The sequence below is a fragment of the Ceratotherium simum genome, chromosome 12, assembly GCF_057802395.1.
Source record: "Ceratotherium simum simum isolate JZ-2026a chromosome 12, ASM5780239v1, whole genome shotgun sequence".
Taxonomy (NCBI): Eukaryota; Metazoa; Chordata; class Mammalia; order Perissodactyla; family Rhinocerotidae; genus Ceratotherium; species Ceratotherium simum.
This window is the reverse complement of record NC_141911.1, coordinates 22,267,797-22,411,975: the sequence shown is the minus strand read 5'-3', so window position 1 is coordinate 22,411,975 and position 144,179 is coordinate 22,267,797. Positions and strand designations below refer to the sequence as shown.

The window sequence follows — 144,179 nt, the reverse complement described above, 5'->3', positions numbered from 1 at the left end:
TGGCAGATTCTGGGTCCAGTGAGGTCCTGCTTCCTTGTCCATAGACGACTGTCTCCTGTGTCCTCGCATGGTGGAAGGGGTCAGGGAGCTCTGTGGGGTCTCTTTTATAAGCACTAATTCCATTAGTAAGAGCTCCACCCTCATGACCTAATCACCTCTCAAAGGCCCCACCTCCAAACACCATCACACTGGGGGTTAGGGCTTCAACAGATGAATTCTGGGGGAACACAAACGTCTAGTCCATAACAGCGAGCCTACAAAGTGAATAGATAATTCAGGAACATTTGTACAGAGACTGATGTGTTGTTGTTGTTTCAGAGATGGAAAGGATTACAGTTCAAGGCCTTGTTTTGTAGATGACTTTGACGCCATGACAGAAACACACGTGTAACCATCTGCACTCCCACAGACACGGCCGAAAGAGGTGCGACTGGTTTCAGCCCATTTAAATGAAGTAATCATTCCATGTAGCAGGTGAGTCTTGTTCAGAAGTTTTAAAGGAGACAGAGACACTTTGTCTAGGAAAAAAAAAAAGGCAGACAAATCCAGCAGGCCAAGGGAAATGGCGGGCGTGTTGGGTTAGTAGCCAGAGCCTGTGCTTTAAAGTGAAACCACATGAATACCTGTAAATAGAACAGCTTTTAGACTTTTTCCCAAGGTCTCCAAAACCAAGGAGAGGAACTGCAGTGTCTCATAGAATTTTTTTCAGCCTTTAGCTTTCTGATATAAAGTTGAATTCAAAATACTAAAAAATTTCTTGGTGCCCAGAAAAATTTATTGACTTACCATGAATGAATCCTTTACATTGACTCTGGCAGACTTTTCTCTGGATTAAGTCAATCATTTTACCCAGTCCCTTCGGCCCTCGGCGCGTACACACAGCATTCACATTAGGAAGGAGATTCAAAAGAGAGAGTATGCTCCACACAGTCCCCAAGCAGTTGTAACAGCACTCGAGGGTTTATTCCAACATCCATGTAATAAATGGATGGGGCACAAACAGAGCCCTAAGCATGGCAAGCAAGCACCAGAGAGAAAAAGCAACAAAGGAACGGAAACACATCTCCCCCATGCGGGCAATCACAGCAGCAAGAAAAAGCATCATGCCCGATCGGGCTGCCTGTTATATTGAAGTCTTAAGACCATTTTCAAAGCATCCTTCGTGTCCTCTGGGTGGGATTCCTCAAGTCACAGAGTGCTTGACGTCACTAAGATTTCTGAATATCCCTTCAACCCAGATTTTCCTTCCACAGCGATGACATTCGGATCTCTGCATCAACTTGCTTCTTTATGTGCTGCTTCTGTCCACTCATTTATTCACTTATATTCACTCCATGAATATTTATAAAAATATTTACTGCATACTGGTCATTCTTCGGAACTCAGGTACAGTGGTAAACTTAAAGAGGCCTGCTTTCATGGAGCTGTATGTCACGAGGAGAGACAAATAAGCCAAAAAATACAAGGGATAAGAAGAACTGTGATGAAAATAAAACAGAGCCATGAAGAGTGCTCAGGGCCTGGTTTAGATTGGAGGTCAGGGGAGGTCATGTTTGAACTGAAGAGGGAAAGATGCATAGTTTGGAACTAGATATGAAGAAATGTGGAGGAAGATTCTCAGGCCCGGGCAAGGGAAGAGTTGTGCAGGGGCCCAGCAGGCATGAGCTCAGCATGTCCAGGAACACAAACAGGGTCAGCGCTGGAGTATAGAAAGTATCACAGGTGCTACCATCAGAGAGGTTGGGTAGGTGACGCAGGGCCTTGTAGGGAAGGGCTGGAAATTAGGATTTTATTCTAAGAGAAGCCATTTGCGAGTCTAGCAGAAGAGTAGCATGATCTGATTTACAATAATAAAGATCTTTCTAGTTGCTAAAGGACAGCAGGAGTGTAGGATGGTGGGGTAAGATTAGTCTAACGACCCATTTCCCTCCCTAAATTGAGAAGATAATGTCTGAGTTTAATTGGGGACTAACAACGACAAGTCAAGGTAACCATGCTTTAGTTATTAGTAAATTATTGCAACTTAAATAAGCTTTGATAAACTTAGATGTAATATTGTATTATATACAATGTGATAAAAGGAGTAAGATTTATTTTTTATTATGTCAAAAAGAATATGATTTATCTACACTCTGCTACTAAATAATAATTGCAGTTAATCCTACCCTGTGAGAAGCTACAGGGGACAAGTGATTCATTCATACATCAAGTGAGCTGAGACACTAAAGCATTCAGAGATCAGACTACAGGTACACAACCCAGGAAGAAAAGCAGGTTGTACAACCAATTGTTTTTCAGACGCTCCCACAAGAATACTTGCATGCGGAGAATGCAGATAACTTCATTATCTCAAGGCATCATCCTTGCATTTAGACAATAAACTTATGACTGGTTTTGAGACCCAGAAGATGGCATGGAACCACCTTTTCTGGAACCAAGGGCATGGTGGTGGAGAGCTCATGGTAAAGGGCTGTCAGCCCTGAGCTCTCAACAAGGAGGTAATTAGGTTCATGTTCAATAGCTATAGACATCTGACAATATATATTATCTCACTACATCTTTTCACCCTACTTTCAATTTCTACTGAAAATCCCAAAGTCGTTACTTTGTGTTTTTTATGCTTAGAATAACAGCATCCAGTGTGATACTACAAAATAACTCACCACATATGAACTATATGTACAGAAAATATTAACAGAGGCCTCCTTCTAGAAACAACTACCTAAAACCCAGTGAACGTTCTGGGCATGGGACAAAACTGAATATGGGAAACTAGCATAGGTGTGTGATACATATAATGAAACATCGTCAGAGAGCTTGGGTAATTCATCCTCATTTCTTTCTCCTACCTACAGCACTTAGTTACCACTAGATGGCACCATTGCTTTTTCTTTTCTGTTTTTATTTTGCTTTGCTTTGTTTTATTTTTTCATGAGGAAACAGTCCTCATAGGATATTGGCAATAAAAATGATTTTTTTGTTCTCTGAGCTGCTTTAACAGATTTAATAGTCTTCATATTCTCTGAAGAAGCACAAGCATGATCAATCTAATTTCCAAATATTGAAGGATCACAGAATATATGAGAGTATATTTTACATCTCTCCTAAGTATGAGGAAGATTGAGGAATTAACATTCTCTACCACTGAACTCACACATGATTCCGTGGGTCGTTTTTTCCAGTAATCTTCATCTTCCCTCTTCCTCCTTGTACTGCATTTTAACTAGTGTCGTGGCACCCTCTACACCCCACATAGCCAGCAAACTGCCAAACTCCTCCTGCCCTTCCTTCAAAGTAGCTCTTGGCTTCATCCCTTTCTCTCTATTCCCATTGCTAGAACCTAATACAGAGATAAAAATCTCACTCTGAATTTTTTCCAATTAATATTCTTTTCCTTCCATCTATTCTTCACATGGAGATGCAATTAATATTCTCAAAACACTGATTCATCGTGTCACTGTACGTTATATTCACCTTCTAATAGCATATGAATGAAGACATTATATTCACCTTCTAATAGCATATGAATGAAGACATTATATTCACCTTCTAATAGCATATGAATCAAGTCTAAGCAATCACCTTGGCATTAAATTCTTTCAGTCATCCTTTGCCTAACCAATATTATCTTCTCTCACTACCTAACATAAAAACTCCTTTCCAATCCACGTTATGCTTTGCAAAACAGGATTCTAACTATGAGGGTGGGTTTTGGTTTGTTTGCTTTCTTGGTTGAGTGCCAGTATAGTATATTGATCAAGAGTGAAGATTCTGGAACCAGGCTGCCAGAGTTGATATTCTAGCTCTGCCATATACTAGTTTTACAGTTTAAGCTAAGGTACTTTATGTTTCAGTGCTCTCATTTGTGAAATGGAGACAGGAATAGTATCTGTCTTATAGAGGTATTATGAAGATTCAAGGACTTGTGAAGGTCTTGAAACAGTGCCTGGCCTCTTATAAGTGCTCATTACATGTCACCCATGTCCTGCTCCTGCGTCCCTCCCCTCTATCACCTCAGTTCACCACACAAACAATTTAGCATAATGCCAAGCTCGAAAAACATGTGTTGAGTGAATTAATCCTTTCTCTTTGGATTGACGTGGCCTCTCTTCTTTGCTGAAAGCTGGGGTGTCTTTAGTGCAGAGCTTAAGGTCCAAATTTCCCCCTGAAGCCTTCTTTCCTTCCTCAACTAGCGCCCCTATTTTCTCTTATATTTCTTATGCATACAATTGTGTGTGTGTTTAACTTTTTTTAATGTGTGCTTTCTATCAATCTTTTAACTGTATCATTCCAACTCTAGATTTTAACCTTCTCAGGGCAGAAATCATAGTGGATGCCATGGAGAGGGCAAAAGAAGTAAGACCTCTGCCCTCAAGAACTTTACCCTCTCACGGAGGGAAACGAGACAAAAGAGAGGTGGTGCAGTTAATATTTACTAACCTGTGTTAGTTATAGAAAGTAAGATAGAAAACAGAAATCAGATGTGAAGGAAATCCATCTAAGAATAAGAAGGCTTGGGGACAGAGTAGTCAGAAAAGACTTGGAGGAGGAGGTGAAGGATAAACAGAGTTAGGAGAGAAGGGTCTTGATAAGGTATTACAGAACTCAATTATTTTTATACCTACTGCCCAATTTTTGTTTGCCATCTGGATTTCCTTTTAACAAAGAGCAAGTTTGGCTCAGTATTGAATTTTGGGGCTGCTTTTGCACATCATGACAGAGGACATGCACAGAGGCTCTCCAGGGCAAGGACTGATAACACAGGATTAAGAACTGGCCTCGGATTGTTGAGATATCTTACCTTCTATTTGAAAATAATTAATATGAAAATAATTAAATTGAAGACAACAAGGACACTGCATCAAGTGTCATAAAACAGCCTCACAAAATAAGTTTCTATAAAAAAAAAAAAATATATATATATATATATATATATATATGGAACAGAATCGAGAGCCCAGAATTAGACACACACAAATAATCAACTAATCTTTAACAAGGGAGCAGAGGTACTACAACAGAGAAAGGATACTCTTTTCAACAAATGGTACTTGAATAATTGGCTATCCATATATTAAGAAGGAAAAGAAGGATAAGAACCTACACACAGACTTTATTCCTTTTACAAAAATTAAGTCAAAATTAATCTTAAACCTAAATATAAAATGTAAAACTATAAAACTTCTAGAAAATAACATAGAAGAAAATCTATAGGACCTTAGGTCTGGCAAGGAGTTATTAAATATAACACCAAAAGCATGATCCATAAAATAAAAAAGTTTAATAAGTTGGACTTCGTTAAAATTAAAAACTGCTCTGCAAAAGACACCGTTAAGAGGATGAAGAGACAAGCCGTAGAATGTGAGAAACTGTTTGGAAAACATTTATCTGATACAGGACTTGGACCCAAAATATACAAAGAACTCTTAAAATTTAGCAATAAGAAAACAAACGACCCAATTTAAAAATAGGCAAAAGATCTGAACAAAGACGATATATAGATGTCAAATAAGTATATAAAAAGATGTTCAACATCATATGTCATTAAGGAATTGCAAATTAAAACAATAATGATATAATTCTATACACCTATTAGAATGACTAAAATCCAAAAAACTGACAATACCAATTTGATGCAAGATGCAGGACAATAGGAATACTCATTCATTGCTGGTGGAAATGCAAATGGTATAGCCACTTTGGAAGACAGGTTGGCAGTTTCCTACAAAGCTAAACATAGTCTTACCATATGATCCATCAAATATGCTCCTAGATTAAAAAATTATGTCCACACAAAAACCTGCACTAGAATGTTTATAGCAGCTTTATTCATAATCACCAAAAACTGGTAGCAACCAAAATGTCTTTCAGGAGGTGAATGGATAAAACAACTGTGGTACATCCATATAATAGAATATTATTCAGTGGTAAAAAGAAATGAGGTATCAAGCCATAAAAAGACATGGAGTACCTTAAAGTCTTACAATTAAGTGAATAAATACAGTCTGAAAAAGCTACATACTGTATGATTCCAACTATATGACAATTGAAAAAAGCAAAACTAGAGACACTAAATAGATCGTCATTGCCAGGGGTTGAGGAAGAGGGAGGAGAGGGATGAATGAGTGAAGCACAAGAGAAACTATTCCGTATGATACTGTAACGATGGTTGACATGCATTTGTCAAAACTCATAGAACCACATAACACAAAGGGTGAACCTTAATGTAAATTATGGATTTCAGTTAATAATAATGTATCTATATTGGTTCGTTAATTGTAACAAATGTACCACACTGAAGCAAGATGTTAACAATAGGAGAAATGGTGGGGATGGAAGGAGGGTATATAGAATTCTCTGTACTATCTGCTCAATATTTCTGTAAATCTAAAAGTGTACTAAAAATCTAAGGCTATTTCTTATTTTAAAATATAAAAATTATGTAGAAAGAAAAAAGTATATATGACTTTGGAAGCAGCCAATAGTGTATTGACTTACTACAAAAATCACAAAACATTCCTTCACTTATTGCAAAGAATCATGCATTTGGATAAATTGTTAAATTTTACTTATTTATGCCAAGGTGATTTAATATCCTGCCCAGACTATTAATGTCGACATGATTTAGCAGATTCTGTCTCTACTACACACCTTGAGTTTTGGAAACACACCAGTGGTGAAAAAAACAGCACATTCTTAAAGAAATAAACAGAATCCATCTACTATTATAGATGCTGGACATATCACAGAATAATGTGTTCACTTTTTCCTACATTCTGATTTCCCCAAACCATCTAGAACACCCACTTCTACTTTCTTAATTACTGTGTTGGACAGCTCCTTCCTATGCCATCTCAGTCTGAGACTACAACTGTGAGCCTGGGTTTTAATGTGGTAGGGATGACAAAGAGCAATGGTGGGGCAGTATGTATTGGCATCACCAATTCTTTAAGGCACTGGCAATCATAAGTAATAATTCACCTCAAATCCCTACCCCAGAGATGGCAAGACCCCAGAGAGAACTAGAGATGGGACCAGAGATGGACAAGGGTTTTTCAGTTCAGGTAGACTTAACTTCATAAAAATAAATTTTTTAAAATCTGAATAACAAAAAGATCATAAACAAAGACGAGAGATATATTGAAGATAATAGATTATATCTCCAAAATATATAATGAGTGTCTACAAATCAATAAGAAAATTACAAATGCCCAGTTTAAAACTGGGCAAAGGATATGAACAAGCCATTCACAGAGCAAACTATAAAAATAATTAACCAACACATGAAAAAATGTTCAACCTCATTGGAAATCAGGAAAAAGTCAATTTATACATGAGATAGTATTTTTAACTTCAAACTCAGGGGAGAAAACTAAAGAGGAAGGGTTGGGGATGGATTGGGGAAATAGTCCTTTACATCTAATATATATATGGTTGCAAATCCCAGGGAAATTTATGAAGAAATAGTATTTCAAAATTTTATAGATCTAGCAATTCTACTTCTATAAATCTTTCCCAGAGAAATCTATACCTCTGTGCAAAGTTATATTTACAAAAATCTTTTCTGCTGCATTGTTGGTAATGATAAAAAATTAGAAAGAACACAAATTCCCATCAGTTCAAGAATAGTTAAATAAGTGACAGTAGAGTCATACTCTAGAATGCTGGGCTCCCATTAAACAAAATAAGCTAGACCAGTATGCACTGATATGAAAAATTTCCAAGATATGTTTTAACTCCCTTGGTAGTATCCTTTACTCCCTTGGTAGTATCCTTTATATTTTGTATCTTAAAATGTGCATACTCATGACACATAAATTTCCTGTCCAAGGTTCTGTCCTATAAAAACACAAAAAGCTGCAGATCTCTGATCAATATCCTTCAAACTATTGTCAAATGTAAGAAATATGTCCAAAAGAAAAAAAAATCAGAAATCTGTTCAAAACCAGCAGATTTTTAGAACTCATTCCCTCACCCACCTCTGTCCCGCTCTGGCAACACTGGAAGATTGCAATTAAGAAAGAGAACAGGGCGAGCACGGTGGCATAGCAGTTAAGTGTGTGCGCTCCACTTCGGGGGCCCGGGGTTCACAGATTTGGATCCCAGGTACGCACCAATGCACTGCTTGTCAAGCCACACTGTGGCAGCATCCCACATACAAAATAGAGGAAGATGGGCACAGATGTTAGCTCAGGGCCAATCTTCTTTAGCGAAAAGAGGAAGACTGGCAACAGATGTTAACTCAGGGTTATTCTTCCTCACCAAGAAAAAAAAAAAAGAAGAAGAAAGAGAGCAAACCTAACTTTCACCTCAAATCTTGCCTCTCAACTACAGGGTATAATGAAGTCATTTTAAAAATACATTCAAAGGAGGTTGAACTCTTAGGTGAAACACCCCAATAAATTACTTCCCTAAAATAGACAGTAAATGAAGCGTTTGAGATGAGCTACAGTGGAAGAATGTGAAATCTCTTTTTCTGGATTTTCTTAAAATTATAACATTCCCTCGTATGACTGCAGTGGTTTAAATATTTGATACTTGTGTAGTAAACACTGAAGATAGAAAGAGAGAGAGAGGTTACTTCAAAATAGATAATGCTATAATTTTCCCCCAATGGAACTACCATTTCCTTTCTACATACACGAGCTCTACTTTTTTGAGTCCGAAATTGGAAGTTGTCATGGTTGAATTCTTAACACATCTATCTTTATTTGGGTTAGGTTTGATCCAGCTGCTCTGAGGTCTATGGTTTTTGCACTAAAAATTACTTCAATTATGTATTTATCACCTGGCTAGCAGATGCCAGGTAATTTCAGGCACATGAACTAAAGAGATTTTGCTCTGAACCTGTGTATAGTCATGTAAGATAGATATCAACATTACTACTTCTTCCTTTATGAAATGAAATATACTCTGTCTTTACTCCTAGAGACATGTCCAAAAAACTCACAAATGTGTATAAAGATAAAATGATTCTACCATTCAGACTTCCATGTTCTTTTCCAATCTACACTTTAAAGATTAAGTTCAGTTATACCAATAGCTATGCCAAATTTCAAAAAATGAGAGCACACACCATTTTGGCCAGTGCCAAATGTATTGTTCCAGGTGCACAGGAGTATTTCAACAAGTTTTAGTAAATCTCATATCTGTTTGATAAAATAAATAATTGCCGAACAAGCTCTCTGAATTAGAGGGCGCTAAGCCAATATTTGGTTTCCATTGCAGGTGAAGAAGTTTGTGGTTGTTCATGGAGCTTCCATTCACCAACCTGGAAATGGCATTCATTTTATTGGCTTTTGTTATCTTTTCCTTATTTACTCTGGCTTCCATCTACACTGAGCCAGACGAGAGGAATGAAGGTAAAAAGAGAGAGCTCTTTGTACTTAGTCTCTATTTCCTTTCTTCTCCCAGTCATCTTTTTGTATGGTTTAATTTGGTCTGGTTTCTATTCTGTAAGTGAGGATGAGTTTGTTTTGGGGTGTGGTGAGTGCGTATATGTAGGGTGTGTGTGTGTATGTGAGAGAGAGAGAGAGAGAGAGAGGGAAAGAGAGTGTTTGCTTATTAAATAGCCTGAAATACCTTCTGTGGCACTTTAACACTATTTATCAAGAAAGGTTTGAAAATGGAAAAAATCATTCACATGACTTGTAATTCCAGAATTTGGCAGATCTTATGCTCTGAACCTAATATATGTGTAATATACATATATGTTTATTTAATTTTACTTTCACCATCCACCCATCCCTGTCTCCAATCAGAAATGTATAATTTGCAAAAATCCCAATGTTTTAAAAGTCTTAAAAAAAAAGGTAATTTTTTATAGGCTAAATGCAAATTCATGAGGAACAACTTCCATCATAGTATATATGGTGTGTGTGTGCGCGCGTACGCACGGGCGCATGCATGTGTGTTTTTATTCAACTATACATAGGGAATGAAAAGGATTAGAGATTTTTTCTAATGAGTTCTTGTCAGAGCCCAAACACTTGAAAAATATATAGAAGTATTTTAGAAACTCAACACCACACGTTTGCTCATTGCCAATAATAATTGTTAGCAACAAAGTATATAATTTAAATGGTTGTGCTTGGTATTTCACTGTAGTTCAGGGCCCAACAAGTTTTATACAAAATGGATAATAACTGGCCATTTTTGAGGCCAAAAATTATTTATATTATATATATGTATATATAGTGTATGCCAAGGAAATTATTCATATTTGTAGAGAATAAGATAAAATAATAAAAAGAAAATTGTGTTTCCTAAAATTGTGATACCCTTCCAGCAATTTTCATCTATAAAAGAAGGGCTCTCTGTGAAATGAAATGTTAGTCTCTGTCTTATAGACATACAACACTTATAGAAGTAAAAAACGAAAAGCCACAGTAAATAAACATTCCAATTCGTGCTGACATGCAGATTGGGAAACATCATGGGAGTCCATAAAGTCTTTTTCCTGCTCCACGTTGTATTAATTTAAAATGGGTTTGGCTGAAAGTGAAACAAAATAGCAGTTACTTTAACTAGATAGTAAGATGTTTCTCTCAATGGAAAGGAAGCTTGGAGGCAGTAAGTTCATGGCTGACCCGGCACTCCATGGAGTCTTGAACCCAGGCTACTTCTCTCCTGGTTCTCTCCCATCTTCTATTGCAGCTGCCACGTCATGGGCCAATATGGCTGGTCCATCTTTTGCTGTCATTTATGTATGTCAGTCACCAAAAAGAAGGAAGAAGGGCATGCTTCTTTCTTTTAAGGGCACTTGCAGAATTTGCACATACCACTACCTTTCAGCCAGGATTTAGTCCATGGCTATACCCAAAGGGAAGCTGGGAAATATAATTTTTATTCTAGAAGGGAAGTGCTGAGCTAAGCTTTTGAGGTTGTGTTCCTAAGGGAAGAAAAGTACAACCAGCAGTGTCTGCCAGACAGGCAGACTCCTAACCATGAAGTCACTATGGGGCTGATAGTCGTGAAATCAGAGAATATTTGAGGTAGAAGGAATGTTAAGAGAGCATCTAATCTACTGATTCTTAACCAGAAATGAATATCAGAAAGATACATCATGCTTGGGCCCATCATAAACCTGGAGTATATGCATTTCTGGGTGTTACACCTGACCATGTGTCTTTAAACAAGCTCTCCACACCATTCTAGCTTTCATCTCTGGTTAAGAAGCACCGAATCTAACTATTCACGTTTCAGATGTGACAACAGACGTGCAAAATGTTAGGAAGTTTCTCAGGTTAATTAGTAGAAGAGCCAAAACTAGAGCACAGGTCCCCCAATTCCAGGTTTACTGCCCCATCTTCTACACCACCTTGTCTCTCTAATTATAATCCATGAGCACGAGAAGCCAAAGGATTAGACCAGTCACACAAATTTACCTTTCCTTTACATTTTTATATTCCATTTTTCATAATTTTCTTTTTCTCCAACTCTATTCCTCCTATATCTGATGCTTATTTCCCAAGCTAAAGCTATTCCTCCATTTGCATACTATCATACTGACAGAACCAGAACTAGCTGCTCAAGGATTCCCATCAAAGAACACCTTTGGCCAAGCACTTTCGTCTCTTCGTGACCACTGGGTCAGACATAAGCACAATTTTACATAAGAATATGAAAGGTGCACACTTTCCTAAATGTGATAAATGTGATAAGAATTATGAGTAGAATCTACCTTCATTAAAATAGCAGGGCTATTTTAATTTCCTTTCTCAGCATAAGCAGAGAATTGCAAGAGCCACTAAAAATAAATTTAAAAGATGCAGATTTAATTTCACACATGTTTATTAAAAATCTAATGAGCTCAAGCTATGAGTAATGGAGGATCTAAAGATGAACAGGACTCGGTTCCTAACTCAGGGACCTTATAGTCTAGTGGAGGGATTCAGCTGTAGAACCAGAACAGAGTTTAATAAGTGGTCTAGCAGAGGTTTTTACTAAGGAAGATAGTGTCAGAAAGGGAAGATCTTCCTCAGGTGGCATTGAGATGGGCTTCACAGAAGACATGGCCATCTTGGTGCAATTGGATATTGACAGAGTAGGGTGGAGGGGGATTTATTCCAAATAACAAAACAACTTAAAGAAAACTACCCAACAGGAAAAATTAAATATATATATATATACACATACACACACACACACATCTTATATATATATATACATAAGATATATATATGATTTTCCATGTTGTACACATAAGATGGAAAATTATCTATAATTTGAAACGTACATAAGTCCAACAAGAAATTGAAGACAACTGATCATTGGCCACAATCTTCTCAATCCCTTCAGAGGTCAAAAGAGGAACTGAGCATTTTCATAGTGCCACTCTTAAACCTAAGAGATGGAGGCCTCTGTCTTCCCACTTTAGAGCAGATGTTCTCAAACTCATATTTGCATACAAATCATCTGGAGATTTTATTAAATAGTAGGCTATTATTCAGTAGGTGTAGATCAGGCCTGAGATTCTGCATCTCTAACAAGCTTCTAAGTGATGACAATGCCCCAGAAAATGAGTCAAGTGACGGAGGTGCACACTCCTAGGCCCCAGGGGTGGCCAAAGCCATCTGTGTACAGCAGGTGAAGAGGGAGCTTGGATATGTGGCTGGGTGTCCATGTGCCTGCAAAGAAGGCCCTACATGGCACAGGACAGAGACAGAGGCAGGAAGAGAAGGGGCCATGGACCTCCATTGTAGTCTTGCCTCAGGTCCTACAAATTCAGGAATGGGTGGGCTTACACTTAAGAAAATATTTTATAGGTTTAGAAGAGTTGATAATCATTCTTTAAAAATCAGAATATTTTACTATTGCAAGATTTCTGCAACTCTGAATAGTTTATGAATCCACTATCTCATTTGTAATTAACATTCTCAATTTTTTTACTCTATGCCTTTTTATAAGCAACAGTTAAGACAACTTTCTTTTTTAAAAGAGGGTATAAGATATGACAAAGCCTTGAGATATTTCAGGAAAATTTATTTGTTGAGAAACTGGCCCAGAACTCACATTTTTGTTCCTGTTTTCATAAGGAGTCCCCAGAGAAAACTTTTCGAAGACTGTCATTCAACAATCTTCTCACTGGAAGGAGAGGTCTGGCTATTTTGATCTCTAACTGAATTTACGTAGCTCATCTACCTTTGATCTTTCAGAGGTACTTAAGAATGTTGCTTTTGTTCTGGACCATAAAATATGTTTTAAAATTTAAAGTCGAAACTTAAAATATAGTTCTTATTTGCAAATTTGGGTCCAAATGGGAACAGAATTTAGTCACTAGAAAATCACGTAGCCCAAAAGAAATCTTCTTGACTGTACAAGGAAGCTTTGCCTAACACCGCCATGATCAAAAGCATTGTCCTCTGTGGACTTTGTAATCACACTAACATATTGTAGCGTTACACAAGCACCCACAATTAATCATCCCAAGACCATTATTGTTTTCCTTTGAGATTCATAGAGACCTACTTCAGTGCTATATTTTCTCTCTTCAAAATAACAAAATATTTGTAACTTGATCATTATAGAATTAATTTAGATGGTGCCTTTCCAAAGGAGTTTTAAGAATCCATTCAATCTGAAAAAAATAGTAGCTGTCTCATCTTTATGACTTAAGAATTGAGAAAAATAAAAGTTGCATCATAGTAGTGGAACTTAGAAGGAAGCAGCACTGCTTTTTCCCAGCCCAGGACACTCTGGACTACCCCGCCTCGTTGTCAGCATAAAAACAATGATGATGGGAATGTTTATTAGGTGCCTTCCGTGGAAGAGGCTAAGCACTTTAGATGTATTATCCTGTTTAATATTAAAACAACCCTATGAGATAGGTAGTAATAACCTCACTATTTTACAAGTGAGGACATTGAAGCTTTAAACCTTAACCTTAGATCACTCGGCTAATAAGTGACAGAGCCGGAAGTTGAACCCGAGTTTTTCGGATTCCAGAACCTGTGTACATAACCAGCACACTTTCCCTCCAGATTACCTTGAAAAAGATGCTTGCTTTTGAAAAAATGCATGTATCTCTCTCTTTATTCCTACAAAGGGCTTAAATTGGTTGAAAATATATAACAAGATGAAATTAAATTTTCAATAAGTAGATAAGGAAATTCAGGCAAAGAGAAAAATAAGGGTAGGAAAAATAAAAATGGGTGGGCGTGGTGAGGAGAAGGCCAGCATACCATTTCAGCAAATAGTACAAACTGTGTTATTAAACATTCCTGCATGCATGCCCCAGCCCTGCCCTTTGGCAACTCTATGACTTAGGGCAAATTACACAAATTCTCAAAGCCCCTATTTTTTCATCTGTGTACTGGAGACAATAATAGTGCCTGTCTCATAGAATTAAAGTGAGAATTACATGAAATAAAGCATAAAATGCAGAAGGGTGGCTGTTATTGGAGGTTTCTCTTTTGAAGTCTTCATAATTAGGAATTTAGACAGAGCGATGAGGGTTATCATAAAGTAAGGGAAAATATTTACTACAGAGCCAAGAAAATTTGTACTCAACCCACACACCGGGTCAATGTCTTTGTTTTAAATATCCAGCAATACAATACATTCAATATAAATCAACTACAAGGTGACATCACGTTAAAAAAAAAGATACAAATCTGATGTAAGGGAAGGGTAGAGACTGCTGGAATTGCTCAGACAAAGCCTTTGACAAATGAACATTTAATAGAATTAGACCACCCATCAAATGAAGAAGAAAAGGATACACAGGCACTTCAAAAAGAATAACGTGAATATCAAAGGATTGAAAGACATTTCAGAAACCTGATGGAGGCTTGAAGATTTTTGGCAAATGGTTTCCTCTATAAAATTCTGCTATGAAAATCACAAATAAAGAGTATTGTATGGAGCTGTGATACAAGCATGTCAGAGAAGTGATACCCCCCAAATCAACATCTCATCCATTCTTTGTTCTAAAATTAGCTTATAGTTGCAATTACAAATTGCATTTTATTAAATGTGATACAATAATCTTACTTTCATCATTTTAACTTCTATTTTTCGAGATAAAGATTCATTCAAACTTTTTTTTACTATCTTCTATTAAATTTTGCCCTGAAAGTAGATTCACTTTAAATGATTTTTTTCAGTACCATTTTATTCTCAGAATAAAAAGAAGCTTCCTGTTATAGAGTTAAACGCTCAACAGTGTTAGCCACCATCAGTTATCATCCAAGAAATTAGCTGGATGCATGCTCTTAAGTCTACCCACTTGTAGAAAGTGGGTCAGAAACTTGGTTCTGTGCTTCCTTTAAAGCCAGCTCAGAGGAGAAAACTGACAACATTGAAGTTTACCTGAGCTCTGTGTTTCTGGAAAACAGCTATAGTTAAGAAAGCCACCAACCTTTTGTTTTCCAAAATCCCCCTACTCTTGTGTTCTGGGAAATGGCTTAGCACAAAGAATTGCCTTTCCCCATATGACATAGAAAAGACTCACTGTCCACTCTTTCTCATGACTTCCGCAAGACTCTCGATGGCTTCTTTGTTTACCTGTGACAGGGACAAACACAGACCTTTTCCCTGAACCCACTGATAAGGACAGACAAAGACCCTCCAACTCCCTGTTCTTTGTCTCACAAATGATTTAGCTGAGATTAGAACTGTTTGTCCCCCTGAAACTAGCTAGACAGAGAGATAAACATTTCCTGCACAGCTGACCGGCTGAGACTTCCCTTGATTACAAAACAATTCCAACTGTAAAGCACCTCAACTGTGACTTTTCTACTCCTCCCTAGGGAAGTTTAAGGTAAAACCACCCCACCAAGACACCGTGGTCTTCAGATCTGGGGCGCTCTTCTATTGCACTATAGCAATAGGCAATCCTATTGCCTGAATAAAATCAATATCATTACTTTTTCGGTTTTTGTCTTTGACAAAACACAATCTGGTCCCTGTATATGATAATCTGATATTATATGATAAAAAAATAATATAGTTGCTAGTTGGAATACAACTATTTCTGGTCTGGAGAAAAGAAAGAAGTGTTCACTAGTAAAGAATCTCATTAGGGACTCTAGTTCAGTGGTTTTGAACTTTCTTGGCTGAAATCCACTTCCAGTTCCCACACACATACACTTACCCACACGTGCACAACTGAATGAAAGTTTCATAAAACAATACTTAGCCTCACTATGGGTGATATACTTTAATACTTTGTATTCTGTTCTATTTTTCTTTTTTTTTCTAATGCTGATGGCAATCCACGTAACAGACTACATGAGCTATTAAATTGTATTAAATTCCATTAAATTCTAATCACTTCTAAATTCTAAATTCAGACAATAGCACCAAGTATAGCTGGGAAGACCATTTTCACAAACTACATGCCAATCTCCCAGGCAGAAACCTTCACTAATTTACCATTGCCTCTAGAATAAAGTAAAAATTCCCAAGGCTCTTGGTAGTCTTCCAAGTGGGAAATTTCCACTTACCTACTAATAACGCCCTCCTCCTTCTCTTCTACCTGAATCTTATTCTTCAAGGCTAAATTTATCTCCTCTCTTCTCTAATGACTCTAACCCAAAATGAGCTCTCTCTCTGTGGAATTTTATAGCACATCTTTTATATATCATTAATTTGGCACACATCTTTACCACCTTCTATTATTAGTTATCTTTGTCTGTATAGGAAATGCAACTACAAAATAACGAGACACAGTTCCATGATTTGTCACTGGAATTGGTTGGCCATTCAGCAAATATATTTTTATTTCATACCATTTACAAGAAGACACTGTGCTAGGCATGGAGTAAGAATGAAAAATTAACCAATCGCCAGTCTGGCCCTTAAGCTTTAGAGTCTTATCAGAGAGATGGAGTAGATAGATAAAAGCACAAAATAATAATTCTTGTTCACATCAAAATAAAATTCTTCATCTCTATATGTAGCATTTCCTCGAAAAGTCAAAAAATGTGATAGTAAACCACAAAAGCAATGTTTTAAAGAGAATAAGAAAAACCACTTCGCATGTCCCTTGAATGTAAGCTCCATAACGCAGAGATTTGCTCTGTTTTAATCACTGCTTCATTCCAGCACTTGCAACACTGCCTGGGACATGGGTGGTTCTCAGTCAGTCACTACTGAATGAATTAATAAAGACCTACAGCTTATTTCTTAGCAAATGTTATTGTTAGCCCCAGATATCATTAGCATAATACGTGGTCTTGGTCACTCTCCTATAGCTCTTCCTACTACTACTAATAGCTTATATTGTTTTATGTATTTTCATCATTTACTCCTCATATTAAACTTATCAGGTAGATAGTTCTACTATAATGTTTCTGAAATCCCAAAATAATGCCAATAGAATCCTGTCTGTAAACAGCATCCTGTCCCATGAACTTGTGAATGAACACAACAGCTGTGATGAGGCTAGTTTGTGTACAAAGATAAGATCTGAACTATTTCTAAACTTCCTTCTTGAAATCTCAGTGACACCCAGCACAAATTACTTCAGAATAATACAACTCAATGTAGAGAGGCTCTTCATGCACTCAAAGCACCTTTGATCACCCTTCTATAAGGTTCAGATTTGATATATACATGAATTGAAAATACATTTTAACCTCAGTCAAATAAAACATAACTACGATGGGAATGCCTGCTGTACAGAAGAAATGATGCAATGCATGCTGAAGTCAAATACAAATGGTTTTGTGGATTTCCATTTCTTGTATCATCCAGACTGCTGTCCTTTTATTTCCTTGAATTATGAAGACTCATTTTCCATCCATTTCATTCTTCTTTAGTTTTTGAATTGAACACCATGAAACGGCAGTATCAGTTTAGAAGAGATTAGTGTTAATAGCCTCCATATATCTTTAGAGAATAGCACGTTGTGATGCAGCAGTAACAGCTATTTCCTGCCTGAATTATACTGTTGGCCACCTGCACACCCTGGCTTTGAAAGCTCTCTGGTCTAATGATCAGTAGGAAGTGATAAAATGTAAGTGACCCATCAGGGAATTATAAGGATATTCTGGGTAGGTAATGATCCTTCATCAAAGGTGAGTCCACCCGCCTGACAAACAGTAGTCTTCCAACATCGTTGTGCCGGACACTGCCTTCCAGGTTGGCTGTGGGAACTGCCAGGTGAATAGCCTTGGTGACTTCATCCATGATACACAGAGCTTTAGAGAGAGAAATTAAGCCCAAGCCTGGTAAACTCCCTTCCTGAGCAAGATAAGTTTTAAATTATCTTGGAATTTTTTAGTTAGATTCCAAAACTTTATACATGTTAAGAACATATTTAGATGTTTCAGCTGTTGTTATCCAGCTGTGTCAACGTGACCCAAAAGCTCTACAATCCTTTCCACCCTTCATACCCGAAGAGACCAGATACACGGGTCAGTAGAAAATAATGGTTAGAATATATGTGTTAGAATTAGGTAGGAATGGATTAAATCCTGCCCCTACTACTTAACTCGTAGTACGACTTGAGAAAATTGTATGAATGCTCCGAGGCTTACTTCATTTATATAATAATAATTACCCACACAAGACTATTGTGAAAATCAAAATATAATAATATATTTAAAACAAATGCTACCTAACTGTAAGAATTAAACTATAGCTGCTGCTTTCATTACTTTATTGTTATTTTTGTTGTTCAAACTATTCTTTGGTTTGTGTATATAACCTGCTATTCGTAGGGTGTTGTTTGTGGCTCTGTAACAACAGCATGCTATAGTTAGGGTGACTGTTGTCTCCTAGGCTGATCTGTTTGCAGCTGTTAGTAGAACACTCTTTTGGTATTTTTCCTATACATACTGTTTATTTGCTCCAAACAAGCAGTTATGCTGAAGTAAGTCTCACTTCTATAGTGACTTACCAGCTAGTTCTAATTTTTTTTTGTTGGGGTTTTTTGTTTGGTTTTCTTGGTGATGCTAGGTGCCCATTGATAGTAAGAGGTATTTGTTGAGTACCTGCTACTCAACTCTGTAGCAGATATGACAGTTCTTCAAAAGAAAAGACCCTCCTTTGTTCTGGAAAGACTTGCTGATTGGCCAAAAAACAAAATTTTGTTCCAGCACAGTTTTGAATTCTGGAATTCATGTGGCTGTGTCCTTGGAACATCAAACAAAGTACAAAACAGCATTAGCAAATAGCAATTGTTACAACATAGTCAGGGCTCTAGCCCAGTAATCACTTACAAGGCCTAAGATACCTCCATAGTTACTTCGCTAAATAGCTGACACACTAAATAGTATGTCACTGTTGACTACAGGGGTTCACTGTCCTGACCACAATCTTTTAAATATTCATGAGGCAAGATTCCTGTACATTCCAGTGAACATATAATCTTTCAGTACTGATCTGATTTTAAGGAATTCCTCTTACCTCTTACAAGGAAAAGTTTTTTCCCATTTTAACCGTATCCTGCCATCTCACATACAGCACCATGTGCACTCATTTGTAGAAAAAACAAATTTTTATATAGTGATCAAAACTTAGCAATAGAGCCCTGAAGGATAGGCTATGGCACATTTGTTATCCTTCGTTAACTTAGATTGTGGCAATTTATAAACAAAGAATAACTAAAGAAATCTTACAAAGTACTTATATCCACATGAATTTCTGGTGGAGTGAGATGGACACCATAACAACTCAATAAATGCTTGCTTTAGAAAAATAACCAGAACATTGATGGCATCAAAAAATTGTACTGGTATTAGCCTACACAGACTTTTGGGAAGAGGTGGATTTTTGGCTGTGTCTTGAAGGTAGAAAAAAATGGAAATTTATAAAGAGAGTTAAGGGAACATGTTTAAGCAGGGGATTTAAATGGTAAAGGCAAAAAGAATTACAAAGTCATATGGGGTGAACAGGCCAACTTTGCCAGAGCAGGTAGGCTATACTAGAGGTAATCCTGAAACTGCTCCAAAGTTAGAGGTAATATTATAAAGACAACTTCAACTCTACTGCTCCTCTATAAGCACCAGGCTTCTGCCATGTGGCTTGAGATAGAGTGTAGAGTGTAAAAAGTGGGAAGTTATTCAACGATTTTAAGTAGAAAAGATAAGAAATCAATTTGTGCAAGGATGTTCATTGAAGCCCTGTTTATAGTAATGAAAAATGGAAACAGGCTCAATGTCCATCAATATGGAAACAATAAATCATAGCAGATGCACACAGTGGAATTCTATGCAGTAGCTGAAAGAACTCTATATGCACGGCCATCAAAATGTGCATGATACAGTAAATGGAACAGTATACCGCTGAACAGTATTAGATCTGATTTGTATTTTTAGGTTTACATATGTATTTGTGTGTATGTTTATAAACATACATATACACCTATGTATATATGTATGTACACATAGATCAATCAGTCTATTGATCGTGTTTAGAAGGACAAGAACACACAGAAATTGGCAAGAATGGTTAACTCTTAACCATTCTTAAGGGCCTTAAAACCTTCTGAACTCTTTGACTATTAAATATTTTACCACCAATATGTTATAAATTGCTTTCACAGTTAAATAATCTATACATAATCATACATCTATAGCTGTTTAGAGTTTACAAAGTACGCATTTTTCATTGGACTCTCATAAACCTGTAACGTTGTTTGGGGAGGTAGGAAGATCATCATGTCCTTCCTTACCTAGGAAATGGAGATATGTGACTTTCTGAAGTTACACAGCCAGCAAATGACGAGCTGATAATCACTCAAATTAGTCCATTACATTTTCTCTCTGGGTGTCCATCATCCTCATAGCATCCTCTCACTGTAATTCATTACAACTCATTCCACACTACTGTAGCTCTCCTTTTCTTTCTGAATAGACAATATTTTCATTTAGTCATTGAACAAATAATTACTGAGCATCTGCTATATTCTAGACATTGACAATATGGTACTGAACATGTCATTCAATCATGTATTTGACAAATATTGATTGAAAGCTTAGCATGCATTCACTGTGGCAAACATTGACTGTTTTGATAAATAAATTGCCCTCATAAAGCTTACATACGTAACGTTGGTGACATTGAATATTTAACTATATAACTATTTTATTACAACTGTGATAAGTGCTAGAAAGAAATACAAAGTGCCAAGAGCTATAATATGAGAATTTGACAACACATAAGAGACCAAGAAAAATGTCTCCAAGCAAATGACATTTAAGCTAAGCATTGATGGAGATTAGGGTAAGGCAATGTGAGAAGGTGGAAGAAATAGAACCACATTCCTTCTATGGGAAGACCAAGTGGGTAGGCCATTCAAAGGAAAGGGGCACAAAGAATTCACAGGATACCAAGTATGGTCTGATCACAGAGGGTCAGGCTATGGCTGGGACAAGGGAGGTAATGTGGCTGGAGGCCAAGGTCAGGATTTCTGATTTTATCCCATGAGCAAAAGGACAACAGTTAATGATTTTAAGCAGGAGAGAGACGTGACTAGATACACATGTTTAAAATACTATTCAAACTATAGTGGAAAGACAATGCTGGACAGGGCAGAAGGAGAAGCAAGGAGAAGAGATGGAGGCCATCCAGGCAAGAAGTAGGCTAGCTACAGGATGGACAATGGATGTGTTTCCACTCAGCAGCACTGGAATTTTGAAAGAAATTTCACTGAAAAATAAAAAAGAATAATTTCAAAAACTATGAAATCAGATGAGCATAAAGTGAACACATTTCTGATCAAAGAGCAAATTTTTCTGCTTTACAGTGGGTCTGCCAATCATGAAGATTTGATTTGAAGATATCTGTTCATAAAGGAAATCATCATAGGGATCAATCATTGCAGTGATCCCATGTTAATCAGATGGCACCAAGCACATTTGCCATTTAAGAAAATTCCTACTGTTTTTTCTAGGAATCACAAATTTTTCTTGGCTCACAAATCAGCCATAAGACACAAACCTTACAGAAGTCAGGAGTAGTGAGGCAAAACCAAAGTAAGGAAGATGTAAATTTTACCCATGTAAATGGGGGGAAAAGTTTTTTGTAATTCCACCACATTGTTTTCAAAAAAACACAACAAATAAACCCAAAACAAAAAATAAAAAGGTATCTCTATTAATACTAAATTAATTTGATAGTACCAACACACACTCAGGGAGTTATACTTGACGACTTGATACAAGATTATTCCATTTTGTACACAATTTGAGTTGTCTGCAAAATAATATATTTTCAAGAGTTGATGATATCTATAGAGCAAATAATATCAACATTTTAAGTGTTCACTACATGTTGTAGGGGATCAGAATTTGCCACCTCAAAATATGTCTCTTTACCTTGATTATTTTCTCTGAGAGAAACTTTGACCCCCCCCCAACTAATTGCCTAAAAGAATTTTAGAATATAGATAGAAAATAGAAAGGTAGAAAGCCTGTCCCCAGGACAAGCCATCACCATAGATAACTCTGGGTATGGATAGATTGGGAGGGTCCTTGCTAAGCCCATTCTTATCAAAGCTTTGAAAACCAAGTAAAAGTAGAAGTCACCCTTTGTAAGAAACATTTACACTTGTAGGGAAATCTCCATTTGTAACGGTATCTCCCTCTCTGTACCAGGAAGAATGGGATGACCTTATCTCTAGAAACTCTTATCAATGCAGAAGGCGAGGACCTAAATCTGCATACTCTCGTTGACTGTGCTTTTCTGGTAATCTCTAATAGCTGACTCCCCCCACCACAATATACTCCTTTGTCTCTACCTGAATATTTAAGATGAGAACCTCTGCCATTTGTTGAGTTACTCACTTTCCCTGGGTCTCTCCCATGTATACATGTTGTTCAACTTTGTTTGATTTTCTCCTGCTAACCTGACTTTTTAATTATTTGGCCAGCCATAAGAACCTTAAGGGAAAGAGCAGGGGAGCGGGGGGGGGGGGGTGATTCTCCCTCTTCCCCCACAATGCCAAGCACTTAACATATTTCATCTTCATTTGATCCTCATTACCACATTGTAAGGAAAGGATGTATTATTATTATCTCTACTTGAGAGATGAGGAAAATGAAACTCCCAGAAGCAATATGCCCGAGGTCCCAGCTAGGAAGAGGCAGGGTCTTGGTCTGTGTGCATGATCGTGGTCCATGTTCTTAATCAGGGAGGGTGAGTCAAGTGGAAAGAGGGACTGATTCAGGACTAGCTGTATCCTTGAGAGCGAGTTGCCAAATTAACCCTCACATCTAAATTCAGGTGTCCTTGAGCAAGGATAGACATAGGCTGACAATCCACCATTGTTTACTATAGCAGTGAACTGTTTGTGAATAAAAAGTGACCTCCTACCCTGAGAAAATGTAAGTTAGTATTGAGAATGGAAGGGTCAAAAGGAAAGACTACATCATTTGCAGCTGATGGTTTCCTTAACTCCCTTAAAGTCATGTTTGCAATTACCTAGGTTTGAATGTAAATTACCTAATTTGGAATGTAAATTAAATGTCTTTTGGTCCCAGAGAAGTTCAGCATTAGGATATGTATAACTAAAACAGTATGGTCTTAAAGAATGTAAGTGAAGACTGTGCACATTCATTTTCAGTTCTCTAGTAATTAGGGTTGTGTTTGCATTTTGGTCACCCCAGGCTATTTCTGTACTGTATGGGTGAACTAACTACTGGGCATGCTGAAGTAATACTTCACCACACAGTGCTGTGGGTGCCAAAGGCCACAGGCACCACTGTTTCCAGTTAGATTGTTGGGAGTAAAATGCCAAAACGTCTGGATACTGACTTGGAGACCTCTGCCTTCACTTCAGAAAAGTGAGGAAAGCCCCTATTAGCAAAAGGCAAACTTGAGATTGCTGGCCAATCCGTAGACTCACTATTATTACACATAGTTTTAAGGCTAATTTTCTGCAATTTTTCCTTTCTCCTCACACACCATGAGCCTTCTGCCCTTTTGAATCAAATTGTCCAAAGTTAAGATGGCCTGGGCATTAGTTGGACCGAGGTCCTCCTAAAAGCCGTGAACTTGACTGGTTGGTACAAGGCTACAGTTGATTATTTCTGAGAGCATATTTCAAGTTTGTTGTAATGAAATCATAACATCCTCTCTGCATCAATACTCCTGACACACCTAATTTAGGGAAATGGAAGGATCAATAAAGTTATATTTAAAAAGAAGGAAAAGATGTGAGAAAAAATTTAATAATAGGTTGTTAGAGGTGGGTATGCAGCAAATTATGAAAGCAGATAAATTGGTTCCTCTGATTTCTTAGAAGTAATTTCAGCAGCCAGCCAGTAGAGGGAAATGTTTTACAAATAGTTGAATCCAAGAAAAATAATTTTACTCTGTGGTGCTCAGGTGTTGCTTCTATGGAATTCACTTCATGCAAAGCAACATGCTAGACAATGGAAACAGAAAGGTTTTGTCCTTTTTCCCCATGAACTATGAGAAATGCAGGCAACTCTTACAAATAATCCCTTAATTATATTTAAAATGGGGATGGTTTCTCCTCCTCCTTTTCTCCAAGTCCAATGTAGCCTGAGCCAGGTATGAGGACAAGTCCTTTGTAGATCAATGAATCCTAACACTGGTGAATTAGATTCCCTTAAAATAGAAACTATAAAAGCATCAGCGGCTCTACAGTGAGGAAGAACAGAATGAGGGTCTACAAAGGCATTAATAACTTTGTGCCAGTTATTAAATACTTTATATATAATATGTATACACCATTATGTAATACTATTTTTGAAATCTCAGAAACTATGCACTAAATTATAAAATCCTAAAAATTAACCAAAACAGACAAACCTAAAACCACAATGACTACACATCTATTAGAATGACTAAATTTAAAATATACATATAATGCCAAGTGCTGCCAAAGACACAGAGAAACTGGAACTCTAATATGTTTCTGGTGGGAATACAAAATAAAATAGTATAGCCACTCTGGAAAATAGTTTGGAATTTCTTATAAAGTTAAACATATACCATATAATCAAGCAATCCTACTCCTAGTACTTATGTTCACTCAAAAACTTTCATAATTGCCAAAAACTTGGAACAACCCAAATGCACTTTAGTGGGTAAATAGATAAAGACTATAATACATTCATACAATGGAGGAGTACTCAACAATAAAAAAGAATGACCCATTGATATATGCAACAATATGAATGAATCTCAAATGCATTATGCTAAGTTAGTGTTTTTCAACCTGAACACTATTGACATTTTAGGCCAGATAATTCTTTGTTGTAGGAGTCTGTCCTGGCCATTGTAGGATGTTTAACAGCATCCCTGGCCTCTTCCCACTAGATCCATGTAGCACTCCCACACTCTTCCCAGTTTTGAGAACCAAAAATATCTCCAAATAAGCCAAATGTTCTCTGTGGGGGCCAAGGTTGCTCCTAGTTGACAACTATTGTGTTAAATGAAAGAAGCCAAACTCAAAATGATTCCATTTACATAACATTGTGGAAAAGGCAAAACTCTAGGGACAGAAAACAGAATGGTGGTTGCCAGCTATTAAGGGTAAGAGGAAGGTTTGACCACAAGGAATAGCACAAGAGAAATTTTGGAGTAAGAGTCTTGTTCTATACTCTGATTATGGTGGTACTTTTGTCTTTGCATAAGTTAAAATTCATGGAACTATCCACTGAAAAAAGTGAATTTGACTCCATATAAATTAAGAAATAAATTTTAAAAAGCACACAAAACACTAGTTTATCTCTAAAGCAACATAGCTGAGATATGTAAACTTAAAAAGAATAATATTTACTTCAGCATTGAACGACAGGGTTCTGAATTTTCATGTCAAATATCAAAGAATGCAATATACAAATGCCAATAAACATAACATTACTGCAAAGTTTAACAAAAGTTCTTTAACTATGACTAATATATATCTATACATATAGGATAATTTTTAAAGACATTAAAATAGTTTGCTTATAGTAATCATTTCAGTAAAATGAATTTATTGGATGTCTTAAGTTTATTTATTTATTTTTTATAATTTTATTTATTTATTTTTTTCCCCAAAGCCCCAGTAGATAGTTGTATGCCATAGCTGCACATCCTTCTAGTTGGTGTATGTGGGACGTGGCCTCAGCATGGCCAGAGAAGCAGTGCGTTGGTGCGCACCCAGGATCCGAACCCAGGCCGCCAGTAGCGGAGCGCACACTTAACCGCTAAGCCACGGGGCCGGCCCTTAAGTTTATTTTTGAATGAAAAATTGTCTGCCGATATAGAAAAGTGTATTCTTCAGATTTTCCTAGAAAAAGATATAATACATTTTGCTTAAATAAAGTAATTTTTCACCTAATGACATTAGGTGAAATAACTTTTTCACATCATTTATATACACGTCTTTACAGCTACTTATACAGAAAAACCTCAGAAAACGTACAATAGAGATGATGTTTGCTTTATGACATAAAATTTTTTAAATTAACTATCAAAGCACTGCTTTAGCAAATTGGAAATGACAAGGATTCCAGGCATGATTTCTCCTCAGCAGGGCATGATAACTTCCCCTGCTCACACACCATTTGCTGAAAAGCAAGGTAAGAATGGTGGCCCTAAAAATAAAAATTAGAAGTAGAACCAAATATGAAGAAAGAAAGTTGGGGGCAGAGGCCCAGTTGGGAGATGAGACTAATATGAAATGTGGGAGTTGAAAGGGAACATCAAGACTCTCATCACTCGCTAGGGAGATGTAAAATATATGATTAGAGGACGAAAGGCATTCCAAGCTTGACTCCCAAGAAGGCCTTTGAGTTATAGACTCATGACAGCGGCTTAGCTACTTCTTTGTTTGAACTCTGAAACAAACAACAGTTTAATTTGTGGTTGGTAAATATAACTGCTATATACCATTGGTTCTTGTTATTAGAAAATGCCACATAGGCAGATAAGTATTTTTTTAATGCAGAAAAGGCCATTGATGAGTATAAGAAAACTTTTAAAATATGGCAAAATAACCACAAACAAGTGAAATTAGATATTAGATAACGAATTTCATATGAGTAGAAATCCAGTACTGTGTCAGTAATCCAAGAGTATGGTTTGTTGACTACTGTTTAAGAGATGACAAAAGATCTTGGGAGAAATAAGATCCACAAAGAGTTTACTTCCTCAAGTGTGAAGATGCAAATAAGAAAAGCCTAGCTTGGGAATCCTACTTATGCATATGGGAATCGTAACAAGAATCAATATGGGACCATCTCAAAGGGATGTGCCATAGCTAGGCTCATTCACCTGATTACATAGAGTGTGGTGGGTACCTTTTGAATACTGTGTCTTTGGACAAAAAGATCTTTGCTATCATCAGCTGCTCCTAAGGGTTTTTTTTTGGGGGGGGGATTTGTTTTTTGGGTTTTTTTAATTCCTTGACTAGTACGAATAATCTTAAAACACTTAGTGAAAGAAGAAAGATTTCTTCAGAACAGCAGCATTTAAAAATCACTCCAGGGTCCAGCCTGGTGGTGCAGTGGTTAAGTTTGGTGTGCTCCGCTTTGGGGCCCTGGGTTTGCAGGTTCAGATCCTGGGCGCGGACCTACACCGCTCATCAAGCCATGCTGTGGCAGTGACCCACATACAAAATTGAGGAAGACGGAAACAGATGTTAGCTCAGGGCCACTCTTCCTCAAGCAAAAAGAGGAAGATTGGCAACAGATGTTAGCTCAGGGCCAATCTTCCTCACATACACACAAAAAATCCAAAATAGGTTCCTGTACCTATTTTTGTTGGTTTACACTGCTTTATTTCTCAAAAACATCATTAACTCTGAAATTCAAGGTCCATCATCAAACATCTGTAAGCCTAAATGTCCTACTCTTTAAAATGGAGATAACACCACTTACCCTGCCTGGTGGGAGGATCCAGTGAAATGATGCATTCAAGTGAAACTGGGAAGCTATAAAATACTAATCATATTCAAAGAATTATCTATATAAGCACTAAATAACATTTTGTTCGTTAATGAGATACATTCTTGAAATAGAGATCCAACTTGCAATTATGCAGTGTGTATTTTACATAAGCTTGTTATATATGTCTCTTTAACATGGAAACCTATGTTTTGAGAATTATAAGAATCAGACACTTACTTACAATGTAGAAGCAGAATATCACTTGAAATAGGTTATTAAATGTCATGGCTACAGATAGCTCGGATCCTCTCAGCTCGCTAAGTCCCATCCCAAACTTCAATTTGTAAATGGCAAAAACTATTTAGTATGAGGGATGGTGGTTGTCCCTAAATTCCCCGTAAACTGTGGTTTCCTGTCTCAGATGGTCAAGAGACCAAGGATTTTTAAGAAAGTATGTATGTACAGTAAACCAATATCAAATTTACAACTAAAAATTATAACCCGAAGGAAAAATAAACTTTACAGATTTGAGGAAAGTAGTAGAATTTATTTTTGTGACACAATTTCCCAGGAACTTAATCCTAGTTGAAGGATGTTTGCTAAATTATTTGCCCAGTAAACCAATTTCCACCCACCAGCAGTTACAGTCTTTGTGGCTCCAGTTTTAAGTAATGGGTTATATTTAAACTATCCTAGGAAATATTGAAAATTCCATTCAAGAGCCACCTGGTAGCTATCCTCAGGGCCCAGTGTATGTTACAGTGAGAGGGTGCATCAATGACAGCTTCCTGGAAACTATGACAACTGCATTTCCTCCTGGGTAGTTAAAATTCTGCCAAATTATCAGAATATAAAATTCTGGTCAAATTATCGCCAGAAACTCTAGGATTTAGGAATACCAAAAAAATAAAAAGAGAAAGAAATTAATATTTGCTCACTTTTGAAAATGTATTTTAGCTCCTATGTATATTTTGTCTAGAATTCTAGGGCTTTATTCTGGTATTCTTGGGCCAAAGACTGATTATCTAGATTATCACACTTTAGCTACTGAAGTTGCTCTTCTTTAGTGCCTAAATGCTAGTGGCAAGGTTTTCTAGTTAGAGAATCCAAACCAGTAAAGCTGGATTGAATTTTTCTGAAAGGGCCTTGTCACATTCTGGCACTCTATGTTGGGTTAAGAGGCTTAGAACCTGCTTGACTTCACCTAGATGTAAATGTAAATGGGTATATACAGGAAGCAAAGATATTTAAGAAAAAAATTGTTGGACCTTAGATTAGCGCACATAAACCAAGAGGAATCATAGCTCACACTTTGTTCTTGGAATCCCTAGTGAAACCATGTGGTTACAATTAACACCAATAATTATTTGCACAAACTGAAGAACATTTTCTAGAAATTTTTGAGGACATAAAATTAAGGGAGAGAAGGTACCTTAAATCCTACTTTCAGGGATAGATGGTTATATTTTAATAATTTTCAGTTCTCTTTGTTTCTATCTCAGAGCTTTCATTAAATAATTCTTAAAACTACTTTTAAAAAATAAGACAATGGTATTTGTGATAAATTGAAATTAAAGTTACTATTCCCCGGACAATACTAGGAGGGAAACTAAACGGTGTGCCAAGGTTTTTATAACTACTATACGGTGTTTCAAGAAAGAAATGCATATTTGCATAGTATTCCTCTGGGATTTTAATTTTTCTTCCTTCTTTCCTTCCTTTCTTTCTTCCTACCTTCCACCTCTCCTTCCTTCCTTCCTTGCTTCTTTTTCTTCCTTTCTCTCTTGTTTTTCTTTCCTTCTCTCTATCTTTCTTTTTGTTCCAAGTTAAAGATAAGCATTTGGGCCTTTTTTTTAAAAAGCTAAACCTAGTGGATGAAGTCAGGGTAGGCCCAGTGTTCTCTGTGCTCTGTATCAGTTGAATCTCAAATGTAGTAAACTAGAACTCACTTTGCTTGGATAATGGAAATTCTAGATCTCTTAATCCTTCCTCCAAATCCCTACCTCTTTAGAAAATGCATTTTATATAAACATATGTACACTATCAGCTGCCCAAGGATATAGGTCTGTTTTTATCCTATTCTGTTCTAGTCTCTTTAGTGCTTTAAGAAGTCAATAATTTAAGAGAAAGTCTTTGAACATGGCATCAAGTTTTGCTTAGATGCATATTTGTTCTTTTAACATCTTTGGCAATGTATTTACGTACACATGTACTACCTTGGGGCATGTATTATTGTCAATTTTTCAGGGCTATAAAACCATCCCAGTCTAGGCTCCATGCTCAGCTCTTTGGTTCAATCCTTTTCAAAGTCTCTCCCTACCATCCTCACTCTTGTATTATTAGAAAGATTTAAGATTACATAAATGTTTTTCAGGTGTCTTTTCAAATTCTTGCTTTTCTTGGGAAACAATATAAATATCACCAGTGTTCATTGAACCCACTGGTCCTGATTCTGAAGAACTTTTTTAATGTTGTGTAATACTTATGTTTCAGAAAATTAGTTGACTATAGTTAATAATATGGTATTGTATATTTAAAAATTGCTAAGAAACTTTATGTAGATCTGAAAAGTTCTCATTACAAGAAAAAAATTTATAACTATGTGTGGTGATAGATATTAACTAGACTTATTGTGTGATCATTTCATAATATACATATATCAAAACATTACGTTGTATACCTGAAATTAATATATGTCAACTATATCTCAATTGTAAAAAACTGAAAAAAAAAGAAAAGTAGTTGAGAGCTGAGTATAATTGCTTTCTCTAACTGTTTAGGCTCACTAGACCTGATTCTGCTGATAAATAACACTGCTTAAAAAGATAAATAGCATCTTTCACCAAATATCTTATATTACTCTTTGTTTTTCCTTTGATAAAATGGAAAATCTAATATTTTCCATGGATTTATCAAAGAAAAACAAAATCACGGAAATTAGTGCCCTAGCAGTTGTACTGATGGAAAAACATTTCAAGTCAACTAACTTCTAGTGTCCAATCCTAATCCATAAAATTCATTTTCTCCCCATTTTTAATACTGTTTCTTGAGCTTGATTAAAGAAACTTACCCATCATTTTATACCTCTTTTTCAGAAATTTCAAATCCTTTCAAGTAGCAGTCTGTGGTATTCTTATATACTATTTCAGTATAAAATTCATCAGTTCAGAAAGCAAAATGGGTTTGATTTTCTGTCTTAGAAAATTTGGAGAGTTCTGAGACATTAATGAAACTTGAGAGTTAGGATCAATCAAAACAAAACACTTATTTGTGTGCACTGCTGATATTCTTACTTGGAAAGTTCTATGTGATCTGAAAAAAAAATCTCAAAAGGGACCTATTCATGGAATACACAGAACAAGAATTCGAGAATAATTTAATTATCATAAGGAGTCTTTCAGTCAGCTTCAATGCTAGCCTCCGACTGTTTGCGCATTCTAAGGATCTGCAAATAATTAGTTGACAGTTCTGGAATACAGAAATAGGTCTGTCAACAGCATTGGTGTTAAGAGTGCTGAAGGAGAATCATAGGTAGCCGAGATATAAATGAATTCCCTCAGGCAAAGACCCGGAGTCGCTCCTCTATCTCTACTGACATTCCATATGTAACATCTAATATTTGGTCAAATATCTATATGGATCAGATTAAGGAACAACTTGAGACTTACATAAAAGTCATTTAACGTGAACTTTTTAAATAATTTCCCTTTCATTCATGTCTACCAAAATATTTGTCAACTCTAAGAGAAAGTTCACTGAGTAGAGGCATGATATTCTCAGTGTACAATTGTTAGTAATTTAATCTTTGGAGTCTTGCTCCTACCTCTACATAGGATTTATAACTAGAAAAGAGTGAAAAGCAGATCAATTTTGCCTCATAGTCATTACCAGAGAGGCAAGAGTGTAATTAACTCTTTATTTAATCTGATGCTTTTTCACCAATGTGTTTGCATCATTTCTGCCTCAGAGATAAGCAATGTGAGAAGATGGTTCTTATTCTTGAGAATAAGTTCTTTCTTAATCTTTTATCCTGCTCTGACAAAAACTGAAGCTAATATTTCTCTCTCTGACTCCGTATTCTCCGAGACCTCTTAGTTATTTCCATGATATGTCAAATCAGTCTAACACTTTCATGTAGAACATTCCTTCATACATAGCAAAGGACTAGAAATCTAGTTATGCTGAGTAAGACTCTGAAATATCCATTTATTCATTTAGAGATCCCTTTCAGCTTCTCTTTCTCAAAGTTATGCCTACTTCTCTGTCACAATAAATAAAAGGTAATCAGATAAGCAATGAAAACATGGTCTTTGGTATACTGCACACAGCATCAGAATTCTTCTAGGCTTCTTTTGTGAAGCAAAACCTTTACTTTTAAAAATATACATGAAATGCTATGATGACTAAAATACCTAAACAGAAAATGTGAAAAACTTAGAAGCTAAACAATTACTTTACCTGACATCACTTGCTTGAATGGTACTATATTTAAAAGATCTTTTTAAATGGATTAGCACTCAAGTATTACAACAAACTCTGAAAATAGAATTGTTTGCCTATTTTACAGATTTCAAAGTCCCTATTAAAGTAATTCAATAAATTTCAACGTATGAGTATTTCACACTAAGTGACTTCACACAATAGTCATAAATTCTTAGGTTACAAATAAAGTGAATTAGCATCAGATTTGACTCTCATTATTTCAGTAACCATGGTTTCTGAAAAATAGAAAACCTCTAGGTGACTAAAATCAATTTTATATAAAAAATAAAGTAAAATTTCCAATTTTTATTTTAAAGACTATTCAGGAGTAGATCTTACTCAATCTTTAGAATATTTAGGATTAATATTTTTTCAGTCAAATAATTAATGCTTTTCATTAGAAAAAAAGTCTATTATCACCTCTAGATTCCGTACCGAAAAAGACACATAAGTATATATTTTTAATGTAAAAAAAAAGAAAATCCTGTATAGGCTATCTCAAGAAATTAAAATTAAAGGCCTTAACAACTTTTAGAATAATATTGATCCAAATGAAAATACGTATGATCAATCATCAGATAGTGAGATTATATATAAATTGACCATATGTAATTTCCATCTACTTCCATTATTAATTTATACTTCTAATATTATCTTAGACTATTTTTTCTTTTTCTCAATGAATTTACTACATTAAGTAAATTAGTGTTTCCTTAATTGTCATTGAAATATTTAATTCTGTTAAATACACAAATTTATTTGCCTACTACAAAAAAAAAACCATGACATAGAGTTTCAGATTTGCAAGATGAAAAAGTTCCAGAGATCTGTTTCACAACAATGTAAATATACTTACCACCACTGAACTGTATGCTTAAAAATGGTTAAGATGGTAAATTTTATGTTATGTGTGGGTTTTTTATTACATTAAAAAAGAGAATCCTCCAAAGATCATGAAGCACTTCCACATATATCTGTAGAATGAAAAGAGTAAAAAGTGCTTAGAGGTGGAAGACTAAAAGAAAGAAAGTTTATATACCCCAATCACTTCAATCAGTAGCATAGTTTAGACTACCACTTTCTAAATCTTTAGATAGTCTACCTCAAAGGCTTAACTTCTCCACCAGAAGGAACATATTTAATGGACATTTGGGAAAAAAAGAAAAAGAGAGAGAACTAGAGAGAGTTAGAGAGGGAGAATGAAAGGAAGGAAGGAAACAAGGAAGGAAAGAATCAAATGAATCAGAAAGATCTAGGTTTAAATCAGAAATCTGCTTTTTGACTCCTTGGATAAAATGTTTAATCTCACTAAGCCTCAGTTTTTTCATCTATAAAAAGGGTTCAATAATATCTACCAAATAGTGTTGTTGAGAAGAGCAAATGTTTAATAAGTAAATTAAGATTGTATTTTAATCATCGTTATATTCCCATGCCCTGGCATGTTGTAAGCAATCAATAATTAAATATAAGCAGTTAATAATGCATTTAATAACTATTTACTGATTGATTGCAACATGGTAGAGCTGCATGTTGTAAAGGTGACTAAGAGTCTCTGCTCTCAGAGAAAGCACAGTCTAGGGAGGTGTAACGTCTCAGTTCTCTCCATTCAGCTTCTGATCACATGCCCGCAGACACACTGCAGAGAAATCCCCACCTGAACTCCTTATGCATCAGTGACAACCTCGATGGGCTCTGAGAGGGTGGTGATGTTCTCATAAATTTATAGAAATATCCAGCTTGTGGGCTAATTCTCAACAGGCTTAGAACTAACTGCTACAATTCCTGAACTGGCTTATTTAAAATATAAATGAACTTGAATCATTCATCTGAATAATCCTGGAAAAGTCCAACAGTAGATGTACAATTTCTCTTGTTACTGTTGTCTTCAATCCACTGTATGAAAATTAAATCCTGTGACGTCACTTCTCATTATTTTCTTTTTCTTCAATTTGTGAGATTCCTAATTCATTCACAGCTGCCACAAGTTTTACTGTAGTAAATTTATGATTATAAATTTGAATTCCTTCAGTAATGAGAAATAGATAAATATACATCTCTTGGTTTCCCCTTACCTCCCTGTTGTTCTTCCTGCGTCCTTTGCAATTTCCTCCTAACACTGGAGGAACCATGACTCAATCCTTGGACTTTTCTTCTCTATCTGCACACACTCCCTTGGTGATCTCTTTTATCCAGTCTCTTTGGCTTTCAACACTCTCTCTAAACTGATGATTCCCCAGCCTAGAACTCTTTTTGCTCAGCATCTCTGCTTGAAAGTCTAATACCCAAACTTAATTCCCAAGATTGCTCCCCAAACCCCTTCCACCTGTAATCTTCCCTTCAAAGTTGTTGGCAACTCCATCTTTCCAGTAATTCAAGACAAATCTCCCTTTCTCTCATACCCCATCTCTAAACTGTCAGTAAATCCTGTTGGCTCTAGCTTCAAAATATAACCAGAATTCAATCACATCTTGTTAAACTTCCACTGTCACCACTCTTGTCCAAGCCACCATCATCTCTCACCTGGAGTACTAAAATAATTGATCATATCATTCCTTGCTCAAATTTTGTCATGGTTTCTTATTCCATTCAGAGTAAAAGCCAAAATTTCTACAGTGGCCCACAGAGCCACATGTCTTTCCTTCAGCCTTTTGACCTCTTTCCTTATCTCTCTCTCCTAGATCCCCCTGACCACACTGCCATCCTTGCAGTGGAATACACAGGAATGCTCCTGCCTTAGGGCCTTCCCACTAGACATTCTCTCTGCTTGGATCACTCTTACAGCTAATATCCACACAGCTCCCTCCTTCACCTTCTTCCAGTCTTGACTCAATGGCACCTTCTCAATAAGGTTTACCCTAACAACCCCATTTAAATTTTAATCTCCTCCTCACCTCAGTACTCCTGATCCTCCTTGTCAAGTTCTACTCTTTTTTTATATAGCACTTACTAATATACTATACATTTTCTTATTTATTATTTTTTATTTTTTGTGTATCTCTGTCTGCAAGAATGTGAGCTTGGGGGATGTGGGGAGAAGAAGGTAGAGATCTTTGTCAGTTTTATTTACTGATGTATCACAAGCATCTAGCACAGAGCCTGATGCATGATGGGTGTGCAATAATTGCTGAATGAATGAATGAATGAAGATTAGTGATGTAATTGACATCAGCAGTATATAATAAAAACAGACAGTATGAGTGAGAAAAGTTGACAGAAGTAGAATTTCAAAGTCATATGATGCTTTTGCCAAGACTTGGAAGCAACCTAAGTGCCCATCAAGGGATGAATGGATAAAGAAGATGTGGTATATATACACAATGGAATACTACTCAGCCATAAGAAACGATGAAATCCAGCCATTTGTGACGACATGGATGGACATTGAGGGTATTATGCAAAGTGAAATAAGTCAGAGGGAGAAGGTCAAATACCATGTGATTTCCTTCATTAAGTAGTAGATAATAACAACAATAAACAAACACATAGAGAAAGAGATTGGATTGATGGTTACCAGAGGGGAAGGGGGGAGGGAGGAGGGCAAAAGGGATAATTCGGCACATGTGTGTGGTGATGGGTTGTAATTAGTATTTGGGTGGTGAACATGATGTAATCTATGCAGAAATAGAAGTACAGTGATGTATACCTGAAATTTTTACAATGTTATAAACCAATGTTATTGCAGTAAACAACAACAACAACAAAAAGTCATATGATGCTTTAAAGCTCACCCAATGCAACCCATTTAAAAAATTTAGAAACTAGAGAGATAAGATTTATCAGAGATCATACTGCTTGTTCACGGCAAAAAGGAAAGAAAATCTGGATCTTTTAGTTTAGTGGTTTTCCCCAGTTCTTCACTGTTCTTTTTTCTATTTCCTAGGTTCAGCCTAAACTTCTTGAGGCTCTGGAGGACAGTCATAATTATATCTAAATGGTGTTTAACTAATTTCTTCCAAGAAATGTTCACTAGGGCCTAAAGAAATGGTATCTTGATAGCTCATACACTAGGTCCAAGGACCCTGCAACAAACTAAGATTGGCCACCAGACCAAATGATAATGACTTCTAGGGTTATGGATCCGAGCACAGTGGGTTCCCAGAATCTATCACCAATCGTCTTAAGCACCCAACCCTGTACAGCCTTTGTCTACACTTGTCCCTGCCCTGTACATTTTGCTCTCAAGCAAGAGTTAATAAAGTGGTTCCCTTAGAGATGACATGTTTCTCACATGCAGTTAATTTAACATCAACATAAATGCTCATATAATTCAGAGGAAGTTCACATTTTACAAAGGAGTTATTAGCCTTTGTGGCATTAAACAAAAACATTACGTGGGAAGAAATGAATGTTCAGTAGCCTCTTCTCAGTGGTCAAACTTCTGCTTTCTCCTTGCTTTGTCCTCTTTCCCTAGATACAGTTCCTTTCCTCAGCCAACACTTATGTTAGTGAGTACCCAAGTCCTTTCAGAACCAAAGTTAATATCTGCTTTGCCAAATGGTTAAGTCCAAATCCTTGATTCTAAAAATTTTTTTTTATTATAGAGGAAGAACTCCAAATAAAGGAAGAGAAAAAGAAAAGAAAAGAGTCTGGAAAGAAGAAAAATTGCTCAGAGGAAGAGCAAAAAATTGAAGCTGTTTAGGTTCAGAGCTGCCACCTATGATGCCACAGCCACAAATATTTCCCACTGCAAAGGTGGAGAAAGTGATCCATGAGAGCTACTTACCTTCAGTAAATAAGAGGAAGGAATGACCCAGAAAGTTAAAAGATGCACTTACTGATCAGACATGATGGTAATACCATTAATGAACTGAATACTGAGGAAAGAGTTTCATACATTTTTGTGACTCAACTTTATTCAAAAATATTTGTTATACTTATATAAAAGCCACACACTATGCTAGGTGCAATGGATTACACAAAGGAATATGGCCAAAGTGGTAACAATAATAAGATAAATCAAAGAGCAAGAGCCCAAATTACATGTGTTACAATTTGCTAAGATAGAAAAAACACTATATTTTAATTACTTCTAAATTTAACTTGAGACTCATATGGTAATGTATAAGCCTTAGTTCTCCTAACACGGTGGTGAAAAATCACAATTAACTGTATTACTGCTTCTGTATCTGAAACAAACATGAAAGAGAAAGAACACCATAAATTTTTACAGACTTAAGGCAGAAATTCCATTAAATGAAAATACTATTGGGGCTGGCCTGGTGGCGTAGTGGTTAAGTTCATGTGCTCCACTTCAGTGGCCCAGGGTTCACGGGTTCGGATCCCGGGTGCGGACCTACACGCTGCTCATCAAGCCATGCTGTGGCAGCATCCCACATACAAAATAGAGGAAGGCTGGCACAGATGTTAGCTCAGGGACAATCTTCCTCACTAAAAAAAAAAAAAGAAAGAAGGAAAATACTACCATTGCTTCAGTGGATTTTAAAACACAAATGTCTTAAGTACTCCAAAGCAATATAGTTTACAATGGCATGAGTCTTTGTAGACCTCTGATCCTAGTGCTATGTAAACTCATAATGTGTAAGCAGGAAAAAGTGTCATTCTGTGTCTATTTTTTTCTAGAAGTTAAATTTTTTGTAATTATCTTATAGATAGATGTTAATCATCACAATCAATGCTGATAGCATTATAATGATGGGAAGGATTTCACAATATTGCCAAAGATACCTAACCCGCATCTAGTAAGAATCACAGCTTAGATCTATAGTGCTGTTAGCTACTGAGTTCCAGTAATGTAAAAGACCCAATTCATCTATACTTGTGCCTGCCCTGTACAATTCACTCTCAAGAAACAGTTAATAAAAGTAGTTTCCGGTCATAGTTAGATATGCATATTACTGTCAACATACTGTCTAGCGAAGTTAATCAAGCAGTCACCTAGGTCATAGGTCAGAATACTAAAAATTTAAAAGGACTCACTAAATTAGAGAGGGACATAGCATGCTATCTAAAGACAAACATATCTGGGTTTGAATTTGCTCCAAACGGTCCTTATTATGTGTCCTTGGACAAATTACTTAATTCTCTGAGCCTTGGTGCTCTCCCTGGAAAATGAGGATAAAAAAGACCTTCTTTGCTGAATTGATAAATGGATAAGAGACAGTATATACATGTGTGTTATTCAGTGCCTAGAATAGTTGCTCAATAAAACTAGCTGTTATTATTAGAAAGCATTGATATTCCCTCAAACATTTTAGTTTACTTGCTGTGGTTTTTCAGGAAAGCAGAAAAATCTACAACATGGTTCAAAATACTTGGATGCTGTCCATTTCAGTTCTTAATTTATTTTACATAACATTGCATTTTCTGGAAACAGGAAGCACTTAGCAACTAATTAAGAATATTTAGGCCAGATGATGAAGAAGAGACATGAAATAAAATCTCCCTAAAATGTTTATAGAATAACTGCCAAACCCCTAGACTGTTATTTTGTTACCTAGAGCATAACCAATCTACCAAATCAATTCAAGGTGCTTTGGAAACAATTGTACTGCTAATTACCTTCATTGTATGGCAGATACATTACACTGAAAATAGGAATTACGCCATTTCGTGTCTACATATAAGTTGCAAACTGTCTCAGATAAATAAGATATTCTTAAACTTTATCCCTATCAAGGACAAAATTTTTTTTTTCAATATTTTAACAAACTTCCTATCTTTTACTTTATCTTAGTGTTCTTTCATTTCTGGTTTACAGAGAGTAATAGTAAATTGAATGAAAAACTTCTGAGTCTCCAAGAGACTGTAAGATATTGATAGTCTCTCAAGAAATTCGGTTCTCAAAGCTCCCCATTCTGGATTCTTGATGAATGAGTTTGGATAAGTGTATGAAGTTTGGAATGTTTATTACAACTCTAAGGCCTTTTGAAATGTACCCACCACATATGCCTCCTGTTTTGATGTGTGCAATTAATACGTTTAAATATATACTTTCCCTCTGAAATTTATTATAAATATAAAGCTATAGATACCTTATGTTTTTCCCCTAATGAGAATGTTAGAAATAGACTTTGTTCAAACTCTAATCAGCTTAACAAAAAAGTTCTTTTGATGTAATAGCAACTTTCGAGCAGCCACATACTATAGAAAGAAACCTTGCTTCTCTTCATAGCTTTTCCTCATGCATCTCCAAAAGAATTAGCTGTTTTCATTCAAACAGTTTTTCATTTTATAAAGTGTTTAAAGGCAGTGAAAGAGAGCTAAGAATTAGAGAAATGTGATGGATAAGAATTGTATTTCAAACTCGTCCTCCTGAAACAGAGCCCACGCTGGAGTTAATGGGTGCCTCTCATGTCCACTCACAGAATAAGAGCCAAACAAAGAAAAACATTTGCTCAGATAAGAGGATTCCATCAAGAAAATAAGAAGAAAAGATAGGAGTGAGAGAGAGACTTAAGGAAGATATAGTGTTTCCAATAAGTAAACATTTTATTTTGCTTTACAATAGGCAGGAAAACAGTCTACTGTTTGTTATTTTCCAAATTATCAGTATTTTAACTGATTAAAGACTAAAGTATTTATTTCTCTCTGGTCTGATTTGGGAAGAAAGGCCAAGGACAAGAATTCCGGGTCACTCTAGTCCTAAGAAAACCTGTGTATTTCAGGCACTCGTGACAGTGATAAAATACACAGAAGGGTTTCAAATGCTACCTCTGCATTTATCCACCCAAATAAAATAATCATTGTCTAATGACTTGAAAACTGAAGTAAATTTTTCTAAGAATAGAATCAACAATTCATTATTTGTGCTACCTGGAAATAGAGAAAGAATAGCTAAAGTTCACAAATAATACAAAAGCCAACTTAACTCAATAATTGTGAGCTTCTCTCAAACTTAATCTATTATTTAAAGAGCTAACCAGAAAGTAAATCAGCTAGCTTAAGTTTTAACTTTTCCTCTTTCAACCTTAAGTCCTTATGGAAAAGATATAAAAGTATAAGGAAAAGACTAGAAGGCTTGCAGAAAATAAAATGGAAAGGAAAATGTGGAAAGACAAGTGAGCTGCGTTTTTTCCCAGTCTCAGAATAGACTAATCCTGTCCTACATAATCCAGAAGTGACTCTTCGGTGCCCAACCTGGACCCCACACACCATGTTACTGTGCTTGGCTCGTTACTCTTCTGGCCGCTGATTTTCTCCCAGAAATCACATCACCCCCACCCCCCCAACCTAGAGTGAGAAATATCTCAGTGCTCCATCCATTAGTCTTCCACCCTCTGGACAAAGCTTACAAAAACTACTAGTGAGGGTACGTTTATTTAAAAACACTGTTGGCATCAATTAAGTTATGAGAATATAAAGCCATGGGTGTGCTATGGAATTAAAAAACACAAGAGGCAGCAGTATGTGCTTCCAACCAGACTTCAGAAGCTGGGGCAAGATGGAATTAAAGGAGCCACAGACTCAAAATGCTAAGTAGGGATGAAGAGGGCTTCACTCTGCCATTTCCAGAGGCACAGCTTTCAGGTTCCAGAGAAACCAGTTGATATCAATTACAAGGTGGTTTTCTAGATCCCACAGCCTTTCTTATATATGGTTTGCAAAAGAATTAGCTATACAGAAAATGATATGAGTGACCATTTTCTGAATTCTCCCAAGGATAATAGATAGCTAGTACCATTCTAATTGCATATGAGAGAAGTTCATTCATTACATTAATCAATGCCTTAGGGAAGGTGTTGACAAAGTACAGCCACACAGGCAAAATCCAGTGCCCAACTGTTTTGGTAAATAAAGTTTTATTGTAACACTGCCATGTTCATTCATTCATGTGTTATCTATGGCTGCTTTCAAGCTACAATGGCAGGGTTAAGGAATTACACCAGGAACCACATGGCCTTCAAAGCCAAAAATAATTACTACCTGGCCCTTTACAGAAAAAGTTTGTTGATCTCTGCCTTAGTTAAATAGAGCTTAATTAATTCTCTCATAGAATGCCTGTTAAGAAAAGCTGCTGATGTATGACTGAAGCAAAAAACCCAAGAAAGAAGCTGTCAATCTCTAAAAGACTACCTCAAATTTGGCAGTGGTGGGGTGGTGGTGGAATGAAAACTAAATGGAATATCTAGACCTATAGAAAAACCTTATCACTCTGAATGAGATGGTAACACTAAATAAAAGTAAAAAAAAAATCTCTGCCCATTCCTTCTATATCTATTTGCATGAAGTCTATGTTGGTAAATGTTTCTAATAATTCCGCTCCTATTATTTTTTCATTTAATTATCACCTTCCCAATGTGTCATATCGTGTTTGTCCCTACTCTAGTCATTTCACCTTCTTAGAAAGTTAATTAGAAAAATGCTATTTCTCCATATGTCCCTTGGAATTCATTCAAATTTGGGGGATAGGATAATGTTCTTAGGAAAGAAAGATGACATGGATATGGACCATTTAACACATTATGTTGTTGAAGGTGTAGAGAAACAGACACTCATACATAATTGATGAGATTATATGTTGATACGATCACTATGGAAGGCAATTTAGTAATATCTAACAATATCACAAAGGCACTTCCCTTTGACTTAGTATTTCTACTTTCAGGAAATTATCCCAGAGATATACGTTACACAAATATTTAAAAATTGTGTATGTAAAAGGTTATTCTTTGCAGTATTGTCTTTTTACCAAAAGATTGAAAACAACCCAAATATCCCTTAGTTGAGGACTAGTTAAATATATTAAGGTACATCCATATATTCCATACACCAATAGAATACTGTGCAACCATTAATAAAAGAATGAGATACGTGTTTATGTACTAATATGGCAACTCATTTCTTTATTTATTCAACAAAAACTTATTGGGCACCTACTATATGCCAAGTACTGATCTAGGCGAAGAGGATACAACATTGGACAAAACAAAGTTCCTGTTCACATGGGATGCCAACAATAAACAAATAAATAAATACATATACAGTCAAGTAGGGTAAAACCAGACAATGTAAGGGAGATAGGGAATGGCCCAGGATTGTTGCCTTTTTGTTTAAGGTTGTCAGGGAAATTTTCCATGTTAAGGTGGCATTTGAGCAGAGAAAGAAATGAGGAAATTAGCAATGCAGCTATCTGGGGAAAGAGCCATCCAGGGATAGAGGACAGGTATTAAGTCCCTGCGATGGCACATTCAAGGTTCAGCAAGGAGGCTGGTGTGGCAGCGGTATACATGATGAGGGGAGACAGGTGTGAGATAAACCTGAGAGGTAGGAGGAGGAGGACAATCAGGCTATTGTGTAACCAAAGTAAAGAATGTGACCTTCCCTCTGAGTATGATAGGAAGCCATCAAGGGTCCAAACCAGATGAGTAACATGATCTGACTTTTTTTTTAAAGGATCACTCTAGTTGATCTGTTTCTTAGTCAGAAGACTATTTCTTCAATAGCATCAAGAGATGACACTGGCTTGAACCAGGGTGCTAATAGAGGAAGTGGCTAGATATATTTGCATTCTACATATACTTTGATATCAAAAAATTATTGTTGAATTAAGTGTTAAAAGTAATGCATGCTATCATTTGTGCTTTAAAAATAAATTCAGGGCTAGCCCAGTGGCGCAGCAGTTAAGTTTGTGCGTTCTGCATCGGCGGCCCAGGCTTCGTGAGTTCAGGTCCTGGGCACGGACCTACTCACCGCTCATCAAGCCATGCTGAGGTGGCATCCCACAAAGAAGAGCTACAACTCCACAACTATGATACACAACTATGTACTGGGGCTTTGAGGAGAAAAAAGAAAAAAGAGGAAGATTGGCAACAGATATTAGCACAGGGCCAATCTTCCTCAAAATAAATGAATAAATAAATGAATAAATAAATAAATAGGGATCATATAGATGTATCTGCTTGTAAATACATAAAACCTCTGAGAGAATAAACAAGAAATTGGTAGCTTTATTTGCTCCCGATGAGGAGAATTCAGGATCTGGGGAACAAGGTGGGAAGAAGACTTTTAAATGTACTGCAGCCTTTTGTGTCTTGTGAACTTGGAAACATGTGAGGTATAAATGATTTTAAAAATTAATTATTTAAATTAAATTTTTAAAATTTAAAAAAGACGGGCCAGCCCAGTGGCATAGCGGTTAAGTTCGCATGCTCTGATTCAGTGGCCCAAGGTTTGCAGGTTTTGATCCTGGGTGTGGACCTACATGCTGCTCATCAACCCATGCTGTGGTGGCGTCCCACATACAAAATAGAGAAGGATTTGCACGGATGTTAGCTCAGGGACAATCTTCCTCACGCAAAAAGAGGAAGATTGGAAACAGATGTTAGCTCAGGGCCAATCTTCTTCACAAAAAAAAAAAAATTTTAAAGAAAACTGTGACCTATGATTTGCATGGACTACATCTCTATTTACTAGCACTATAAAAATAACTAAAGGAAAGAAAAAAACATTGACTCAACCCCCCAAAGTGTCCTTCAACAGTTCTCCCTTCAAGCTCCTACCCTTCTACCAATATAAAAAGAAATCCAATTTGAGTTACCAAATGTAACCTTTCATTCCCTTAGAATTCACCATTTAGTTCCTATTGTAACTCTCTTCAAACATTTGGCAATTCTGTTTTCATATAATTTATCTTTTCTTTTAACTACCTACAATTGTTGTCTAACATTCAATAATTCACAGAGTTTTTCATAGCACATGGAAAATAAAGTATAGAGCCAAATTTGATAAGGATTAATGAAGACTTTAAAGTTTGGGAAAACATTATTTTAACATGAGAGCAATTCAGAGTATTTGATAAATTCTGAGTGATAGAAGGATAACATCTATTTTCTCTTAACATGCAGACTGAATTAGTCAGGGTAAGCTATGCTATGCTGTTGCAACAAAAACACAAAAAGATACAAAAAAAACCTCAGTGGCTTAAAACAATATATTATTTCTCCTGTAAGAGTCGAATATGATTGGCAGTTTGGTTTGTGGGTGGTGGGTTACTCAGGTCCAAGTGGGGACTCGGGGGCAAGGCTACTTCCATCTTGTGGATGCCACTTCAACCCATGTCATCCATGAGAAGAAAGGAGGAGGATGGTGTGTGAGAGATTTTTATGGACCAGATCTAAAAATGCATATATCACTTCCATTGATTTTCCGTTGGCCAGAACTGGTGACATGATATACTACCTAGCCACAAGGGAATTGGGAAATACATCTTCCAATGTGCTCAAGACAAAAATAAAATGGTTTGGTGAACACATACCATTGTCTTTGTCCCATTGAAGAATCAAGATAATAGACAACTTAAAACACATACATTTCAATAATGATTTTACTCAACACTGCCAAATTCAAAATAATCTGCCATAGACTATTCCTATTATCAGAACACCCCTACATGTACCTCATGTGGATATTCTGGAATTCTATGCAGAGAAGTCATTTTAACTTACATCTTTCTCTAGGAATTTATTTTTCTAAAGAAACATTCTTCTGAGCTTACGTAAGTGGATTCTCAAAACTTCTCAAATTCCTGGGCCTATCCTCCTACACTTACAGCAGCCAAATACAGACTCAAGAAATAGATAAGCAAGTATAAACTTTTAAAATTTAATAAAATCTTTATCAATTTAATAAAGTATAATTATGAAAAATGTGCATAATGGTTCTACTTTCATATACAAAATTCCCTATGCTATTCAGAATTGTTAACTTTGTGTATATGTGCATTATTTCCTTAATAAAATTCTAAGTGTCCTGGAGAAAATATGTTTTCTTTTTTTCAGCAACAGTGCTTTGCATATAATCAATGTTCAATGAGGATTAGCTAATTGGTACAAAGATATTACTTATCTGCCTCAAAGGATCTCTCTTCTTCTAAGTTATACTTCAATATTTACTTTTATCACATAAAATAGGTCAAATATAATAAATTTTGTTTCAGTTATACATTGATTTATTAAACAAATATTGATTGTGCACCTACAATGTGCCAGATATTGTGGAGAGTGACAGGAAAAATGAAAAAGAGACAGATGTGGTCCTACCCTCATGGAATTTACAGTCCTTAAGGCTCGTAAATAGATATTTACAATATATTGTGATACGTGTGTATGCTGTTAAAAGTACAGTAAATTTGGGAGTACTTGGGAGAAGAAAAAAGGGAGAATAGGCAGAATATCCTGCAAAAGTTCTGCTGGAAATAATTAACATCCCAACAGACAATACTGAGTTAAATTAGGTCCAAGAAGTTATCATTACAAAGCCAATCTTATTTCTTTTCAAGGAAACTCACACTTTATGCTAAGAAACATATTTAGTGTTCTGCCACTTTTTAGCAAGATTATGGACTCTGCTGCCAAAATGAGGACTTTTGTATTTATCTATTTATAACATTACAATATGGCTTTTGTTGCTTGGCTATATCAAGAATTAGACCACTCTATACATTTTAAATCTTATAATCAATGAGCTTGATTACTAGTACATTTATATAGTTATGCCTTCAAATTGTGACTATCTGAATTGATCAAAGCACAATTAATTGCTTAAACTCATACGGTCAATCATTAAGAGTGGATTTGCAATTTAATTTCTCAAATTTAAGGTCAAAACTCATTCTAGACAGGCTTTCATACATGTTTTAAAATGTTCAATCCCATGCTGTCAGAACTGAATACCTGAGAACCCAGAGGAATGGACTTAATTCCTGATAATAGACTAAAAAAAAAATTTTTTTAATTAACACTATGACGGCCACCAAAATTAAAAACTATATTTTCCCTGTCATATGGCTCTTTCCAATGGTATATGACATCTATATTAGCTTGTTAGGGCTGCCATAACAAAATAACACAGATTAGGTGTCTTTAAACAACAGAAATTTATTTTCTCTCAGTCCTGGAGGGTAGCAGTCCAAGATCAAGGCATCCACAGGTCTGATTTCTCCTGAGGGCCATTAGGGAAGGATTGGTGCCGGGTCTCTTGTCTTGGCTTGCAGATGGTTGCCCTCTTGTTCCTCTTCGCCTGGTTGTCCCTCTGTGTACTCCCACCCCTTGTGTCTCTTCCTCTTCTTGTAAGGACATCAGTCATATTGCATTAGAACCTCCCTCTAATGGCCTCATTTTAACTTCATCACTTCTTTAAAGACCTTATCTCCAAATATGGTTACATTCTGAGATACTGGAAGTTGGGACTTCAACATGTGAATTTCAGGAAGACAATTTAGCCCATAACAATATCCTAAAATGGTCTTTACTTCCAAAGATAGAGGATTTCTAAGTAAGTTAATTCTGCCTCCCAAAAAAGACTTACAGGGCTCCCAAAGGCAATCTGTAAATGAGTGGATGGTTACAGCAGAATCACTCGGGAAACATTTTAAAAACGCAAACTCTAGAGCCTCGCTCCCCCATCCCCACTCCAGTAGCTTAATTTAGTAAGTCTAAAGTAGAATCTGAGGATTTTTATTTTTGAAAAGTCCAGGAGACTCTGTCATGCTGCCAAATTTAAGAAGCTCTACTTTACAGTACTTCTTCCTCCTTGAAACGTGAATGCAAGAAAACGTTTGTAGAAATATATCACTGCTTATATAAAATTTCAAAAAGAGAAGCAAATGAGGGGCCAGATTACATAAGACTTTAAAAATTAAACTCAGAAGTTAATTAATTTTTTTTTTTTGCTAGTAACTTTGCTAAGCACTTTATATCATCTAGGTTAATCCATACAATGGGTAGTATTATTATACCAACATTTCCCAGGCAGGGAACCTAAAGCCTGCAAAGGTTAGACAGACTGTCCAAGCTTATCCAGGGGTAAGTGGCACTCACACCCAGACCTGTCCTTCTCTACTGAGTTAGAGGCTCCTACATCGTAAGTCTGAGAGACGAGCCTTTGATGTTAAGATGAACTGAGGAGAAACAGGTTGACTCCTCCTCGTGGTTGGGGCCAGGGCAAGAAACACCGAGCGCACAGAATAGAGGGAGGGAGTAGGTGGGATAGAGAATAAGCATAGGCTTTGAAGTCAAGTCTAACTGAATTCCCATCCTGGCTCTGCTGTTTTCCAGCCCCATGGCGTTGGACAGGCCATGCACCCACTCTGAATGAATCCGTGTATACAGTGGGCGACATAGCTTCTGCCTTGTTAGTGTGTAAAAGATCTGCAGCTATGTCTGGCTCTTAGAAGACACTCAGTTACAACAGCTGCTGCTACTATGGCACCTATAACCCTCACCACTGCTCTTATTTCACATTCCTCCTCCTCTTTCTGCTATTATTACTACTGCTATTATTATTATTATTATTAGCAGCCAGAGTGATTGGAATGACTAATGGAATAGATTTATGCCAAAAAAAAAAAAAAAAACCCAGAATAGTCATAAGTTCTCAATTTGATCAATAGCAATAGTCCTTCTGCATTCATTTCAATATTTAGTGTGTATTTGCCATGGCAGGTCTCTGTGCCAGGCACAATAGGGAGTTAAAACATGAACAAGTCATTTCCTCTTTTAACTACCGTATAAACTAGTCTGGCCTTCACGCCACAAATTCTTGAGAAGACACATATTCAAGAAAGAGAATTTGGGGAGGTAAACTTAATGCGCACTGAAAGCAGATCCACTTGAAGCAGTAGGCCGTTCGTAGCTCTGAAAGGAGAGTCAGGACTTAATTTCACGATAATTTGAAGATTCCATTATGCATTTACTGCTTCTCCAGATAATGTCAATTTCCTCATGGCATAGGATAGGCTTGTTGTCTTATTCACAACTTTGGATAGTTATCAGATACTTTATGTTTGTGAAATTTTACAGAGTCGGCCACTAGACTTTATTTTTTTTTCAATTTTATTTAAACTAAAAAACGAAACAGTTCACCCATTTCTCCCACCTCCCCCCCTACAGCCTCTGTCTCTGGCAATCTGTTCTCTGTATCTCTGAGCTTGTTCTTATTTTTTTTTTTTAGATTCCACATATAAGAGAGATCATATGGCATTTGTCTTCCTCTGTCTGACTTATTTTACTTAGCATAATACCCTCGAGGTCCATCCATGTTGTCACTAATGGCAAGATTCCCTTCTTTTTTACAGCTGAATAATATTCCATTGTATATATATACCACAACTTCTTTATCCATTTATCCATCAATGGACACTTAGGTTGTTTCAACGTCTTGGTTGTTACAAATAATGCTGCAATGAACATTGGGGTGCACGTGTCTTTTCAAGTTAGTGTTTTTGTTTTCTTTGGATAAATACCCAGAAGTGGAAATGCTGGATCATATAGTAGTTCTATTTTTAATTTTTTGAGAAACTTCCATACTATTTTCTATAGTGGCTGCACCAATTTACGTTTTCACCAGCAGTGTACGAGGGCTCCCTTTTCTCCACATCCTCACGAATATCTGTTATTTCTTGTCTTTTTGATAATAGCCATTCTGATAGGTGTGAGGTGATATTTCATTATGGTTTTGATTTGCCTTTCCCTGACGATTAATAATGTTGAGCATCTTTTCATGTACCTACTAGCCATCTGTATATCATCTTTGGAAAAATGTCTATTCAGATCTTCTGCCATTTTTTAATTGGAGTGTTTGTGTTTTTTGCTATTAAGTTGTGTAAAATTCAAAAAGTAAAAAATGTTTAATGTCATTTATTAGAGAAGTAATCAAACCAGTAATGAAATAAGAAGAATCTTTCTATCCACATCCAAGATTCAAATTACCTTTCAATGAGGAGAAAGGCATTCTCCAAAGGAGAGATAGAAATTGGTTCAGAAAATCATTAGATAAATTTGTAGGTACGGATTTCAGTCCGTGTATCTCAGACCACAAATTTATGTTTACAAGGGAACTGACGAAAATTTAACCTCAGAGGTTTAATCTTGGGATTCTGTGCCCCCTCGTCCAGTTTCTTGGAAATGTTCCATGCACGATTTTAGGATCTTATACAGTTGCATGTTTTTTGAGGGGGGGTTAAGGGGAGGGGAGTGTTTGAATGAATATCTCATAATATTATTCCAGGCTCTTTGAAAGAATTAATAACTCTCCTAATATATGGCAAAGGAGATTCAAATTACTCCTTGGGGGTCACAGGCAAAGCAGAAGAGCTCTGGCTATAGAGGCCCCTAAGATGGCAGCTACGGAGGATCAACCAACATCTTTTGAACAAAGGACTGAAGATTGCCCCTGCCATTGTCTTACAGGTCCTCTGACTAGGAAGCATGGGTATGATTTTCTGCAACAAATGGGGGATGGGAGGGGAGGCTGAAATTACGTACATTTGAAAATAACAAAAAAGGAGAAAATAGCAAAAAAGGTTACATTTTAAACAGATACATTTTATTTTATTTTATTTTATTTTATTTGTGAGGAAGATCAGCCCTGCACTAACATCTGCCAATCCTCCTCTTATTTTTTCTTTTTTGCTGAAGAAGACTGGCCCTGGGCTAACATCCATGACCATCTTCCTCCATTTATATGGGCCGCCGCCACAGCATGGCTTGCCAAGCGGTGCATTGGTGCGTGCCCGGGATCTGAACCTGTGAACCCCAGGGCACCGCAGCAGAGCACGTGCACTTAACCGCTTGCGCCACTGGGCTGGCCCCTCAACAGATACATTTTAAATAGATACATTTAAATAAAAGTCTGGAAAAGACAAGATGATCTTGGAGTTTTCCGGAAAGAAATTAAACATGCTTCCTTGTCCCACTGATGGTCTAAGTCCTGGAATCAGTTCCAAGTAGGAAGCTCAAAGTTCTTAGAGGCACAGTGTCTGAACTGAGTGATGAATGAAAACTGATTAAGACTTGTCAGGCACAGCAAACAGTTATTATCAAGAAAAAAATCCCTTTGCACTTAGGAAAAAAACACAAGTACTTAGCTCTTGCTACTATTCTTGCTGTAGTTTATAATTTTATTTATTTATTTATTTTTTTCCCCCAAAGCCCCGGGAGATAGTTGTATGTCATAGCTGCACATCCTTCTAGTTGCTGTACATGGGATGTGGCCTCAGCATGGCTGGAGAAGTGGTGCGTCGGCACGCGCCGGGGATCCGAACCCGGGCCGCCAGCAGCAGAGCGAGTGCACTTAACCGCTAAACCACGGGCCGGCCCTCTTGCTGTAGTTTAAATAACATAACTCTAAATAACTCAGACCATATGGAGAACATATGTCAGCACCCTGCAGACCAAACTATACAGGCTTCTCAACTTTGAATTTTCATTGATGCTACGAGTCAAATAGGAGTAATTTCACCAATTATATCATAGCATCATGCTGTAAGAAAAGATTTGTAATTTTGATTAAGTATTCCAATTAAATCTATTGCTATAAATACCAAAATATATCTTCCTTGGCCTAATCATATAAGTAATTTAAAATTAACTGTCTAAAAAGAAAGCCTCCATTAATCTTAATTTCTCAGTATAATATGTTGTTGGATACAAACTAGTTTGAGTTGGATATTTCTTTTTTTCCAGGTTTCCTAAAATGAATTATAACATTTTACCCCTCATGCATTAGAGATTAGAAACTTCATATTAAAAACAAAGTTTCATTCTACATACCAAAAAAATCATAATTATTCCCATTTTATCTTGAGTATTCCTTCCATTACTCAAATTACTTTCCTTTGTCTTTTCACATACTTTTGAAACTACAAAGAACCTTAGAAATCTAATCTATCCATTTCTCTTCCCTGTAGAACCATCACCTGAGTCCCAGCTGCAATCATTTCTCAAGAAAACTGAGGGAGCCTCTCAGCTGCACTGGCTCTCTTCCATTTGTCTCCACCATGTAGCCAGAGTGATCTGCTGAAAAATTTGTCAGCACTCACCCCATTTTCAGTCATCCTATCCATCCCCCGCTGTCCTCCATCCCACAATAGATACCCCTTAAACTCTCCAGTATCTTTCCCCTACGTTTTTGATAAAGCTAAAACTCCTCAACTCAGCCAGCAAGGCCCTACAAAATCTGGTGCCTATGAGGTCTCCAGCCTCATCTCAGAGCAGGCTAACCTTCACTCCCAGTCTTGGCCCCATTAACTCCTTGGCACTTCCTACACTGCGTCACCTTCATGGTTACAATTCCTTCTGCCTGAAACGCTCTTTCCTTCCTCTTTGCCTGACTGACTTATTGTTCAAGGTGCTTTTTCAGAGATGCCAGTGCCCTATATTTTGAATAAATCCCCAATGGATTCTATTTGAATTTCCTGCTGATAAGCTTGTTTGAATGAAACCCTTACTCTGGCCCCCCTGACTAAAATGGTACTGTCTACAAAGTTGGTATGAAATACGATTGTATTCAAAATACTTTTTTTGGCTTTGTTTTTGGAGGCATGAGATGAGACCCACTTTGTATAAAAGTAAAGCCAATGCTCACATGTAGCAGGTTTTTCACTTGTAATACACTTAAACCTCTTTGTCTTATGATGGAGCAGCAGCATGAATGCAAACAAAATGAGACTCAGCTGTAGAAATGTCTGCCGACTCATGTGTTGGAATGAAGAGATGTGAATAACCAGCTAGTGTGTTAAGGCTTATCTGAGCCTATTGTGAAACCTGTCATTACCCTGTGCCACAGTTAAATGGGCCCCAATTAGGAAATGGACCTCACATTGTTTGATCTCTTAAATTGGAAGTACATCTAAAGAAACCAAGCCCATCATCAACATGAACCTTGAAAATCAGGTGCACTCATGGATATTAAGGTAGAGGAGAGGGAGGAGGAGGAGGAGGAAAGGAGTTTTATTTCTCTTCTACTGAATCTGAAGAATGAAGTCCTGTAGCTTTTTCTAGAGCTAAGACATTTGTAAAACGCCCTCTGATGTCTTATCGGTGTTTACTTATCTTTCTTAGTTAATGATGGTGGCAGGGGAAGAGTTGTTAGATAAACCTCACATCATTGTTTTAGTGTCTCTAGAATGAGTGGCAAAAGGTCTGGGAATGTAGGTCAATAGACTATATTTCTTCTCTGTAATTTAATGAAGGCTGTTTAAAGTGTCTATAGAGACTAGAAATAAATTGACTTGTAAATTTATTGAGTGCTTCTGAGTACTGTTTTGGGATCACATCTTAAAGGAATATCTCAAATAATGAACTTGATGGTGAAATATTCACATTCACTTGTTTGACTTGTACAGAAGAACTGTGACGATTTATTTCTTCTTTGAAAACATAATGATAAGTACAATCCGAATAAAACATCATTGAAAACTGGGTTTATCTGAACCTAGGAACACAGTCTATGTTAATTTCAGTATAAAATGAGTGTCTGTCAGGATCAGAGGATGCACAATAAATGTTACTAGAGTACACTAATATCACAAAGCTTGCTAATAGAAATCTCATTTTTTTAATTTTAGTATCTTTAATTTCTTTTTAATTTCCAGGCTTCGATGATTTATCAAATGAACCATCGTGCTTTTTTTAATTTGCAAAGTGTGTGCTTTAAACTAGATTTGTGAGGACTAGTGGGTAAAAATAAAAGGCTTCAAAGTCAAGAGTGATAACTGATGAGTTGATAACTGATAAAATCAGCAACTCTTGGAATAAAAATGTCAAATAGCTAACAAAAATAAGAGCATTCAATTGTGACAAATGAAACCACACACGCGCTTAGGTCTTTAACCTGAGCTCCAGCTGGCTTGTAATCACTTGTCATTATTTAAATCATCGATAGGTATAGCATGAAACCGAAAATTCAGTGAGTTTTCAATAATATAAAGAAAGATCTAGGGGCCAGCCCCATGGTGTAGTGGTTAAGTGCATGCACTCTGCTGCTGCTGGCCCACGTTCGGACCCCGGGCGCGCACCGATGCAGTTCTTGTCAGGCCACGCTGTGGCAGCATCCTATATAAAGTAAAGGAAGACAGGCACGGATGTTAGCCCAGGGCCAGTCTTCCTCAGCAAAAAGAGGAGGATTGGCATGGATGTTAGCTCAGAGCTGATCTTCCTCACAAAACAAAAAAAAGATCTAGTAAAATGTGTTTATTACCATCATATATGGTAATGACAGAGTAATTCCAAAGACATTTCTTGTGATGAATTTGAGGTACAAAGCAGTTAAGAACTTTTCTAATATCAATAGTTAATCATTTCTAATTAAGACCAAGATTAGCTATTTTATCTACCATTTCAGGCTACTATTTGCTAAACCACATTAAATAGTAATGTCACTCTACTACTTAATCTTCAAGGCCTTAAAGTGAGAGACAGGAAATCTCATGCGTGATATAGAATAGTGTTATGGCTCAATGAAGGGAGAAAACTTCAGATTATTCATATAAGATACATTTGGAAAGAAGAAAAAATTAAAATGTTATGCTCTATATTTTATTTGGCTGGTCAACTATTTTTTAAAAATAAAAATGTGGAGGCCAGCCAGGTGGTGTAGTGGTTACGTTCATGCATTCTGCTTCGGCGGCCAGGGGATCACTAGTTTGGATCCTGGGCATGGACCTATGCACCGCTCATCAAGCCATGGTGAGGGGGCATCCCACAAAGAGCAACTAGAAGGATGTGCAACTATGACACACAACTATCTACTGGGGCTTTGGGGAGAAAAAGGGAAAAAAAGAGGAAGATTGGCAACAGATGATAGCCCAGGGCCAATCTTCATCAAAAAAAACAAAAATGAAAATGTATACTACTGAGCCAGCCCTGATTGCCTAGTAGTTAAAGTTCGGTATGCTCTGCTTTGGCAGCCCAGGTTCAGTTCCTGGGCACGGAACCACACCACTCATCTGTCAGTAACCATGCTATGGCGGCAGCTCATACAGAAAAAGTAGAAGGTTCTACAACTAGAATATACAACTATGTACTGGGGCTTTGGGGAGGGAAAAAAAAAGAGGAAGATTGGCAACAGATGTTAGCTTATGGTGAATCTTTCCCAGCAAAAAAAAAGTATACTACTAATAAAATAATAGACAATATGTACATATATATACCTTAATCCAGGAATCAACTGTCAAAGTATTTTCTCGTTTGTTACTTTTAAAAAATTATATTTTCATTTATTCAATTAAAAAGTAAATGAGCACGTACTGACATCAGCCGAGAAGAGTTTTGTGTACAGGGAATATAGAAACAAACAAACCATAATTCCTGAATTCCAGCGTGTCCTAATAATGCTAATCATTTTCTAGTCACTTTATTCCTTCCCATGGTAGATACCTTAACGTCATCTAACCACTGCATATACATATTGTGCTTTAAGCTGACTGAGGACACAACTCATACCTCTAAAGCACATGCATAAGAGTAAGTATTTCTTGAGCTTAAAGATAGGCAACTTCTCAGTGTTTGTACAGGCCAGCAAAGTTTCATAAAATATTGACTAGGAGATTTCTCAGTTTCCCAAAAGTGAGATTCAGACAGGGAAGTGCCTGGCAGACTTCAATAGATGAGTAAACCTGTTAGAGTTAGGTTGAAGGCAGGGGATATACTAAAGAAATGTAAAATAACTAAAACGTAAGGTAAAATTTTCCAATTTAAATTTAAATTAGGTTGAATACTTTCAAAAGAGGAAATGCTGCTTTTCAGAAGAATCGGCTCCAGAGTACAGTTAAAACTGATTCCAGAAGATTACTCACTGATTAATGTATATGAAACCTCGAATTGTTCCCTCAGAACCTAAAAAATCAGGAAAGAACCTGATGCATTTAAGGACCTCATTTCTGACCAGAGAAAGATGTTAGATGGACTAAGAACTAAAGATACAAAATACGTGTCTATTTCTGTAAATGTGAGGCTGCACAGGAGGCCTCAGAAACTGCTTTTTTTCTCCCGGGAAAGCATATTCCTCTCCAAAATGTTCATACTCTCAAAACTGTCTTTTTAATAGTATTTTATTATTTAAAATAATTTTTATTAATTTTATAATTTTATATTCTATGTTTATATTTATAAATAAATTAATTGTTAAATACTATCTTTAAGACCATAGACGAGTTATTGAATCTCTCCAAGCCTATCTTTGTTTCATCATGGGGAAGATGGAGACCATAATTCATAGCTAGCTCCTACTACTGTTCAGAGCTGCAATGTATATAAAACCCAGTGACTGGCCCATAGGAAAAGATCAGTAAATGGTAGCTATTATCAGTATCCATTCTATAAAGCATCTTGATAGTTTTCCTATGCCCTATCGTTTAAATTCAGTCTCCAAGGCAGTTTTGTTTGTATTATTTAAATTCTTTTTTACTTCTATACAACAAAAACCAGAAAAATAAAATTCTTCTTTAGAACTATTTCTTTGTTCCACTGTTGTTCCAATAAAAGCCTTTAGCCATTTTTATACATAGTAGACACACAAAGGCACCTCTAGGGTCATTCAATCGCCAGAGAATTTAAACTCCTTTTCCCATTCCCATACATTGTGAGTAGTGAGGAAAGCTTTTATTTCATTTTTAGTTAAGTGATATTACTTCTAAGACCTGGGAAATGCGAAAGCAGCTGAAAAGCACAATGGAAATAAACCATGCAGGCAACAGCCCTTACCATTAATACTAATATCAATAGCATTCAATCCTGTTTAGTTGGCAAGAAAACCAGGCAGAACAGCTCATGGGAAGCTTGGATTTATTTAGAACAACAGAGTCCTATTCAAAGGACTAGGGTGCTCAGGATTATATATGATGTATACATATATATATATATATATATATATATATATATATATATAGTGCTCAGGACAGCTATATTGTAGGCTATATGACAGGAAGAGAAAGGAGCAGTGTGCCTTTTGAACAAGTTTGCAAACTTCCCAGCCTAAATTATAAGACTGTGATTCTATTCAAGCTGTGATCTTTCTACTGGAGATGGCCACAGCTCTGTTTACTTTGGCTGTTTTCATGCCTTCCTTGTAGTATTTTTATCATCATGGATGCTGTTATCCACATTAAAAATAGCCATATCTCGGGAGGCCCCGTGGTTTAGTAGTTAGGTGCGCCGCTCGCTACTGGCGGCCCAGGTTTGAATCCCGGGTGCGCACCGACACACCGCTTCTCTGGCCATGCTGAGGAGGTGTCCCACATACAGCAACTAGAAGGATGTGCAACTATGACATACAACTATCTACTGAGGTTTGGGGGGAAAAAAGGAGGAGGATTGGCAATAGATGTTAGCTCAGACCCGGTCTTCCTCAGCAAAAAGGGGAGGATTAGCATGTATGTTAGCTCAGGGCTGATCTTCCTCACCAAAAAAAAAAAAAAAAAAAACAGCCACGTCTCGGGGCTGGCCTGGTGGTGTAGTGGTTAAATTTGTACACTCCATTTCAGTGGCCGGGAGTTCACAGGTTCAGATCCCGGGTGTGGACCTATGCACTGCTTATCAAGCCGTGCTGTGGCAGGCATCCCACATATGAAAAGAAAATAGAGGGAGATGGGCATGGCTGTTAGCTCAGGGCCCATCTTCCTCAGGAAAAAGAGGAGGATTAGCAACAGGTGTTAGTTCAGAGCTAATCTTCCTCACACACACACAAAAACCACCACACCTCAAAGTTGAAGAAAACTATGCCAAAGGGGTTTAGAAGAAAACAGAAAACAAAAAAAAGTACCTACAATACACATTAGCCAGAAAACAGATGAAGTAGTCCCTACTTAAAAGAATCTTACTAATTATGTGATGTAACCATTCTATTCCTGTAACCATACAGGACTATGTATACATTCCATTTATACAGGAGAATCATTCAGGAATTTTCACTGTCACAAACTGATGAAGAAACTTTTGATGATATCCTACAATTATTTTTGGCATCATTCTTTGTTTTTACAGGCTCTGATTTGGAAAGAATTTTCCTAATTCCAATGTCTCTCTGGGGAGTTATTAGTATGCCTTACCAAATCCAGCTATGGCCAATGGTTGTGTCACAGACTAGGTGCCTCCAGAAGCTCAAAGGTGGGTTTGGAAGCAATTAACTGTTTTTCCAAGTTGTTTCTTTTCCTTTTATATGCTAAGGAGATGTAACCACTAGCCATCCTGAAACTGACCAAGCAAGAAACTCAAGGGAGCTGTAACCACCAGCCATCCTAAAACTAAGCCTCACCACAAGAGCTATGCCCATGACCTTTGCCTTATTTTTAATGCAAAGATCTCTCCAGGAGGAGGTTCAGCCTCATTATGTGGAAGCATGTTCTCCAACTGAGCCTGTGCAAGTGAATACTCATCTCTCCCTTTTGAATATTCATTCCTCAACTGAAATAAAAGTTCCTGCTTCTCTTTGTTCCGGGATGCCATGACTTTGGAAATGATTCCTCATGGCCTCCTAACTGCTGCAAATACACTTTACTTTGTGAGACAACTTCCACTGGTGTAGAGTCTTATTTAACTCACCAGAAGGCATGCCCACTTGGTTCGGTAACAGGTGGGTTGATGGGCCAAAGCATCCTTTTATCCTTATTTATATGAGAAATAGATACTGCTAACTTAAGTCAGAACATTACAGCCCTATAAATGTTCTCCCTATTAATTAAACATCACCCATGACTGAGTTTTGTTGGAAGTCACTCAGCTTGCTAAAGGGTCACGGGGATGAGACTTCATGGACTGGACCCAAAAGAAAAGTCTGAAAAGTTACAAGTGCTAACAAAAAATGCTTCAGTCATATTCAAGTTTTTTTCAAGTTGTAACTAGCATTTCAGGTGCACATTTTTTCCCCAAAAAATCTATGTATTGCCAAATCCTAGTTAGCATTGCCTGGAGAGAAATACAACTTTAGTGTTTACAAATTTTCTAATTTCTTCAACTTTTCTAGCAATTTCCTTTTATCCACATTCAACTCAGCCCAGACTAAACACACTCTGACTTTAACTTTTTTGTTCTCCAAACAATTCAAAGCAGAGAACATAAACTTCTAGAAAAGTCTGTTGTTTAGCTTTATGAAAAGAAAAATCACATTAATTTCAATATAAAAGGAAGAGGAAAGTAGGGAGGTCTTAATTTCTCATTGGAATGTCTGAGAACATCCTTATAATATTCCATGATGTTAAGAAATAGTCAATGAAATTACTCTTTTTTCTTTTTCTTCTTTCTATTTCTTCCCTTTTAAAATAAGGGGGAGAAATTTTGTATAGTCGTGGTCACTTGCATATTTTTGTTCTCTAAAATTCGAAGATTTTACTTGAAACTTTTCTATAAACTAAATGTATAGCTGTGTTCTTATTAAAATTGTCACTGTGTGCTTTAGGTTGTACCTAAATCAACTGTTCTATGCAGCTCTGATATGCAAATGAGGATCAAATGTATTCTCTTCTGTCCTGATCCCCTTTTCTTTCAGGCCACTCAGCGAGGCTTACCTCAGATCCTAGATTCTGGCTTTTCTTCTTCTTCTTTCTTTTTACCCTTAAGTGACAGCCTTGTCTAAAACTGTCAAATAAATTATCTGAGTTTTTCCAAATAAGTAGGGCAAGTATGAATAGCACAAAACCATCCAGCACAAACTAGCCATTTGTTTCTCATGCTGTTCTATTCTGGTTTTACAATACCTTCCTAGATGGGGGTGAAAGGATGGGAGGTGGTGACAACAAGGAACTCAGGGGATTAGCTTTCTTTCTTCTATGTTCATCTTTTATTAGACCTCCTGATGGTTCCTTGATAGATCTTCTCTATTATGTATCTCTATGTACCTTTAAGAACCAATCTGCGTTTTACAAGCCCGCTTTGTGTTCAGAGAATAAGTTAAAAGAAGTTTGTTTTTGTGATGTGATTAGCAACTTTTTCATTATAATGAGAATAGGAATGGAATTTAGTAAGGGTTCAAATTTACATCTCCTTTCACCTTCCCCTCTGTGAGCCATTCACTTAAAGGAGGAAAGAACTGAAGAGAGATATGCCTGGAAAGGCATCTTTTTTCCCCCAGTGAACATCTGGTAGTTACTTCTAAAGGTAAAAGATTTCAATCAAGCCTTTCTGTGCACACATGCCCTTGCATTAATTGAAAGTAATGACAATATTAATGCCAAGTTACCATAATTCCTTGCAAAAAGGACCAGTATCAGTAGGACTCAGCAGGGAAGGGGAAGGATGCCCTATATGTTTTCCCTCAGTTTCTGATTCATTACCAGGTTGGTGGAAGGAAGTAACGAGGAACAAATGAAAATGTTTTGTGTGAGTTTTTTGTTGTTATTTTAGTTTGGGGTGGGTTTTTTTCTTTTTCTTTTAAAGATATTGCTTTAGAAATATTCTCACCAATGTGCAGATATATATGTTCCAGAATGTTAGTTATATAAGAAAAAATTGGGAACTACACAGTGGTGCAGTGGTAAATGGTGAGGGGAGGGTGGAGGGAGGGAAGGGGAGTCCTCATGTAGCATTTGCCAATTTCCATGGTGTAAATGCTCCTACTGTGGCAGATTTCAACCATAGCAGAGGAAGAATATTCCTCTATCCTCTAAGTTCTTCTGGCTTGTCTAAGAATTAAATTGACATGAGACAGAATAACTGGGAAAATCAAACAAATTTTAATAACATGTATACATGGGAGAAACCCAGGAAAACTGAGTGAGTTGTCAAAATGGCCGAAGCCACCACATTAAATACCATCTTCAGCTAAAGACAAAGTTGGATATCAGGGGTAATGGTCAGGGACTTCAAAGGGGAGGAAGGCAATTCACATGGAGATGGAAAAGCAAGAGTTTGTAAACAAATGTCTACTGGGCCATCTATAGCTAATGGGACCCATCTATAGCTAATGGGACCCAATAGAGAACTTTGATAAAAATGGGCCTTGCTAGGTGCTTTCCTGTCTATCACACATAGAGTTATCTATGGTGATAGCTCCTTCCTGGGACAGGCCTTCTATCTTAAATTCTTTTAGGCAATTAGTGGGGAAGGTCAAAGTTTCTTTCTGAGTCTCTTGCTCTTAAAAATAGTCAAACCAAAGGGACACATTTTGGGGTAGCAAATTCTGATTCCTACACACAGTCTATCAACATGATGTCAGTTGAGTACAGAGTTAGGAAGAAATGTGACAAGCAACTCTTATGAGCTGGTATAAGCAACCTCCAGCACACCACTGAGACTACAAGTAATGTTCATTAGATAACCAGTGTTGAAGTAAACTAAGGTACATTTATACAATATTATGCCATGCTATTCACAACATACAGTCATGCATCACTTAACAACTGGGATACGTTTAAGAAATGTGTCATTAGGCAACATCATAGAGTATACTGAAGGGGAACAAATTTTGCCACCCCCAAAATGTACCTCTTTAATATGAGGATTATTTTAGGCTAATTACTTTTAAGAAACAAAAGACTTAGAGGGGCCAGGCTCGTGGCGTAATGGTTAAGTTCACACGCTCCACTTCAGCAGCCCAGGGTTCACAGGTTCAGATCCCAGGTGCAGACCTACACACTGCTTGTCAAGCCATGCTGTGGAGGCATCCCACATATGAAGTAGAGGAAGATGGGCACAGATGTTAGCTCAGAGACAATATTCCTCAAGCAAAAAGAGGAATATTGGCAACAGATCTTAGCTCAGAGACACTCTTTCTCACCGAAAAAAAAAAATCTGTCTCAGGAAGAGAACTATTATCTTAGCATCACATGAACTAGGTGGTAGACAGGGAGGAACCTAGAAAAGCCTGTTTGTTGGGCTCCCCTCTGTGTTCTTCTGTTTCTGTGTGGCCAAACACTTGTTTTCCAAATGTTTGCTCCTTTTCATCCACCTGTGAATTGCTTTCCTTCCCTTTGAAGTCCTCGACTCTCCCCACGCCCAACATCTTCTTTTGTCTTTAGCTGAGGATGATATTTAAGGTGAGGGCTTTGGCCATTTTGGCAAGTTACTCAGTTTTCCTGGGTTTCTCCCATGTATACATGTTTTAAACTTCCATTTGTTTTTCTCCTATTAATTTGTCTCATGTCAATTTAATTCTTAGACCAGCCAGAAGAACCTAAAAAGGTAGAAGAAAATTTCTTACTCCCCTACAGTACTTACATAAACCTAGATTGTATAGACTACTACACACCTAGGCTATATGGTCCTTATCTTATGTGATCATCATCATATATGCAGTTCCTCATTGACCAAAATGTCATTATGTGGCGCATGACTGTATTCACAACATGTTGATAAGACAAGTATATTATTATCATCACTTTAGAAATGAGGAAACAAAGCCTCAACTAGTGAGTGGTAAAGTCAGAATTTAAGATAATCAGACTTCAAAGCCCAAGCCCTAAATAGTCCTCTTCCTATATGTGCTACTAAATACAAATACATAGAAGAAAGAAAACTGAAACATATTTACCAATTGTTTAGATTGCTATATGAGGAAGAGAGAGATTACAGACAAGTTCATGTTGTAAATCAACATTTCTGTAATATTTGAACATTTACTGCATGTGCAATTTATTTAATCAGGAAAAAAAGTGAACTTTTAAAAATCAACTACATCTTTGCCTCTTGCCAAACAGGAAAAACAGACATTTACTTGTTAGTGAAATGATTGGGATAAAAACCAGTACTTGGCTCTATTAAAAGACCAACTACTGAGAAATATATTTGTAGCATACACAGACACATATATATATGACAGTAACAAATATTTAATATTATTAAAGACAATAAGCCCATACTAGAGTCACTTATACTAAGCCTCTTATACCAAATTGAGTCTTAATTACAGTTTCATCTCTTCCAGAAATGGAATCTTAAACCAGTCAATCAGGAATCACCTGATCAACATTAGTTAGGTAATCTGCCTGATAGACCCCTGCTATCCCATATAAGGAAAGTGACCTTGCAATAATCAAGCCAGTTTTTTGTCTAGCATAACTTCCTTGTTCCTGCTTCCTTCTCCCCATAAAATCTCTTTCCTTGTATAGCTTCTCGGAGCCCCTTTCTATCTGCTAGGTCAGACGCTGCCCAATTCATGAATTGCTGAATAAAGCCAATAAGATCTTTAAAATTTACTTGGTTGAATTTTGTTTTTTTAACAATATGGTCCTGGAAGAGTTCACATCTATTGTAAAAGCCTTGTTTTCTGGTTTTGATATTACACATGAAAAGGCAATGGAATAAACTAGAGCCCTTTGTAACGGCAAAGGAAAAATTATACAGATCATATCATACGAAGGTTTCTTGAGGAAATTAGAGGTGCCTATGCTGGAGAAGAGAAGGCTCAGGCAGAGGCATAAAGTTTTTCTCCAAATATTGAAAGATATTTTTCATAAAATATTATTTTGGAAGAGGAACAGGATTTATCCTAGAATGCCATAAAGTTTAGAACTAGAAACAATGGCTAGATATTTTTAAAAGGTATAATTCATTATCATCTTAGAAAATAATTTTATTAGGAATTTTAAATTTTTGAAATTAAAAATACATTTTAAAAATGTAAACCTGCTCAACAGGCTTCTTCATGACAAAAATTAAAAATAAATAGATGGATTATAGATAGATAAATAAATTTCTCATTGGAAGAGTAGAGGATAACTATCTCTCTAGGCTATTGCAAAAGATACTCTTCCACTGGGTGAAAAAGAGACTAATTACTCTAAAGAACCTACCAGCCCTATAATTCTATGAAAAGTTGTAGCTTAGGTCTTATTAGACCCCTCATAAAGTTTCAATAAGAGAACAGACCCAACATTTACCACCACAGCCATTCATTTTCTCACCCAATCATGAAGTTTATATATTGACTAGGAGAATCTTAAGGTTGGTTGGATCTTGATAACATCTAATCTAGAAAACACCTCACCACTCCCCCCAAAAAGCATTTTCTAGGATATCAGACCAACTCCTTGGCTCATATTAAACTGAACACTCAAGACTTTACTAAACATCTTATCTAAACCCCAGAATCCATCCAGCCCAAGGAATTGAAACTCACATTATATCCTGAATTAAAAGAATTAAATCAAAATCAAAGCAATTTAGGGGACACAGAATCCAGACCCACCAATTTTTACCTCCCTTATAGTAAAATTTTAAGTAAACATGTAGGCTGTCTCGTTTTTAAAATGTTACTTAAGCATTGGAAATTGCAGTGACGAAAGTGAAACAATCAGATTTACCGTTGACCTAAGTTTTTTTAAGTTTCTATTATCATTCAAACTACCCTAATCATTGCCCAGGCCTAGACTGACATTCTGCATTTCAAGAGTTTTCTCTGAGAGCAGATGGAAATGACTATCTCTGTAAACCCTGGGCAAAAATTTTAGTTACTAGGCTCTTCTCCACATCTTGAAAATATTGGGTAGAGGGTCAAATATATAGGCAGTATTCAGGTTCTTTTCTACAATTCCAGAATTGAGGGTCATTTGAGAATTTAAGTTAGAGAAATGAATAGGCTCCACAATGATTGTTTATTTCCTCAGAAATGTAAGTGTGTGTCTTTCTTTTAGTATTTTTTTGTGTAAAACGTATTTATCTTAGATCTTTCCACTGAGATCCAGCTTCCTCTGCCTGAGTAAAGTTAGTTTTTCCTTCCCCAGAGAAAAGTTCCTCAAAGGGCTACAATAGGAAACTGGTTACCTTCCACAGGCTCGTTGGAGGGTGTCTTTTGGTGACAAGTCCTTTGGCCCTCCTTTCTATTTTATTTTTGTCATATTAAAGTCTAGCATTTTTTTAAAGGCATTGATATTTTCTCAAATCTTCTTTAGCCATTTTTTGAACTAGACTATATATTTAAGATTTCACAAATAAAACAAATTATGACTAATGAAATTTGTTTGAAGATAGAAAATTGAACTGAAAATTTGTTTCCCAAACTAGCTCATCCTCTAAATTCTAAGTTTTTGTTTCTGGTAATCCATTCCCATCAAAGTTAAGACCAGGCAGGTTTCACGACCAGTCATTAGATGGAAGATCTGAGGCTGCTTGTAGATGAAGCTTAATCTACTCTATTAGACTTGCATGGGTTTGGGAAAACCTCTAACTCAGGCTCATCATCCACTTACCACAGAGTCTTCTTGGTACATGCATAAGGTTTGAAGAAGCACTGCATTTTCATACTCTTTCTTTGTATTTGCCCCATGACTACCTGTTACCAGTAAGAACATTTCTTTTGCCAGCTGGCTAGCACCCTATATATTAAATGCTTATAGTTTTGAAACAACATTGCTTTGTAGCTTTAAAAATAGGCAGTATGGGATGGCCCGGTAGCATAGTAGTTAAGTTCGCATGCTCCGCTTCAGCAGCCCAGGGTTCACAGGTTCGGATCCCAGGCGCAGACCTATGCACTGCTTATCAAGCCATGCTGTGCTAGGCATCCCACATAAAGTAGAGGAAGATGGGCATGGATTTTAGCCCAGAGCCAGTATTCCCCAGCAAAAAGAGGGGGATTCGCAGTGGATGTTAGTTCAGGGCTAATCTTCCTCATTAAAAATAATAATAATAATCAGTACTCAAAATTCCACTTCCAGGAATTTATTCTGAAGAAATAAAGTGCGTGAACACAAAAATGTTTTATAATCATTAGAGTAATGTTTACAAGAATTAAAATTGGAAACATAAAATGTACAAATATAGATTATTTGAATAAATCATGAAACATAAAAATAATGGGATGCTATAGAGCTTAAAAAATGATTACCTAGACCTATAATTTATTAAACAAAAACAGGCACATTCATGATTCATTAAATAAAGTTTTAAAATAGTATATTCTTATTTTTACAATACATGTTAATTTGTATGTCATAAAATCTGGATAAAATTCACTAAAATGTTAATAGTGATTATCTCTAAGTAGTAGAATTTCTGTTGATTGTTTTCTGTTTTCCATTTTTAATAAATATGTATATTTTTCAATCCAAACTATTGTTTTACAGAAGAATTTATATGTGTGTATTTTACCCCACGAAGTAGATAAGATGAAGATCATTTGTGACTTTGACAAGAGCAGTTTGGAGAGATGGTGAGTCTGAAAGGCTGCTTAGAATATGTTCATTTATCTGTGATTGGCTTCAAAATAGTCAAGTGGAAGCTGGATGATGGGTATACAGGTGTCCATTTCACAATTCTCTTTTTGCTTATGTTCAGATTTTTCCGTAATAAATAGTCAAAAAAAAAAAAAGAGAGAGAGAAAAGAATGGGTTGGAGAGAAATTGGAGACAGATCATCAAAAACATATAAGCAATTCTTTCAAAAAGTTTGTTTTAAAGAAAAGGATTGAGATAGGATGGTAGCTAGAGGCTATCTGAGATCTGGAGAGAATTTTCTTTTAAGATGGGAGAAAGTATAGCATTTGCAAATGTTCCAGGAAAGAGGGAAAAAAATTAATGCTGCAGAAGAGATTGAGGGCCAATTGCTGGACAGATGAGTTTAAGTGAGGGAGGGAGGAGAGGATTTAGATGCAGGTAGCATGGCAGGAAACAAGAGGGGGAAAAGTCCAGGCCAAGATGACAGAGACTAGATTGCCTCTAGAGAGAGACTGGATTTTACTCAGCAGATTATTGGGAACCTTCAAAGGATTTTAAGCAGAGGAGTGGCATGTTAGATTTGTGCTTTAGATAACAATGGCTATCCAAGATGGGATTTAATTTAGACTGTGAATTGTCCTCTACTGTTCAATATTTGGTATTTCTCATAGTGCACTAAAACCTGCAATGTTCAAGTAAATTCTTTTGAATAGCATTTTACATCTTTTTGGAAATCCTTTGAGTGTCAACAAATAAAGTTTATCTCACAAGAAAGTATTAACATTCATGACCTCACTACACAATGACCAATATTAGAAACTGTAATCTTTTGCTTTGCAATTTAATACAGGAAAAATGGTATTCCATCACTGTTGTAAGTTGCATTTGTTTAACTTCTAATGAGGATAAACATTTCCATATGTATACTCATTTTGTATATTTCTTTTTCATTGCATTGTTAGCAAATTTTATTGGAGTTGAAGGTGAAGTTGTTGTACAATGTGTTTTAATAACTCAAGAAGTCTCCTCAAGTAAAACAAGAAACTGTTCCTTGACTGTTTCTATTATCAGCCCAGAACTTCCTTCTCAACAATGCTAAACTTTTAAATCCATGTGAAATGTTTAGTTTTAACTATCTAGGCCTAGAGTATAAGGAGCTTGAGACACAGTAATCATAAAAAAACACATCCTCCCCCATGGACAACGTAGTCAGATTCCATAGGGACACTGCTCCTTGCTGTCTCATTACAAATTATCTCGATACATACCTTCTGCTGGTAGGCTGTAGAAAGCTTTTTATGTCTGCCAGATACAAACATCACTTGAAAACTTTAATTTTTTGAGGAAAAGAATATACAGACATTAAGCACAGTATTAAAAAAAAGAGAAAGTAGGAAAAAATCTGGACCTATTTTGGGTTTTTTGCAATCTAGGGATAAATCTTCGGTGTAGTCCTCAAAAATATTGAAATGACTGGTTCCTATTCAATAGCTACCTAAACATTTCACAAGAGTTGGGAGTGAGAGGGATGTACACTATGACATTTGTTGATGTAATGCAGGGGTGAGCAAACTGTTTCTGTAAAGGGCCAGATAGTAAATATTTTAAGCTTTGTGAACCACATGGCTTCTGTTGAAACTATTCAGTTGTGCTGTTGTATTGAGAAAGTAGCCCTCGATATTATTTGAATGAGCATGGATGTATTCTGATAAAACTATATTAATGGACACTAAAATTTGAATTTCATATCATTTTCACGTCATGAAATACTATTCTTTTAATTTTTTTTCCCAATTATTTAAAAACATAAAAAGCATTGTTTGCTCATGGACTGTGCAAAAACAGGCATCAGGCCAGATTTGGACAATGGTTCACGGTTTGCCTACCTCTGCTGTAATAGATTAATCATGTATTTTTAAAATAAATCAGCATTTCTGAAGGACTCTGAAAATAAATAGCCCTTCTTTTCCCCCAAATAAAGATATTATCATAAATACTATTGATACATAATGACAAACTGCAAAGAGCAGATGACCATGTGTGCATGAAAGTTGAAGGTAGTATTAAATTGGGCCATGCAAACAACTCACAATTCATAAGAACCCATTTATTTGAAAAAAGAAAAAAAAGCTTGCCTACACATTCAAATGCTTGTCTTTGATTACATTAATGTATCTACTTGGCAGCAAGATTGATGGTAATGGACAAAGCCCTGGGCAGGGAGTTCACAGCTATGATATGAGCTAGCTGTGTGATTTGGGGCAAATCACATAAACTTTCTTGACTTCAGTTACTTCATCTATAAAATACGGCCATTAGCCTAGATTATATCTTAACTTCCTTCCAGCTATGAGTTTTTATCAAGTCTATCGAGTTACAGCATAAAATCCTTAACCTAGCCTCTATTCTTGGAATTTACAGGCCCTGAATAGATAGAACAATTCTAAACCACGTTTGTCTTTGTTTACCATTGACTCTAACCCAGGATCTAGACAAATGTCTACAACATAGTAGAAACTTAATAAATGTGTTGAATAAATTTAAAAATATATAAATTATCTCTTTATAAAATAATGTGTAAAAAGCAATGAAAATAAGTTAATTTTTTCATTTAGCAAATATCTTTTGAACAACAACTATGTGTCAGGCACTGAAACTAGTTAGACACCAAGAGTAATAAGACAACATACCTGTCCAGGGAATTTCACAGTCTAGTGGACCTAAGGGCAGAATGGGGTTGGGACACAAGGGGTGGTGGTAAAACTTATTTATTTATCCAATTCTGCCTTCCATCTTCTTTTATAGTTCTAATATAAACATTGAGTAGAAACAGTGAAGTCAGAAGTAAAAGACTATTCTTGTGTCTCTGATCCCCATCTTTAGACATAAATAAATATTATTTGCTAACATTTGCTCTCTCCCTAGCACAGTCTCTTTTTCACACATACACACAAACACACACACACTCATGGATCTTCCAATTCATGATTTTTTTTATTTGTCACCTCTGAAAAATATTGATTAGCTTATCAATAAATGAGAATTATTACATAAACGAGAATTCCAGGAATTGAAAAAAGGTATAATAGACAAATACAGAAGCTGTCAGCTCTAGGTTATGAAGACTATCGTCACGTGCACACAATAGTAAACATCGACAGACTAAGTGGGCCAGAGTGGAGCGAAGATGCTGGAGGGTAGGAAAGCAGAGTACAGGAGGACTGCTGATGGTGGGTGAAGAGATATAGTAGAGATTCTCTTCTCATTGCTCCTACTTTAATCAGTGCAATAGTAAATAAACCAGGTCAAAACTAATAACGATTAGGCAGAAGAGGAAAAGGTGTTGAACGTTTGAGGGGAAAGAAGTGATCAAATTGGGGCCAGCCCTGAGGTGCAGTGGTTAAGTGCCTGCGCTCCGCTGCTGGGGGCCCAGGTTTGGATCCCAGACATGCACCGACACACCGCTTGTCAAGCCATGCTGTGGCGGCGTCCCATATAAAGTGGAGGAAGATGGGCACAGACGTTAGCCCAGGGTCAGTCTTCCTCAGCAAAAAGAGGAAGATCAGCATGGATGTTAGCTCAGGACTGGTCTTCCTCACAAAAATAAAATAAATAAATAAAAATAAAGAAAAGAAGAAGTGATGAAATAATCACCCCCCAATGTTTTTTCCTCAAATATCCTTTAGAATAATTTATTTAAACTATGTCCTCACACATTTTTAAGTTGACATTTAAAATTCTTCATTATAAGTTTAAAAAGTTGCTAAGGATATAAATGTCTGGTACATTGTAAATATAGATGTTTTCAATAAAAACCTTATATTACTTCTAAAAATGTAGACACTGGAATCAAAGTATAATTTACAAAAATTAAAAACATGACTCATAGAAATATAAAATGAGCATAGGACAAAGATTTATTTAAGTCATTAATGAGGGAACCAGCAGGACAGTATAGCAGGTTCAAATGAGTATAAGAGAGAGACAGAGTGTTCATAGTCTCTGAAAGGAAGTATGATGAAATAAGATTGCTAAATCAGATATGAAACTGGTTAATGTCCTACAGGGCAATAGAAACGTAAGCTATCTTTTCTACAGAAATCATTCACATCTCTACTGGGCAAAATTCATTTGAAATGCTATTGCACAAGAATATTTGCATTGCTATTAGTTTTCTACAATTTAGCATCTACCCTTAAAAAATTATAAAATATTTTGATCAATAGTAAATAGTAAATCAAAAAGGGTACATACCCTTAGAAAATTAGGTAATTCATGTTTCAGCCTGTTAGACAATGCTCTAATACGACATTGAAAAGCCATGCGATCATCCTTTAGCCTGTTTACACATTTCAGACATTTTACACATTTTATTTCTTATCAAAATAACATAATAATCTGATATCTAGAAACATTTGTTGTAAAAATACATTATAATACTCTTCTTTAAAAGAATAATTTAAATTTTTCTTTTTTTCTTGAAATACTAATTCTACTTACCTTCCCCATAGAATTTATGCTAATTTAATATAATTTTTATATTGGACTGTTTTTTTATTAATCACTCCATCATTCTCTGCAACAGTAACTAGTATTTAAATCAAATTTTTTTCTTGTCGTAAGGTTCGTAAATGTTAAAAAAATTATTATTTTGTACTGAGTTTGGTAAACCTTCTCACCAATACACAATTAAAAACAACTAAGGATTCTGATCACCAATTACAATGTGTGAAGGAGTTTTTCCCGCACATCAAGCAATTCTCAGATATCTGCTGGGTGTCCTACAATTCAACTCAATTCTGACACTATGTGCCTGGAGATAGCGCCAGATCCCACAGGTTAAGGGCTTAGTTCTACAGGACTGCCCTTCCTCTGCACTGCCCACTTCAGACGCCAGTCACAAGCCCAGGTTGTTACTTGTGCATCTGACCTACCAGCTACAGATTGGAGTTTCCAGCGACTCCCTCTCCTCGAGTTTGATTAATTTGCTAAAGTGGTTCACAAAACTCAGAGAAATATTTTACTTACGAGGCCACCAGTTTATTGTAAAAGGTTATAACTCAAGAACAGCCAGATGAAAGAAATGCATAGGGAAAGGTATGCAATGGGAAAAGGTACGTATGGGGACAGGGCACTGAGCTTCTATGGTCTCTCTGAGTGCACCACTCCCCAAGTCTCCTAGTATTCAACAACTAGGTAGCTTTCCGAACCCCCTCCTTTTGGGTTTTTATGGATGCTTCATCACACAGGCACGATTGATGAAATCGCTAGCTATCGGTGATGGATTCAACCTCCAGCGCCCTCCTCTCCTCCAAAATGAGGGAATGGGACTGAAAGTCCCACCCCTCTATTCATGATTGGTTCCCCTGGCACCCGGCCCCCATCCTTAGGTGCTTTCCAAAAGTCACCTCATTAACATAAACCCAGTTGTGGAAAGGGGCTTGTTGTGAATAACAAGACACACATTTCATCTTTATGGTTCTGAAGCGATTTCAAGAACTGAGGACAACAGACCAAATACTATCTCCCCTTGCTCTTGTTGCTCAGGAAATTCCAAGGCTTTTGGAAGCTGCTAGCCAGGAACAGTGGGTGAAGACCAACTACATATAAGAAACATATGTTGGTCATCTGAATGACTAAATATATATTTCTTATAAATCACACATACCGCACAACATAAATATAATTTTAATCAAAATTATTAAAAGCAAAATGTAAAATTTTATTGGAGATGCATCTCTAATTAGGATCTTAATTAGCATTAAAGGATCTTCCCTGACACCGCAATTTTAAATTGTCCTTTTTGGGGCAATACATCAAAGTAAGATTCTGAAAAAAGAAAGAGAGATGCCCTTCTTTTGTGAGTGGAGGGAAGATGACTTTGAAAAAGGAATAGGGAAAGGAAATTCTCATTCTTCCTGCACAGGAACATTCTGAAGCAGATGAATTTTAGGAAATACATATATGGAAATTTAGGATATGGAAATTGATTCCCTTAAAATTACTTGAGCTTTCAAGTCTTAACAGATTACACTCTGAAACCACTGGTTTGTGCAGTGAGAGACTGAATGGACTAGAGCCATGTAACCACGGGCCCTCCAGAACCAGTTCAAGTGACCCCATCTCATCAACAGAGTAATTAAGAAATTGTCTTTCAGGCAATTTGCAAAGTCACGTAGCCAGAGCATGTGCAGAAGAAGAAATCTTGACCTGAAATGACCAAGGAACCAAAGATTCTCCTCCCTACAGAACCAAAGGACCAGGACATGATCAGAACTTAAAAGTCAGACACTTATCAGAAGCGAGGGTTCTGTCATTCAGGAAGATCTAGTGTTAAAATTCTTTCCCCACCTTACCATAAATGTTTAGAACCTTACCAGAAATGTTTAGAACCTTACCAGAAATGTTTAGAACCTTACCAGAAATGCTTGAAGCCCATCAATCAAAACCTGTCCCACCAACATTTCCACGTGCCAGCCTGTTCTCCCTAACCTCTTCAATTTCACTCCAAATCCTGAATTGGGGAGACAGATCTGAGGGCACGCACCCCGTCTCCCTGCAGATCAATCTCACAGAATCAAGCTGATTTCTCTCCCAAAAGCTGATGCCATAATTAATTGGCTTGTTTATGCACATCAGGCAAGAGAACCCCAATTTTGTACAGTAACAGCCATAGTTCTCAAAGAGATCCCTGGACCAGCAGCATCAGCATCACCTGGAAACTTGCTAAAAATTCAAATTCTCAGGCCCCAACTTAGACTATTATGGTAGCCAGCCTGCAAGATGGTCCTCAATGATCCCTGCCTCCTGGTAGTCACACTCTTGTGTAGTCCGCTCCAACGTTGTACAAAGATACAATTGTGTTTATTGGTCTGTGTAACCAATAGAATAAAACAGAGGTTTAAAAGACTGTAGCCTCTGTCTCTCTCTCCCCCACAACTTGCTCTGTAAGAAACAAGGTGCCATCGAGAGGCCTACATGGCAAGAAACTATAGCCTTTTGCCAACAGCCACTTGCATGAGCCAAGGAGAGGATCGTCCGACCCTTCAGATGACTGCAGCCCCAGCCAACAATTGACTGCAACTTCTCCAGAGCTCCGAAACCGGAACCACCAAGAAAAGCTTCTCCCAGATTCCTGACCTTCAGCAATGGTGTGAGAGGGGGGCCGGACCGGTGGCACAAGTGGTTAAGTGTGTGCGCTCTGCTGCGGTGGCCTGGGGATCGCCGGTTTGGATCTCAGGTGCACACTGACACACTGCTTGGCAGGCCATGCTGTGGCGGCGTCCCATATAAAGTGGAGGAAGATGGGCATGGATGTTAGCCCAGGGCCAGTCTTCCTCAGCAAAAAAAAAAAAAAAGGAGGATGGGCAGATGTTAGCACAGGGCTGATCTCCTCACAAAAAAAAAAAAAGAAGTGGTATGAGATTAAAAAAAAAAAAAACAAAACTTTGTTGTAAGGTGCTAAATTTCGAAGTAATTTTTTATACAGCAATAGATAGCTAATATGCGTACTGAATCAGAAACTCAAGGTACAGCCCCGCAATCTGTGTAAAACACAGGTGTTTCTGGTGCATGTTAAAGTTTGACAACCACTGGACCAGGAAAATGTATAAGGATTGCACAGCACTGAGAGCAAATGAGATCATGCAACAAGTTTGTGTGTTAGTTCCAATGACATGCATCATCCCGAGATAGAGTAGACAAAAGAGTTGACTTTAACCAGAGTTATTATTTTGCCAGGGTTATGTGTCAAAGCAAGAAAGGCAAAAGACTGAGTGTATGCAAAACAGTGATTATAATGATAGACCATGGAATTTAAGCTACATAAGAAGGGAAGTAAAATGATGGAGAGACAGACTGTGAAAACTGCCATGGAGGCTGGTGGATTGAGAGAAAATCCATAGAGAACTACTCCATTCACAACCCTAGAGTGATTCTGGAAAATAAAAGAAATAATTTAGAGAGGATTGAAATTCTTTCCTAATGGAAAAGGACTCTATATCTCAACAAAACAAACTGTGGGGCTCGCCCCGTGGCTTAGTGGTTGAGTGCACACACTCCACTTCTGGTGGCTGGGGTTCGGATCCCGGGCGCGCACCGACACACTGCTTCTCTGGCCATGCTGAGGCCGTGTCCCACATACAGCAACTAGAAGGATGTGCAACTATGACATACAACTATCTACTGGGGTTTTCGGGAAAACAAAAAAAGGAGGAGGACTGGCAATAGATGTTAGCTCAGAGCCGGTCTTCCTCAGCAAAAAGAGGAGGATTAGCATGGATGTTAGCTCAGGGCTGACCTTCCTCACAAAATAAACAAATAAATCAATAAATAAAACTGTTAAAAAAAAAAACCATGGCTCTCTCTCCCAGTTCTTTCCCACCTTTATGAGAGACTAACACTAAGAAATACATTTCAGAGGAGTGACATCAGCATCATGGCGGAGTCGTGGACCTCCTTGGAGAGTCAGATGAAAGCTAAGGAACCTCTCCCCAGAAAACACACTGGTCATTAGAATGTCAGGGTTAAGGCTTCAAAGAGACACTTCTCGTATCGGTGCCCCACACCCAATAATCCTGTCCTAATTCCAACTTGTGGGAACTATGGTGGCTCTAGATCTAGCAGGAAAAACACTAAAACAGCAGACAGCACATTTGGGGGACTTTTCTGGCTCAGTTGCTAATGAGTTATGGGGCCTTAGGAAAGAGAGAAACTTGAACTTCAGTTTTCTCCCTTGTAAGAGTTGGATAATATTATCTCCTTCACGAGGTTGTTGTGATGATGAAATGAAATATATAAGCAAATGTACAAAAAAAAAAGAAATACATTTCACATTGCAGCTATTATAAACACATACCTATAACTGAAAAAAGTTTCACCAAACAGTACTTACCCTTACTACACCTGATACACTCTATTTTCTATTCTGGTCCATTCTATTCTGTTCTAATCCAGCCTATTTAAAAAGTAAAAAACAATTTTTAAAAACCTCACTAAATTGATTTCAGATTCCCTAGTAGATTCCAACACACACTTTAAAACATCTGCCTACATCAATGCTGTCCAATAGGAATATAATGTGAACCACACATGCATTTTTTTTTTTTTTTTTGCTGAGGAAGATTCACCCTGAGCTAACATCTGTTGCCAATCTTCCTCTATTTTGTATGTGAGCCATTGCCACAGCATGGCTGCCAACAAGTGGTGAAGGTCCGTGCCAGGGAACTGAACTCAAGCTGCCAAAGCAGAGCACACTGAGCTTAACCACTAGGCCATGGGGCTGGCCTCCACATGTGCATTTTTAAGTGTTCTAGTAGCCACATTAAAAAGTAAAAAGAAGCAGGTAAAATTAATTTTAATAATATATTTTATATAATGTAATATATTCCAAACATTATCATTTGAACATGTAATCAATATGAAAAAATATGAGAAATGAGACATTCTTTTTTTATATGCAGTCTTTAAAATCTGATTTGTATTTCACATTTATGGCACATCTTGACTTGGACTATTCACATTTCAAGTGCTCTACAGCCACATGGCTAGTGGCTGCTGTACAAGACAGGGAAGGTCTACACAATATTATATCATGGTAGTTGAAAACAAAAGTCAGAAAGATCTGGTTTCCAAACTCAGCTTCATCGTGACTTGACCTTGCTCAACTTCCCTAAACTTCCTGAGTCATTTTTTTCTTCAACTTTAAAATGTGGATAAAATAGCGTCTATCCTTACAGAATTGAGGATTTTATGAGACCATGTACATAAAGTGTTTACAGTAGCATTAGCACATATACGCAGTAGTGTTAGCTGTTATTACTACACCATCTCCAATTCAAATTAATCAAGTCTCTTGATTAAACAAAGCCAAATTAAACTTGCAGTCTGGGGCATCCACTCCTCAAATATTCACGGAATTCCTAATACTAAAACACCTTCCTCCAATAATGGAAACCTCAATCTAGGCAGAAAAATTTTAAAAATACAAATTGTATTGTAATTCAGCTACAAAAAGTGTAAAAACAGGAGTGTAAATAAAATGTCATAGACTCATATTACCTACAGGTACGCAGGAAATCCTAGTAAAGCAACTGACATTGGAGCTAAAAATTAAACTTTGAGGCAGGGCTGGAGGAAAGAAGTGGGAGGGCCTTAAAGACTATGGGCAAAGCTTGTGCTCAAGCACAAACATGTGAAATAACAGTATAGTGAACACATATTGTGGGCCTACTGTGTGCTCTATACCAGTATTCACTAGAATTATTTTAGTGCATGACCTCTTCAGAAAAGAGGAAGGATTCTGTTTTTTCTAGACTCTCAAAAGCTCGCCCTGATGTCAGCCCCAAGACTAGATGTGAGAAGGTTTTACTATCTAAGGGGAAGTTCAAAGATAAGAAAAATGCAGGGATTTTTTTTTATAAACTTACTTTGAGTCAATTTTTTAAATGTCCTTTATTCTGCAATCATGATCTTCCTAATTTTGTGACATTATAATATCATTTACTTTATTAAATGAATGTGACAGTGATGATGTAATGGATTTGTTTGCTTTTAATAGCCTAGTTTAGCTCTTTCCTTCAGCAAATATTCAGTGAGGGTCTTAGTCAGTTTGGGCTGCTATAACAAAAATGCTTTAGAATGAGTGGCTTAAACAACAAACATTTATTTCTCACAGTTCTGGAGGCCGAAAATCCAAGATCAAGGTGTCAGCATGGTTGGGTCCTGGTGAGAACCCTCTTTCTGGTTTGCAGATGGCTACCTTCTTGCTATATCCTCACATGTCAGAGACAAAGATCATCTCTCTTTTGTCTCTTCTTATAAGGGCATTAATCCCATTCATGAGGGCCCCACCCTAATTAATTAACTCCCAAACACCCAGCTTCCAAATACCATCCCATTGGGGATTAGGGATTCAAGATAGGAATTTGGGGGGGACATAAATATTCAGTCCATAACAGTGCAATTCTGCTTTTGTGTCAGGTGCAGTCATAAGCACTGGAAATACACCAGTAAACAAGAGTAAAAACAAAAATGTCCCTCTCCTCTAAGAGCTACATTCTAGTTGGGAGAGACAGATAATAAATAAGTAAACAAACCAATATTCAAGATAATTATAGATTGAGATGTGAATTATGAAGTATATAACATAGGTGACATGACAATATTGGTTGATGGCATCGGGAAAAGCTTTTACTGAAGGAATAAAATTAAACCTGAGAAAGTGCATTTTGGGCAAAACACAATACCCGGCACCGGAACACTACTAGTCAGTGATTATTATGCTTGTTGGTTGCTTACTATCTAGAAGCTCAAGAGTCAATTACATTGAACCCACATCTCAAAAGCACTAAGCTGTAGAGGTGTGATTACATTTTGGCTTTAGGAAAATATATTTGTCAGCAACAAAGAGATTGCACTGGATGGAGTAGTTTAGCACAGAAATAAATGAGGAAACTATTATAATAAGCCAAGAAATAGATAATGAAGACTTGAATAAAGTTAGAGATTGTGGTGATAGGTATTGTGAGGCAGAATTAAGGTAAAGTCTCAATTAGAAAGGCAAAGCCAATACAACTCTCTGACTTGGATACAGGAATTGGATATGGGAAAAGGATATGCAAGTATCAAGGATAATTTTGAGATCTCTGGCTTTTGTAGGGAGAAGTTGTGATGCCATTAACCAAGATAAAGCATCTGAGGATAACATTACTATGACTTGTTGACCACCTGCTGCATGTCAGATTAAGTGTTTCATAAACATGAGCAATTGTACAATTGTCAGAATACACAAATGCTGGATTTACCCATGGCACTATGAAGTAAAATGCATCTTACTGCCTGCTATAGACAATGTTGGTGTCCCCCCAGAATTCATATATTAAAACTTAATCTCCAATGGGATGGTATTTGGAGGTTGGGTCTTTGGGAGGTTACTAAGTCATGAGGGTGGAGCCCTCACAGATGGGATTAGTGCCCTTATGAAAGAGACCGCAGAGAGTTTCTTCACTCCTTTCACCATGTGAGGATACAGTGAGAAGACAGCTCTCTATGAACCAGAAAGCAAGCCCTCACCAGACACTGAATCTGCCAGAGTCTTGATCTTGGACCTCTCAGCCATCAGAACTGTGAAGAATAAATGCTTGTTGTTTAAGCCACCCAGTCTATGGTATTTTTCTTATAGCAGCCAGAACCATTAAGACACTGCTCTTATGACCATGGGCAATTTTATTGATAAAAATAATATAAAATTACAAATACAAATTTTTAGGACCCTTCTACAGTCTTGGAAGAGACTTGTGCAAGTGAAGAAATCTGAAGCTTAAGCTTCATTAGCTTCCTGGTAAATCCTCCTTTGCATGGCCCATAAGATAAGGAGTTGGAGATGCCTGTGAGACACCGAGTGACAATGTAATGTGGAGAGTTGAAACTGTGGGTCTGTTGATTGAAAGAGATGGTCTTGGGAGTCATTTCTCATGGTTGAAACCTTGAGAGAAGGTGAAATCTCCAAGTGAGAAAATGTAGAGCAAGGAAAAAAGAGGACCATGTGTGGAACTCTTGGGTAACACAAGGGTTTAGGAAAGAACTGATGAAGACACAGTATATTAGTTTCCTATTGCTGCTGTAATAAATTACCACAAATGTAGTAGCTTAAAATAACACATATTTACTCCCTATTGTTCTGCAGGTCAGAAGTCCAAAGTCAGTTTTACCGGGCTAAAGTCAAGATAACGGCAAGGCTAGTTTCTTCTAGAGGTTCTGAAGGCACAATTTGTTTCCTTGTCTTTTCAGCTCCTAGTAGCTGCCTATATTCCTTAGCTTGTGGCCCCTTCCTCCAACTTCAAAGCACATCACTCCAATTACTGTTTGTGTTACCACATTGCCTTCTCCTGCCCTAACTCTGATTGCTGCTGCATCCCTGTTATGAGGACCATTGTGATAACATCTGGCCTATGGGTTAATCCAGGATAATATCCCCATCTCAAGACCCTTAATCACATCTGCAAACTCTCTGTTGTCATATAAGGTAATAGTCACAGGTTCTGGGGATTAGGACACGGATATATTTGGGGATCATTACCCAGCCCACCACACAGCAACAAAAAATACTAAAATGAAGGGGTAACAAAAGAGAACCAGAAAAAAATGGGAAACGCAAGGAAAGAGGAAGCTCAAGGATGTCGTAGTCAACGATATCAATTAACTGAATTAAATAGAGGTATAAGTGGAAAAGCACTAAGAAAAAGGCATTAGATTTGTTAATAAAGAGCTTTGCCAGCTTGGTTTCAAGTACAAACTATATCTCAGCAGATTGAAGAGCACATGGCAGAGGAAGACCAAAAGCCAGTAAGGGTTGACTTAATTGTTTCAAGAAGGGAAGGTGAGGGCCGGCCCGGTGGTTTAGTGGTTGGGTGCGCGCACTCCGCTGCTGGCGGCCCGGGTTCGGATCCCGGGCGCGCACCGACGTATCGCTTCTCCGGCCATGCTGAGGCTGCGTCCCACATACAGCAACTAGAAGGACGTGCAACTATGACATACAACTATCTACTGGGGCTTTGGGGGAAAAAAATAAATAAATAAATAAAATTATTAAAAAAAAAAAAAAAAAGAAGGGAAGGTGAAAGATTTGTTAAAGGAGACAACAGAATCCAGAGAAAAAAAAATTTTTTTTCAGTGAGAGAAAGACACTTGAGCATGTTTATACCCCTAAGAGAAAAGCCAGTGGAGAAAAATGGAAGTGAGAAAGAGAGGCCTAGAGAGAGGGCTCCAAGCAATCAGTGGGGGCATAACTACAGCTTATCTAGCTGGTCTGACTAGTTTTTCTGTTAGTACCCTGCTTTATGAGTGAGAAAACAGAGCAATGAATGGCCGAGTTGAGGAAAGAAAGAAACATCAAGTATGATCACTCATACTGAAGTAAATAATTTCTGGACCACACAGTTTTTAGTTTCCAGGATTATAATTTTAAACACTTTCCTTAAAAGAAAAAATTCATCATGAAGAGATATTTGCATTCCCATGTTCATTGCTGCACTTTTCAAAATAGCCAGGATATGGGAACAACCTAGATGTCCAATGATTGATGAATGAATTTTAAAAAACATGGTATATACATACAATGAAATATTTTCAGCCTTAAAAAAGAAGGAAATTCTGCCATATGTGACAAGTCGGATAAGGGCATTATGCTAAGTGAAATAAGTCAGTCACAGAAGGACAAATACTGCGTGATTCTACATATATGAGGTATCTAAAATATTCAAAGAGTCTTGGCTCATGGAAGCAAAGAATAGAATTGTGGTTGCCAGGTGTTCGGAGGAGGGGAGAATAGGGAGTTGCCACTCAACAGGTATAAAATTTCAGTTATGCGAGATGAGTAAGTTTTAGAGATCTGCTATACAACATTGTGCTTAAAGATAACTATTACTATACTGAACACTTAAAAATCTATTAAGAGGGTAGCTCTCATGTTAAATGTTTTTATCACAATAAAAATTTTAAAATTCATCATGACAAATATTCAGTTTTACTATATATGCTGCATTAAAATTATTTATTTTTTTATTATTATTTTTTTTTTGGTGAGGAAGATTAGCCCTGAGCTAACGTCTGTTGCCAATCCATCTCTTTTTGCTGAGGAAGATTGGCCCTGGGCTAACATCTGTGCCCATATTCCTCTACTTTATATATGGGACACCTGCCACAGCATGGCTTGATAAGCAGTATGTAGGTCCACGCCTGGGATCCGAACCTGCACACCCCAGGGCGCTGAAGCTGGGCGAGCGAACTTAACCACTACACCACAGAGCCGGCCCTTAAAATTATTTTTATTGCATAATTAAAAATATATTTTTGTGGGGAAATTTTTAAAGTACATATAAAAACAAGGAGAAAGATCTGTACTCTTACCATTTAAAGATCAAGTATTGTTAAAATTTTGGTATTATATTCTTCCAAATATATACATACTATATACCTTATAAGTACTTCTTTTTTTCAACAACATGGGATTATACTCTACAGTATGTTTTGTAGCCTGATTTTTTTCCCCCATTTGCAATGTTTTATAAATGTTTTTCTTTTAATAAATATAGACCTATTAATGGCTGCCTAACATACCACTGTATTGCTGAGCCATAACTTATCTAACCAGTCCTCTATTTATTGGGCATTTAGTTTTGATTTTTTAGTACATAACCAGTGCTAGGTTAATATTCTTGTATAAACATCATTGCACACTTGTTCTAACTCCTTAGAAGAATTTCTAGAATTAAAATCACTAGGTCAAAGGTTATATACATTTTTAAGGCATTTGATCCATACATATTGCCAAATTACCCCCAGAAAGATGGTTAAAGTGGTTTCTATTAACACACTAACTGTGAATGTCTACTCTTATCAGTATCAGATATCATACAGCATGTTGTGAAGAGAGAAGGTTCTAGAAAGGGATGGTCTTAGTGTGAATCCTAACTCCAATACTTACTAATGTTTCCCCACTGTAGTCTTCCACAAGGAATTTAACCTCTGTGGGTTTAGTTTCCTCTTCTGTAAAATGGAAATAATTAAAAGTTATAGTTTCCACATCATAGGACTTTTGCCAGAGTTAAATGTGAAAACAAAGGGAAAATATTTGAATAATGCCTGACTCAGAGTAACTGCATGATAGTTATTATAATTCTTTTATATATATTTATATAATTCTTTTAATAATGCTTTAAATTACATTTTTGTTGATAATGAGATCAATATATAATTATATAAATACACAGTTCTATATATTTATTGCTCATTTCTGTTTTTCCTTTTGTGACTTGACTGTTCATTTCCTTGCCTAGTTTTTATTGGAGTGTTCATCTTTGTTCTCATTGATTCATAAGTAACTTATATTTTAAGGATAATAATCCTATATAGGACATATATTTACCAAATATTTCCAAGTTTGCCAGTTGAGTCTTAAGTTAGCATTTTGTGATTATCAATAGAAGGGTTTTTTCCAACTTTTATTACGGAAAATTTACAAACACAAAAAAGTTGGAAGAACAGTGTATGGAACACATTTACGAAACAATTAGATTCAACAATATTTTAACAATTTGCCACATTTCTTTTATCTATCTCTATATTTTTTTTGCTGAAACATTTCAAAATATATTGCAAACAACATACCACTCCACATCTGCTCACTTTAGCATGCATCTCCTAAGAATTGAGACATTCTCGTATGTATCCATGAACATCATCATCACTTCAAATATATACACCTCATTTAGAGAAGCTTTTAGTTGACTCATTAAAATTCTAAACGTAAATAAATAAACAAGCCTGTTAGTCTTCAAAATCAAAGGAGAACATTCAGTGACTAAGTTCTTCATTACCATAAAATTTCTACTGAGCCTATAAGAATCTATAGAAATCACAAGATTTTACTTTTGCTCCCAGTGATTTTTACACCACAGCTTCAGTGAAGAACAGTAGAACCAAGAATTCTCCCTAGGTCATGAGAAGCCCAAGCCACCCTTGATAACCCCACTCTCTCTTTTCTAAATATTCCTCATGAAGTAACTCAAATGAGCCCGACAACTAAACACTGCCTGAAAGGCAGTTGTGGAAGTTGTTAGCCTCATATAAACATGAGTAAACAGACCAAATAACAGCTTGAAATATTTAGTTTAACCCTCCATGAGTCCACCAGATGTGCGAGTCATTTGTCTTGTAATTACCTCCCATCTCCTAGGCACAAATTTATCTCCTTCAAACATTTCCTAGCAGAGCAGCCTTCCTTTCAATACATCTTGGTGCAGGCATGGTGTTATCAGAATTTTTATGCAATTACATATGTAATAAAGACAAATTTGTATTTTTTTCCAACCATTTATCTCTACTCAATATTACACCAGGAGAAAAGAATTTTGTCATTGAAATCTAAACCAATGATGCAAAAGAGGGGTTATAAAACATGCACTCATTTGAACTCTCTCCTTAATGTGACTTGAAATTTTGGAGGAATTCAAACATTTTACTTTTAAATATGATTTAGCAGAGGGTGGAAGGCATTAAAGACTGCGGAGCTCAGCACCTGTTCAGTGACATTTAATGAAAAGCAGAAGCATCTCCCTTTAGCCATGAATTCAAACAATTTTAAATTATTACCAGTAATGGGCCTGAAACCCATTATGAAAAGTATGGTTTTCTGTGTCCTGGAATTTATATCATCAGTGACTCCTTGGAACCAGGAGCTTTGGCTGTGTCAGAAGAGAGGGAAAAAGGCATCCACAATTACCTTGCTTCCAACTAGGCTCTCCTAAGAGCCCAAGGCAGCCCACCCAGCATGCTTAAGTACAATGGGGGGTGTAGGTGGGTGTTTCCTCCTGTGCTCAGCCACACTCCTTCCTTGCATCCAAGACTCAAATTCTTATTTCAACATACAGATGTTACTTCTCCACATCTTACTGATTCATCAAAACAAAAGCACACAAGAATAAAAGCACTGGCTAATATTTATGGTTATTTACAGCTCTGGGAACTCTTTGTATAGATTGTCTTAATACATGACATGTAATAGACACGCAACCAAGGTCTGTTAAATCAATTTTCTCATTTTTCAGTATTTCACAGTGATGCTTCAAGAGAATATGGATAAGTAATATACTCATTTAACAGGTAATAAAAGTGGGGCTTAAAGAGATTTCATGACTTTCCTGTATAATCAAGATCATACAGGAAAATGATGCTAGGTCTGTCTCAGCAGGTAAGTGACAGAATTGAGACTATTACCAAAATTTTCTGTTCATCTGGTGCTTGTGCCACCAAGTTCCATTAGGTTCCTGAGCACTTCAATTCTTACTTTTCATAAGCAGCAAGTCTCTGGGTATTTCTACCTTGGGCACCATCCACCTCTAGGAGGGACAATCTGAAAGAGAGGGGCTGAAGGAAATGTAGGAACTGGACGCCACTTGCTGTGGTTGAGTCAAGTCCCTGCTAAATGGAGAAGGCAGACATCAACATCCATCACTACAGGAAGGAGCGAGAGAACCTGGGTGTTTCAGGGAGCAAGGGATTGAGGAAATGGAAGTCACATTGCTGAGTATCAAGGAGACATCACTGTGCTCCCACACACTGCATTTCTGGTAGAGGACTGAAGTCAGAGCTCTGGAAAGGTAATCATTAGATATTTACAATCAAAGCACTAAGATTCCTAAGGAATCATGAAAAACTTAATGTTACCCAATTCAGTGTGAGATGCCATGTCCCCCTAGCTTCTGCCACCAGATAAAAATGCCCCTGTTTTGTTCCTTCCTCTTACTGTCAAATCTTCTGTCCCTCCTCACATACCCCATACCAGGACAGGTGAAGCAGGCAGCAAGAAACGGGATTAACAGGTCACGTTATCAAGAATAAAGGAACTGAACGTCCTGAGAATTGCGCTCATATGACTACATCATCACCAGCCATTGTTGTCTCAACTTGAATGTAGTTTAAAATGTAGTAGGACTACCATTCATAATAAAAGCTAGCTTTTTTATCACTCAGCCCTGTACTGAGTCCTTTACCTGCACCCTCATTTCTTCCTCACCTCTCTCCTATTAGACTTAATTCTTATTTACAGAGAAAAAACTTAAGAACACAAAGTTAACATGTGGTCGAGCTAAAATTTGTACCCAATCATTCTGATTCCAGATTATAGGGCTCTTAACTACTATATTATACTGTCTTTATTGAAATAAAATAGGATATCTAAAAATTAAAATAAATGAAGAGAGAGGGGAATAAAAAAGAAAGAAACACATGAGGAGATATTGTCCACATTCTTTTAAAAATACAGGTTCCATTCCCATGTGAAATACACGGATGATGTTTCCTGTCACATACATGAAATGTCACTGTAAATGACATCAATAAAACATTTTCTACACTACCCATACATATGCCCCAGCAATTGGGTGAATGTCGTGTCCAACGGGGACCACTACCACAGATGCTTGGGACAAGGCGAAGACTCTTTAGTGATCTCCTCTAGTGATTTCCACTAGAAAATAAATATCTGCTTTCTCACTGCAAATTGCAATGTTTTAATGCTTCTTGATTTGGTAGCAAGAGTCAAAATATGTAACACACTAGGAAGGAATAAAAAGGTACAAGATCAGCCTCTTGGGGGGAAATCGTTATATATATATATATTACTATCCACATTCCAAAGCTGAAAAGTGTTGCTTTTTAAAGAATGTTTATGAGGCATGGAAGTCTTCCTCGACAAGGACAATTTGATTTGATGGCAGAGACAGTGAGAAGACCTCATTCTCTGCAAAAGCAAAAGTTGGTTTTGTTTCTATTCTTTAGTTTAACCACTACTGTTGGGTAACCAGGTACTTCTAGATTGATAGCTAAAGCTCTCTTTTGATCAAGTGGAAAAGTTTGGGAAATAAAACCATAGATGGATGGCTAAATTTGTTTGGATAATTCTAAATCATGAAATGCTAATGGCTTTAAGAGTTGAGCTTCTTGAAAGTACCTGATGCCAAAATAGTAGAGATAGCCTTAATAAGCATTTTAGGTAGTTAAGAGAGACATAAAGTTATTTGTTGTGTTTTTTTTTTTTTAAAGATTTTATTTATTTATTTTTCCCCCCAAAAGCCCCAGTAGATAGTTGTATGTCATAGTTGCACATCCTTCTAGTTGCTGTATGTGGGATGCGGCCTCAGCATGGCTGGAGAAGCGGTGTGTCGGTGCGCGCCCGGGATCTGAACCCGGGCCGCCAGCAGCGGAGTGCACGCACCTAACCGCCAAGCCACGGGGCCGGCCCGTGTTGTGTTGTTTTTTAAAGTTAATGTTCGTTGACTATTTTGTGACAATAGCCAAGTCTATTTCAAAATGCTTTATTCAATTACACTTACTGGAAGAGCCTTTTAAATGAGAAATTGTAGATCTATGTATTTAAGTACAACTCATGAAAACACTGAAAAAGTAAAAAGGACATCAATATGAAAACACTTTGGGAGCTAGATGTCTGCCTGAGATGTAACTTCAACATTCTCCACGGTGACAAGCTATCTGGGGAGATTAAAAAAACTTCCCTTCTGGGGCTGACCCTGTGGCGTAGTGATTAAGTTCAGGCACTCAGCTTTGACGGCCAGGGGTTCACAGGTTCGGATCCTGGGCATGGACCCATGCACCACTTACGAGCCATGCTGTGGCAGGCCTCCCACATAAAATGGAGGAAGATGGGCACAGATGTTAGCTCAGGGCGAATCTTCCTCAGCAAAAAGAGGAGGATTGGCAACAGATGTTAGCTCAGGCCCAATCTTCCTCAGCAAAAAGAGGAGGATTGGCAACAGATGTTAGCTCAGGGTTAATCTTCCTCACCAAAAAAAAAAAGAAAACAGAAAAAACTTCCCCTCAGCATAAAGGTCTGGACTATGCTTCCTCCCCATCCCTTAAGACAATAGAAAGAATATTGGCTCTTTTTCTTCCTGCATCTCTAGAGATCTATATATTATTTTAAAAAATGATAAGCTCTCTATAATTTTAAGATTCTCTAAGTTACAAATTAACTTTTCCTATATAAATTCCAGAGAGGTAAATGGCTGGAAAGAGGATGGCCAAAGAAGGAAGAGGCCTGCAATTCAGTTAAGTCTGAATTAGTCCTTCCCTTACACACACACAGACACACACACACACACACACGCTGCCTAAGCACTCTTGACTTACCCATCATCACCACATAGTCAACATATTCTGCTAAGATTAGGGTAAAAGTTTTTCTTTTAATAAGGATGAAACTAACACCAACTACACTAAAAGGCACTTACATTTATCTCGGCATATGCTAGGACAAAGAAAAACAGAAACAGCTTTGCAACTGAGCAATGTAGGTGGAGTTAAATAAAGCCAGTCTGATAGACTTTTGTTCCATGACTTAATTCACAACATTATTTTTTATACACAAATGAAAACTACTGAGAAGTTGAACGCTGGTCTTCCACGAGTCTGAGCACCAATTTTAATAGCTGGAAGTTATTAACAGTCTTATCCTAATTCCTTTACTGTATATTCTACTCAAAACCTGGATTCCTCCCCAAAGAAACTCCATTAATTGGGGGGAATCTTTCCTAAGTTTTTGCTTCTCTCTCTAGAAATGAATATCACGTATTCTCCTAATTTGGCATAATGCAATTTATAGCAGAATATTTATTTTTTCTATAAATTCTTTTTTATTTATTTATAAATTATTCTGAGTTACCAGTGGAAAAAAAAGAAAATCATCTAAAAACTAGGCACAATTTTTTTTAAGGCTATCCATTACAGGATAAAATTTAGCCAAACCTAATACTCTCATGCTGAAATACAAAACGATAGAACAACAAGTCAATCATCAAATGTGTAGAGTAACATTTTCATCAGAATATGGGGCAACGTAAGAAAGAGAAGAATAGGGGAAAATATTTTTAAAGAAAGGAAGGACTATTCCAAAATATTAATAGCAACTGCCTCTAAGTGGTAGGATTATGAGTCATTTTCTCTTGATCCTCGTACTTTTTTTACACTCTTTAAGTCTTATCAAGTTTGGAGTGGGTGCAGAAAGATCTATGGTTCAAAATTCCAAAATCAAAAAGGAGGCTCAAGTGTAATTGGTTGGGAGTCCTACTGCCAAACTAGGAAGGTAAGTTACTGTCATACATCCCATATTTGACTCTCCTGTTGGTGCAGGCAAGTTCCATAGAGAATAAGACAGGCAGTTTTGCCAACATGATAAAATAACAATTGAATTAAAATACTTCCTCATGTTTAAACCTTAAGATTTCAGAGGAAACAAAAATAATATGTAAAAGCCTTTTGAATACACCTTCTGTAGTTTATTATCTGAAAACCTAGACAATTTTTAAACCAAAGTAATTAATTTCTTCAGACCAAAGTGTTTCAGTTTCTCAGGTTTTACAAAAATCTCTGAAATGGGTACTACTAATTTAATTTGTAAAGTATGTAAATTGAAGTTTTATATATTTGCATAAATTAAACATACCAGTCATTAATCCAGAGGTGACCTTTGCCAGTTGACGGTTGTTTTCCGAGTCTGTGAACACAAAAGGAATACACAGTATATTTGAAGGGCTCCCTCTGTCTGGCATTTTGTGACCCACCAGACAAGTCTTCAGCATACATGAGTCAGCCCTGGGCTGCATGCACAGCGACACAGTACTCTTGTGGGGTTTAACCCTTACCTTTGTCTGGAGGCCGCACAAATTAGATGCTTTCACAAAGTTAGAAAAATAACTTCCCAACTACATTACGATATAAACATTTTCCACTGAGCTTAATGTAGTTGAGTCATAAAAGTGGTCTGTAGCTTGGGTGGTCAGAATATAGAAGCATATACAAGGAAGATGGAATTTATTCTGGAAAATATCATTGCCCAGTACAGTAAAAGCCCTCAAAAGTTAACTGTTTATTGCAGAACTAAGTTATATTCCGTTTGTTCTTTGTCCTTTAACTTTTTTTTTTTTTTGCCTTATGATTACTAAAAATAAATTAGCTCCCTCACCATGCATATGTAACTTTTTTACATTTTGTTACTTGGAGTTAGGCTTTTGGGACTAACAAGGGTTAGTATTTACAAACACAGGCTAAGGTATTATCATGCAATATTATAGCAAAAGTAGACCGGTTTTCTGCAGTGACAACTGGATCTTCAAATCCCCCTTCTCCATACCCAGAATGCACTCTGGAGTTCTTGAGATGCTTGGGTGTTCAAGTCTGATTGACAGTGTGAATACGGAGCAGCAGGCGGCAGAGCTCATGCAGAGACTGTCTTTGCATTCATTCAATCATTCATCAAGGATTTATTGAGCGCCTACTATGTACCAGGCACTGTTCCAGGGTCCCTGGGTAGAATAAGAAGCACAAGAGACAACAGTCCCATTTTCAAAGAGTTTATATTCTAGTGGGGAGAGACTCAATAAACAAATATATTTTTAAAAAATTCAAGATTGCATTAAATGTTCCAAAGATAAGAAAACAGAACAATATGAGAGAATATAAAGAGAGGGAGTGGCTGAGATCAGGAGGAAAAGCTACTGTAGGAAAGGAAACAGTTTTCCTCGACCCTCTTAGGGTCCCTGGTTGGGTCTGAAAATTAAACTGACAGAGCAACAGGAGAAAAGCATACACATTTATTTAATACAAGTTTTACATGACACGGAGCCTTCTAAAGGAAACAAAGACCCAAAGAAACGGTCAGACCCGAGTACTTTTATGCTACGTTGGTGAAGAGTTAGCAGTCGTGTAGGAATATGATAGGTTAGAGAGTATGAGCTAAATGTAGTAAACTGGAAGAAACTTAGCAAGGGTTGTTTGTTAGGAATCTGCTTGGTGTCCCTTTGTCTTTTGAGATAAGGGTGCTCCTGTCCTCCAGGTATAGGGAGGGCACCTCTCACATGAGGATTTTATGACCTGTTTCATGGGAGAAGGGAGGAGGGAAAGTCAGAGTAATATTCCTCCTTCCGCCATTTTCTCAAATCCCTCTAGCTTAAAATATTTAATATGACAAGGTGCCATATTTTTGGGTAATGTGTTCTGAACCCTATCACTATCCATGTGAAGAAGATCTGAGGAAGAGAATTTCAAGAAGGGAAAACAGCAGGTGCAAAGACCCTGTGGCAGGAAACTCTGTGTTTTATAAACAGTGGAACGTAGTGAGGGAAAAGGAGGAGTAGGAAGGAAGGACAGACAGGTCACACTACAAAGGACTTGGAAGGAATTAGTGCCATATTTGATTTTCTTCTCAGTGGGAAATCTATTCAAAATTCCTCTGCCCATTTATGACTTCTCTTCTGAGACTCAATGTAATCTTTGCTCAAGAAGAGCATCTTTTCTATAAGCATATTCCAGGCTATTCTTTTGGTCACACTTATCCCCAACAAGCCCCAGCAGCCATTTGGAGTTTTAGTCTGTGTTTCAAGCTATTTTTGTTTTCTAAAATTATTTCTAAACTATTACGGAAATTTTAGACATAAACAAAAGAAGAAAGAGTAGTATAATGGACCCCAAGTTTCAACAATGTTCAACAAATTATTTTTAATTGCACAAGCAATACATGCTTTCTGTAGATAATACAAAAAAAACTCAAAGAAGAAAAGGCACTTACAATTCCACTACGTAAAGATAACCACTGATAACTACATATACATCTCATTTTTTTTTCTTCTGATATACATACATAGGGTGGGGTTGTTGTTTGGTTCTTGTTTTTGTTGTCAAGATGAGTTCATGCTATCCATGCTCTCTTGGAAGCTTAGGCAAACTTTAAGCCATTTCTTCTACTCTCCCCTCACCTTTTCCATGGAATTCTCCATTTTACTTGAGCTCATGACACATTTATTTTGACATTCCTAATGTTAACTCATCCTGTGTACATGTCCAGCATAGCAGAACCATGTTGTGTTGAGAATAATTTCCATATCGGTAAACCATCTACATAGTCAGAAATTGCTGGTTAACACAGTGGTTAGGAATATGGACTCTGGATTCTCTTCCTAACTCTGTCCCTTAGCCCTGTGGAGACAGGCAAGTTATTAAGTTCTCTGTGGCTCAATTTCACTGCCAGTAAGATGGAGAAACAATAGTTTCTACCTCCTAGTGTTGTTGTGGATAATGTAGAATAATCATACACTAATGGTGCTTATCACATCCCATGAGCTCAGTAAATTGTTGCTATTTTTATTATTAAAACATTTGTTATTGGGGAACTGAACTTCTCTGCCAAATGATAAAATTTCAAGGATGATTTAACTTCCCAAAAAGCTGTATGCAGTCACTGTCTTATACCTATATAACTCAGACAGTACACTTGCTTGTTAAGTCGTTAGTTGAAGTTAGACCATGATGTCATGTTGGTATTCTTATTTATCCATCAGTTTATCCTATGTAAAAAGTATGCTACTTGAATAGCACCATTGCCATTAGTAATGCTGAAACCGGCAAACAGTCAGCCATTGATGATTAGGTAGCTAGTAACTAAAGTTTTCTTTTTTGTTTTTTATTTTTTTGCAATTACTAATTATAGGTTTTAGTTGTTCACCCACCCATTGTTAACTGTGCTGCTTAGGCAATATACTATCCTACTCCAACTAGATTCCTATAGATAACATCTCCCTGGTGCATGGGTCACCATGGTAACAGATGTTTGAGCTGTTTTTCAGGAATTAGGACCCCTTGTCCAGTTCAAGCCGGTTGAGACTACCAACCCATCAACTGGGCCTGCACAAATGCTCACAAGTGAACTTTTTGATGTCAAGATGGTAAAAACTCCACCCTCAGATCATGCTAATGCCACCATTTTGTGAATGTGCATCCTATGAAGAGACATGAAGTTTGACTACGCTTGCACAGATCACTTACCTTACTTCTCCTCACCTCCAATCACCTGTCTCCACATTTCAGACAGCCTTGCCCACCTCACCTCGTAAATATCCCTAAGTCTCCATTTTCATGGAGGCGGATTTGAGACTTGTTCTTTTTTCCTCACTTGGCTACCTTGTGATTAAATCCTCTCTCTGCTGCAATCTCATCATGTTGGTGATCGGCTTTCGGGGCAATAGGCAAAAACGAGCCTCATTCGTTCGGTAACAATGAAATATTTATGTTGAAAATATTAGGTCTTGGTCTGTGTTGAAAATGTTAGGTCTTGGTCTGTGTTCAAGAGGGGCTGGCTAGTATTTGGTCAACTCTTACTCCCAGGTGGAGAAGGAAAAACCATTGGTGAGGGAATAAAATATGTATTACCTTTCATTAATCAACAGTAGTGGGCATATAAAAGCAAGGAGAATCTTGCTAACACTGACCTTTGTGACAATTTGAGGGATAGTTTATCTGGGCTACACCTAGCAATATCTGTGCTTAACCTATAAGGAGCATTGAAAAATCATTAAAAGTAAAGGAATATGGTCTCTAAAAGGATAGAGGAGAAAGCCATCTCCTTAGTAATTCTGCCTCGAGATTTTCCTTCCACTCTATTTTGCTGATATAAATCCTCCTGCATTAGATGGGGAAAAAAAAGAATGAGACTAAAATGGAATCAGAGCAACAGAGCAGAGATTCAGCAGAAAACAAAGTGAGAAGGTTGATCGCCTTTGTCAATTTTATTTTTAAGGTGAGACTTTAAGGAAAATAACACTCCATTGTCCTCTGCTACAATCAGGAGGAAACATTGTTATGTTAACTACCCTCTCTGCCTCTCAGGCTGAGGCACGATTGGATGACTAGCAAAGTATTTTCAAAATTTAAAGTTGTTTCCACGAGATTGTAATTCCAGCTCTATGACTTCCTTAAATTCCTTTAACTTGGTATGGCTTTAGTGTTACATTTTACCAGGAGCAACCATGTGGTGTGGTAACTAAATTTGCAGAACAGATTTTCCTAAAAGTAAACAAGTAAAGCTTCCAGTGAAATTCCTTAGCACTCAAGCTCTCTCTCTTGAGCTTTCCCTTTGTCTTGCTCCCTCCGCTTCTTGCTCTCTCTACATCTGCCCATTTTTTCCCTTTTACTTCGCACTTTATTCTTTTCTTTCTCAAAAGAGTAGATTACCATAAACGTTTTTTCCTTCAAACACACTCCCGTGCAGCACTCACCCAACTGCAGCTGCTAAGACTGGCTTCTTCCCAAGAGGACAAAGGGTCAGACAGAGGAGCCATCATTCCGTTTGCATGTAGAGATCTGCCAGACTGCCTCAAATTGGTAGAAGTAACTGTCATCACAACTCGGAGGGCAATTAAGTAATTGAATCCATATGTGCCGGTTTACAGGCTTTTAAAAAGAAATTAACTTCAACGTGGAGTTCTACTTTCAGTAAGAAAGGGTGCAGAAAGGACACACCCACAATTCTTCATCTAGTTTACTTCTCAGCAAATTAGTATACCAATCTTTTATAGAGACCTTTGTGCTTGTGTTACAGAGTAATTGGATGTTTCAAAGCTATTCACAAGAAAGTAGTAGCCTAACCTAAATAATTAAATTTCTTTAAGTACATAGATATACACCTACATATTCTATAACTCTGTAACCTTTGTATTTCTGAAAAATAACATTTGACCAGGAGTTCAGCAGAGTCAGAAATCCAATATGATTTGTTCATTTGAAGACAAGGGCATGAATAAAACTTAAAATTCAAAAATTTTTGAAACAAAAAATTAAAAAAAAACTTCATTAAAAATACAAAATAATTTTCATTGTAAATATTAAGGGAGACTCCACAAAGTTGAATGTATGGTAAGGATTGTTTTATTCCTGCAGCTGTGAAGAGGTAGCTAGTAACTCAGAACAGGAACTCTGGGGTCTCACTGTCTGGGTTCAAACCCTAGATCTGTGGTTTACTAGCTATGTAACCTTGGAAAACTCTCTCATTTCTCTGTACTACCTAACTTGCCTAATTCGTAAAGCAGGCATAAGAGCGTTGTTATGAGGATTAAATGAGTCAAGTCAAGTCAAGTTCTGACAACAATGCTTGGCATATAGAAGGTGATACAGAGAGGATCTTTCACATTCAACTTGCTTCTAACAGGAACCATTACTGGTGCACATTTCTTCTATCACTGACTTGCTCTGGCCTTCAGCAAGCCAATTAATCAGTTTTCTCATTTGCATAAAGGCAGCAGATTGGACTTTGTTTCTAACATTCCTCCTAGATATATGTATTTCTAGGACCTTTATTGGAATTCCAAAGCACACAAACTAGTTTAAATATTGTTGTATGTAATATGGGCTCAATAAATCTAAGACGGTGATAGTAATTGAAAAATTGATCGCAAACATTTCTAGTTCAGGTGCCAACTTTGGAGAATGCAGAGGCAACAATATAATAATAAATAATAATAAAATACCCCTTCCAGCCAGGTCAAAAGGCGAGACAGAGAACTGTATCCAACATTCTTATCCAATAGCCTGTCTCAGTACTCACTGTAGATAGGAGAGAGTTGGAAATTGTTCTTGACTAGTTATCAGGAATCAAGTCAGGCGAAGTGTGGCAGTGCTAGACAACTGGGCCAAGCATTCTGTGATAACATTAATTGGACTGGGTTCTCTGGGAAAGAGAAATGATATTTTGCAGGATATTAGTAGGGAGTGAGAAAAGGGTCAGGGTTGAAAGGATAAAACGCTTGGAAATTGGTCAACAAAGTTTTCTGTACTTTGTCAACCACACATCAATTAGTATGCTACCACCCTTATGTTCTATTTGAGATGTGGATGCTTTGGGCTTATATTTTTCTTTCTCATAAAGTGCGACAAAATCCTTGCATATACTAAGTGTTCATTTCATGTTTATTAAATGAATTAATAAACCCTCTTAAATTTTCAGCTAAAGGAAATTGAAGTAGAGCCAAAAGTTAAGGTTTCCAAGAACTTAAGAATCTGTAAATTTAAAAACTAAATACCTCACATTTTAAATGAAGGATCTGATAAAATAACTTGACTAAAGCCATATGACTTAGTGACAAGACTTAGGACTACAAATTCAAGTTTCCTGACTCCTAAAGTCATGCTGTTTCCATTACACTAAACTACTTTCACTTTTGGTGACAAACAAAATCATCACAAGCCAAGATTCAAATACCAAGTTTCCGTTCTATAAGTTTAATGTTAAACTCTAGACCATTCAAGCTCTATGGTTCAAAATAGATTCAAAATTCCATGAATCTCAGTCTTAAATATGCCCTTAAAGAATTCCAACACAAAGTTTACTAGTAGTTTTATATCATGTATAATTCATCCAATAAACAATAATTGTTGCTTAGGAGTCACTTGGATTTATTGTGAAAATTCCTGAGATGGTTTTTGATAAAAATAAGCATATAAACAAGGTTAAAAGTAGAGGTAGAGGGGCTGGCATGGTAGTGTAGTAGTTAAGTCTGCATGCTCTGCTTTGGCCACCCGGGGTTTGCAGGTTCAAATCCCAGGCATGGACCAACGCACCGCTCATCAAGGCATGCTGTGGCGGCATCCCACATACAGGAAGACGCGCACAGATGTTAGCTCAGAGCCACTCTTCCTCAGCAAAAAGAGGACGATTGACAACAGATGTTAGCTCAGGGCCAATCTTCCTCACCAAAAAAGAAAAAAAAAAAAAGTAAAGGTAGAGAAGATAAACTCAAAGTGTCTCACTTCTTTTAAAGAGAGAATTAGGGCCGGCCCTGTGGCATATTGGTTAAGTGCGCACACTCCATTGCCGGCGGCCAGGGTTCGGATCCTGGGCGGCACCGATGCACCGCTTGTCAGGCTATGCTGTGGTGGTGTCCCATATAGAGGAAGATGGGCACGGATGTTAGCCCAGGGCTGGTCTTCCTCAGCAAAAAGAGGAGGATTGGCATGGATGTTAGCTCAGGGCTGATCTTCCTCACAAAAAAATAAAATAAAAATAAGGAGAGAAATAATATTAAGTGGGATCTCTTCTATGTCAATTGAATGATTTTTACCTAATTTGTTCTTTGATAGAAAAAGATGTAAATATCACCAATATCCCATTTAATGTACTACAGTAACAAAAGCCTTCTTGATGCCGTTTGGTCAATCACTTTAACCCAGTAGCCTGAATAAGAATCACCATAATGCAGGGGGTGTCTGAATGTTCCACATATGTAGCTACCTCTATTATTTTTGCACATGATATAATTGAGAGTTTACTACACCCATGACCACGTTATTTTTTTCAGGCTTCCCAGGCATCCGAGGGTTAGGAAGACATCCATACTCGCAAAAGTGTGTGCCTTTTTTAGAGTTATGGTTTCTTGTGAAAATATATATTTTGGCTCAGATATTAGCTTGATGCAGCATTTATGATCAGTAATGTTTTTTCAACTAGCACATGTGCCCAAGAAGATCCTGGGAAAATTTTTGAGTGAGCATTATACTGAATAAATATTTACCACACTCAATATTCTAATTTCATCATTTGATACCTCCAACATGTCTAATTCACCATTTCCTCTAAGCAAGGAGAATGCCAATTTTGGTCCCACATGTTTCCAAACCAATGATTTTTTATTTACTATGATTCTATTTTCTATAACTTTGGTTGTTAGTTTCTTCTTCAGTGGTAACTTGGGATCCAAGAATGGCAGTAGATAATTAAGGGAGGCCCAGGAGAACTAATGTAGGTAATAAAAACTGAAACACATGCGATTGTTCTAGACCCAGAAGTGGTCTAAATGGAACCAAGGATCAAAAGAAAAATGTATACCAAAACCAGAGGTCAATCAATGTATTGATCCAAAGTCTGGAAAGCAGAGAAATGGAAGAAATGGGAAGCCAGAGGAAATAAGGCCTCAGGCAGTTAAGTGAAGTCAAAGCAAGGTATTGGAAAGGGGTAGTCACCACCATCCAGGCAATCAGGGATCAAATAGGAAACACTCTTGGGAAGATGGACTCTTAAATTAAGCCACAGTCTGTCTCCACCAGGATTAGTTTTAAATGTTTCCACCTGTGGGCAGGAGCTAATCCCACTACAAAGAGAAACAGGTGGTTAACCAGGAATAAAGAGCAGATCCTGATAACATTAAGATTTACTTTCCTATGCTAGGATACTTAGAGTGGAATTTTACTAATTCATTTTTTCAACAATAAGTTAGACAATGAAGATATAACAATGAAGAAAACAGATCAAGTTTCCCACCCTCACGGCAGGTATATCACAGGTTATAGAGCTTAGTTACAGAACACAGCTTTGCAGACTTGAAAGGTAACCTAGTTTCTATCCTTATCTAGATCAAGCTCCACAAACTGCCAACCTAGTATTTGCTCTAATTAATTCCTAAACTTGTCTCATTTTGTTTCACATTTTGTAGGTAAATATTTTTCACCTGTTCCCTTTCTTTAAGTTTTAAGTTCTCCCTATTCATTTTTTAATATCTCATGATTTCCCCCATATTCAATTTAATTGAACATGAATTCAATATTTATAGGCTCTGGAGAAGACATCAAAAGATGAAAAGACAAGTCTTTCCATGCAAGGAGTTTTTATTTCTGCAGGAATCCATATGTCCTCAAGAAACTGTCAGATCAGAGTGAATGTACCATGGCCCTCAAGGGAGGCATTAAGTACAGCGGTGGTGAAAAGGCTATGATAACAGAGCAAATTTTCCAGATCCCCAGAACAGAATTGAAATCACTTTCAGTTGGCAGGAATCAGGAACTGCTTATAGAGGAAACCTAATGAATTTATTCTAAAAATTAATTAAATCATATAAATTAGATAAAATTTAATGAATCAACATTAAATTCAAGAGTGGAGACTATGTCTGATTCTCATTTTATCCCTAGTACCTAGAACCAGAGCCTGGAACATAGTAGTAATTTAAGTACCCGACAAATATTTGTTGAATTGACCTTAAATGATTGAATTAAACCCTTGATTGAAGTAAGACTTCAATCAAGTAAAATTGGGACAAGCAGAGCAGGTCTTTCCAAAGAAAAGAAACACACCATGAGCAAAAACAAGAAAAGAGGAAAATGTGAGCAGAGAGTAGCCTAATTTGAGTGGATTAAGTTTTCAGAGAAAAGGCCCTATTTGGAAGTTGAATGGTTTTATGTGAGACACACCAGTTTCAGTAGGGTGGTGAAAGCTGCAGTCCAATATCAAGGAGATGTGCCCAAAGAAGGTGGTGAGAGAGTAGAACAAGCAACATGGACTCTATTTCAGACTTTTGGCCAAATGTAGGCTGAATGAAAATGGGCAAAGGGTGAGAATTTTTAGATTGGAGAGAGTACATTCGTAGGGAGGGAGAGAGAGAAGGACAGATTAAGATAAGAGTGGGAAAGAAGACAAGATAGATGGGCTAGGATCTCTTAGGACGAATGAGGGCATGGAATCAAAATCAAAGGTATAAGAGGCCCAAAATAGACACAGACGGCAAATTGGCTTTGCTATTAACTATTTAGTTTAATTTTGGGCAAGTCGCTTAATTCTCTGAGTTTGTTCTCTCATCTGTAAAATGGAGATGAAACTTACACCATAAGATTATGATGTCTAAATAAAATAACTTTTATTAAATAACTGGCATACACAGTATACCACTATAAAAATAAGTATGTCTTATACAATTATATAGAGACTATGTCTACTTACAGATTATATGAATATATAGAAGTATATTGGTTTTTTAAGGCTGCTGTAACCAAGTACCACAGACTGGGTGGCTTAAAACAACAGAAATTTATTCTTCCTCCGTTCCAGGAGGCCAGAAGTCCAAAACCAAGGTGTTAGCAGGTTTGATTGCTTCTTGAGGGCTCAGAGGAAGAATATGTTCTATGCCTCTCTCCTAACTTCTGGTGGTTGCCAGCAATCTTTGCTTTTTCTTGGTTTGTGGCAGCATGAATCCAATCTCTGCCTATCGTAAGGCATTCTGCCCATATGTCACTGTATGTCCCTGTGTCTTTTCTCCTTTTTCTTATAAGGACTTCAGTCAAATTGGATTTAGAGCTCACTCTATTTCAATATGACTTCAATCTTAAGGAGTAACATCTGCAAAGACCCTAGGTCACATTCTGAGTTTCCAGGTTGATATGAATTTTGGGGGGGACACTATCAACCCAGTACAAGATGTATATTCCTAACTTATCCTTATTTTTATAATAGCTTCAATAGGCTATTATTATAAGAACTAGGATTTGGAGCTTAGACAGGAGGACAGCAAAATGGTTGGGAGCTTAGTTCATGGAATTTGAATTCCATCTACTCCTCTTCCCGGTTGTATAGGCTTAGAGGCTACACTCTCTTTAGTTGACTCATCTGATAAACAGGGAGTAGTACTTTAGAGTGTTTTGAGAAATATTAATTGAAGTAATGTATGTAAATACTTAGCATGGTACCTGGCCCAAAGGGACCATACTTGGCTCAGTCAAAGGAGGCCGACCTGTGCTGTAGGCAGGGTAGAAGTGGGAGTTTCTGTTCACATAAACAGAGATGATTCATCATTTTCATCTAGTTACAGGTTAAAAGCACTGTTTGCAGAACCACTTGCATCATTTTGACTTACCATTTTGCTATCAAGATTTCTCCATGCCTGATTGTTCAACATTAACAAGAATGATTTACCACCATTGGTGACCTGCATTCCTTAGAAATGCTGGATTATTTGTCTTTGACCTTCAATGTCTAGCATTTCAGTTTGCCTATCAACTTTATAACGTTTTACTACTGTACTCCAAAAGACATCATCTTAAATAGAATCATCATCATCTTTCTTAAGTTGTTTTTGGAAAGAATAATTTTAAATAAATAATGTCTTAAGTTTCATAAGTGTAATATATTATCTTTTTTTTTTTTTTTTTTTTTTTGCTGAGGAAGAGTCGCCCTGAGCTAACATCTGTTGCCAATCTTCCTCTTTTTGAATGTGAGCTGCTGCCACAGCATGGCCACTGACAGACGAGTGGTATAGGTTCACGCCCAGGAGCCAAACCTGGGCTGCCAAAGCAGAGCATGCCAAACTTAACCAGTAGGCCAGCTGGGCTGGCCCTGTAATACATTATCTTGATAAATCTTTATAACTGTTTCAAGTGGAAAGCCAGGTATTTTATCTCAATTTTTAAAAATAAGAAAATTGATATTCAAAGTGTTTACTTAACAAATACAGCACTTTATTCTATCCTGATCAGTGGCAATGTCATTTAATTACAGTAGTCCACCCTTATCTGAGGTTTCACTTTCACAGCTTCAGTTACCTGGGGTCAACTGTGATCTGAAAATATTAAATGGAAAATTCCAGAAATGAACAATTCATAAGTTTTAAATTGCATGCTGTTCTGAGCAGCATGATGAAATCTCTCACTGTCCCACTCCATCTGCCCAAGAAGTGAATCATCCCTTTGTCCAGTGTATCCCTGCTGTAGTCATTTAGTAGCTGACTTGGTTATCAGATCAACTGTCATGGTATCTCAGTGCTTGTGTTCAATAACTCTTATTTTACTTAATAACGGCCTCAAAGTGCAAGAGTAGTGCTGCTGGCAATTCAGATATGCCAAAGAGAAGCCGTAAAGTGCTTCCTTTAAGTGAAAAGGTGAAAGTTCTTGACTTACTAAGGAAAGAAAAAAATCATATGCTCAGGTTGCTAAGAACTATGGTAACTTTTATCACTGAGGATAAGGCGGAACTACTATATATCTTCCACAGTACTTGCTTACATTGGCCATATTCTAGGAGTTCATTGTTGATCATGTGGTAATGAAATATAAAAATTGTAATCAATACCTGCAGTCTATGGTAGTCACCTTTTTATCCATAAAGAAATCTCACTAATATACCTTTGAATAGACTTAAACCTTGGCCTGAGGTTATACTGCCAAAATCTATATTGGTTTCCTGTTGGTTTGCTTGATTGAACACTCAACTTTGTTAGCTTCCTGTTTTCCAGTATGCTATACTGAGAGACTTGCAGGGGAAGTAACAATCTGAACAAACCCTTTGCCATTCATGAAGCACTTTTATATCATGAGTCCAAACTCTTGTATTCAATTGATTTTATGGAGCAATATACAAATGCAGCATAGAAAGGTAGTACCTTTTAACACTATGCTTCCAGGCTCTAAATGGGCAAATAGTCTTTGGATTTTAAGAAAGTGATTTTAAGAATTTCTGTATGCTATTGTCTGTTATAAAGTACATGCATAACTAGGCAGGCAGGGAATTTTATAGACTGACTTGTAAGATCAAGACAAACTATGCACTAACTTCAAACCCCAGGAAGCCCAACGTTGTGTACCTACTATCTGAATTTAGAGAAGCCAAATGCAACAAAATTCCTGGCAGTACTAACAAGTTGCATATGCTTTAGATTTGGTATTTTGGCTCTACTTGTATTTCAGAGTGTATCTGCACTATCCTTTAGGTTAACTTTATAGAAAGGACAGTGATTTCCATTTATAACAGCTACATATGACAGACAAGGAAGCACTTAAAAAAATATCTTGGTGTATGTGTGCAAAAGACAACACTAGGCTGTTTTTATGTCTTCTGGATTCATTGGGAGATGAACTGAGTTCTTTTTCCATCTCTAATTTGTGTGCCTGCAATATATTAGCCTGGTATTCCACCACATGTAAATTTTTTAACAGAACACAGATTTCTGAGTTTGGGGCTCGCCTGAACTTCCTTTTTTAAAATACTGGAAGTATTGCAAATGAAAATGATCTCCATTACTTTTTAAATTGCATTTTACAAAATAAAAACAAAACATTTTTCAGATTTATTTCAGAACATTCAAAACCCCAGGAATGTTTATTGATATAAACCCACATAGATTAAGCAATTTGGAGATTTAGGGTAAATAGCCACCACTTTGTAGTAGTTTTGGTAAAGAGAAAGCATTTCAGCACATGTTCTGCCACAAAGCATTTGGGAGTCTTAAGTTAGAGCTTCAGAATTCCTTCTGAAAAGGACAAAAGAGAGACTTCCTGTCATTTCCATTGGTTTCTGCATGTGGGACCAATATGGGCAATGCAAAGTTTAAACAGATGCAAATGATGAGGGGAGGAGGCAATGCCATGCCTTGTTTTACATATTTCTCCAAATCCAGATTGAATTTAAGTCAGCCTCTCATCGGAGCTTCCAGAGTAGACTTCCACTGAAGTTCCAGCACGCTTGAATGGTTTGTTTCACCAATATTTGCTTATGGAAATAAAGGGGAGTAACGGGCGAAGGAGGAGAGGAGTGGAGGAGGGGTCTGAGGCCGAGGGAGGCTCTGACCACAGCACAGCGCACCAGTAACCTTGTCTGATGTGATCATTAACCTTTCTGGAAAACGCGGCTGGTCGTTCTCTGAGGTTTGTCATTAGAATGTGAGGAGAGCCACACAGATACTGCATAGACTATTCAAAGACTGTTTAGTTTACTTTGAGAGCTGTTGCTCCTACTTAGTGTGGCAGAAAAATGCGACTTCAACAGTTCTTTTTTGTATTTTTAATTTTTATGATGAGTCTTCTTATCAACGGGCAGAGACCAGGTAGGATTTTGATCCATTTGTACCCAGTAACTTGTTTTTATGCCTGTTTGGGTCCTCGGGCCTCTGAGCGTGATTGTGTTTATGTTGAAAATCATCTAGGCGTGTTTGCGGTTATTGGCGGTGAGTGCCTGGGATTTTGGAAGTATGCTATCTGTCTTGTTAGGTCCATTCGTAGGATACTTTAAAAAATAACTGGATTTTTAAATGATGATAAATATTTTACCACTATTTTTCTAAATTCAAAGAAAACTGATCTTTGTTTGTTGTCCTTCTAAGTAAAAAGAAATGAGAATGTTTGGTCTAGTCGCTACAGAGCTAAACAAACTTATAGATTTTTAGACAAAATGCAAAATCCAAAGCAATTTATTAAAAGAGCATGTTGCTTGCTGGAGTGGGGCAACGTTAACTGAATTAACAATATATAAAAATCGTAATGTACAAGATGCAGATGACATCTTAAAACAGGTCAATAGCTGTTATTTCTAGTTATATAATTAGATGTGTCCCTTAAAACAAAAAAGTGCCAATTTTAGTATTGTATTTATAGAGCCAAAAAAATGTCAAAAATATACATGGTCAGGATAATTAACGTTAATTTACTTAACACGTGTTTCAAGGATGATATCAGTTGTGTCGCTCTTAACCAATAGGGATTTAGTAAGCAGAGTTATTCTAATGTGCTTTTACTTCAAAACCAAATATCTAAGATTTCAAAGCACTGGCAAGTAAAAAAATTAGAAAGTTTCTAACTCAATAAAAAGCAAACCCAAATTTAAATAGAAAGGTGATAATGTTTATATGCAAACGTTAGATTATTCGCTTAGTAATATACATCTCCATTTAGAACAGAAAATGCTGCATAATTGGTTAAAAATTCAGTCTCTGCCTGTTTAGTTAATCAGAAGTTTGATTACTGAAGTTATTGCAAATGATGTCCCCTGGTCTGCCTTTTCACAGAAATAAGAAAAAAGTTCCCAATCAGCAGCTGATCTCTTCTTACTGCTTATAGCGATTGCTATTCAAATCATTCCTGCTTTTCTGAAATACAGAACACCTGGGACAATGTTCTTGTAAAATATTTGTGATTAATTCACTACATAAAATAAAAGGTCTAGGAGCATTTAAAAAGAAATTGTGTAGAAGGAGGAGGATATTACTATGAGATCCTGCCATTAACATGAACTGTTAGGAATGCACCTTGTGTATTTCATCACATTATTTTTTTATGTCACCATCACATCTGAACAAATAGCAAATAATCACAGTATAATTTGGATCCAAAATATTCCCTTACATTCTCCAGATTAAACAATTAATTTTCTAAAAAATGCTCCTAATATTTCCCTTTTTTTCCTCAGCTAATTTGGCAATGAGAAGAAAATTGTACAGACACAACTGCGTTCAGAGGAGATGCATGCCTCTCCACTCACGAGTGCCCTTCCCCTGAGGTATTTCCGATAGAAAATAGTTTTCCTACATTTAGGCAATGTTCTAGATTAGATATATCAAAGAATGTTTATTCATATTTTGTAATCTGTGATAATGGCTGTACGGTGATGTCAGTTTCAGGGATGCATACTTACAAAACAAAACCGTGAAATGACATGATGTTTGGGAATTGCTTTAGTTGTCTAATGGGAGAGATGAGGAAAATGTAGGAGAATCTTGAGAACTGTCAAATCTGAGTGATAGTTATATATGAATTAATACTATTGTGTGTCTGACAATTATCATAATTAAAAAATCAGCAGGAGAATATCATTATGAAAGTATCTTTAAACATGTATTTTGAAAAACACTCAGTAGCTCCCTATGTTATTCAGAACAAGCACATTTCCTGTTAAGGCCACTGCAGGCTTGAAAGCATTTGGACATATTTGCCCAACACCAAATGAATGATGTACTAGCCTCAATACTTCACAGTTTATTTTTCCTGAAAATATTTCTTTTAATATACAAAATCAACTTAATATTAATGGCATGGCAGCATTCCAGCTTCACTCTTAGAACTGGTCTTGTTGGTTGCATCTTTAAGGATAAATTGAGAATAGAATTTTGCTGGTCTCTTTTTTTTTTTTTTTTTTAACATTCACTGAAAGGCCAATGATTTATATCATCACCATCACCAGTAATACTGCTTGAGTCATTTAACTTCAAACACTGCCCAAGTTTAAGTTGCTTCATACTAAAAAAATAACTTGGCATTCCATTGTAACAATTTTAAGCTCTTGAATTCATATAGAATATATTTCCCTAAAAAAAAAAAAAATGCCGTAGAAATACCCCTCAGCTGGTTAACATACACAGGTAATTGCTAAATTGGCTTATTCAGTTGGCCTATAGATTGTAGCGTTTATGGCACTATTCATTCAGAGGAAAGAATGGTTGCTATGCCTATTGTTTGATACGTGCTTTTCAAACTCAGTGAAAGCCCTGTTTGTAGTAAGACATTAAATGAAAGAAGGGCAACTCAGTGTAACAAGCATTTATCAAGAGGAGTAAGACAAAAAACCAAGTTTCTCTACACCTGTATCTGTAACAAATTACTCTTTGCTATCAAAATATGAAAAACAAATTTGACGGAGGAATCTAGAAAGATACAATAGAAGTTCTTGAGAAGCCATTTAATAGGGACTAAAACATGTTTTAAAAAGATTTTATATGTTAAAAAGTCCTTTGGTGTGTGTCGATAATGCATTTCAGTCTCACATATAAATAATGGTAAAATCTGAATTTAGGAGGAGTGGAGAAGGTCAAGATTTTCCCAGCACTCCTCCACAAATAACAAAGAGGAGAGGAGGCATTTCACAGTAGCAAGGGAATTCCTACATCTAGAGAAAGATACCTTGCATAATGTGGATAAAAGCCCTTAGTCAGCCACAAATTATATTGACTTTCTCCACAAACCACCTGCCATAAAAACCAGGGTTCCAAGTAAACAAGATAGAGTAGTGAAATTTGAATTGTCTAAGTTAAGAAAAATTTTGACCCATAAACCAAATTTGTAAACCAAAGGGAAATTTAAATAAAAGCCATATAAACCATTGAATGATAGCAATCCTTTACAAAATTTGACTGATCAGCTTTAAAGAACTGCTCAGTTTACAGCATCCATTTTCTCAGTGTTTGGACTAGTCCTACATTCCAGCTACAGTTCTTTGAAGAATATATAAGTTACATTTCGGAATCTAGCAATAGTATAAAAGCCAATGCAAGATAAAACATTAAGATAATTTCCCAAGATCTTGCTCAACCAGTGTTATAAAGTGCTACCTTCAAATTTGATAGCATAAATCTCACTGTCCTAAATACTTGGACATTTTTAATATCTTGCAACAAAGGTACTTTGACAACTAGTTAAAGGTGCTATAGACCTAGTTAGTGGAACTTGAAGGCAGAAGCTCCCTTTCATTTATCCCCCTCTGTTTCCTACATGATTTAGATAAAAACACATGTGGTTATTTGATTCAGTTAGGGTCAAGTAAGACTGTAAAAGGATAGGTAAGGTAAACAGTTGACTTTAGAAGTTTTCCAGATTAACTCTTTAGAGTGGTTTAGGCTTAGCTCATTTACTAGGAATGTCCTATTATCTTGACTCTGTCCATTTTTCTCGCTCCTAGAGTCTACCTCAGTGATCTTCAGTGTGATTTCCTAACCTGTACAATTGAGTTAATTAAACGGAAAATCTAAGCTGTATAAAATTCATTTTCTTGATTTTTTTTTTTTTTTTTTTTTTTTTTTTCACCTTCAGCACTAAGTGAATTAGAGTAGAGGCAAGCAAGAGAAAGGGTGTCAGGAAATCTAAGCTTACAGGTTAATGTGAGAGCAGTAGAGTGGAAAATGAGGTAGGGACCTTGGATTCTAATGATCTCCCCTTCCAATAGTAAAATCTCACTACATTAATGCTTTTATTTATAAATATGTACTCTAGATAACTACATATCCTATTAATGCATACTCATCTAGCTTTTTAATAATAATTGTGATACACGTTCGTGGTGTAAAATTTTTTTCTAACAGTATGGAAGAATGTAAAGTGAAAAGTAAGAGTCTTCCACCCTACTCCTTGAGAACACCCTATTCTGTTCCCCATTTTCACTCCCCAGAGGTAACAGCTGTGAAGAGACTTTTGGTAAAGGTACCTTTTAATACGTTATTTTAAATTGAGACCAACTAATTTTCTCTTGCCCCCCTGATTACCATTCAAAATACAAGTGCTTCTAGTTCTCTCTTTTCTACCTTATTCTTCCCCCTTCAAAGTCACAGGCTTCTGACCCCCTTGACCAGACCTCTGCCCTGCCTCCCAACTTTTTTTGCAACTCTCCTGTTGTCTTGGCTCTTCTCTCTCCGTTCTGCCTTAACTGAAAGCCACAGAATCCACACTTTAGTGGAACGCTTCGTCTCCAACTTTAGCACGGCTCTCTGGGAAGAACTCTTCTGCTTACTTTCAGGCACCTCTGACTCCCCTTCAGTCACATTTCAAACCTTTAATGACCTCTAGTTTCCTTAAGCTTCTTAACCTCCTTTTCCATCTCACAGCAAGGGATAACTCCTTCTCAGCGAACAGCCCGTCTGCTCTCTTTTTTTCATCTCAGTTACCACTATCTCAGTGCCTCTTCTCTCTCTCCAACTTGACTTTAACACTTTAACTGATCACTCCAGACTTCACTTCTCATTGTGGAAAGTCCATTTTTTGTTTTATCCTCTAATCTCTCTAAACTGTAAATCCAATCATGTCACACCTTGATTAAAATTCTCAACTGTCCCTGTGGTCTTCAGGACAGTGAGAACTCCCATAATTTAACAAACAACACCTTACAAAATGTACCTCTCCAGCATCATCTGTCACCTCTTCTCCTTTTCCCTCTCTCAGAGGGAATAAGAAAGAATTAAGACTGTTTGGACTGCATGGATGGAGCTCTGGCCACACAGTTCACTCACTGGAGATCATTGATAAGTCATTTATCCTCTTTAAGCCTCCCTCTACTTCCAGACCTGCAAAATGGAGCTAGTAATGGTATGTACCTTATCATAACCATACCACGCACGTAGTAAGTGCTAAATAGATAGTAGCCAAGGTTATTATTATTACTATTACTTTAAAGTCAGTCTGTTCTTCACCTCTTGCTGTTCCTCAAGCTACATTTCTGCCTGCAATGTCCTTTCTTTACTCTTTTTCTGACTGTCAATTCATCCCTCAAGAAACCTGCCCTGATTTTGATACCTCTACCAATTGTATTAGATGCCCACTTTTTGCTCTCAGCACCATTAGCATACTTCCTTCAAAGTACTTGACTCATTGCATTGTAATAATATGTGTTAACTGACTGTACTCCTCCCCTCCTTCCTCAGCATGCTGTAAATTCCCTGAAGGCAGATTGTGGGTATTTTGACTTTGTTAAATTAACATTTGTTAAGTGGAGCACAGAGTACAGAATGGTGAGCCAAGGTGAGCCTTAGTTCAACAGCTAACCACAAGGTAAATTGAAATAGAGAAGTTTATTACTCAGGGCTCCTGGGAGAAGTAAACAGCACACCTGGAGGGGCCACATAGGAAGGTCAGAGCAGAATGAAGAAAGAGACAGGACTTGGGGCATATGCCTTTATTAGGGTCTGTAGGTGGAATGCTTTGGGGTTCCTGGGCTAGGGTCAGATTGGTCAATTCAAACCAAAAGAGTGCGGTTTTGGTAAGCCACAGGAGTCTTATCTAAGGGGCACATAAGGTATACAGGCCCTGGGAGGCAAGAGAGACTATTGATCACGAGGGCTGTTGGGGAAGTCATATCAGGAACTTACATTTGCTCATGACTCTGAGGCTGCTATCCAGGGTATGAGCTTGCATGAGGGACTAGTGTCAGTTTAAAGTCCTTACAAGACACTTGGCCAAACAAAATGGATGCTGAGGCAATAATCCCATGGAGTAGCTTAGCTAAACTCGCAACGGTGGGTTGTATTTATCTTTGTATCTTCAGCTGAAAAGAATGCCCAGAGTACAGCATTCCATTAATGTTTCTAAAAGAAATGAAACTTTCATATATTATCTTAGAATTTAAGACTTACTATCATCAGATCCCAGCACACATTTTCAGCTTTATTTCCTAATATTAACTGCCGAACTGAACTCGGATTTCCTGTCTCTGTGCGGGAAGTGTTTTCTTGTCCAAGCATTCTTTCCCTCATCTCAAGTTCAAACCTTTCCCCTACCCCCAGGCTTCTCTTCAAATTCCATTTTTTATGAGGCCCACCCTGATCCAATTAGCTTAAAATAATATTCCACTATCTCTTGACAATCACAGTATTTTTATTAGTAGGTTTTTGAGCCATTTATCATATTCTACTTTATTTCATCGTATTTTTATCAGTATTGGAATGTGAATTCCTTAAAGGCAAGACTTGGCCCTGAAAGCTTAGAGTGTAAACCTTTACAATGTGTGAATGGCCTGAGAGTAGCCTGAACTATGGGGGATTCCTGCGTGGACTATATCTATAGGATGTTGACAATACAGAAAATTATTGTTATCTCAAAAAATCATAGTCCAGTATCCAAAGATCATACTCAGGGAAAATCCCTAATGTTCCCAATTTACTGATGAAATAAAACTTCTCTAAAGATTACAATGCTTTAATGATGGTATATTATATATATTAAGTATTGAATACATAAATATATATAAATATAGTCGTGTTATATATTATATATTATTATAATAAAATATATATTCCCCTATACAAAATACAACATGATGGACTAAAGACTAATTTCAGAGTTTTCTTCACTTTGGAAACTGATTTCTCATTACAAACTGTGTAATTATTCTGTAGCTATTTAGAGTAGCTGATCTTTATCATGTTTAGGAATCTAAAATTTCTTTGTAGCATGACTTTTTTTGCTGAGGAAGATTTGCACTGAGCTAACATCCACTACCAATCTTCCTCTTTTTGTATGTGAGCTGTCACCACAGCATGCCCACTGACAGAAGAGTGGTGTACGTCTGTGCCCAGGAACCAAACCCGGGCCACCGAAGCGGAGCACGTCAAACTCAACCACTAGGCAACCGGGGCTGGCCCACCTAAGTCTTTTGTCTTTAGTTTGTTCTCAGTTTTGTATTCAATTAGTGACCTAATGATATTAGATTAATGTTATTATTACATAGCAGTAAGGTATTTGAAAAATATATTATTCTTAGATAACAGAAAGAGAATATTTATTGGTTTTCAGGTGACTTGAGAAAAATGAAATCACTTATTATTCACTATTTTAATGCATTTCACTCTTGGATGTATTTTTAAAAAATAGTGGTGTATGGTATCGAATGCCACAATTCTTTCAAAACTGTCAATAATACCAAATGCCCAGATGAATTCTAAACTTCCTGATCTTAATAAAATTATAAGCAATTATCACCAGAAACCTTCAAATTCTTGTCAGATTATTTACAATCCCTCAGAATATTGTTAATTTATAATCAAAATCCTTAATAGTTTACCTGTTACCACTGAGAATATTTATAAATATTTATAAATAAAATAATTAATAATGCGGTGGTCTAGTGGTTAATATTTGATACTCTCACCACTGAGGCCCAGGTTCTTTCCCACTCAGGGAACCACACCACCTGACAGTCTGTCGGTTGTCATACTGTGGTGGCTGCATGTTGCTGTGATGCTGAAAGCTATGCCACCAATATTTCAAATACCAGCGGGGTCACCCATGATGGATGGGTATCAGCAGATCTTCCAGACTAAGACATTAGGAAGAAGGACCTGGCCACCCACTTCTGAAAAAAATTGGCCATGAAGACCCTATGAATAGCAGTGTAGCATTGTCTGATACAGCGCTGGTAGGTGAGAGGATGGCACGAAAAGATCAGGCAGGGTTCTGCTCTGCTGTACACAGGGTCGCTAGGAGTCTGAATCAACTCGATGGCATAACAAATTAATAATGCAAACCACATATCTTCTACTTTGTTAAAATTTTATTAGTGAAGAAAATTAGACGTAATGCACAGGCTTTCGCAAGACCTCCTTCTCTAGGTTTCAGCCATGCACACCCATTCATGCCAGGAGCTTGGTCAGCCACTGCCAGTATTCCAACCTCATCAGGCCTTCCAGAGTATTGACCATCCTTCTCCAGATCCACTGGTCCTCTCTAGTCTTCCCTTTCTCCAGCTAAGATTCTATAATTCATTATTTCCATAATTGCTGTCAATATTACAGGTTTTCTTGCTCCTCTGTCTTCATCTCATTGTTCTGAAAGAATCAAGAAGTCTTCATCCAGGCATGTTATTGCTGCTGGAGAATATACAAGAAGTCAGATTGGAAACATTTTTAAATTTATCATCTCCAATCTGTTAGTCCTTCACACTGTCCAGCAAACCTGCTACATTTCTATGGTCAACTTGCTGCTTTGCACTCCACAATAACTGTTTCTAGCTTTTTCTCCACACCTTAAATTTCTGACGATTATCTTCTTCATTTCCAGCAGATGGCGTTGTCATAGAGAAAAGAGAAGTCATCAGATGGTATATCACTCAACTTCCCAGTGGCAAACTAGAATCCCATCTAATCTACCTCCCACCCTGCCCACCCCCATCCACTTCTTCCTTCTTGGTGCCACGGAAGGCGTGACCATTCCTCCATCCATGTTATGGATCCCTTCACTTCCCACTTTCTCAGGAATCTGAAACTGCCACTTACATATTTTCTTCATTCTCTTTGCCCTCTGGATCATCTTGTCAGCATCTCAACCCACTCGAATCTGTTTTATCCCTTCTTTAAAATAGCCGTCAATCTTCATGTTTCTAAACAGACATTTTTTAGTCTTCCTTCTGATTTCTCAGAATTTAGCAACTGACTATTCGGTCTGCCAAAATCCCTTCCTTTAAATTCCAGGACACCACACTTTTCTGCTCAATTCTTGCCTGACCCTCTGGCTCATAGGCAGGCTTAATCTTACCTATGAAGACTTGCAGATGAAGTTTCTCTCTGCTCTCTCCTGCTCTGTTTCAGCCATTCCTTTGGCCTCAAGTACCTCCCTACACAGGGGGGAAAAAAGAAGACCATCCAAATGAGAATAAGCAAAGCCTATTTATTCAGAGCTTGCTACATCAAGGGAGTCAGCCACCATCGCTTGCATTTGGCAGAGGACCAAACACACTCAGGGGAGTGAGAAAGCTTTATAGTGAAAAAAGGGGAAGGCTTCAGGTATGATCTAATTGGAGGTTGTTGGTATGGCAGTCTGAGGCAGGCTGCCTTGAAGTGGGGCTTCCTATATGATTGGTTTGGGGAGCATTGGTTTGGGGCTTTCTCTGGTTAGTCTTGAATTGGAATTGGAGGAAGGAGGGGCAGATATCCGGAAGCTGGCAGTTATTAACCAAATCCTCACCATTTGGGGCCAATTGCTGCAGAGGTTATAGTTTGGCTTCCTGGACTGGTTGTTGCAGCTTGTGGTCAGAGTTCTGTTTTAATATATGGTCTGGCCAATGTCCATTTGTATGTTCAGTCTCCCATCTCCAAACCTATTTCATCTCCATCTCACACCACCCAAACCTAACTACAGTCTACTTTGCACCAACCTCCTCATATCCACTTCTGTTTCTCTTTTATCCATTCTTCATATTATAGCTCCACACTGCTTAAGACCCTTTAATGATTCTCATTACTCTTAGGATTAAAGTAAAATTCTTAATGTAACCCACAAAATTATGCATGATCAAGTGCTTCTCTATCTCTCCAACTGTATCTGACTCCCTGTGGCTCTCTGTGAGTTTGTCAAATGTGTCCTCTTCCTTTCCACTTCAGGGCTTTCACATGTTATTTCCTCTGCCGAGGATCTAGGATATTCTTTCCCTTCTCTTCACCTAGTTTATTCCTACTCAATCAAGACTTTGATCAAATATCAGTTCACTTATGTGTGTGTGTGTGTGTACCACATATAAAGTCTCTCATTACACTGGCCTAACAAACTTTGGGAGTGGATTTTGGAGTTCTTTAGGTTGCACGTTTCATTTATATTAAAATTGTGTTAGAGCTTTCAACTTTATACTTACTCCTCTTTTTTCTCTAATAGTAACATTTTTATAGATGCAAAATTTATATATGTGTATATATGATACATACACATATTATTTAAACACATACGTAATGCATTTACTACCTTACCTCTTTACAGGTTGCTGACAGATGTATTTATTTGTAGATATGGAGACAGTCATTTTGAATGACTCTTTAGTATTTCATTGTATGGAAACTTAATTTAACTTGACTCTATTGATGGATACTTATGTTTTATTTATTTATGCTACTTTAAACAAGGGTGCAATGAACATGTATGCATACACCTTTGAACACTTTTACAGTTAAATTCTGACAAAATATTTCTAGAAGTAGAATCACTAGGACATGCATATTCCTAAATTTTTTGAGATATAATTCACATACCATATAATTTACTCATTTAAGGTATACAGTTCAATGGACTATATTCAAGTAGTTGTGCAATCATCACCATAATCAATTTTAGAACATTTTCATCACTCCAAAAAGAAATACCCATACCCATTAGCGGGCATTCTCTATTTTTCCCCAACTCTCTAATCCTAGACAACTACTAACCTGCTTTCTGTCTTTATAGATTTACCTATTCTGAACAGTTCATATAAATAGATACTTATAATTTTTTCTTTTGTGATTGGTTTCTTTAACTTAGTTTAATGTTTTCATGGCCCATCTATGCAGTACTTGTATCAGTACTTCATTCTTTTGTAATGGCTGAATAAAATTCTATGGTATAGAAAAATCAGATTTCGTTTATCCAATCATCTGTTGTTTTTACTATTTGGCTATTAGGAATGATTCTGCTCTGAAAGAGTTTTTGTTTGAAAATATTTTTTCAATTCTTTTTGGTATATACCTAAAAGTGAAATTGCTGGATTATATGGTTGTTCTATGTTTAACGTATTAAGGAACTGCCAAACTGTTTTCCATAGTGGTTGCAGCATTTTACATTCCTACCAGCAGTTTATAAGGGTTCCAATTTCTCCACATTCTCATCAACACTTGTTATTATAGCCATCCTAGTGGATGTGAAGTGGTATCTCCTTGTGATTTTGATTTGCATTTCCTTAATGACTAATGATTTCAAGCATCTTTTTATGTACTTATTGGCCATTTGTCTATCTTCTTTGGAGAAATGTCTATTCAAATCCTTTGCCTATTTTTCACTTGGCTTATTTGTCTTTTTATTGTTGAGTTGTAGGAGTTCTTTATATATTTTGAATACAAGGCCCTTATCAGATACGTGATTTGCAAATATTTTCTTCCATTCTATAGGTTGTCTTTTCACTTTCTTGATGTTGTCCTTGAGCACAAAAGGTTTTAGTTTTGTTAAAATCCAATTTGTCTATTCTTTCTTTGGTTGCTTGTGCTTTGGGTGTCATATTAAAAAACCATTGACTAATCCAATGTCAAAAACATTTACTCCTATATTTTCTTCTAAGAGTTTTGTAGTTTTATCACTTACATTTATGTCTATGATCCATTTTGATTTTGTATATGTTGTGAGGAAGGGGCCCGACTTCTTCTTTTGCATTTGGATATCCAGTTGTTCTAGCACTATTTGTTGAAAACACTATTCTTTTTCCCATTGAATTATGTTGGTACTATTGTTGAAAATCAAATGACCGTAAATGTAAAGGTTTATATATGGACTCTTAGTTCTATTTCATTGATCTACATGTCAACCCTTATGCTTATACTATATGGTCTTGATTATCGTAATATTGTAGCAAGTTTTTAAGTTGGGACATGTGACTCCTCCAACTTTATAGTTCTTCAAGATCATTTTGGTTATTCTGGTTTCCTTGAATTTCCATATGAATGTTAAGATCAGCTTGTCAATTTCTGCAAAGAGCCAGCTGGGATTTGGATAGGGATTGTGTTGAATCTGTAGATCAGTGTGGGAAGTATTGACATCTTGACAATTAACTTTTCCAATCCATTTGATGTATTTCTATTTATTCAGATTTATTTTAATTTCTTTCAGCAATGTTTTTAGAATACAAGTTTTATACTTCTTTTGTTTAATTTATTCCTGAGTATTTTATTCTTTTGATGCTGTTATAAGTAGCATTTTCTTAATTTCATTTTTGAATTGTTCACTGCCAATGTATAGAAATAGAATTGCTTTTTGTTTATTGATCTTGTTTCCTGTAACGTTAGTGAAATTATTGATTTATTCTCATAGTTTTTAGTAGGTTCCTTAGGATTTGCTGTGTAAAACCTCATGTCACCTGCAAATAGAGATAGTTTTTCTTTTTCATTTCTAGTCTGGATGTTTTTTATTTCTTTTTCTTGTCTAATTGCCCTAACTAGAACCTCCAGTACAATGTTAAATAGAAGTGATGAGAACAGATGCCTTATTCCTGATCTTAGATGGAAAGCATTCATTCAGCCTTTCACTATTAAGTATGATGTCAGCTATGGATCTTTGTAGATGACCCATAGCTTCTTCTTCAAATAGAAGGGAAGAAGCTCCCTTCTATTCCTAGTTTGCTGAAAGTTTTTATCATGAAAGACTAGCATTGGGTTTTGTCAACTGTTTTTTCCGTATCTATTGAGATTATTGTGCATTTTTGTTCTTTATTCTATTGAAATCATGCATTACATTAAGTAATTTTTGGATGTTAAACCAACCTTGCATTCTTGGGATAAATCCTACTAGGTATGATGTACTATCATTTTTTATATATTGCTGGATTCAGTGTGCTAGTATTTTGGTAAGGATTTTTGTATCTACATTTATAAGAGATTTTCATCTGTAGTTTTCTTTTCTTGTGATTGCCTTTTCTGGTTTTGGTATCAGGGTAACACTGATCTCACAGAATGAGTTGGGAAGTGTTTCTTCCTATTCTATATTTAGGAAGTGTTTGTGAAGGATTGGTACTAATTATTTAAATGTTTGGTAAAATTTACCAGTGAATTCATCTGGTCTAGGGCTTTTCTTTGTGGGAAGCTTTTTAAATTGCTAATTCAATCTTTTTATTTGTTATACACCTATTCAGATTTTCTATTTCTTCTTGAGTCAGTTTTGGTAGTTTGTGTCTTTCTAGGAATTTCTTCATTATGTCTAAGTTACCTAATTTTTTGGCATACAGTTGTTTAGAATATTTTTTATAATCCTTTTTTTTTTTTACTTCTGTAAGGTCAGTAGTGATGTTTTCTCTTTCATTCCTGAGATTTTTTAGTTTTTTCTTTTTTATTCTTGATCAGTCTAGATAAGGTTCTCCAATTTTGTTGATCTTTTCAAAGGATGAACTTTCAGTTTTGTTGATTTTCTCTATAGTTTTTCCATTCTTTATTTCATTCATTTCTGCTCTAATCCTTGTTATTTTCTTCCTTCTGCTTGCTTTAGGTTTTGTTTGCTCTTCTTTTTCTAGTAGCTTAAGGTGGAATGTTAGTTTATCAATTGAGATATTTCTTCTCTTTTAATATAAATGTTTAGAGTTATAAACTTCCCTCTAAGCACTACTTTAGCTGCATCCCATAACTTTTCATATTCATCTCCAAGTATTTTTTTTATTTCCCTTGTGATTTCTTTTTTGATCTATTAGTTGTTTAGGAGTATGTTGTTAATTTCCACATATTGTTGTAAATTTCCCAAATTTATTTGCTATTGATTTCTAACTTCATCTTATTGATGAGTCATCTATTTCTCCTTTCAGTTCTGTCAGTTTTTGCTTCACGTATTTTGGGGCTCTGTTTTTAGGTGCATATATCTTCTTCTTCTTCTTCTTCTTTTTTTTTTTTTTTTTTGCTGAGGAAGATTCACCCTGAGCTAACATCCATGTCACTCTTCCTCTATTTTGTATGTGGGTCACTGCCACAGCATGGCCACTGATGAGTGGCATAGGTCCAAGCTCAGGAACTGAACCTGGGCCACCAAAGTGGAGCACACAAAACTCAACCACTAGGCTGTGGGGCTGGCCCTATAAAATGTCTTTCTTTGTCCCTAACAACAATTTTTGTCTTAGAGTTTATTTTTTCTATTATTAGTACATCTACTTCAGCTCTCACGGTTGCTGTTTGCATATCTTTTTCTATCCTTTTACTTTCAACCTATTTATGACTTTGAATCTAAAGTGTGTCTCCTATAGAGAACATATAGTTGTATCATGTTTTTTTTAACTCAGTCTGACAGTATCTACATTTTGAATGGATTGTTTAGTAGATTCATATTTAATGTTACTATTGATATGGTATGTTATTATTGATATCTATATGTCTCATGTCTTTTTTTGTTTTTTTGTTCCTCTATTCCTCCTTTATTGCTTTCTTTCACATTAAGTGAATATTTTCCAGTGTAATATTTGAATTCTTTTAATGATTTTTTCACTATTTTTTTTTGAGATCATAATAGTTTATAACATTGTGAAATTTCAGTTGTACATTATTATTTGTCAGTTATCATATATATGTGTCCCTTTACCCCTTATGCCCATCCCCAACCCTCTTCACCTCTGGTAACCACTATTCTGTTCTCTTTGTCCATGTACTTGATTATCTTCCACATATGAGTTTTCACTATTTTTTTTCACTCTGTTATTTTCTTAGTGGTTGCTCTAGGACTTAAACAATATATATCTTAACTAATCAGAATCTACTTCATATTATACTATTTTAAGTCCAGTAAGTTATAGAAATACCTATATAGCTCTATTCTCTCTTCCCCTTTTTAATTCTATTATAGTTATGCATATTACATCTCTATATATTACAAATCCAACTTTGTTATAATTACTTATACAATTTTAGGTCCTTTAAAGCTGAGAGAAGGAGAGGAAGTATACAATTATAGAGTTGTTATATTAGCCTTCTTGTTTACCATTTCTGGTTCTTGGTATTAGTAGATTTTTCCGATGTCTTAGTCTGTTCAGGTTGCTAACAAAGTACCATAGACTAGGTAGCCTATAAGCAACAGAAATTTGTTTCTCATAGTTCTGGAGGCTGGAAATTTCAAGAACAAGGTGCCAGGAGATTTGATGTCTGGTGTGAACCCACTTCTTGCTCCATAGACAGCTGTCTTCTTGTGTCCTCACATGGCAGAAGGGGCAAGTGAGCTCTCCGGGTTCAACTTTATCAGGGCACTAATCTTCATTATGAGGGCTCCACCCTCATGACTCAACCACCTCCCAAAGGCCCCACTTCCAAATACCATCACAGTGCAGATAAGGTTTAAACACATGAATTTTTGGGGAACACAAATATTCAATCTATAGCACTTGAATAAATGTTTCTCCATTTGCTCTATCCCCTTAGGACAATTTCCAGAGAATTTAAATACTTTTTCTTTTTTTAAATAATTTTCACCAGCTATGGTTGTTTCACTGGGAAGAGGGTCCACAGAGCTCCTTATACTCATCATTCTTTAAGTACCTTCCAGGTTATTCATATTTTAAACATTGATACCTAGTGGTAAATTGCTCTCTAGAAAAGCTATACCACTTTACATTTCAAAGAGCAAGTCATGAGGATGCTTATTCCCCATGCTCTTCCCAACACTGGGTGTTATCAAGACTTTTAATCTTTGCCAATATGATAAGCAAAAATAACTATCTCATTTTTATGTTCAAAATTTAGGCAGTCTGAGTTGAGAGATAATTCCTAGAAGAGGCATACCTGCATCTTTTTACTGCTAAATTAGTTACAGTTACCCCACTATGACTGTGAGGAAAATGACATGTGAAGGAGGTGGAAGCTTCCAAAAATGAAGCAAGGGGCTGCCTTCATGTTTTCTGGAGGGGGCCAAAACAAAATGCCTAGGAAAACCATGGCACCAATAATTCTCCTTTTGTAAGAGACTCATTTTTCTCTTTAAAAAATTAGTTATATTTTGCCCTACCTTATATTTAAAACTTATTTCTAAGTATTAATTATTATATGGTCTCATAGCATTAAAAGATTTCTAGGGATCATTTTATCTATTAAATAACATACTCGAAATTAAGATTTTGGTTCTATCTTTTTGTTGGTCTGCTCTAAATAACTGTCTTAGCTGGTATAAATATTAGGAATCAAAATCCAAAATACTAAGAAAAATAGTTGAGACTGCTAATGTGGATCACTGAGCAAATGAAGATTATTAGGTGATAAATAATTTAATGAAAAAATCTCTTCAATAGCATAAATTCAGACTTTTGAAGAAATATAGGCGCTGTATTTACATTGAAAGCTAAGAAAATCTAAAGTTGCTTTCAGGGCCGGCCCCATGGCTTAACGGTTAAGTGCCCGTGCTCCGCTGCTGGCGGCCCAGGTTCGGATCCTGGACGCGCACCAATGCACTGCTTCTCCGGCTATGCTGAGGTCGCGTCCCACATAAAGCAACTAGAAGGATGTGCATCTATGACATACAACTATCTACTGGGGCTTTGGGGGAAAAAAATAAATAAAATTAAAAAAATAATAATAAAGTTGCTTTCAGCACTGAAAAACTCTGGTAAATTTTCATAACTCATTGTCTATTAAAAAAAATTAAGCGTAGGTAAATTGGTCTACTGGATAGCATTTCTTACTAAGATATGTTTCTTTCCCCTTTGCCTTCCAAATATAGATCTTCTCTAGTGAACTTCACCTTGTCTGCCAGAAGAAGAAAAGAAGTGAAGAAAAGATACCCATACACATAATAGTGTGATTGCTTAGAAGTTCCTGTAAGAAAGGAATCATTTGAAAGCATCTGGGATCGTTTATTAGTTTCACAGGATTCTCTTCTTCTTGTTTTCTCTTTAGAGAGAAAATATCATAAATTCAAAAGCAATTCCAGTCTGAAGCACAATTATTTGCCTGCATGACAAAAATCTCTCATCTTTTTCTGCACGTTACTATTTTTACATGGGTTAAAAAGAAAAATACTTTTTAATGTTTTAGAACTCTCTAATTGTAAAAAGTGAGAGAATTTAAAATTTTTCCTTCATATTCTTATAATTCTCTAAAACTATTAAATAACTTTTTATATGTTTGAGTGATTTTTTTAAAAAATGCTGTCTGAAATCAAATACATTAACCACCTGGCTTTGCAGAATAGGGAGAAAATAATTGGTTCATTGATTATTTATATAGAGAGACTAAGAAAGAAGCTACTAATTATTACCAATTTTATATGATAGGCTTTAATGTTTATAAAAGTATTTTTTATTTTGAATAATACCCACTTAAAGTTGTACAAGAAAGTTTGAAATACTAATTGTAGTTCATTTTATTTTATAACTTAAATGTTCGTTTCTGAATCTACTTCTCATAACATAATTATAAGAAGCCAATGTTTGATTTCCTTTGAAGTTCTGTTTTATGGCGTTGATTCATTTATACAGATAGTTTCTTAGAAAGGCCTACTGAACGTTGACATTTAAAACACAGTTATGCTAATGAAGTCTCAAGCAGGGCAATATCTCTTGTCTAACATATGAGTGCTCATCACTCTGCTAGGCTTTGTTTTGGTGCTATTTTGGTGCTGGGGTGGTGAGACATGTAAATAAAAAATCAGAAGGTACTTAGGGATATGATTACCCAAAAGGAAACTATCCTGTCTAATTCTGAATTGTATTGATAATTAGGTGTTTCCAAGTTGTTAAATATGCTCTTAATTTGTATTTATTGAAAGACTGTTAGCTCAGTGCCACAAAGGTTTTATTATATTACTGTAAGTTAATTCCAGATATAAAATTTACAAATTCGTATCCTGACTGGAAACTTTACTTTGTAAACATTATAGAGTAGGAGAAGCCATAAACCATTAACCTTTACTTTGCTAAAATAAAAGATTGGGCTTAACATATAAAGAATTTGAAATACAAATTCTGACATCATGGAGTTTGTATCCCTTTCATAGCTTATTAACGGTGTCTTTTAGGATGGAAGGTGCTTATATAAAGCACTGTAATTAAATTTACACACAAAAGATGTTTTATGAAATGTGTTACTTCATTATTTAAATTTGATATTTTGGGGAAATTCTAAATGATTTTCTGGATAAATTATAATTCCTTTACACAAGTGTATTTCAGTAGAAACATAAGCTATTGTCAATTATATTTATGTTTAAAACGTACTTGTTTACATACTTTGGACAAAAGGAAAACAATATTTTGTACAGTTCAGATACATTTCATTTAATACAAGCATATCCTTTTTTCAAGTACAGATTCTCACAGTCACAGAAGTTAAAAACTAGCCACACCACAGTAAGATAATTAAATGGTTATAGATTTCTGCTCATACAACTTCAATAATTGTTCAATAAAACATTCAGTGATTTGAGTGTCTAGTTGTCCTTTGCATAAGGAATGTTCAGAGTGTTGAACACAGCATGGAAGAAATGTTCCTGATGCTTGTCTCTATTTCCATTGTTTGTTCCTTTCAAATGAGGCATTTAAGACTGAACAGCCTTGGGGCCACCCAATGGCACAGCGGTTAAGTGCGCGTGCTCTGCTTCAGCGGCCTGGGGTTCCCAGGTTTGGATCCCCGGCATGCACCAACACACTGCTTGTCAACCCATGCTGTGGCGGCGTCCCATATGAAGTAGAGGAAGATGGGCACAGATGTTAGCCCAGGGCCAATCTTTCTCAGCAAAAAGAGGAGGATTGGTATCGGATGTTAGCTCAGCGCTAATCTTCCTCACCAAAAAAAAAAAAAAAAAAAGAAAGAAAAAGACTGAACAGCCTTGATATATTCCCAGCCACTGCAGATCTTTTACTTAATTTAAGATTATCAAAATCTATAAAAACTCGACAACCAGTGGCATGTATGCTGAAAGTGGCATACCTGAACAAGTCCGTGACAATGGAGCCATATTTTATTCACTGGGGAGGTGGAAGGAGAAATTAGAGGAGTGTCAAATTTGTGTACTTTAAACTTAACCTTCTCTATGATTTGGTGTTTGTTTTTTTTCTATTAAAGGTTCTTTGTAATTTCTAACATTTTCAGAACACAAAGGAAAAGAGATTTTATATAGTTTAATCAAGATGGTGACAGGGATCAGAAGTAATGGTCCACCTCAATTCGGGGCCATGGGGTGAGTTAATGAAGTGGAGCAGATGGAGAGCAGTGGACCAAAGAAGAGTTGTAAATGTTGATTCCTTCTTTCTTGGCTCAGTTCCTTCCAAACGCTGTGAAATCAGTGAGGTCTTTGGTCCCATTTCTGCACCATTTTTACTCTCCTTAACAGGGCCAGGAGTAGAATAAGAGGGCACAGAATTTAAGGCTGTGCCCAAAGCCTCAGTAATCAAGATAAGTAATATCTTAACACCTATTTTTGAAAAAAATAAAAATTAACCCATCCAAACATGCATGAACAAAATATCAAATTTTTAGATAAAGACTGCATGGGCTGAGCCATGTTAGAGCCTGAGGCAAAAGGAAAAAATTAGTAATTCAAATCCCTTGTTTTAGCATATTGGAGCCTGAGTTCCAGCCCTTTGTTTCTTCCCTTTGTTCTCACTTCCCAAAACGACCTCACTCCCTAAACTCTAGATCAATATCCCATTTTCCACTCTTGGTTTCCATCTGGCCAGAATGTTCATGGAAAGCGCATTGGATTGTAGCCCTGACTTCTTTTTACATCTAAGCTCATCCTACTATAAAATCATATGATTGGATTCCAATGAGTCTTGGCAAGAGGAAGTTAAGCTGATGATTTGAGACTCTGGCCCCTGTCAACTGCTCTGCAGAAAAGTCCTATTAGCCTCACCTGAAAGTTCGTCATCTGATTGTACACTAAGAATCCACAAGAACTACCTATAGCATCTCCCGACTCTACACTTCTAGGATTATTACAATACTGTATGTTTTGCAAGTTCTCATAATACCCGATATCAACTGTTTGTGGCACTTGCTACGTAAGTGGCCATATAACATTCCTCAAAGTTTCTAACTTGGTAATGGGCAAGAGTAAAGGATATTTTGATATGTAGCCATTTCTCAGTTTTTCTATTTTTAATGTAACATTTCCTGGGAGGATGTGTTAGCATTCAGTTTCCACCCTATTTTCTTCTCCAGTGAGTTGTAGGCAAAGCGGTTGTGTTTCATAACTCAAATAGTTATGCTTAACTAAATCTGACTTATACAGACTGAGCCATAAGTGTCATGAAATGTTCAAATACTACAAGTAAACCAAAACAAAAATATTTCCAATTCTTCAGCATTTGGTAAAATCTAACTAATATTAGCTTTGAAAAATGAAAAAGTTTTAAACTTGCAATTTGGCAAAAAACCAAGGTGTTTTCTGTTAAGATACTCTTCCCTCTGATGAGACTGTGGAATATTATTCTCCATATTGTGATTTTTAGAGTTCTGTTTTTTAGAGAGTCTAAGCCTCTTTTATCATTATTATTTAGGTTTTTGCTTTGTTTAATTAAAGTGCACTTGTTGGAAAGTAAGGCAGGAAAGAAGGAGGAAGGAAAGAATGCGTTCAGCCTCTGAAAAGTGGTTTCCCAATAACGCTATGGGATTAAGTATTATTTTGCCCATTTTTAGGGAGGAAACAGGGACTTAGAAAGTGAGAGTAACCTAAAATCACCCAGCTAGTAAACTGCTACAGTTGGAATACAAATCCAAGTGCCTTCCAAAATGTGCTCTTAAGCACTAGAATATAAGAGGAATTTTAATTTATTTATTAAAGCCACATATTTTATAATGGAATAAAAAAAGTAGTTTCCTGACCTGCAGCTGAAAAATTAAGATTTTCTGGTCCTTAGATTTATGCCCCCTCTTGGAGGCAGATCGGTGTAGTGATCACCACTTCAGCTGACTTAGCCAGAGACCTGTGTATCTCTCTGTATGGATGACTTATACTTAATTCAACAAAGTTGGGATTTATTCCCTCCCAACTTTCTTTCTCTCTTCCTCTTTCAAGGAAACTTGAAAATTATTCTGGTTGCTTGAACTATTTTTTAAGAGAAAAAACTACCCACATAAATAAAATTCTTCCTTCTTTTGTTTTTCATCATATTTAAGCAGAATATTTCAAACTATTCTAAAACTAATTGTATCACAAGAGCTTGACTTTTTCTCTTCAAAAGTTATTTACAAATGGCAAAAAAATACATAGATTTTAGGTTGTTTTGTTTTTTTAAAAAAAAAAGCGATATAAAACAAAACGGGACATTTACACCTGCTCCTTCTAAATGTCACTTCTGCTCTCAGAGGGAAACAGAAACAGGCATTTTTAAAGAAATTTATAGATAATGTGTATGTGTTATATATATATAAATATATAAATATTATATATTTATATATTTATATATATATAAATATATATGTGTGTATATATATATAACACATATACACACATATATATTTGAGGGTTTTTTTATACTTATATTTACCAAGCTAGACACTGTTCTAAGTGATTTAACTCATGAAAACTCATTTACTAGTCACAACTCTAAGAGGTAAGTTCTACTATTATTGCCCCCCTCTTCTTTTTTTACTAGATGAAAAAACAGGCAAAAAAGATAAACTGCCAAAGGTCACACAAAGTACAAGACGGCAAAGCTTGGATTTGAACTCCTGGGAGCTTGCTTCCAAAGCCAGGCCTTAACTACCACTCTTTAGCTTCTTCTATACATGCAGAAGCACATAGACATGGGTATGTGCCCATACATACACATATTGTCATGTGCCCTTGCATGCCTTTACATATGTGCATGAAGGGCAGGGGGAGGAAGAAAAACTTGCTAAACAAGATGGAACAACCAGAGACCAAGACTACAAAGCATATCAGAGAGTAGCAGGCATGAAAAATATTCCTTGGCTGAGAAACTAGATCACTGATAAACTTGGAACAGCTTCAGCTCTTATACAGGAGGAGTAAGGGTGAAAGCCAGATTGCATCTGAAGTATTCTTGTTGAGAAGAAAGTGATGATAATTCTGAAAAGCAATGGGTCCAGGGGAAGAATCCAATACATAACAATCAACTCTTTAGGTTAATTAGCATCTAGCAGGTAGGCTGGCCCCATCCTGTTGAGTTGTGCCTTACCCTACAAAGCATGGCCAGCCTTTCAGGATTCGGTGTCATACTGATAGGGTTCCTGTCCTAAGCAATTTTTTACATCATAAACTGTGATAAGGAACGACTCATATTTTGTATGTTATAATGTTTACATCAAAACCACATACTCAGTCCACCGTAAAAGAACAAACAAAAAGAGAGGAAGCTGTCGCCACCAGCAATTCACAAGGTTTAGAAACCACAATTTGAACATCTGTTGAGGATCCTCTAATTCACACCTCTTATTTAACTGCCCACCATGCACCAGTTCTTGGATCTCTTAAATGCACCCAAAGATCTGCTTCCTGGATTGTAGCTAGTCATCCTTGCAAAATTCAAATTTTTATTATATCATGTTAATGGCTTACAATGCTTCACTGGCTTTCCTTTGCACTTGATAAAGACCAAAAGACTCAACTTCGCTTGAAGGTCTTGCAGCAGCGATTCTTGCCTATCTGGTCAGCCTCACAGAGACCACGTTTCATCTTTTCTACTTCCTCCTCCCTATCTCCCCTTGAGGTGCCAGCCAAACCAACCTCTTTCAGGCCCTCCTGTACCAAGATCTCTAGAGCTCAGAGCCTTCTCATTGGCTCTTCTTTCAGCCTTTAAGACTTTTACCCTCGAATTTGTTCAATAACTCAATTTCACCCCTCAAATTTCACCTTAAATGTCACTTCCTCAGAAGACCTCGGTGAGCCTGAGTCGAGGTGGGGCACAATTCTACAGGGTGGGACAGACCCACCCCCTCACCCATAGAGATGCAAACTGCTCCATGGAGGCGACTGTTCCTCTTTTGTTTCAAGGTTTTACTATCTCCTGACCTACAACCCTAGACTAAGAGAAGCAGCTCCGCCACAAAGCTTTCCATTCATAGTGTCTGAGAGGAGGAGGGTGTGGTGGTGACGCTTTTAAAACCAACCTGCCACCTTACATCGATCCTCAAGTTACTCACAGGAATAAAACGAGTAAGATCTGAAAAGGTTGCCACTGGAAATTACATGATTAGTTGAAGACAACAATGACCTAATCACTGAGGGAAATGCCCCCAGCTACTCTCAGAATCTCTTCCCGCTCTCCTCCTCCGTCAGGGTTATTGAGCATGCGCAGACCCATTACCTGCCCACTTCCGGGGGACCCGCCAATCACGGAGCAGGCTGAGTGTACGCCTCTAACGTGGAACCCGCCCCCTCAGGTGTGGAGTCTCCTGTGCTTTGCTGAACCAGGCTCTGAGGTGTCTGCAGTCTCAGGTCTGAGAGGAGCCGAGCCGTGTGTTCCAGGTAAACTGGGAGGGTTCCAGAACTGGGCCAAGCGGGGCTGTCCTGAGCAAGGGGTTGCTGAGCTGGACGCTGTGCGCCAGACCTCCGGGTTGCAGCTTGAACACGAGTGGATCTCCTCATCCTCAGTCTCTCTTTGGCAAAGATCTTGTGAAAACTACAGCTTCCTGGCCAGACCTGTGGATGCAGAATGGGGGTGGGGGCCTGCGTTAATTAAATTTTTAAGAAGATTTTGATCTGAACGACGATTTGGGAATTGCTACATTCATTATCCCCGAAGAATTACTGTGTTTGGTAGGGAAAGGAGGGGATGGAGCGGGGAAGGTGAGAGATTAAGGGAGTGGAGTGGTAGCCACCATTTGAGAACCCGCTGAGCTACATAGCCTATACCTTCTGGCCAATTTAAGCATCCTCGTAAAGATTTTACAGTGAAGAGTTATCATTTCGACTTGACAGGTGAGCCGGTTTAGGCTCAGGTGTGTTAAGGATCATCAATTATGACGGGTTGAGACTGAAAGCTAGGAATCTACCTCAGGTTCTACTTAGTCATTAAATACTTTTTGAGCACCCGCTATATGCCCAAGACAAGAATAAACTAGAGACACATAACCACGGAGAAGTTTACAGTCTAGCGGGGGAGTTGAACACATGAGCTAAGGAATTGCAAAAATCATTGTAAAATCAAATCACAACTATGATTTGATGGGGAGTTAGGTGAACAGGCTAGGATGGGATCTTGCTGGTCTTTTAAACTTTGTTTTCCGTATTTTTATTTATTTATTTATTTTTGCTGAGGAAGATTGGCCCTGGGCTAACATCCGTGCCCATCTTCCTCTCCTTTATATGGGACGCTGCCACAGCATGGCTTGACAAGCGGTGCGTTGGTGCGCGCCCAGGATGCCAATATGCAAACCCCGGGCTGCGGCAGCAGAGCGCACGCACGTAACCATTGCACCACAGGGCGGGCCCCTAAACTTTGTTTTCCTTAAAGCAGTGGTTCACAAGGTATCGTCTTGAAGCTGGCAGTCACCTGGGAACTTCTTAGAAATACAGCTGAACTGAATCAGAAATACACCACCAACTGAATCCGAAACCCGGGCTGTGACCCAGCCATCTTTTATCAAGACCTACAGGTAATTATGCAAGCTAAGGTTTGAAAACTCCTTTCTTTAATAAAGAACCAGTGAACTGTTTTAAGTTGGAAGAGAAAAGGATTATACTTGTATTTGAAAAGATCAATTTAGCTACAGAGTTAGGGAATTGATTGGAGGCACCGTTGTGTGTTGGAGGAGAAAGAGGGCTTATAGTGTAATCTAAAGGAGAGACTTGGGTAGTTTGAACTAGGGTGGTAGGCAATGCCTAGGAAGCTGGTTCTGTTCACTCCATGGTCTTACTGGCTTGATTCTGAAAAGCAGGGAAAACTGATTTGTGTTGTGTGCTTGGGAGAGGGGGGGCACAATGATACCTAGTGAGTGCCTATTATGTTCCTAGCACTGTACTAGAGTCCTTTTTTTGTACAGACTTTCTTAAAAGTATATTGTTTTCTTCTGATTTAGTTTAAATTGCTCTGCCATTTACTAGCTGTGTAACATTGGGCAAAGTTCTTAAAACTTCCTTCAGCCTCAGTTTTCTAATCTCTGGCCACTATGCAACCTCACCCCCAATCGCATGCACTCCCCATCTTTCTTAGCCTAGAAACTATTAAGCAAGGACTGGCACTCACTGAAGCTTTAGTCAGTAGCTATCATGACACATAGTGTGGTCAGGTAGGGAGAGTGGCTTGGAAAAGACTATATGCTTTATTTTATGTACTTCTGTGTTGTTGGAATTTACTACAAGTTGAATGTATTTTAACATAAAATTAAAGGTGTATTGGAAAATTCTGAAACTTCTCTCCTGTACCTCCAAAATTAGTGTAGGAAAATTTCCTGCATCATACCATTACAGTGAGCCTCGTGGAAGTTAATGCCTTTACTGGTCATTGAGGATTTAGCCACTATACAAGACATACCAGCTTTTAGGTTAAATATCAGTGCTTTTATATGTAAGTAAAGATACACATATATGGAATATATAATAAAGTGTAACATGTATAAAATAAGTATATAGATTTGGCTATATTTCTAAGAGCTTTTGAGATTTTACGAGATAGTCCTACAATACTTTCTATTGTACATGTGTTGAATGCCAGACACTGTGACATGTACCTTATGTTATTTCTCATTTAATGATTACATTGTGAGATAGTATTATTTCTCTATTAGTGAAAAGAAAACTGAAGCTCAGAGAAATTAATTTGGCCAAGGACATATAACTCGGTAAGTGGCAGAGTTGGATGAAAACCTAGTTCTGTCAGGGATTGTTACTTCTCAATTTGTGCTATATCTGTTTTCACTGTTATAGTGCTGGAATCGGTGAAAGTCTGTTTTTTTCCTTAAAAAATTTTGCAATATGTTAGCAAATATGAATAAATGTGAACATATCAAATATGAAAAATATAAGATGCTTCGAAGTAGATATAGAGGGATGCATAGAATCTTGTGGTAGTATGAAGAAAGGGCAGTACAGCTTAGTGATGTATCATGCCCGTGGTTATGCCAAGTAATGTAATGTTGTATAGGTGTATTCAAATTATTGTAGACTCAGCTTTTACAGCTCTAATTGAGGATAATATCTTCCTACTTAAAGAGTTGTTCTGAGAGTTTAATTGAATCAATGACTGTATGAAAGATCCTTAGCTTAGTGCATGACACATAATAAACCATCCTCGAGAACATTTCTCTTGGGCTGAGTCTCCCAAAGGAACAAAATTTAGTCCTAAGAAAGAAGTGAGGAAAGGGTAATCTAAGCAGTGAGGGGTTTGTGTAGAGGAAGGAGAGCATGACATCTCTGTTGAAAAAAAAAATTAAAGGACAAGTGCTTTAGGGGACCGTAGCCAGATGAAGATGAAGATGATGAGATATGAAGGAAGGGCTCTGAATGGTACGCTAAGGGTGGAGCCCTTTGTCCTGACTTATGGTAAGTTATTGGTCAGTTTAAATGAGAGGAAAGATTTAATCAGTTTAACAAGTGAAGGCTTGAGGGGCCGGCCAGGTGGCTCAGCGGTTAAGTGTGCGCACTCTGCTTCAGTGGCCTGGGGTTCACAGGTTTGGATCCCGGGCACACACCAACACACCGCTTGTCAAACCATGCTATGGCAGTGTCCCGTATAAAGTAGAGGAAGGTGGGCACGGATGTTAGCCCAGGGCTAGTCTTCCTCAGCGAAAAAGAGGAAGATTGGCATCGAATGTTAGCTCAGGGCTAGTCTTCCTCACCAAAAAAAAAAAGTGAAGGTTTGAGGGATAAGTTAAATTATATCAAGAAGCAATAGGCAAATGTAAAACTTGGGATAGTCTACAGCACAAAGGTGGAGGCAGGAGACATTGTTCTAGATTGAAAGGTATTTAAGAGAACTAATAAGCAAATGCAGTGTGTGGGCCATACAGGCATTCATCATTTTATTACGCTTTGCAGATACTATGTTTTTACAAATTGACGGTTTGTGGCACCCCTGCGTAGAGAAAGTCTGTCAGCACCATTTTTATAGCAGCATTTGCTCACTTCATGTCTGTATCATATTTTGATAATTCTGGCAATATTTCAAACTTTTTTATTATTGTATTTGTTATGGGGATCTGCGATCACTGATCTTTGATGTTACTATTGTAATTGTTTTGGGGCACCATGAACTGCGCCCATATAAGATGGCGAACTTAATCGATAAATGTGTGTGTTCTGACTGCTCCACCAACTGGCCATTCCCCTGTCTCTCTCCCTCTCCTCGGGCCTCCCTATGCCCTGAGACACAACAGTATTGAAATTAGGCCAATTAATAACCCTACAGTGGTCTCTAAGTGTTCGAGTGAAAGGAAGAGTCACACATCTCTCACTTTAAATCAAAAGCTAGAAATGATTAAGCTTGGTGAGGGAGGCTTGTCGAAAGGCAAGATAGGCCAAAAGCTAGGCCTCTTGTGCCAAACAGCCAAGTTGTGAATGCAAAGGAAAAATTCTTGAAGGAAATTAAAAGTGCTACTCAGTGAACACACAAATGATGAGAAAGACAAACAGCTTTATTGCTGATATGGAGAAAGTTTTAGTGGTCTGGATAGAAAAGCAAACCAGCTACAACATTCCCTTGAGCCAAAGCTTAATCCAGAGCAAGGCCCTAATTCCTTTGAATGCTATGGAGGCTGAGAGACAGTGAGGAAGCTGCAGAAGAAAAATTTGAAGGTAGCAGAGGTTGGTTCATGAGGTTCAAGGAAAGAAGCCATCTCCATGACATAAAAATGCAAGTTAAAGCAACAAGTGTTGGTGTAGAAGCTGCAGCAAGTTATCTAGAAGGTCTAGCTAAGATAATTAATGAAGGTGGGTAAACTAAACAACAGATTTTCTTTTCTTTTTTCTTTTTTGAGGAAGATTGGCCCTGAGCTAACATCTATTGCCAATCTTCCTCCTTTTTTTTTTTTTTTTATCTTTTTAGTCACCAAAGCCCCAGTAGACAGTTATTATGTCATAGTTGTACATCCTTCTTGTTGCTCTATGTGGGATGCTGCCTCAGCATGGCTTGATGAGCTGTGCATAGGTCCATGCCCAGGATCCAAACTGGCGAACCCCAGGCTGCTGAAGTGGAGCGTATGAATTTAACCACTATGCCACTGGGCCGGCTCCTAACAACAGATTTTCAATGTAGATGCAACAGCCTTCTATTGGAAGAAAATGCCATCTAGAACTTTCATAGCTAGAGAGGAGAAGTCAATGCCTGGCTTCAGAGGACAGGCTGACTCTTGTCAGGGGCTAATGCAGCTAGTGACTTGAAGTTGAAGTCAATGCTCATTTACCATTCCCCAAATCCTAGAGCCCTTAAGAATTATGCTAAATCTACCCTGTGCTTTAGAAATGGAATAACAAAGCCTGGTTGATAGCACATCTGTTTACAATATGGTTTACTGAATACTTTAAGCCCACTGTTGAGACCTACTGCTCAGAAGAAAAGATTCTTTTCAAGATATTACTGCTCATTGACAATGCGCTTGGTCACCCAAGAGCTCTGATAGAGATGTACAATGAAATGAATGTTGTTTTCATGCCTGCTAACATGACATTCATTCTGTAGCCCTTGAATCAAGGACTAATTTCAACTTTCAGGTCTTATTTAAGAAACACATATCATAAGGCTATAGCTGCCATAGATAGTGAGTCCTCTGATGAATTTGGGCAAAGTAAATTCAAAACTTTCTGGAAAGGAGTCACCATTCTAGAAGCCATTAAGAACATTGGTGTTTAACAGGAAGAGGTCAAAATTTCAACATTAATAGGAGTTTGGAAGAAGTTGATTCCAACCCTCATGGATGACTTTGAGGGGATCCAGACTTCAGTGGACGAAGGTACTGCCAATGTGGTGAAAATAGCAAGAGAACTAGAATTAGAAGTAGATCCTGAAGATATCACTGAATTGCTGTAATCATAAAACTTGAACAGATGAGGAGTTCTTTCTTATGGACAAGCAAAGAAAGTGGTTTCTTGAGATGGAATCTACTCCTGGTGAAGATTGTTAAAATGACAACAAAGGATTTAGAATACTGTATAAACTTAGTTGATAAAGCAGCAGCAGGGTTTGAGAGGATTGACTCCAATTTTTACAGAAGTTCTACCGTGGGTAAAATGCTATCAAAAAGCATTGCATGCTACAGAGAAATTGTTCATGAAAGGAAGAGTCAGTTGATGCGGCAAACTTCACTGTTTTATTTTAACAAATTGCCACAGGCACCCCAACCTTCAGTAGTCACCACACTGATAGTCAGCAGCCATAAACATCAAGGCAAGACCCTCCACCAGGAAAAAGATTGACTCACTGAAGGCTCAGGTGATGTTTAGCATTTTTTAGCAATAAAATATTTTTTTTTTTTTTGGTGAGGAAGACCAGCCCTGAGCTAACATCCGATGCCAATCCTCCTCTTTTTGCTGAGGAAGATTGGCCCTGGGCTAACATCTATGCCCATCTTCCTCTATATGGGACGCCGTCACAGCATGGCTCAACAAGCGGTGCGTCAGTGTGCACCTGGGATCCGAACCTGCGAACCCCAGGCCGCTGAAGTGGAGTGTGCGCACTTAACCACTGTGCCACCCGGCCGGCCCTAACCATAAAATAGTTTTTAATTAGGTGCATTGTTTTTTCAGACATAATGCTGTTGCACACTTAATAGACTACAGTATAGTGTAATTAACATAACTTTTATGTGTGCTGGGAAACCAAAAGATTCATATGAATCACTTTATTGCAATATTCGCTTTATTGCAGTGGTCTGCAACAGACCACTGCAATATCTCCAAGGTGTACCTCGTTTTATTGCACTTCACCGATACTGCATTTTTTACAAGAGCAAACAGATTTTGACTCACTGAAGGTTCAGGTGATGGTTAGCATTTTTTAGCAATAAAGTATTTTTTTAATTAAGGTATGTACATTTTTTTTTAGACATAATGCTATTGGCACACTTAATAGACTACAGTATAGTGTAAACATTACTTGTATATGCACTGGGAAACCAAAAAATTGGTGTGAATTGCTTTGTTGTGATACTCGCTTTATAGCAGTGGTCTGGAACTGAACAGTATCTCTGAGGTATGCCTGTACTGCATTTTTCCTATTCTGCTGGTAGGAAGAGAAAGTCGGGGTAGCAAAAGAACTAGGTCTAGGTCACCAAGACAAAGCCAATTTCATATGTCAAAACCATGCTTATATTAGTATTTTCCCTGTCTTTGGGTTATGAGGAAGGAGAGTGGAAGAGGAAAAGATGGGAAAGTGTCTGTTCATGTGGGGAGAAGGGAAAGAATACTGTATTGAGGATTAGGTGGCTTACAAGCTTGGAGGAATTTGATTTTCTTAAAATTGGATGTAGGTGGGCATCTTGAAAACAAGCCAGGAAATTTTCCCCCTAACTTTTTATTTTGAAATTTTCAGGGGCCGGCCTGGTGGTGCAAGCGGTTAAGTGCGCGTGCTCCGCTGCGGCGGCCTGGGGTTCGCTGGTTCGGATCCTGGGCGTGCACTGACGCACCGCTTGTTAAGCCATGCTGTGGCGGCGTCCCATATAAAGTAGAGGAAGATGGGCATGGATGTTAGCCCAGGGCCAGTTTTCCTCAGCAAAAAAGAGGAGGATTGGCATTGGATGTTAGCTCAGTGCTGGTCCTCCTCACAAAAAAATAAATGAATAAATAAATAAATAAAATAAAAAATAAAATTTTCAAATGTACAGAAAAATTGAAAGTATGTGCAATGAACATAGATATACCTTTTGCCTATATTCACGAGTTGTTATACTTTTGCTATATCCTTTTTCTCTGTTTATATATACATTTTTAAATTATTGAACCTTCTGAATGTAAGTTGCAACCATCAAGATGGTTCCTTCGCATACTTCAGTATACATCTCCTAAGAACAACGACATTTTACTTTTTACTTATAAGTACTTTTTACTTTACTTTACTTATAAACACAATTTAATACTGATACATTATACAATCCATACTAAAATTCTCACATTTGCCCCCAAAAAGTTTCTTTTACTTGTTTATCTTTTAATTTTAAGATCCCAGGTTGAGTCTGGGATTACATATTGCATTTGTTTGTCATATTTCTTTAGTCTTAAATCTAGAACTTTTTTTTTTTTGTTTTTCATGACATTTACATTTTCGAAGAATGCATTCCAGTTATCTTGTAGATTGCACAGAGTCTAAGTTAGATTCATCGTTTTCTCATGATTAGATTGAGATGAAATTGATTTTTGGCAAGAATATTTTATAGGCAATGTTGTGTGCTTACCATTGCATCATATCAGGAAGTACATAAAGTCAGTTTGTCCCATATTTTTGTTGTTGTTTTGATTAATAAGAAATGTGTGGGGTGAATCTCTACAATTATGAATTCTTGTTTTTCCAAGAATGTCCACCCAATGATTTTAGCATTCATTGATGATTCTTGTGTGAATGTTTCAATACACTGGTGATAGTGGAATTATATTTTTAACTTAATATCTTTTCTCACCCATAGGAAGGATTCCTTGTCTTGGACCTAAGGCTACATTTTTGAACAAGAAAGCCACTAAGCTTGACTTCACATCGAGAGGAAAGAGCAGCAGCCCAGCTCACGTGTTCTCATATGCAATAGACTGCAGCCTGTGACGTGTTTTTGGCAATAGACTCTGGAGCTAAGGGGCAGAGGGATAAACAAGTTAGTAGAGGCTGCCATCAATATACCAAGCCAGTGAAACAAAGCTGTTCAGTTTGCGAGGTCTGGGGGAGGATATCCACTGCTTATTGAGTCTTGAGCACTAGAGAGCCAGGACACATTATCTAAAGGACCCATTATCTTACCCATCACCTTTGTTCACGGCTCAATGGAGTTTGTGACAGCCCTGGCAGACCTCCAAGCAGGGGCTAGCTGTCCCATCTGTCTGGACTACTTGAAAGACCCAGTGACCATCAGCTGTGGGCATAACTTCTGTCTCTCCTGCATCAATATGTTCTGGAAGGATCTAAATGATACTTTCCCTTGCCCTTTTTGCCGATTTTGCTGTCCAGAAAGGAAATTCACGAGCAATCTCCAACTGGGCAATTTGACTGAAATTGCTAAGTTACTCCAGATAAGAAGAAGCAAGAGGAAGAGGCAGGAAGAGAAGCTTATATGTGAAAAGCACAATCAGGTTTTGACCTTTTTCTGTCAGAAAGATCTAGAGGTTTTATGTCCACGATGCAGTTTCTCCACTGATCACCGGAATCACTATGTTTGGCCCATAGAGAAGGCTGCCCCCTATCATAGGAAAAGATTGGAGTGTTGCATTGAGCCCTGGAAGGAGAGAGTGGAGCAGGTTGAAAAAGTGATAACTATGCAAACCAGAAAATCATTGGAACTAAAGAAGAAGGTAGAATATAGGAGAGAAGAAATAAAGTCTGAATTTGAGCAACTTACGTTGTTTCTTCAAAATGAGCGAGAGACTGTTCTTCAGCAATTACAAGATGAAGAAGTGGATATTTTAAAAAAACTAAATGAAAACCTAACAAAATTTTCAGATCATGTTTCTACATTAAAATGTCTATTAAAGGAGATAGAGAGCAAATATGTGAAATCAGAACTGGAATTACTGACAGATGTTAAACGTATGTACCATAGATATAAAACCTTAAAGTCCCCTGAACCTTTTTCATTCCAATTAAAGGAGCATAGTTATTGTCTTCCTCCACAATATTCTGGCCTAAACAAAATTATCAAGCAATTTCAAGTGGATGTAATTCTTGATCCTGAAACAGCATATCGTAAACTTATTGTCTCAGAAGATAGAAAAACTGTGCAATATGGAAATACAATGCAAAACTTACCTCATAACCCAAGGAGATTTTATCTCTGCCCAGCTGTTCTGGGTTCTGAGGGATTTAATTCTGGCAGGCAGTATTGGGAGGTAGAAGTGAAAGACAAGCCTGAATGGATCATGGGTGTCTGTAAAGACTCTCTTCCCAGGAGGAGGAGGAGGAGGAGTCTGAATCAACCGATGTTAGTACAGGATGGATTATGGGGTATTGGGCGATGTAGTCAGAGTAATTATGTTGCATTGGGTCCTAAAAAAATTAATCTTCTGCCAAAAGTAATACCTAGCAAGATCGGCATTTTTTTAGACTGTGAGTTGGGTGAAGTTTCCTTTTACAATTTGAATGATAGATCTCTTCTCTATATTTTTAATGATTATTTTACAGGAGCACTTTGGCCTTATTTCTATACTGGAACTGATTCAAAACCTCTTAAAATCTGTACAATAACAGATTCTGAATGCTGAGCTATTGTAAGACTCTTAATTGTTTCTTTTTCTTTTCAGTTAGTGGACAAAACTAAGCCAGTGAATCTAGTCTCAACAATGTCTGTTTTTAGTTTTCCCTTTAAACAATCAGAATGGTTTTTATCTCAGTTTCAGCAGCTCCTGAAGAATGTGGTTATAATGCCTACTTTGCAGATAAATTATGGGATCCAATTGGAAAGTGCTTTAGAGATTCCAAGATTTTAAAAATATGCTTAAAAAAGAATAAGCCTTTATTAAAGGCGTTCATGACCACTCCAGGACCACCTGCTCTGTAAAGGTAGCCACTTTCAGCTTCATCTGTTTACCTCAATGTTTCTCAGTAACGTGTTTTGTTGTTTTTACTCTGTGTGTGTCTTTGTCAGTCTTGACTTAGTACTCTGGAAAATGAGGTAGTGTCCCCACCATATGCAGACACCATATACTTATGTATATACACACAATCAATAGATAATCTTCCCTCTGTTCCCAGTTGGACAACATACCCTCCAGCTCTGTTGAGCTGCCATCCTTCACCTCATGTTGGGAACTGACCTGTCTTCTGGGAATCCTGGTTGATTTAGTTGTGTGTTTTTCTCCTTAGGCTTACTCTGTTCGGGGAATCACGTCTTTCAGTAGATCACAGATATGTAAAATTTAGAAGAACTTACATCAACAAAAAAGACTGCTGAATCTTTAGATCAGTTTGGGGAGAATTGACATCTTGCCGATATTGAGGCATCTAATCCATGAGCTCATTTATTTGGGTCTTTGACTTCCCTCCAATATTTTGTAGTTTTCAATAGACATGTCTTTAACATCTTCTGTCAGATTTATCCCTAAGTAGAGTCCATTGGATCTTCTGCAGAAATGATTGTGTCATCTGCAAATAAAGACATTTTTACTTCTTTTACAATCTAGGTCCTTTTTCTTGTCTGATTGCCTTGACTAGGACCTCCAGCACAATATTGGTTCTTAACGTATCTTATGACTGGTTTTACCCCTCATTTTACTGCTCACATTTCCTCACTTAATTTCTCTACTTTTTTCTCTTATTACCTTTATTACCTAACTTTGATAGCTCTCAGTCTTCACATAAAATAATTTTTGTTTAATACTGTCAATTTAATATTATCTAACCATTTCCCCACTGATGGATGTTTATTTAGGTTATATCTAACTTTTGCAAATAATGTACAGTGAATGCATATTTATACTTTTAATAAAATATTTAAAGTGTAGAGCACAATGAAAAAGAAAACACCCATGTATCCATGACCCAAATTAATAGAACATTAACTTCACCTTTGAAGTTCCCTTTGTGCTCTTCAACCCCAGCCTCTTCACTTCTGGTCCTCGCTAGTTCCCACCACTAATCTTAGTTTGGTATTCCATTGTTTTCCTAACCTTTTGCCATGTATATTTGTATCCCTAAACAATATGTTGTTCAGTTCCACATGTTGTTTAATTTTACATAAAGTTGATACTGAATTATTCTGTGTCTTGTATTTTTTTCCTTCAACATTATGTTCATGAGATTCATCATGCTTTTGCTTAAGGCTGTCCTTTGTTTTTATTCTACTTCTGATGGGTACTCAATCTGAGACTTTCACAAACAGCTGCTATGAAAGTTATACATCTGGTTTCTTTAGAGAGGGAGTTGCTGGACCTTCACCTTTATTGGATAATGTCAAATTATTTTCCAAAGTCTGTGCCAATTTACACTCGCACCCACGGTGTACAAATTTCTTATTGCTCTGCATCAACAGTACTTGATTTTTTAAATTTTTTACTAATTTGCAAGATGTTAAATGTTATCTCTGGTTTTAATTGTATCCGTGATTTCTAATAGAATATATTTTCATAGGTTTAATAAGCATTTCTGTTTCTCTTCTGTAAAATACCCGTTCTTATTTTTTTTCCTTGTTTTTATTTTAGTCTGTTTGTCTCATGGGTTTATAAGAGCTCTTTATATTTTCTGGATGCTAGTCCTATAGCAGTTATGTTCACTACAGATATCTTCAAGTTTATCTCACTATCTTACTGTGGTGTCTTGAGCAGAAGTTCTTAAATTTGGTATAGTTGATTTTATCAGTCATTTGAGGTTTGGATTCTTGTTTAAGAAATCCTCCCCTACACCAAAGCCATTAAAATATTCTATATGTGTTTCTAAATGTTTTTATCATTTACTTGGAGTTGATTCTGTGTTTGGGACTAGGATGGGGCCTGCCTATGTATTTAATTATATACAATGTATAAATAACTGATGGTTACAATACTACGAATTGAGAAGTCCATCATTTCTCCAACTGATTTGCAATGCCACCTGGATCTGATATCTAATCTGTTCTACTTGTCTATTGGTCTATCCTCAGGCCAAAACTGCACTCAAATATTATAGCTCTCATTCTTGATACCTGGTGACAATTTTCATCATCTCTTCTTCAGATGAGATGACAACTCTTGGCCTATTCCATGTAACTTTTATAATTTTACTTATTTATTTTTTCCCCCAAAGCCCCAGTACATAGTTGTATGTCATAGCTACACATCCTTCTAGTTGCTGTATGTGGGACGCGGCCTCAGCATGGCTAGAGAAGCGGTGTGTTGGTGCACACCCAGGATCCGAACCCAGGCCGCCAGCAGCGGAGCGTGCACACTTAACTGCTAAGCCACGGGCCGGCCCCCATGTAACTTTTAGAATCAGCTTGCCAAACTAAACATCATAACCATAGAGATTTTATTTGAAATTGCATTGAAGTTATAAATCAAATTGGAGAAAATTGACACCTTTATTGAGTTGCCCAATCTACGAACATAGTATGCCTTTACATCTATTTAAGTCTCCTTTAATAACATATAACACCCACCAGTGGTCTACCTTAGGTACAGCTAAACATTCTAACTCACATGACTTTCATCGGGCACACTTGACATCAAGATTACTCAGAAGGATGTTGGACAGTAAGCTGTCTGCCAGCAGATAGCTTCAGGCATTTCCATGGGAATTATTTTTTTTTTTTAAGATTTTATTTATTTTTTCCCTCCAGTAGATAGTTGTATGTCATAGCTGCACATCCTTCTAGTTGCTGTATGTGGGACTCAGCCTCAGCATGGCCGTAGATGTGGTGCCTCCGTGAGCGCCCAGGATCCGAACCCGGGCCACCAGCAGCGGAGCGTGCGCACTTAACCACCAAGCCACGGGGACGGCCCCTCCATGGGAATTCTTACGTCCACATAGCTGTCCAGGAGCACTTCTATTGGGCTCCCTATGAGATGGCTCAGGTAGGTAAATGAGACATTGAGCAGGTGAAGGACCTGCGCTGACTTAAAACTTCATGTCCCAGGAGGCCACTAGATCTTGTAACTTCCCTGACAAGTAAGTGGGCTCCCTGGACTAGAAGGGACCTTCTGAAATTATACAGAAGAGTTGATAAGTGGCCTCTGGGGAAAGCACATATACTAGAGACAGCAAAAACAGTTTTCTATCTGTTTGAACTTCATAGGTTTTAGAACCAGTTTCCTCACCTTTAAAATGGAAAAATAATCTACCTCAGAGGGTTGTTTAAAGACTAGATGCTCCCAATTGCCACCCTCAATATACCAAGAAGTATTATTCAGGCCTGGTCTCCCCTTGGTCATTTCATTTAAACTCAATGCAGTTAAGCATTTTGTGCTTTAAGAGTAGTTTGTTTGATTTCCTCTAGGGAGGGGAATTTGACTCAGTTTTTTAAAATCTAGTTTTAATGTTTCAATTATTATTCATTGTTTACAAGATTTATTATAATTACCAACCACTGATTTACAACCACTGTTGTCATCTGGGGCAACCACTTTCAAGTCTTGCTTTTCTTTGGTTATTTACTTTTTGTGTGTGTGTGTGAGGAAGATGAGCCCTGAGCTAACATCCATGCCAATCCTCCTCTTTTTGCTGAGGAAGACTGGCCCTGAGCTAACATCGGTGCCCATCTTCCTCCACTTTATATGGGACAACGCCACAGCATGGCCTGACAAGCAGTGCATCAGTGCACTCCCAGGATCCAAATCCCTGGCCTCTAGCAGTGGAGCACGTGTGCTTAACTGCTACGCCATGGGGCCGGCCCCGGGTATTTACTTTTTATGGTCACTAAATAACAAGCTAATAGAGATACTTTTGGATTTTTCAGTTTGAGGTATTATCATTTGATGTCCTACTTTGGAAGATGAGAATTTAGAGCAGTTTTCACTCTGTGGCCCTCTCCTAATAGAATTCTTCATTTTTGTATAGAACATTTTCTTTTTAATTTTTTTTAACTTTATTTATTTTTTCCCCCAAAGCCCCAGTAGATAGTTGTATGTCATAGCTGCACATCCTTCTAGTTGCTACATGTGGGACGCGGCCTCAGCATGGCCGGAGAAGCAGTGCGTCGGTATGCGCCCGGGATCCAAACCTGGGCCGCCAGCAGTGGAGCGCGCACACTTAACCGCTAAGCCACAGAGCTGGCCCCAAACATTTTCTGATGTTTACGGTATTTTGGCTATGTCAATACCATTCACTTCTGAGCCATGTATAATGAAATGATTGCTTTTTCTCCCCCCAACTTTGTTTTCCTGTAGTTAATAATTGTCTTATATTTCTCATTTGCTTTGTTTTCTGTGTCCTTATCCTTAATTCATCCCCAAACTGTCCCTGCAGTTGTCTAAATCTCTCAATTTAAACACATTTAGCTTTCTACCTCTTGGATTTTACAGACTACTCTCAAGGAAACTTCTGACCTACTCTAATGCGGGCGGGTTGTTTACTAAGCCAGCTGCTCAGATATCATCTTGGGAATGCCCTTGGCATCTCTTAAGTCATTTTTTCTCTTTCCATGTTTTTCCATTTGGAGGTTGGTCTCTTGTTTTGTTGGAGAATGTCCTTCAGTAGCTTCCTAATAATGGTACATGGGAAGTAAATATTTTGAGACCTTCCTGAGACCTTTAGTCTATCCTGATACTTAACTAAAAGTTTCTTAGGGTATAAAATTCTAGTTTTGAAATAATTTACCCTTATATATTTTTAGCATTTTTTATTATGAAATGTATTGTTATGAAATGTGTTTTAAAATATATCAGCATAGACAATATGCTATAAGCATGACTTTTAATCAATGCTGTATACAGAGTTGGTCATTTGCCCTAATCAAGAATTCACATCCAGCTGGATTCTTTTTTTTTTTTTCGGTGAGGAGGTCAGCCCTGTGCTAACATCTGCCAATCCTCCTCTTTATTTGCTGAGGAAGACTGGCCCTCGGCTAACATCCGTGCCCATCTTCCTCCACTTTATATGGGACACCGCCACAGCATGGCTTGCCAAGCAGTGCATCGGTGCGCGCCGGGATCCAAACCGGCGAACCCCAGGCCGCCACAGCGGAGTACGCGCACTTAACCGCTTATGCCACCAGGCCGGCCCCCCAGCTGGATTCTAATGGGGAAACTTAAGGTCCAGGTGCTATAATATTTGCTTCAGTTATCTTAATCTCCCATTAATTCTGAGGCTATAATTAAAATAATGGATATAATGGACATAAAAAATGGGATGGCATTGGTGAAATTAGTGGTATTGGGCATACATGGATTGACTGAAATGTTTGAGTCATTAGACACTCTTACATGTATAGAACAATAAAGTCTAGGGAACTCTGTAGCCTGTACCTTATCAAACATGATCCTAGAACTCCAAAGATGTCTGCGTCCAGCCATGGGTTTTGAGGACACTGGTGGCCTCATGATGACTGTAGTGTTAGATGAATCTTGCCTTTATGGAATTGTGTTTGCTTCAACTGAAGCTTTTGTGCGAGATCAGAGCACCTAAAAGGACAGAATGTTGGGAACATTGAGCTTACCAACAAGGCTGTATATATGTATGTATGTATAGTGTCTGCCTGCTAAGTAAATGACTTTTTAATATGTCCACATGTGGGGCAGAATTTTGGCTGAGATTTGCTTTTATTACCTGGTAGCAACTGGTTAATCTTTATATACCTATAACTATTGACAGTTATTGTTATTTATTGAGAAGAACAATAATTGTGCAAAACAAAATTGGCTTAGTTCTTTTCATAACATACATGGTAAATAATAAATCTGTGTAAATAATGCATATGTATAGTTTAAAGGAAAAGAGTAATATCATACCCAAGTGTCTACCATTCAATTTAAGAAATATACCTGTAACTTAAAAGCCCCTCCTCAACTGTATTCCATTTCCTCTTTGGAACCAAAAGTAACCACTACCCTGAATTTTGTATTGCATCACTTGTTTGCTTTTCTCTATCATTTTTATCCTATATATCCTTAAAAAATTGTTTAGTTTTGCCTGATTTGGGGCTTTATATAAATGGAACCATACAATAGAGATTTCTCTATAACTTGCTATTTTCTCTGAACATTATGTTGAGATTCATCCATGCTGATACATGTAGCTTTGTCTGTTTTTTTCATTGCTTCATAGTATCTATTGTATGATCATAACACAGTTTGTCCATTCTATAGTTTCTACAGTTAATAAGAGGATCTATTTGACATTTTCCTTTGCCAGAGAGGAACATCCTTCCCTAATTGTCAGCTTAATTTGCTATATTGGAAGGAAGAAATCACTAGTTTCCTATTGAAAGAACCATGGAGAGCAACTTGTTAATTTGGAAAAGGTAAAGGCTAACTGCTATGAGGGAAAAGAAAGCAGGGATCTGTGATAGACACTGCTGAGGTGGAGATGGAAATTTTAAATAAGGTGGTTGAGGAAGGCCTCATTGAGATACTGGCATGTGAGGCAAGTCAAGAACTACGCAGGTATCTGATAGAAGAGTGTTCCAGGCAGAGGGAAGAACAAGTGCAAAGCCATAAGGAAGAGTTATATCTGGCCTCTAGGAATAGCAAGGAGTTCAGAGTGGCTACTGCAGAACAAAATGGGAGAGCAATAGGATATAGGATCAAGAAGCTTTAGGGGCCCAGATAGTATAGTGTCTGGGATACAGTTGCAAGGGCCATTAAGTGACATGGGAAGTCACTGATGTGTTTTGAGCAGAGGAGTGGCATATTTATGGGGTTTTTTAAATGAATTTTTTTGAGGTAACATTGGTTTATAACATTATATAAATTTCAGGTGTACCTCATTATATTTCGATTTCTGTGTAGACTATATCGCTTTCACCACCCAAAGTCTAATTGCCATCCATCACCGTACACATGTGCCCTTTTACCCCTTTTCCCTTGTCCCCTCCCCCTTCTGCTCTGGTAACCACCAATCTGTTCTCTGTGTTTATGTTTGTTGATTGTTTTTTTTTATCTTCCACAGTTGAGTGAAATATGGTATTTGTCTTTCTCCTTCTTACTTTAATTAGCATAATGTCCTCAAGGTCCATCCATGTTATCATAAATGGCAGGATTTCATCTTTTTTTAGCTGAGTAGTATTCCATTGTGTATATATACCACATCTTCTTTATCCATTCGTCCCTTGATGGGCACTTAGGTCATATCCAAGTCTTGCCTATTGTAAATAATGCTGTGATAAACCTTGGGGTGCACACATGTTTTTGAATTAGTGTTTTCGTGTTCTTTGGATAAACACACAGAATAGCTATTCTTAATTTTTTGAGGGATCTCCATAGTGGCTGCACTACATATTTATGTTTTAAAAGGATCACTCTTGGGGCTGGCCCGGTGGCGCAAGTGGTTAAGTGCACGCGATCCACTGCGGTGGCCCGGGGTTAGCCGGTTTGGATCCCGGGCACGCACCAATGCACTGCTTGGCAAGCCATACTGTGGCGGCGTCCCACATAAAGTGGAGGAAGATGGGCACGGATGTTAGCCCAGGGCTGGTCTTCCTCAGCAAAAACAGAGGAGGATTGGCAGATGTTAGCACAGGGCTGATCTTCCTCACAAAAAAAATAAAAATTAAAAAACAAAAATTAAAAAAATAAAAATAAAAAAATAAAAGGATCACTCTTGCTTCTGTGTTGAGAGCAAGGTTAGAACCAGGAAAACAAATTAGGAGGCTATTGGAATAATCCCGTGGAGACATCATGGCGCTTGGACCAGGGAGGTAGTGGTGGAGGTGGTAAGAAGTAGTCACAGTCTAGGTTTATTGTAGAAGTTCTTTATGAATAAAACATATTGATATGTTAGTCCAAGTAGAAACACCAAAACTGTCCTGTAATTTTGAGGAGTCTGTAACCTGTAGTCAGTCACAGCTCAGCCATTCCCCCTTCTCTCTTATCTAAGGCCAAACTCATTGGGTTCCTTAGCCAAGAAAACAGTCACAGTTCAAAGGCATAGAATCACTTCTGTGAGAAAAGAGTTTCCTGATTGAAAAATCTTATGGCTTACTTCTAGCATCCCTGCCCTGCCCCTGCCAGTTTCTGGCTACTTAATATTCCTCCACCAATGTCGTGTCTCCAAAAATCATCCCTATAATATCCTTTTACCCGTTTCCCCCACATTATCAGGCTTATTCCCAATTGTCCCCCCTCTAACTCTTCCTCATCACCCAAACTAGGCAATGGAGTAGTGGAAAAAGCATGCATTTGAAATCCCAAACCAAGTTGGTCTGTTTGTGCCACTTATCAGTTTATTGTCTCTCAACTTTATCTTTACAAAGAATTAGCTTTGGTTTTGTTGATTTTATCAGTTATTTCTAATTTTCAATTTTATTGATTTCTGCTTTAATTTTTATTATAGTCATGCACCACATAATGATGTTTTAGTTAACAATGGACCACATATACAACGGTGGTCCCATAAAGCCTAGGTGTGTAGTAGGTTGTACCATCTAGGTTTGTGTGAGTACACTCTATGATGTTCTCACGAGGAGGAAATCGCCTAAGGATGCATTTCTCAGAACATATCCCATCATTAAGCGACGCGTAACTGTACTTTCTTAATTTGCTCTTTTATCTCTAGTTTCTTAAGGCAAATGCTTAGGTTATTGACTTTAGATCTTTTTTATTTTCTAGCATATCCATTTAATGCTACAATTTTCCTGAAAATATTGCTTCAGCTACATTCCACAAACATTGATATATTGTATTTTCATTTTCATTTCAAAATATTTTTAAAATTTCCCTGAGACTTACTCTTTGACCCAGGGGTTATTTGTAAGTATATTATTTAATTTTTAAATATTTGGGGATTCTTTGGCTATCTTTCTGTTATTCCTTTCTGTTTTTATTCTGTATGGTCTGAGTGTGCTTTTACTGAGAATGTAATTTGTGTGATTTCTATTAAAATTTTTTAAGGCTTGTTTTTTAGCCCATGATATGATCTTTCTTGGTGAATGTTCCATAGGAACTTTTTAAAAAATGTGAAAATATGTGTTTTGCCTTCTCTGGGCTTAATTGAGCATTTTTTTTTATGATTCCATTTTATCTCCTCTATTAAATTATTATTTTATACCTCTCAAAAAATTTTTAGTGGTTTCCCTAAATATACATTTAGGTTCACAATATACATTTTTAAATAATTGGGCCACCTTCAAATAATATTATAAAACTTCCCTTACAGTGTAAGGCCCTTTAATAGTTTATTCCCAATTCCTCTCACTCATCCTTTGTGCTACTGTGGTCATATATTTCACTTTTATATATGCTAAAAATGCACCATATATTGTTACTATTATTGCTTTAAGCAGTACTTTTTTAGAGCAATAACCTTCATTTCTTCCATTTTTGACACACTTCATTTCTTTATGTAGATACAAGTTTCTGACTCAGCCAGAAGAATTTCAATGAACATTCCTTGTAGTGTAGGTCTGATGGCAATGAATTCCCTCAGTTTTATTTTTGTAAGTATTTCTCCTTCACTTTTGAGAAGCATTTTTCGTTGCTTAGGGAATTATGAGTTGGCAAGTTTTTTTTCCTTTCAACACTTTAAAGATGTCACTCCAATGACGCCTTGCTTTCACACTGTCTGA

At 37.1% G+C, this 144,179-nt stretch overlaps 2 protein-coding genes and 1 long non-coding RNA gene across 7 annotated transcripts; 2 read left to right on the top strand and 1 right to left on the bottom strand.

Annotated features, from left to right (window-relative positions):
- Nucleotides 1–37,112: 37,112 nt before the first annotated feature.
- On the bottom strand, nt 37,113–124,562 carry LOC147915797 (uncharacterized). 2 transcript variants are annotated; one of them, XR_015553787.1, is made up of 3 exons: nt 124,232–124,562; nt 87,116–87,166; nt 37,113–37,667 (listed from the first exon to the last, which is right to left on the bottom strand). It is a non-coding gene; the product is annotated as an uncharacterized LOC147915797 (long non-coding RNA). The 2 variants fall into 2 exon arrangements; XR_015553786.1 differs by lacking the exon at nt 124,232–124,562 and adding an exon at nt 87,803–87,971.
- On the top strand, nt 100,732–119,384 carry APELA (apelin receptor early endogenous ligand). 2 transcript variants are annotated; one of them, XR_015553785.1, is made up of 4 exons: nt 100,732–101,075; nt 102,434–102,523; nt 105,949–106,092; nt 117,682–119,384. XR_015553785.1 is itself a non-coding variant. In XM_014789867.2 (3 exons), the coding sequence occupies exons 1-2, from the start codon at nt 101,003–101,005 to the stop codon at nt 102,520–102,522; spliced, it is 162 nt and encodes a 53-aa protein (XP_014645353.1). In that variant the 5' UTR covers nt 100,738–101,002; the 3' UTR covers nt 102,523; nt 117,682–119,384. The 2 variants fall into 2 exon arrangements, 1 of the variants encoding a protein (XP_014645353.1); XM_014789867.2 differs by lacking the exon at nt 105,949–106,092 and having other exon boundaries at nt 100,738–101,075.
- LOC101388257 (tripartite motif-containing protein 60-like) lies at nt 122,474–136,172 on the top strand. 3 transcript variants are annotated; one of them, XM_087437459.1, is made up of 4 exons: nt 122,474–124,392; nt 125,384–125,522; nt 126,654–126,707; nt 132,477–136,172. In XM_087437459.1, exon 4 carries the CDS (start codon nt 132,823–132,825, stop codon nt 134,251–134,253), a length of 1,431 nt encoding a protein of 476 aa, XP_087293585.1. In that variant the 5' UTR covers nt 122,474–124,392; nt 125,384–125,522; nt 126,654–126,707; nt 132,477–132,822; the 3' UTR covers nt 134,254–136,172. The 3 variants fall into 3 exon arrangements, with proteins under 3 accessions (XP_087293585.1, XP_087293584.1, XP_087293586.1); XM_087437458.1 differs by lacking the exon at nt 126,654–126,707; XM_087437460.1 differs by lacking the exon at nt 126,654–126,707 and having other exon boundaries at nt 125,381–125,522.
- The last annotated feature ends 8,007 nt before the right edge of the window (nt 136,173–144,179 follow it).

Coding starts and splice junctions, on each gene's coding strand:
- LOC101388257 (XM_087437458.1), top strand. CDS start 132,823: ATGGAGTTTGTGACAGCCCTGGCAGACCTCCAAGCAGGGGCTAGCTGT.
- APELA (XM_014789867.2), top strand. CDS start 101,003: ATGCGACTTCAACAGTTCTTTTTTGTATTTTTAATTTTTATGATGAGT. Junction 101,076..102,433: donor TATCAACGGGCAGAGACCAG/GTAGGATTTTGA, acceptor TTTTTTCCTCAG/CTAATTTGGCAATGAGAAGA.